The sequence below is a fragment of the Sciurus carolinensis genome, chromosome 13 (genome assembly GCF_902686445.1).
Source record: "Sciurus carolinensis chromosome 13, mSciCar1.2, whole genome shotgun sequence".
NCBI classification, from domain to species: domain Eukaryota; kingdom Metazoa; phylum Chordata; class Mammalia; order Rodentia; family Sciuridae; genus Sciurus; species Sciurus carolinensis.
In genome coordinates this window covers 37,538,121-37,682,299 of record NC_062225.1, presented here as the reverse complement: position 1 = coordinate 37,682,299, position 144,179 = coordinate 37,538,121, and the positions used below count along the sequence as shown (strand labels likewise).

At 43.7% G+C, this 144,179-nt stretch overlaps 1 pseudogene; it reads left to right on the top strand.

The window, feature by feature from the left end:
* The first annotated feature begins 69,515 nt into the window (after positions 1-69,515).
* On the top strand, positions 69,516-108,794 carry LOC124962863 (la-related protein 1B-like; annotated as a pseudogene).
* Positions 108,795-144,179: the final 35,385 nt, after the last annotated feature.

Genomic DNA, 144,179 nt, shown 5'->3' with positions numbered 1-144,179 from the left:
TGGGAAACTGAGGTTCTCTTACCCAGTCTTAACACCCACCGTTGATTCCTGGGACAGCACCAACAAGCCAGACATTCCTAAACTCAGGGACAACAGGGTCAGAAGCAGAACTGGAACCAGGCTCTTCTGTTTCTGACTGCAGCCAGTGGAGGCAGAGGTCCTTAGGTCCAAGGAAATGTTACACTGGGGAACACAGACAGTACTGAAGGGCCCACACCCTCTCCAAGGCCTTGGTAGCAAAACCAGCTGTGTTCGCCCCTCCCTGTAGGCAATTATGACATCATAAACTATATGGGAGTTAAGCAGAAGGCTGGCCAGGGCACCACAAAATGCTGAACAGTATTCCCAGACCACCATGGGGAGAGGACACTGGGGAGCAGAGGAGGCAGAGAAGATCCCATGAGGCCACAGATCAGCCCCAAGATCATATCAGAATAGGGGACAAAAGGAGAACAGTGAGTGCAATATTCACATGAGTGCTAAGGACATAAACTGTCCTGTGGATCGGGTACCCTGGCCAGCAATGCTCAGTCTCCTGTGTCTAATGGGTGAGCACACTTCATCTAGAAGTTCTCATTCTTCTCTGGGTTCTATCCTTAATGCCCCACCCCCAAACATTGCTCAGGGTCCTCTGAGTCCTGTGGGTGAGAGCCCTTGTCCCACCAGTGCTCAGTACCCTGTGAGTATTGTGGAAGGGCACACTTCTGCCACAGCTGGTCCATCTCCACTGAGCCCTTGGTAAATCGGTACTCTTAGTGTAATCTCTGTATGGGTCTCTTTCTGGTTAATGTCAGTGCACTATTTCAGGCCTTATCTGTGTGTCAAGGCCAACACTAGTGTGGAAACTTAGAGAGATATATGTACTTCCTCTTTTCAACAATTTCAGTAGGCATTTGGTGCTGCCATGCAGACAGTCTCCTCACCAATGCCTGAAAACCCAAGACAATTTAAAAAATGTCAGTGCCCACAACACTGAGGACCTTGTTCCACCACTCACTGTCCATTATTTTCACACAATTGCTCAAGTGGCTGATATCATATAGTTGATATAGCATGCCTGGGATTTTTTACATCTTTCTGAACAGTGAATGGGAAGCATATATTTAAGTATTTTCAGGATCTTTTCTGATATGTCACTGGCTACAATTTTTTGATAAGAGAGGAGAACTCCTAGACATTCTGAGTCAGGCACAATGTACTACTTCAAAAGACAGTGTGAAATGTGGTAAAGGACAATTTCCCATCATTATGAAGGACTTCTTCATACCTTTGAAATGGGATCATACCTGAGGTCACTAAACTTTTGGCCCAAATAATATACTAAAACTACTCCAAAACTCAGAGTTCTATAGGTGAGAACCCCTCTCTCTAAGACTTCTGTTTCTTCTGGATCCTGTAGTCAAGCACCCCTCAACTACCTTTGCTCTGTCTTCTCTGGGATTTGCCCTAAACCTCTTCTCAACCACCATTGCTCAGGATCTTCTGAGTCCTCTGGGTAAGTGCCCCTCTCTCACCAGTCCTCAGTCTTCTCTGGGTCCTGCCCTAAATTTCCCTTCATTCACCATTGCTCAGGGTACTGTGAGTCCTGTGGGTGACTGTCCCCCATGCACTAGTTCTCCTATTCCATTGAGTCCTCAAGATGATAGCCCCTCTCAAAATATGGCTCAACCTTCTTCATTTAATCTGCTAAGTTTGCCTACCTTGTCTTACTCAGTCTTGTTTGGGTCCTGTGGATGAGCGCCCCTTGCCTAATAGTGCTCATTCTTCTCTGTTACTTTTTTCTGAGTTTTCTAACCATTCCTTGTTCATTCTTCTCTTGGTCCTTTAGGTGAGCAACCCTCACCTTAGGGTGCTCAGTTTCTCTCTGTCCTGTTTCATGTTCCCCAAAGTTTTCCAGTTTCAGACTCCTCTGGGTCTTGGGGTGAGTGCTCCTCACCTGACAGTGCTCAGTTTTCTCCAAGGGTCCTGTCCTTAATCTTACTTCTTACACCATTTTTCAGGGTCATCCGAGTCCTGTGGTGAATGCCAGTCACACACAGGTGCTCAATTTTCCCTGAATATTGTTTTGGAGTGCTCTTTACCCTTCGGTACTCTGTATCCTCTCTGTTCTCTGGATGAGTGACACTCAACCAACAATGCTCACAATACTCTTGGACCTCTGGGTGAGCGCCTCTCACCCAGTAGTGCTCATTCTCCTCTCTGTCATGTGCTAAGTTCCTGTAACCAATCTTATCTCAGGTTCCTCTGGTGCCTGTGTGTGATCATGGTAGCTTAATATTGCTCAATCTTTTCTGGGTTCCGTCTTAACCTCAAGTACTCCAACATTGCTCAGGGTCTTCTGAGTCCTACATTGAGTGCACCTCTCCCTCCAGTGCTCAGTCTTTGCTGGGCCCTGTCCTTAATCTCTCTTCCCCCACCATTGTTCAGGGTCCTCTGAGTTCTCGTAGTAAGCATCCCTCTACCACCATTGCTCAGTCTCCTGTGTATATTGTTGGTGGGCACACTTCTGCCACCAGTTCACATCCTCCACTGAGCCCTAGTGAAATCTCAGGGTTAGTTTTGTTCTCTCAGTGAACTCTCAGGGTTAGTCTCATTCTCTCTAATATAAGTACACCATCTCAGCACTTATCTGTGTGGCCAGGTCAACACTATTGTGGAAACATGGAGAGTTGTGGATATTTCCTTTTTCCAACAAACTTAAAGGTTTTTGGTGATGACATGGAGACAGTCCCACCAGTGCCTGAAAACCCTGGACAACTTTAAAAGACGTCAATGCCCACAGCACTGAGGACCTCATTCCACCACTCATTATCCACCATTTCCACACATTTGCTCAAGTGCCTGAATAATTATGGGTGATATAGCATGCCCAGGATTTCTTACATCTTTCTGAACAGTGGATGGAAGACATATATTTAAGTAGTTTCAGGATCTTGTCTAATATATCACTGACTGCTCCCTTTTGACAAGAGAAGAACCTCCTAGAACCTCTGATTCAGGGACAATGCACACCTTTTAAGACAATGTAAAATGTGACCAAGGACAATTTTCCATCATCATGAAGGACATCTTCACACCTTTGAAATAGTACCATTCCAACCAATTCTGAGGTCAGTAAAACTTTGGCCCAAGGATACTCTCAAAAGGTTCCCAAAATTCTGAGCCCTATGGACTAAGAACCCCTCTTCCAAAAGACCTCTTTCTCTGGATCCTATAGTCAAGCACCCCTCATGAATCTTTGCTCTGTTTCTTTGAGTTCTGCCCTAAACCTCCTCTCAACCACCATTGCTCACAGTCTGCTGAGTCCTCTGGGTGAGTGCCTTTAACAGAGCAGTGCTCAGACTCTTCTGTGACATGTGCTAAGTTTCCATAGCCAATCTTAGTTGAACCTCCTCTGGCTCCTGTATGTGATCATAGGTAGCCTAACATTGCACAGGCTTTTATGGATTCTGTCTTAACCTCACCTACACCACCAATGTTCATGGTCTTCTGAGTCCTGTGGGTGAGCTCCCATCTCCCCCTGTGCTCAGTCTTCTCTGTATCCTGTCCTTAGTCTCTCACCCACAACATAGTTCATTGTCCTCTGAATCCTGTGGGTGAGTGCCCCTTTCCCACCAGTGCTCAGTCCCCTGTGGATATTTTGCCATTTCACACATCTGCCACCAGTGCTCACTCTATACTGAGTCATAGGCAACTTGGTTATTTTAGTGAAATCTCTGGGTTTGTCCCTTTCTGGCTAATGTCACTACAACATATCTGGTCTTACATGTGTGTCCAAAACAACACTACAGTGAAAACTTGGAGAGATTTGGATATTCTGCTTTTCAACAACCTCAATAGACCTTTGGTGCCACTACACAGAGAGGCTTCTCACCTATTCCTGAAAACCCAAGACAATTGTAAAGAATGTTAAAGCCCTCAGAACTGAAGACCTCATTCCACCACTCATTCACCATTTTAGCAACATTTCTCAAGTGTGTTCTTATGGGTGATGTAATATGCCCAGGATTTTTGACATCTTTTTGAACACTGGATGGAATGCATATATTTAAGTATTTTCAGAATCTTGTCTGACATGTCACTGGCTGCTCTCTTTTGACAAGATAGGAGACCTCCTAGGACTTCTGAGGCAGGCAAAATGCACACCTTGAAAACACAGTGTGAAAAGTGGCCAAGGACAATTTCCCATCATTATGAAGAACTCCTTCAGATCTTTGAAATGGGACCATTTTGACTATACCTGAAGTCACTAAAACTTTCCCCAAGGAATACTCTTCAAATGTATCAAAAACTCAGAGCACTATAGGTGAGAACCCCTCTACCGAAGACCTCTGTCTTCTCTGAATCCTGTAATTAACCATGTTAAATAAATAAATAAATAAATAAATCTTTACTATGTCTTCTCTGGGTTCGGCTCTAAACCTCTTCTCAACCACCATTGCTCAAGGTCTACTGAGTCCTCTGGGTGATTCCCCTCTGGGTCCTGCCATATATCTCCCCCATCCACCATTACTCAGGGAAATCTGATTCTTGTGGGTGAGCACCCCTCACCCACAAGTGCTGTGATTCCACTGTGTCCTCTTGGTAAAAGCCCCTCTCCTGATATGGCTCAGCCTTCTTTGTTTAAGCTGCTAAGTTCACTTAACCTGTCCTTATTCAGTCTACTTTTGGTTCTGTGTGTGAGCACCACTCACCAAACAGTGCTCAGTGTTTTCTGCTTCTTTTTTCGAGTTACCTAACCATTCCTTGCTCTTTCCTCTCTGGGTCCTTTTGGTGAGTGTCCCTCACCTTAGAGTGCTCAGTCTTCTCTCTGTCCTCTTCCAGGTTTTCCAAGGAGACTCTCGCTCTGACTCCCTTTGGTCCTGTGGGTGACTCTCACCTGATAATGCTCAGTCTTCTCTGAGTCCTGTCCTTAATCTCCCTTCACACACCAATGTTTAGTGTCATCTGAGTCCTCTTGTGAGCACTCTTCACATTCACATGCTCAATTTTTCCAGAATATTTACTTGGAGTGCCACTTATCCTCAAGTATTCTGTCTCCTCTGTGTCTTCTGGGTGAGTGCCACTTATCCAGCAGTGATAAGGATACTCTTAGACCTCAGGTTGAATGCCCCTCACCTAGCCATGCTCTGTGTTCTCTGGATATTGTGGATGGGCATGCTTCCACCATCAGTGGTCAGTCTCCACTGAACCCTAAGCAACCTGGTTCCCTGAATGAATATTCTGGGTGAGACTCATTCCTGCTAATGTCAGTACACTCTCTCTGGCCTCATCAGCATGTTCAGGCCAAAAATTAGTGAAGACACTTGGAGAGATGTGGATACATCCTCTCCAAAAACCTCAATCGGTCAATAGTGCTGCCATGCAGACAGGTTTCTCACCAATGCCTGAATACCCAAGACAATTTTAGTGGATGTCAATTTCCACAGCACTGAGAACCTGGTACCACTACTCATCATCCATCATTTCCACATGTTTTCTCAAGTGGATGAGTTCTTATGGGTAATGTAGCATGTCCAGGATTTCTGGGATCTTTTTGAACAGTGAATGGAAAGCACATATTTAAGTATTTTCAGGATCTTTACTGACATGTCAATGACTGTTCTCTTTTGAAAATAGAAGAAATGTCCTAGGAAATTTGAGCCAGGCACAATGCATACCTTCAAAGAACAGTGTGAAATATGGCCAAGGATAATCTCCCATCATTATGTAGGTCTTCTTTAGACCTTTGACATGTGAGCATTCCGACCATACCTGAGGTCTCTGAAACTTTGACCCGAGGCACACTCTTGAAAATGTATGAAAAACTCTGAGCACAATAGGTGAGAAATCCTCTCCCAAAAGACCTCTGTCTCTTCTGGATCCTGTAGACAAGAACACCACATATGTCTTTGTTCAGTCTTACCTAGATTCTGTCCTAAACCTCCTCTTAACCACCATTGCTCAGGGTCTTCTGAGCCTGCTGGGTGATTGCCTCTCTCCCACCAGTGCTCTGTATTCTCTGGGTCCTACCCTAAATCTCCTCTCATACACCATTGCTCAGGGTACTCTTAGTCCTGTGGGTAAGCACACCTTATCCACTAGTGCTCTGATTCCACAGTGTTCTCTTGGCAATAGTCCCTTTCCTATGGTTCAGCCTTCTTTGTTAAGGCTACTAAGCTCAAGTTACCTATCTTTACTCAGTCTCCTTTGGGTCCTGCCTGTGACAACTACTCACTTAATAGTGCTCAGTCTTCTCTGTTTCCTTTTTCTGAGTTCCCTAATCATTCCTTGCTCATTCTTCCCTGGGTCTTTTTCATGAGTTCCCCTCATTTTAGATGAGTCTTCTTTCTGTCCTGTTGCAGGTTCACAACAGTTATTCTTGTTCAGACTCCTTTGGGTGCTGTGGGTGAGTGCCCCTCATCTGAGAGTATTCCGTATTCTCTGGGTTCTGTTGTCCTAAATCTCCCTTCAAACACCATTGCTCAGGTACGTCTGAGTTCTATTATGAGTGGCACTCCACACAGTTTCCCAGTTTTCCCTGGATATTGTTTTGAATTGCCCCTTACCTTTTAATACTATTTCTGCTCTGTGTACTCTGTGCAAGAGCCCCTCATCTGACAGTGCTCAGAATATTCTGGGACTCTTTGTGGGTGCCCTTTACCCCAGAGTTCTCAGTCTTCTCCGTGCTAAGTACCCATAGTCAATCTTTTATCATCCCCTTCTGCCTCATGTGTGTGATCATAGGTAGCCTAACATTGCTTATCCTTCTCTGGGTTCTGTCTTAACCTCATCTACCCCACCATTGCCCATGGTCTTCTGAATCCTGTGGATGAGGGCCTCTCTCCCACCAAAGCTCACTCTTCTCTGTGTCCTCCTGCAACATTGTTCAGGGTTCTCTGAGTCCTATGGGTGTGTACCCCTCTCCTACCAGTGCTCAGTCCACTGTGGGCGTTCTTGATGGGTGCAATTCCACCACCAAGGCTCACTCTCCACTGAGTCCTAGGCAATTTGGTTCTTGTAGTGAAATTTCTAGGTGAGTCCCATTCTGGCTCTTTTCAGTACACTGTCTCTGGCCTTATCTGCATGTCCATACCAACACTGCTATGGAAACTTGGATTCTTCCTCTTTCCAAAAACCTCAATAGTTGTTTGGTGCTGCCATGCAGACTGGTTCCTCCCCAGTGCCTGAAAACCCAAGACAATTTGAATGGATGTAAATGCCCACATCACAGAGTACCTCATTCCTTCACTTACCTTTCCACACAAAAGGAAAGTTAAAAGCTCTCAGCCTTTCTGTGATTCATGTTTTAGATATAATATATCTTATTAACTAATGTTAATATAGACTCAGAAAACAATATATGTAATCTTTGTAAAATGACATTTAAGAGAGAGGCAAAGAAAAGTTTCAGAATTTGAACACTTTACCTAAGATTCGTGAATAGCCCTGCCTTTCCTGAGATAAGGCTCTGTCTCCCACCTCACTGCATGTTAGAATGACTACAAAGTAGGCCACACTCCAGTACATTTAAAGTTGTAATCAAAAGACTTATTTTTGTTGTAATCTCAAATAGGGGATATAATGTATAACTCAGTCAAAATTCAAGGTAGGTATTATTCAAGCTACATATATTTTTACTCTTGCTAATTTTATTTTGTAGAACTGTTACCTGTTAATGTTTTGCAGAGGTTCTGCTTCAAGAACACGCAACCCAGGTTAACTTGAGATAATAAGCCATTACCTACAAGAAAAATAATTTATAATGGTAACTTCCACTACTAAGACAGACCCCAATTAAATAAAAGGGCACATGATTGTAAAGTTATAGACATTAGAGTGAAAGCCAAATATTCTTACTCTACGACTGGTGAAACTGGCTTGTTGAATGTTTAAGAGCAAGTTTAAGATGAAGATTAACATAAAAAGGCCAAGAAAACCAGTGTTTGGCTCTTGCCCTCTGAGTCAACCTGAATCCAGGGAATATGAGAACTTCTCTAAAATGCTTTGCAACTCTGGGTCACTTGACTTCCTTATCAGGAAGATTAATGAGTCCACAGTAGAACTGAAAGCCCAGTGCACCTGCTACAAAGAAGAGGGTCATGGGTAAAGGGAGAATCACTGATCTTCCAAGGGAAGCCACCTCATCTTGGAGTACCTACCTAGTAGATGGCATTAAAAAAGTTGAGAAGCTGATCTTAAGTTCCCCAAAAATGACCCCATGTGGAAAATCAGATGGCTCATAACAGCAAACAGGAACAGGTAAATTTGACCAATTTGGTCTTGCTCATGTAGCAAAAACAGTTATAACTAAACTACAGGAATATCTAGGTTTAAAAAGAAAGACAATAGTTTCTTTATTGAAACATAAGACCTACACTTGTGTTAGCCCCACAGCCCTGATGCCCCAAAATTCCGAGACATTTTTCCTTTGGGAGATTCATATTTATTCTTGCCTACCAATATTTCTTCTCAAACTGACAATGTACCCCACAACCAAAGTCTACCAATTCCAATAACAGCACATGCCAGACGTAGGAGCACCCACCCCAAAATATTTCTTATCTCATAGGGCTAAAAACATCCACCAGAATTAACTCAGCAGCAGCAGGTTTAAGAACCTCTATTCACTATAAAAAATAGCACAGGTTATTGCAGATATCCAATGGGTCACTGATTTTGTTCTGACTTTACAAGCTCAATTGGAACCCCTGACATCTGTCATCCTACAACCAATCAGGGAAAAATGCTATTTCTATGTAAATCAATCAGAAGTAATGATAGACATGGTTAAACAACTCCAAGACCACCTGGAATATGAAAAACAGAACTGACTTAGACTTTTCAAATCTAGAACATTGATTTTCAATATAAGTTTCAAAATGTTACCCACCTTAATATTTCCTTTCATAAGAAATTTTATCTCACAGCATGTGTATTAAGTACCTGTGTTTTATTGTCTGGACAACAATGTGTAACGTGTTAAAATTACAATCTCAGGTTCTAGTCATGGCCCAAACAAAAGCCTAGTCTTAATTGGCTGAAGGAATTCTTTCCCTGACCCCTTTTATATCCTTCTCTACACATATAGCTGGGTTTCTAGTTAAAACTATGCTTTTAATATTATTTCTGTTCTTATTTTGCATAATTTTTCAAACAAGATAGAAATGATTAAACCACCAGGAAACCATAATTCCAAGGCTAATCATGCTTTCTCTGCTCTAAAGGACCCACATTCCTGAAATAATGGAGAGTACCCCCTAAATCTGAGTGAGGTTCATGACTCTGACTAAGGATGACAGGGTCCCAAATGCGTTACCTGCTGAAAATTATTTCTTTAGTATTAGCAAATCAATTAATCATCACCTTTCTTTTATTTGCCTGATTTTACTGTACTTATAATAACCTTTCCCCTGCCTATTCTTAATTCCTTATAGGAACAATTTCTAATAAGTTCAACTTCTTGGCCTCAGCTGCCTCCTGGAACATGTGGATGCCATTCTCCTGCTCACCTTCTGACCCACTGAGACCACAAAGGGGAACTCTGCCCAAGATGACCTCAAAGCTCCTCCCCACACACACCTCCCCACCATTATCTCTGTGTTGTATTTCAGAATATTTAAAAGGTGTTCCCCCCATTTAACCTCTCCTCAACTCAAAGCAGCCAGAACAGACTGGAGTCTGGAATGAAGGGTTATTGAAAATAATATTCCTAAAAGACAGTTCCCCCCAAAAATCAGAGGAACAATGCGGATCAGCCAGAGGGAGGGGAAATTGGTCAAACATTAAACTGCTCCCAGCACACCCTTGCCTAATAACAATGGGTCCTAAACTTAGACCTTCCCCCATCACTAATTGGCCCTAAATTGAGGCACAGCAAATTTGGAAACAAAGGAACCCAGTATAAGAACAATGAGTTTCAACCCTTTTACAACCACCCACCCAGGTTAAAATTTTAACCTGTACAACTGGCCCCTGATGGCCAAAACTGCACATAGCCTTCTTTGCCCCTGTGACATATTCCCTAGTATCTCTTCAAATTCAAGTCACCTCCTTAGACAATGTAGTTCTCCAACATAGGGGAACCATTGCTTACTAATAGCAGAAAAAGGAGGCACTTGTGTCTTTTTAGGAGAGGAATGCTATTACTTCACAAATCAGAAATAGTCCAAGGAAAAATAACTGAACTACAGGAGAACATCAAGAAATGCCACCAGGAACAACATTCACCTGCCTGAAACTTTTTGGGCCAGACTCTCCCATGGCTGCTCCCATTGATGGGCCCTCTCCATAATACTGTTAATAGGATGTTGTCTGGTAAATTGCCTGAAAAATTTTTTACAAGATCAAGTAAAGGCACACACTGAGAATTGTAAACCACCTCTTTATGAACCAATACAACCCTCTCCCCAAACTTCAGGCCTAAAACACTCTTCATGCCCATTCACTTTCAAGAAGGCAGAACAAAGGAAGTCCCTTATCTTTATCAGACAAAAGGCTGAAAATTTAGGTATTTAGGCTAAAATAACTTCATGGTGAAAAACAGCACTGCCGGGATCCAGCCCTAGCAGAAGTCCATGGATTCCACACAGGTAAACGGGGTGCAGGGAGACAGCGTAGGCGATGGATGGAGAATGAAAGACACAGACTCTAGTTCTGGTGCAATCAATCCCAGTTTATTCTGGGGAAGGCTGGGTTTATATAGAGCAACCTTACAGATTATCCTTACCTAATCACAATTGTTTTAAGAATATCTAACTATGTCAATGAGCTAATACAATATTTATTTCCTTAATATCTAAACTCTATGTGACCTAAGACTATTTTTATTATTCTCGCTGTTAAAGCGATAGACAAGTAATCTCATGTGACCATCTGTACTAGGTCCATCTGGTTAATATCTAAATTGCTGAGTTAAGGGCTACAGGAGGGCAGCAGTCCCAATGGTTATTGTGTACCAATGTTTATTATAGGGGTGACATATTCTTTGTAGGAAGGAGGAATGTTGTGAAACCTTATTTTTTTACCTTACTACCACACATAAACAAAACCATTGTTAGAATTTAACCAGCCTGTTGGAGACAAAGGCAGATCTATAACTATCTTCTCCAGAGGCTTTCAGGAACTCATTGCATGGTTGCAAAATTATTTTTGACTTTGTTAGTGGTAAAGACCCACTGTTTTTCAGATTGTAGGTAATATTTTCTGGAATTTTTGTTGTATTCCCCTCATCCCCTTAAGCAATCCGTTCAGACTGAAATGAGTAATATATTATCAGAAAAACACAGCAGAAAAACACCATGCTTCGGAGCAAAACATCTGGTAATTCCTTTTAGGTTGAGCCTTTGCAATCATCCTCCAGAGGATCTTTGTCAAGCACTGGATGGAATTCCAGATGCCCCCGCACAGCACCTGTCTACCCAGGCATAACCATCCTGGTAGGCCCACTCTGAAAGAGTCCCTAACTACCAAAACCACAGCAAAGACATCAAGTAAGAGTCACAGGGCCAGACTGGTTATTTTGTAACTACTCCACTGTACATGACTATATAGTTCAGAAGTTTTCTTCCTGCAGGCTTCTGCTCCTTGCAGAGGGGCAGCCTGCCAGACTCTCTCTGTTAAAAAAAAAATAAAAAACAGGATATCTCTTTAGCTTCAAACTACTATACCAATAAAACAGGAGGAAGTGTGAGATCACTCAGTAAGCAAATATAATTATTGACAATAATTCAATTTGCAAATACACAAATGCCCTTGAAAATTCTTAGATCTATCCTGTTGCTTGCAAAGGACAACTCTTTACTCATATGCTGATTTGTATTTTGTTGCACATAACCTCTGAGGATAGGCTTTCCTTTCTCTCCAGCACCTACACCCAAATACTTAAACAAGTAGAAATTTGGAAGTGCAGCACTGAATGATGGCTCTTGAAATAAAGAGTGCACCTCAACATCAGAGTTGTAAAGAAAAACATGTCTGCTAAACTACTAAAAGGAAAATCCAAAATGGTTGAATGCTGAATTTCCAAAGCAGACAATTTTAACAACAACTAATGATATGATTGGAGTTACCTGCCACGAAAATCAGAATTTAAATCTAAATACAAAATCCCTTTTTTTTTTTTCCGTACATCCTGTGGTTGTGTTTGCAGCAAATCCTCTCAAGAATCATTGCACTGAGCTTAGGCCTGCAAAGTAAATTCCCTTGAACAGTCCATCATTTGAAATTCAGCTACATTGGTTTTGATCCTATACAAAGAAATACCTAAGTTGGGTAACAGTAATACTGTGAAATAAAAGCAAAATTGGAGACAGCTAAGATATACAAAATCGAACGGGCTGGCATCCAGCAACTTGGGATTGAAGGATGAGGAGTTTTCAGGATCAAGTAGGAGAGTGCACTGTGTTTCTCTCCACAGGGGGTGATTCTGGACCTTGGGCAACATGGGTTCGAATGAGTGCCTGTTGTGACATCCTGGCTGCTCTGCAGATACTACCTGATGTCACAGAAATGTGAAATGAAACCACATTGATGTCATGGCTCCATGGCAACCAGATATGACTCTGCTCCAGGGCACTTTAGACAATGATTCAAGTCAAACACAGACTCAGCAATGATGGAAAGAGGGAAGAGGAAGTAGTCTATTCCCTGGAGCCTACCATTTTCAAGAAATGTGATTCTAATTTCTTCACCAAGGAGGAGAGTAGTCAGGGTGTGTGGGGGGAGCAGTCTTGCAGGTCTATGGGCCATCTAGCTCCTTCCATTGCAAGGGAAACCACTGAAGTCTAACAGCCTGAACTACCCTGCAGTCCCACTGGGTGGCACTGCCGAAGTTTGACCGCACCTGGCATCATGGCCACATGTCCACAGGTGCCCTGCTGCAGGCAATTGGCCCCCACCAGGACTACTGGACCTGGGAGGGACAGATGGGTTCAGGAGGGTGGTAGCATAAACCAGCATAGCAGAGGGTCCAGGGACATTGCACTCCAAATACACTCCACTCTGGACTCATTCAGGATTTTTACCAGTCAGGCAACCTGCCTTGGGCCTTACCAGTGAAAAAGAATGATTTTTATGATAGATGAGGGCAGGAGGCAGGGGAGAATCCAGTGCAGCTCCATAGATTATTTGATTACTGAATGGGGAAACATCCACAAAATCTGGTGTGTTTCCCTTCCTTTTCCTTAAATTTCCAAACATAACAGCAAGTTAACTTCTAAGTTGAGATAGGTGGCTGCAGTAATGTCTAGTAAAAAGAGGAGAGGAGCAAGTGGATCACTGAGCATGTGTGATGGAGGCCAGGAAAGAGCTAGCAAGTGAGGAGAGATGTTCTGTGCACAATGTTCTGCTAGGCCTCACTTGCTTTGCTCCTGACCCACAACTAGGCTGCACTCTGAAATTCTCTTGATAGGAGTTTCCAAGGGACCTCTGAGGTCACCTTTTAGAGGCAGAAATATCTGGCTAATCTGTCTTGGCAGAACAGTTTATCCTCTCACACTGACTACTGCCTATCTGACACAGGGCTCTCTGTGACAATGCCAAGGGTCATTTTAGCAGCCCCTGGATGATGCAGAGTACAGGCTATTGCCACAGACCCTGGCACAAAGATGCTCCAATAAAGTGAACACACAACCACTTAAAAAAGTAGATATTTGGAAGTGCAACACTGAATGATGGTTCTCGAAATAAAGTGAACCTCAATATCAGAGATGTAAAGAAAGTCATCTCTGCTACCCTGAAAAATGAACACCCAATATGGGTGAATCTTGAATTTCAAAAGCAGACAATTTTAAAAAATAACTAAAGATGTGACCATGAAAATCAGAATTTAAAGCAAAATACAAAAGCCTTTTTATTGTAATTTTCTTATATGCAACGAAAGCATTCTGCATATCCAATCGCTGATTTTATTTTTTAATATGTGAGATCTTTCAAAAAGTTATTCTTGTATCATTCCTTACCCTATCAGAATAAAATAAAATAAAGCGACACAGAATTTTCATACTTCCTGTGGTTGTGTTTGCAGCAAATCTTCTCAAGAATAATCACACTGAGATGAAGTCTAGAAACTTACTTCCATTGAATGGTCCATCGTTCAAAATCCTGCTACCCTGGTTTTGATCCTTCTCAAAGAAATGCCTAAGTTGTATTACAGTGATCTTGTGAAATGAGGACAAATTAGAAGACAGTAAGATATTCAAAGTTGAATGGCTGACTTCCAGCAACTTGGGATTGAAGGGCGAAGAGATTTTAGGTTCTGGTTAGAGAGTGCTCTTTTTTTCTCTCTGTAGGGGGTGTTTCCAGGCCTTGGCACATGGGTACAAATGAGTGAGTGCTGTGACATCTTGGCTGCTCTGTGGAATCCACCTGATATCACAGAAAGTGGAAAGACGGAAGGATGACATCATGGTTTCCATGGCAACCAGAGATGCTTTGGTTCTTGGATCTTCAGATAGTGATTCAAGTCAAGCATGAGCTCAGCTGTGATGCTAAGCAGGAAGAGAAAGGTGATGAGTCCCTGGGGTCTACTGTTTTCAAGACATGAGATTCTAATTCCTTTGCTCAGGAGCACAGGAGCCAGAGTTTGTTGGGGGCACAGGTCCATGAGCCTCTGGGTGAGCCAGCTCAATCAAGCCAAAGGGATACTATTGAAGCCTGACATCCTGCACTATCCGGCAGGACCACTAGGTTGCATTGTCCAGGTTTGACCACACCAGGTATCATGGTCACATGGCCACCTGTGTCCTGCTGCAGGAAATTGACACCCCTCAGGACTAATGGACCTGGGAGAAATGCATGGGTTCAGGAGGGCACAAGAATCACCCAGCCACAGCAGCATTTCCCTCTGCATCTGCTTCTCCTGGGTCTGGGACACTCAGGACTTTGGCCAGGCAGATAACTGGCCTAGGACCTTACCACCAAAATGGAATGATGTCTGTTGAGAGCTGAGGGCAGGGGGAGCATCCAGTGAAGCTGGTTGGATTCAACGATGAAGGAATTGGGAATCATCCTCAAACTCTGGGGGGGTTCTCCTCATTTTCAATGAATGTCCAAACACATGACAGCTGGAACCTGTGAAGTTTGACATCTAAGTGGAAGTGGGTGGCTGCTGTGATATCCAGTGAGGAGAGGAGGGAGTGAATCATTGATCACGTGTGTTGAAAGCCAGGAAAGTGCTAGCAAGCAAGGAGAGATATTCTGTGCACACTCCCCCTGCCAGGTCTCACTTGCTTTGTTGCTGGCCTACAATTAGGCTGTACTCTGAAATTATCATGGCAGGATTTTCCCAGGGACCCTTGAGCTCACCTTTTAGAGGGAGAAAGATCAGGTCATCTGTCTTGACAGAAGAGTTTATCCTCTTGCAATGACTACTGCCTGTCTGACACAGGGCCCTCTGTGACAATGCCAACAAAACTTTTAGCAGCCCCTGGAGGATGCAGGCTACAGGCTAGTGCCGCAGATCCTGGCACAAAGATGCTCCAACAAAGAGAATGTGATGGATAAAACAAGGACTTGATAGTGATATGATAAGCATATTTTCCCAGAGCACAATATCATCTTGTAACATGCATCATGATGAAAGAGCAAAATGTTACAAAGCTTCAATTTTCTAATCATTCCTTGTTCATTCTTCTCTGGGTCCTTTTGGTGACCACCCCTCACCTAAGTGTGCTCAGTCTTCTCTCTGTCCTCTTCCAGTTTCCCCAAGGAAATCCTTACCCAGATTTCTCTGAGTCTGGTGTGTGAGCACTCCTCATCTGACAGTGCTCAGTCTTCTCTGGGTCTTTTTCTTAATCTCTCTTCACACTCCATTTCTCAGTGTCATCCCTGTACTCTGGTTAGTGTCACTTGCACACTGGTGCTCAACTTTCCCAGAATATTGTTTTGGATTGCACCTTACCCTTCAGTAATCTGTCTCTTCTGTTTCCTCTTGGTGAATGCCCCTCCTCCTGCTGTGCTCAGTATACTCTGTGTCATGTTTTATGTTTCCATAGTCAATCTTATTTCATTCTCCTCTGGCTCCTGTGTGTGCTCATAGGTAGCCTACTATTGCTCAGTTTTTTGGGGGGTACTGTCTTAACCTCACATACTACACCATTGCTCATGGTCTTCTGAGTCCTGTGGATAAGTGCTTCTCTCCCACCAGTGCTCAGTCCTTTGTGGGTATTGTGGGTGGGCACACTTCTGCCAACAGTGGTCAATTTCCACTGTGTCCTAATCAACTTGGTTCTCTTAGTGAAATCTCTGGGTGAGTCCTTTTCTAGCTAACATGAGTACACAATCTCTTTCTTTATCTGCATGCCCATTCCAACACTACTGTGGAAACATGGAGAGATGTGGATACTTTCACTTTCTGAAATTCTCAATATCCTTTAACGGATATCACATCCCAAGAACTGAGGACTTTGTTCCATCACTTACCATCCACCGTTTCCACACCATTGCTCAGGTGACACCATTATGGGTGATGTAGCATGCCCAGGGTTTCTGATGTCTTTCTGAACAGTGAATGGAAAACTTATATTTAGGTAATTTCAGAATCTTCTCTGGTATGTCACTGGCTGCTCTCTTTTTACAAGAGAGGAAACTTCGTAGGACTTCTGAGTCAGGCACAATGCACATTTTCAAAAGACAGTGTGAAATGTGGCCAAGGACAATTTTCTATCATCATGGAGGACTTCTTTAGACCTTTGAAATAGGATCATATCCACCATACTTGAGGTCCCTGAAACTTTGGCCCAAGGAATACTGTCCAAAATGTTCCAAAAAGTCAGAGCAGTATAGGTGCAAAATCCTCTTCCAAAACAACTCTCTTTCCTCTGGATCCTGTAGTCAAGCATACCTCATCAATTTTTGCTCTGTCTTCTAGGTTCTGCCAAAAAATTATCAACCCACATTTCTCAGAATCTTCTGAGTCCTCTGGGTGAGCACCCCTCTCCCAGAAGTACTGATGCTTCTCTGGGTCCTGCCCTAAACTCCCCACATCCACCATTACTCAGGGTACTCTGAGTCCTGTGGATGAGCACCCCTCACTCCCTAATGCTTTTATTCCACTGCATTCCCTTGGTGATAGCCCCTCTCCTAACTTGCAGTCTTCTTTGTTTAAGCTGCTAAGTTCAACTTACCTGTTCTTATTCAGTCTCCTTTGGGTCCTGTGTGTGAGAACCCATCACGTAATAGTGCTCAGTGTTCTATGTTTCTTTTTGCTGAGATTCCTAACCATTCCTTGCTCATTCCTCTCTGGGTCCTGTGGGTGAGCACCCCTCTCTTTAGAGTCTTCTCTCTGTCCTGTTCCAGGATCCCTAAGGAAATCCTTGCTCAGAATCCTCTGGGTCCTGTGGGTGAGCACTCCTCACCTGACAGTGCTCAGTCTCTGAGTCCTGTCCTTAACTTCCCCTCCTGCACCATTGTTCACCATACCCTGAGTCCTGTATGTGAGTGCTTCTCTTGCACTTGTGCTAGGTCACCTCTGGGTATTGTGGGTGGGCACACTTCTGCCATTAGTGGTCACTCTCCACTGTGCCCTTTGCAACCTGGTAGTCTGAATGAATTCTCTGGGTAACTCCCATTCTGGCTAATGTCAGTACACCACCTCTTGCCTTAATGTGTGTGTCCAGAACAACACTACTATGGAAATTCAGAAAGATGTGGATACTTCCTCTTTACAACAACCTCAATAGGTCTTTGATACTGCCATGCAGACAGGCTCTGCACCAATGCCTAAAAACCAAAGACAATTTTAAAAGATGTCCATACCCACAGCACTGAACACCTCATTCCCCTGCTCATTGCCCACCATTTCCACATGATTGCTCAAGTGACTGAGATCTTATGGGTGATGTAGCATACCCAGGATTTCTGACATATTTCTATACAGTGGAAGAAAAGAACATATTTAAGCATTTTCAGGATGTTGTCTGATATGTCACTGGCTGCTTTTTTTTTGACAAGAGAGGAGACCTTCTAGGGTTTGTGAGTCTGACACAAATCATATTTTCATAAGACAGTGTGAAATGTGGCCAAGGACAATTTCCCATCATCACGGAGGAAGTCTTCAGACCTTTGAAATAGGACTATTTCGACCATACCTGACATCACTAAAACTTGGGCCAAAGGGATATTCTCAAAAGGTTTCAAAAATTCTTAACCCTAGAGATTTAAAACCCATCTTGAAAAAGATCTCTTTCTCTTCTGGATCCTGTAGTCAAGAACACCTCAGGTATGTTTGCTCTGTCTTCTCTGGATGCTGCCCTAACCTCTTTTCAATCACTGTTGTTCAACTTTATGATGAAGCTGGGGCACCAGAGAGATGGCCCTGGGCCTGCCTTGCAGATAGGACCCTGGTCAGACTGGACCTCAGGGAAATATAGAGACTGTCTCAGAATGGGTGTGTCTCATGCTACACCAGGAGTGAAGCCCAGTAGGACTGCCTGGAGGACAAAACAAACCACAGGCCAACAGGCCAGATCCTGATGGTGCTCCTAGGAACAGGAGTAACATAGGAGGTGGGGTCTTGTGGGGGTTCAAGGCCCATAGGTGTGTTCTTGAAGACGACTGTGGGACCCGGACTCATTCTGCTTCTTTCTTGCATCCCAGACATGAGGTGGGGTGTTTTCCTGCCACACACTCCTTCAAGATGCACTGCCTCACTCCAGACCGCAAGCAATCCTGGACTAAGGCCTTTAAAACACTGAACCAAAGCAAACCCTTCCTCCTACAGGTCTCTAGAATTTTGCTACAGCATGGGAAGCTGGCTCTCTCCCTCCAGTAGCCTCCTGTGCCCAGCACTTGCTGTGCTAGCCACACAGCAAGGAGCCAGGAAAGGACCTGGGGGTCCCTTGAAGGTAGGTCATGTCCAATCTGTTCATAAATAGGAGAGAGGAGGAGTCTCTCCAACACACTCACCAACATGAGTTTATTCAGCATCACAGAGCAGAATATGGACTGGCCCTTGATGAAGTTGCACAGCACAGAGGCCACTCAATTTCAGAGCATCAGCCCCTCCTGATTCTACTCATGTAAGTTTCCAGAATGGAAAAGATATGGGCTGATGCTAGATCCTGAGAGATGGTTACTGGGCAGGGGTGGCACAGGGACTTCAGGAGAGTGTTGCAGGTTGTATCCTGGTGAAGGTCCATGCTGACCTTAATGGGGGACTTTCCTGTTTTCACATTCCTGCTACTCTTTCTTCTCAGTGGTGAGAAGCAGAAACCATAGAACTACCAGAGCATTCAGAGGAATGTCCAGAGATGAGGTAAGTGGGGCAGGTGACCTTGGGTGAAGCTTAGTCACAGCACAGACAACAAGCAACATCTCATTCACTGTGATGATTCCCCTCTTATCCTTATCCTTTACAGGAGTGTGTTTCTCCTCCTGATTGACCCCCAGACAACAGGGTGACTGGAGTTTCCTGACTGGGAAGGCAGCGGAACCCTCTACATGGGATACTGGGTGACTCAGGGAGAGGGCTTGGACTGGTAGTAGGTCTGTCCCTCCCATCATCACTGTGCATGACCGCTGGCCAAGGTCAAGGCTCCATCACTTGGGGCACTCCCAGGCTTCTTCAGGAAGTCTTGACCAATACATCAGCACATGGCAGGCTGGGGTGGTATCTGAGATCACCATTGTTCCAATTGCAGTTGGTTCCCAGGAGGGTGGTGACTCTTCACACACAGAGAAGACATGAGCCCAACCATCTAGGAAGTCTGTCTTTTTGGAGCCTAGAGAATTCAGTATCCTGAGTGGAGGGCAGGACTCACCATGTGTAGGACCTGACTGACCATGTCCTCCCAGGTCCTTTGTTTACTATCACATGAAATGGAGCCATTACTCCCATAGGGAATTCTGGTAGTTGGGAAGAAAGACCAAATTCCCACACTCTGCACCTGGAATAAGTATTTGATTGACAGAACCAGAACTTGTTCAGGCCACACATGACTGGTGGAGAAACAATTCCAGGGTCCCTTGTCCCCAGCACCCCAGCTGAGGCTGACTCTCACCCCATTTTCCCTCTCGCTGTGAAGGTCATGTGTTCCTGGACTCATCTTTCATCCCTCAATGGCCAAGGGAAATAGCTCTACCAACCATGATGGGAGAACTGAAAACTTGGGTTCCACCAGCACACCCAGCTCTGTCAGCTGCATGGTCTAGGGCATAGTCTGGGTCCATTGGGTACTTGGTGAAGTGACAGCATCCAGGGTCAAGGACTCCTGGCTATGCATTGTGACATCAAGAGGAGACCCTGAAGACAAGAAGAAAAAGCCCTTTAGCAGTCCAGGTGGGCACTTCCTCCCAGCCCTCTGACACCAAACAGAATGGAGCTCAGGACCCAGTCAGCCTTGAGAGTCCAGGCAGGACCCAATAGTGTAGAGTTAACCAAGGACACAAGAGGAAGATCAGTACTATGCAACTCATTCCCAGAGCCTCCAACTGGGTTGAGGTCCCTGTAGAGGCTGGGTGGGCTGACTGACAGCCTCCATGCTCAGGAGCAGGCAAGTTGCCTCTGTCTTCTGGGCTCCTGAGGTGGACAAGTCCTGACAAGTAGGTGTCAGCAAAGGGTCAGCAGGGGGGCATCCCCCAAAGTCCTGGGTCCTTGGTCCTCAGTCATACTCAGGTCCCCTTTCAGCCTGTGTACTTCAGAAGTGTTCATAATCTGACCACTCTTCATGGCCATCAATGTGGTAGCCAGAAGTAAGCTGGAACCCTGGCCCCACCCCCTACAGGTGGGGGCCCTGTGAAAATCAGTTGGCCTCAGGCAGGCCAGACACCTGCCCTGCATACAAATCCACCTACCTCTCCAGACCAGGGTTGAGAAGCCTGCTCTCTTTGCTGCCTCTGTTCTACCTGGCCAAGTCAGTTGAGCCCATGGGTGCCCTGCCCTCTGTGCCCAGGACCTCTGGGGACCATAGCTACCATTCTGAGTGTCTGGCTTACCAAGGTGGACATGTCCCCAGAATGGCATTCATCTGCTGCCCAGAGAAGGAGCAGGGTGCAGGGTGGGCCTTGCTTAGAGCCTCAGTTTTCTGCCCTAGAGAGAGGGCAGGCTGCCATCATGGTGACTGGTGGACTCTCAGAACCATCAACCAGCTGTCTGCCCAGTGGGCAGGCAGGTGGTTGGCCAAGATCAGTTGGAGAGCTTGGTAGGTTGGTGCTTCCAAACACCATGGTGCATGCCTGTGGGTGGATGGCTGTGGAGTTGGAGACCTGGGATCCTGAACTGCGGTATGTCTTACCCAGTCCAAGGTCAACATATCAAGAGTGCTTGGCATCAGGTAATCAATTGCTTCTACTTCCTCTTGCCAGACTGGTGCATGATATTGCCCAAATACCTGAGAAAGTGAGTGACTGCCTTCCTGAATTGTGGGGGACATGTGGTGGGGCACTATGGCCTCCAACAGCAGGTTGGGTCCAGAAAGACCCCCATTTTTAATCTGGTCACGGAGATTGTCCATAACTGCTCAGTAAATGCTGTCACTGCTCTGGCCCTGTCCCCCCACCTGCAACATGGGAAAAGCAGGGCCGCCTTTTTCCAGAGAGCCTCAGATGGGCAGATGGATCTTCTGTCCACTTCACACACTGCATGGAAAATGCTAGACTCAGATTGTTCCCAAGGACACCAACTACTCAGAAAGGAAGGCTGGGAAATTAGGGTAGCAGTATAAGCCCTGGTGGTACTCAGAGGTGGGCCCTGTACTGGTCACTATTGGATCCTGACCTGATCAAGCACAAGGCCCTGACCTGGTAGCAACTGGGCCATGACTTAGTCACACACTGAACCCCGACACTGGTCATACTATGTATCCTGACCTTGGTCACAATTTAGGCCCTGATCTGGTCACATTCTCTATCCTGACCATGGTCACACTGGAGGCCCTGGTCTTTGCCATACTATGGGCCCTTACCCTGGTCATATATTGGACCTTGACTGTGGTCATACTCTTGGCCTTGAACCTGTTCACCTCTATACCCTGACCTGGTCACAATTGGGCCCTGACCTGTTCATACTATAGGCCCTGACTCTGTTACACTATGGGTCCTAACACTAGTCATACTCTGTGCCCTGAACTGGTCACATTGTGTACTGTGACCATGGTCTCACTTGGGGTCCTAGCTTTTGTCACTCTGTGGGCCCTTACCCTGGTCATATAGTGGGCTTTGACCCTGGTCACACATTGGGCCTTGAACCTGTTCACATTCTGCACCCTCACCTGGTCACGATTGAGTCCTGACCTGGTCAAAACTGGGTCCTGCACTTGTCACATTCTGTGCTCTTACCAGTTTAAGCACATTACCTGACCTGTTCAAAACAGGGCCCTGAACTATACACACATTGGGCTTTGACCTTGGTCACATGCTGGGCCTGACCCTGGTCACATTCTGGGTCCTGATCCTTCTCATATTCTGTGTTCTGACCCAGGGCCCTGACCTTAGTCACTCTCTGGGCCCTGACCCTATTCACCCTCTAGGCCATGATCTTAGTATTGACCCTGGTCATCCTCTGTACAAGGACCCTGTTCAATAAGCCCTGTTGGGCATTTTCTTCTTCAAAAACTTGCAGATTAAATAATTGCATTAGCAGATTCATGGGAATGATATAACCTATTAGTTCCTGAATGTTGTCTCTTCTATGTGAATCTCTAGTCTTAGGAAATCCAAATCACTGAGGAAGGTCCATGTTGAAAACTCTATTTGGAAGGAGTTTGAACTTAAAACTTGTACTTTTCCAAACATGTTCTATTAACTTGATTTAAGAGAGGAGAAAATATTGAGAAATTGAAGGTTTGGTGTTTTCTGCAAGGCTCTGTAATTTTGGTGCATGGATCCCCATCCAGTTTGACTCTGTGAAATGCTTTGCAACAAAACCATCCCAAGGCAAAGTCAAAAAACTTCTAACAAATTTTTAAATTGCACTTTTGAGAACAACTCTGCAAGAAACCTTGGTTGTATGTCAAGACCTACAGTCCTGTAGAGAATCATGAAAGAAAGATTTATCCTTATTTAATGAGGAAAATATTTGTAGCTGAACACTGAACAGACAAATATCCCAGTGATCCATGGGGTCCTGGGGCAGGAGGAGAGGCAGGTACATGTGGTGAACATTATATGTTCAGGTCCTTTTGATAAAAGGGATTTTTGGAATCATTCACAACTGAATTCCAAGCCATTACAATTGCTATCTTCTCATTTCTTTCTCACTCTTCCTGTTTTCCCTGGTATTTTCCTTTGAAACATTCTTATCAGCAGATATCTGGGAACAAGGCACAGACCAGTGGAGGTGCTGGATCTTACCTGTTATCTCCGTTATGGGGTAGGATAAGCAAGGTGTTTCTCAAAGTCAAAACCAGTTTTCCTAAATTAAGAAATGCCTAAGTAAATTATCCAGACCCTGTCTGTAACTATAAATAGGCAAAGGGAAGAAATGAGGGCTTACAGGACCTGTGATCCCAGGCACAATATGTGATGGAGAAAAAAAAAAAAACGGATCCAATTTTCAAACTTCTTATAGTTATGTTTGCAGCATTTCCTCCCAAGAATCATTACAGCTTGATTAGTTGCTGAAATTCAAATTCATTGTACTCTCACTCATTCACTAACATTAAAAATACCTCTACCCTGGATTTGACACTAATCAAAGAAATGCCTAACTTGGTTTTCTGTTACTTTTTGAGAGTAGAGCAAAAGATGCAAGAACTACAATATTCAAAGTGGAAGGGACTGGTATCCAGCATGTTGGATTTGAATGTCTTGAAGATTCCAAGTTCCAGAAAAAGAATGCACTTTGTTTCTCTGTGCAGGGGATGTTTCTGGGTCTTGGGTAACATGAGTTTCGATGAATGACTTCCCTGACATCCTGACAGGATTGCAGATACAGTCTGATGTCACAGAAAGGCAGAATAACAGCTGGATTACATCATGGTTCCCAAGGCAAGCAGAGAGGCTTCTAGTTCTGGAATCTTCACACCAAGTTTCAAGACAAAGGTCAGGTCAACTGTTACTCTAAGAGGGAAATGAAGAGAGCAAGTCCCAGGAGACTGCTGTTTAAAAAGAATGGAATTCTAACATCGTTGCCCAGGAGCAGAGGAGATAGGCACTGTTTGGGCCGCAGCCTCTTGGGTCTTTGATTAATCCAGCAACATGTAACACAGGGAATCCTACTTAAGATTAACAGCCTGCAGTATCCTGCAGTCCTGCTAGGTGATGCAGTCCCTGAGTGGCCACTCCAGGCATCATGGCCGCCTGACCACCCTGATCCAGCTCCAGGCAATTAGCCCCCACAATGTCTAATGGACCGGGATCAATGGAAGTGGCAGGAGTGCACATGGGTCACCCAGCTTATCATTGTTGGCAGCAGAATTACCCTCCTAACATGCTTTTCCAGGTCTGGGCTCTCCTGGGGTTTTGCTGAATCAGGAAAATGACTGAGGGCCCTACTAAGCACACAGAATGCTTGCTGTTGACATCTCAGTGCAGGGGAGCATGCAGTGCATCTTGGTGGGTTAGGTGATGATTGAATTGGAAAATATCCCGCCAACTCTGGTGGACACCCCACCTTTTTTGGAATTGCCAAAGAGGATTAAACTGGAACCTTGGAAGTTTGATTTTTCAGTGGATGTGGGTGGCTGCTCTGATCCCTAATGAGAAGAGAGAGTAAGTAAGTCAGCATTTGGGATGGAGACTACTTCTTTAAGTAGTATGCTAGGAGAGGTGGTCTGTGCTTACTCCACCAGCCTGGTCCCACATCCTTTGCTGCTGCCTTACAACTAGGTGGCACTCAGAAATTTTTTTTTTGTCTTTCCAAAGACCCTTCAACTCACCTTTAGATGCAGAAATATCTGACCAATCTGTCTTCACATAAGGGTTCATCTTCTTGACCTGACCCTTGCCTGTCTTGCACAAGATCCCCTGTTATAATGCCAAACTTCTTTATACCAGACCCTGGAGGATGCAGGCTATAGGCCAGTGACACAGACACTGATGCTCCAAAAAAGAGAAATTAATGGACGAAGCAAGTGCCTGATGATGGTGTGATGAGCACACATTCAGCATGCATTATGCTGAAGGAGTTGAGTGGTACACAGCTTCAAAGCTGAGTATTCAAATAGGGAATAATAAAGGTTATTTGGGGGATACTCTATGGAGAAGGGTGATAGAGATGTAAACCAACTTTAGTGAAGCGAGTGTAAAAGAAATTGGAATTATTAATGGTCTCCCCAAAATCTCAGGACATTCCTTCAGCTTCAAAATACTATACAAATACAGCAAGAAGTAATTGCAACATTATTCTGTAAGCAGTGATAATTACTGACAATAGTTCAACTGGCAAAGGAGATCATTGCCCTTACAAATTCCTAGCTCTTTCCTGTTGTTTGTAAGGGACAGCTGATTGCACATATGCTGATTTTACTTTTCTGGCACATGTCCTATGAGGAAAGGCTTTACTTATGCCAGAGCACCTACATCCAAGCACTTAAATTTAAACAAGTACGAATTTGGAAATACAGCACAAAACTATGGCTCTCAAAATGAAGAGTGCAAAACAACATCAGAAATTTAAACAAAAGCATGTCAGCTAAAATACAAAAATGAAGACCCAATATGGGTGAAACCTGAATATCCAAAAGAGAAGAGTTCAAAGAATAAATAAAGTTGTGATAGGAATTACTGACCAGGAGAAGCAGATAGTAAAGCATTTCCCAAATTCAAATTCCTTTTTATTCTTGTAATAGCTTATATCCACCACAAACATGCCACATACCTACTGTCACTGATTTCATTCTTTCAATATCAGTTCTTTCAAATAGAGATTCTTGTGTCATTGCTTACCCTACAAAGCACAATGAAATATTTCCCAGAACCATGGTAAAAGTGAGAACACACCTTTCAGTTAATTCTACACAGTGACACTTAATAGGATCAATCGAATTTAACAAAAGTCTATAAAAATGCTTCATTAGTAATGTCAGCATAGAGGGGAATAAACAGAAACAATATGAAAAAACAGGGGAATAAAGTGTCCCTAACAAACCAAGGTGCTATTGTGATAGACTCCAATGACAGCATGGCAGTAGAAATGACAGAAAAAGGTTTAAAATCTGCATGATTAAAATGATCCATGAAGCAAAAGACGAGATAAGAGAGCAAATGCAGGCAATGCATGACAATTCCAGTAGATAGTTAAAAGAGCAAATGCAAGAAGCAAAAGAACACTTCAATAATGAGATAGAGATTCTAAAAAAAAAAAAAAAAGAGATACTTGAAATGAAAGAAATGATAAACCAAATTAAAAACTCAATAGAAAGCATCACCAACAGAATAGACCTCATGGAAGACAGATTCTCAGACAATGAAGACAAAATATTCAATCTTGAAAATAAAGTTGAACAAACTGAGAAGTTGTTAAGAAGTTATGAACAGAATCTCCAAAAATTATGGGGTATCATGAAAAGACTGAATTTAAGAATTATTGGGATTGAGGAAGACACAGAGAAACAAACCAAAGGCATGAACAACCTGTTCAATGAAATAATATCAGAAAATTTTCCAAACCTGAAAAATGAAATGGAAAATCAAATACAAGAGGCTAACTGAACACCAGGTGTACAAAACTACAACAAATCCACACCAAGACACATTATAATGAAAATACCTCACATTCAAAATAAACATAGGATTTTAAAGGCTGCTAGAGAAAATCATCAGATTACATATAAGGGGAAACCAATATGGATATCAGCATATTTCTCAGCCCAGACTCTAAAAGCAAGAAGGGCCTGGAACAATATATTTCAAGTTCTGAAAGAACATGGGTGCCAATCAAGAATACTATACCCAGCAAAACTAACCTTCAGATTTGACAATGAAATAAAATTTTTTCATGATAAACAAAAGTTAAAAGAATTTACAAATAGAAAGCCTGCCCTACAGAACATTCTCAGCAAAATATTCATGAGAAGGAAGTGAAAAACAATAAAAGTCAGGAAAGGGAGGAGCTACCCTAAAGGAAAGCCAATCAAAAAACAAGTAATAAACCAAAAGTAAGCCAAAATGAGCAGAGATATAAATCATATCTCAATAATAACCTTGAATTTCAATGCCCTAAATTCAATAATCAAAAGACCTAGACTAGCAGATTGGATTAAAAAGAAAGACCCAAAAATATGCTGCATTCAAGAGACTCATCTCAAAATAAAAGACATCCACAGACTGAGGTGAAAGGATGGGGGAAAACATACCATGCACATAGACCCAGTAAAAAAGCAGGGGTCTCCATTCTCATATCAGATAAAGTGGACTTCAAACCTAAGTTAGTCAGAAGGAATAAAGAAGGACATTTCATACTGCTTAAGGGAAGCATAAAATAGCAAGATATAACAATTTTAAATATTTATGCCCCAAACAATAGAGCATCTACATATATAAAACAAACCCTTCTCAATTTTAAGAATCAAATAGACCAAAACACATTAATAGTGAGGGACTTTAACACCCCACTCTCACCACTGGATAGATCCTCTAAACAAACACTGAACAAAGAAAGTATAAAACTAAATAATACAATCAAAGATATAGACTTAATGGATATTTACAGAGTATTTCATCCATCATTGAGCGAATATACTTTCTTCTCAGCAACTCATGGATCCTTCTCCAAAATAGACCATATACTATGGCACAAAAAGCCATTAGTAAATACAATAAAATAGAGATCTTACCCTGTATCCTATCAGACCATAATGGAATGCAATTAGAAATGAATGATAAAATAACAAAAACTACTCATATAGCTGGAGACTAAATAATATGCTACTGAATGATGCAATGATAACAGAAGACATCAGGGAAGAAATAAAAAAAATTCTTGAAGTAAATGAGAACAATGACACAACATATCAAAATCTCTGGAACACCATGAAAGCATTAATAAGAGGAAAGTTCATTGCATTGAGCTCATACATTAAAAATATTAAAGGTCAACAACTAAATGACCTAATATTACACCTCAAAGCCCTAGAAAAAGAAGAAGAGATCAACACCAAAAATAGTAGAAGACAGGAAGTAATTAAAATCAGAGCTGAAATCAATTAAATTGAAACAAGAGAAACGATTCAAAAAATTGACAAAACAAGAAGTTGGTTATTTGAAAAAGTAAACAAAATTGATAAACCCCTAGCCACACTAATGAAGAGGAGAAAAAAAACCTCAAATTACTAGAATTCATGATGAAAATGGAAAGATCACGACAGACATCATTGAAATACATAACATAATTAGAAGCTACTTTGAAAATCTATACTCCAACAAAATAGAAAATATCAAAGACATCAACAAATTTTAAGACACATATGATCCTCCCTAACTGAATCAGGAAGATGTACACAATCTAAACAGATCAATTTCAAGCACTGAAATAGAAGAACCAATCAAAAGCCTACCAACAAAGAAAAGCCAGGACCAGATGGATTCTCAGCTGAATTCTGCAAGACCCTTAAAGAAGTACTGATACCAATATTCCTCAAAGTATTTCAGGAAATAGAAAAGGAGGGAACCCTTCCAAATTCATTCTATGAGGCTAGTATCACTTTGATACCAAAACCAGACAGAGACACATGGAGGAAAGAAAATTTCAGACCAATATCCTTAATGAACATCGATGCAAAAATTCTCAACAAAATTTTAGCAAATCGCGTACAAAAACATATTAAAAAGATAGTACACCATGATCAAGTGGGTTTTATCCCAGGGATGCAAGGTTGGTTTGACATCTGGAAATCAATAACTGTAATTCACCACATCGATAGACTTAAAGTTAAGAATCACAGGAATATTTTAATTGATGCTGAGGAAGCATTTGATAAAATACAGCACCTCTTCATGCTTAAAACACTATAAAAAATAGAAATAGTAGGAACATACCTCAACATTGTAAAGGCTATCTATGCTAAGCCCACAGATAACATCATTCTGAATGGAGAAAAACTGAAAGAATTTCCTCTAAAAATTGGAACAAGACAGGGATGCCCTCTTTCATCACTTCTGTTCAACATCGTCCTTGAAACACTTGCCAGAGCAATTAAACAGACCAAAGAAATTAAAGGGATACAAATAGGAAAAGAAGAACTAAGGCTGTCACTATTTGCTGATGACATGATACTATATTTAGAAGATCCAGAAAAATCCACTAGAAAACTTCTAAAACTAATAAATGAATTCAGCAAAGTAGCAGGATATAAAATCAATATGCATAAATCTAATGCATTTCTATTCATAAGTGATGAATCCTATGAAGGAGAAATTAGGAAAATTACTCCATTCACAGTAGCCTCAAAAAAATAAAATACTTGGAAATTAATCTAACAAAAGAGGTGAAAGACCTCTATGATGAAAACTACAGAAGAGTAAAGAAAGAAATTGAAGAAAACCTTCGAAGATGGAAAGATCTCCCATAATCTTGGATAGGCAAAATTAACATTGTCAAAATGGTCATTCTACCAAAGGCACAATACAGATTCAATGCAATTCCAATTAAAATCCCAATGACATTCCTCATAGAAATAGAGAAAGCAATCATTAACTTCATCTGAAAGAACAAGAGACCTCCAATAGCCTCAATCCTCAGTAGAAAAAGTGGAAAAGGAGGTATCACATTAGCAGACATTAAAATCTACTACACAGCAATAGTAACAAAAACGGCATGGTACTGACACCAAAATGGACAGGCAGACCAATGGTACAGAATAGAAGACACACAGACAAAACCACATAAATACAGTCACCTCATAGACAAAGGAGTCAAAAACATACAATGGAGAAAAGATAGCCAGTTCAACAAATGGTGCTGGCAAAACTGGAAATCCATATGCAGTAAAATGAATTAAACTTCTATCTCTCGCCCTGCACAAAACTCAACTCAAAATGGATCAAAAATATAGGAATTAGACAGAGACCCTGCACCTAGTAGAAGACAAAGTAGATCTGAATCTTCATCACATTGGCTTAGAACCAGACTTCCTCAACAAGATTTCCAAAGCCCAAGAAATCAAATCAAGAATCAATAAATGGGATGGACTCAAACTAAAAAAAAATTTTCTGAGCAAAGGATACAATTAAGAATGTGAAGAGAGAGCCTATAGAGTGGTAGAAAATCTTTTCCACACACACTTCAGATAGAGCATTTATCTCCAAAATTTATAAAGAACTCATCAAACTTTACAACAAAAATACAAAGAACCCAATCAATAAATGGGCCAATGAACTAGACAGACACTTTACAGAAGATGACACACAGGCAATTAATAAATACATGAAAAAGTGTGCAACATCTCTAGTAATTAGAGAAATGCAAATTAAAACAACTCTAAGATTTCATCTTACTCCAATTAGAATGACTTTTATCAAGAACACAAACAATAATAGAAGTTGGCATGGATGTGGGGAAGAAGGCACACTTTTACATTGCTGGTGGAGTTGCAAATTGGTGCAGCCACTCTGGAAAGCAGTGTGGAGAATCCTAAGAAAACTTGGAATGGACCCACCTTTTGACCCAGTTATCCCACTCCTCAGTTCATACCCAAAGGACCTAAAATCAGCAAACTACAGTAACACAGCCACGTCAATGTTTATAGAAGCTCAGTTCACAATAGCTAGATTGTGGAACCAACCCAGATGCCCTTCAATACATGAATGGATAAAGAAACTGTGATATATATACATCATGGAATATTATTCAGCCATAAAGAAGAATAATATTATGGCATTTGCAAATATATGGATGGAATTGGAGAATATCATGCTAAGTGAATAAGCCAAGCCCAAGAAACCAAAGGCCGAATGTTTTCCCTGATAAATGGAGAATGATATATAAGAGGGGTGGGGTGGGGAATGAGAGAATAATGGGGAAACCTTAGAATATGTAGAAGGAAATAAGGGGGAGGGAGGTATGAAAAATGGTGGAATGAGACAGACATCATTACCCTATGTACATGTATGATTACACGAACGGTATGAATCTACATTGTGTACAAACAAATGAAATTATGTAACCATTTGTGTACAATGAATCAAAATGCAGTCTGTAAAATATTGAAAGCTAAATAAAAATAATAATAATAATACTTTTATTTAAAAATACTTTTATTAATACTTTTATTTAAAAAAATTACTTTTTTTTAAAAAGTAATGACAGTGGAACTCCAATGTTACAAGGAAATCAGGTTTTAAATACCCCCTGTGCCTCCTGAATGATATCAGCAGAAACTAAGATATGTAATGAGCCCCAAATCATACAATTCTTTAACAAAATAATATTTATGCCAATGCAAAGCACAGCAGACTGAGAAAATGAAGGGCAAGGGCAACTCTTTTTGTCTTCACATCTCAGTTGTCCAATTGATATTGAGGTTGACTTGGAAAACATCCAGCTGTAGAGTCCACTTAATTTGCAGGAAGGCTGCATGTGTGTGCCAGAAGGATACTACCTCCCAAAGAGTACTTCAGTTGACATTTTGAATTTTGTAGCAATAAACTCTGGTGAGCATTTTTTTTCTTCAAGAACTTACAGATTATATACTGGCATTAGTAGGTTCATGGGAATGATAAAAACCTATCAGTTCCTGAATGTTGTCTCATCTACATGAATCTCTATTTTTAGGAAATTCAGGTCACTGGGGAAGCACTGCTGACTGCCACCAAATTCCATGTTGAAAACCCTCTTTGAAATGAGCTTCCACTTAAAACTGGTACTTTCCCAACTGTGTTCTATTCACTTTATTTAAAGAAACAGAAAAAGTTGAGAAACTGAAGACTTGGCATTATCTACAGAAGATCTGTAAAGCAGGAGATAGGATCCACTTCCAGTCTTACTCTGTGAAATACCTTACAGAAAAACCATCCCAAGGTAAAGCAAAACAATTTTTAACTAATTTTCAATTTCACTTTTGAAAAAAATCTTGCAAGAAACCTTGGTTGCCTATCAGGAACCACAGTCTTGTGGGATATCATGAAAGAAAGATTTATCCTCACTTAAGGAGGAAAAGGTTGTAATGGAGCAGTGAGCAGACAATTATTCCAGTGTTCCATTGTGGCCTGGGGCAGGAAGAGAGGCTGTCACATGTGGAACACATGATGTGCTCAGGTCATTATTATAAAAGGGATTATGGGATCATTCACACCTGAACCCCAAGCTATTACTTTCACTATCTACTCATTACTTTCTCAATCTTTCTATTCCCCCAGGAATTTTAGATGAAATATTCTAACCAGCAAATATCTGGGCAAAATGAACAGCTCAGTGGAGGTGCTGGATCTTGCCTATTATCTCAGATGTGTGGGAGGCTGAGGAAGGTGGTTCTCAAGGGCAAAGACATTTTACCTAATTTAGGGAATGCCTAAGCAACTTAGCCAGACCCTGTCCAAAAATATAAATGGGCAAAGGGAAGAAGTGATGGTTAATGGGTCTGTGATTCCAGGCACAGAATTTGATGGAGAAAAAAAAGACCCTATCCAATTCTCAAACTTCTTGTACTTACATTTGCAGCAATTCCTCTCAAGAATCATTACAGTGAAATAAGTTGCAGAAAGTCAAATTCATTGTACTCTCATTCATTCACTTCCATTCAAAAGTATAAAAGGGATTTTACTTTTGTGGCACATGTCCTATGAGGAAAGGCTTTATTTATACCAGAGTACCTACATCCAAGCACTTAAATTTAAACAAGTACAAATCTGAAAATGCAGCACAGAACAATGACTGAATATAAAGAGTGCAACACTTCAGAAATTTAAACAAAAGCATGTGTGCTAGAATACAAAAATGAAGACCCAATATTGGTGCAAACTGAATATCCAAAACAGAAAATTTTAAAGAATAGCTAAATGTGTGATAGGAATTACTTACCAGTAGAATCAGATACTAAAGCATTTCTAAAATTCAAATTCCTTTTAATTCTTGTAATTGCTTATATCCATCACAAACATACCACATACCTACAGTCTCTGATTATATTTTTTCATATAATTTCTTTCAAATAGCGGTGCTTGTGTCATTGCTTACCCTACAAACACAATAAAATAATTCCCAAATCATGGTAAAAGTGAGAACACCACACCTTTCATCCAATTCTACACAGCATCTCTTATGAACATTCATCAAATTTAACAAATTCTATAAACATGCTTCATTAGTGATGAGACTGGAACTCAAATGGTACAGGGAAACCAGGTTTAAAATATCCCCTGTGCCTTCTGAATCATATCAGCAGAAGCAAAGATATGTAATGAGCTCCAAAATATACAGTTCTTTAATAAAATACTATTTATGCCAATGCAAAGCATAATAGACTGAGAAAATGCAGGCAAGGGCAACTCTTTTTGCCTTTATCTCTTAAGCAAGAGGTAAATGTCCAGTTGACATTGAGGTTGACTTAGAAATTCCCAGCTGTATTGTCTACTTCATTTGGAGGAAGGCTGCATGTGTGTCCCTGCATGTGTGCCCCAGAAGGGTACTACCTTGAAAAGACTACTGCAGTTGATATTTCAAATTTCATGCCATTAAACCCTGGTGAATATTTTCTTCTTCAATAACTTTCTGATTAAACACTGCATCAGCATGTTCATGAGAATGATATAACCTATCAGTTCCTGAGAGTGGTCTCATTTACTCTTTGGAAATTCAGGACATTGGGAAAGCACTGCTGACTCCAACTGTAGCTCCGTGCTGAAAACCCTTTTTGGAATGAGCTTACACTTAAAATTTGCATTTTTCCAACTGTGTTCTATTCACTTGATTTAACAGAAGAGAAAAAGTTGAGAAACTGGAGACTTGGCGTTATCTGCAAAGGATCTGTAAGGTAGGAGACTGGATCCACTTCCAATCTGACTCTGAAATGCCTTGCAGGAAAACCATCCCAAGGCAAAGCAAAACAATTTTTAACTAATTTTTAATTTTGCTTTTGAAAAAAATCTTGAAAGAAACCTTGGTTACCTGTCAGAAACCCCAGTCTTGGGGACTATCATAATAGAAATATTTATTCCTATTAAGGAAGAAAAGGTTGCAGCTGAAAAATGAGCAGTGATCCATGGTGGCCTGGAGCAGGAGGAGGGACAGGCACATGTGGGGAACATTATATGCCCATGTCATTATTATAAAAGGAATTTTTGGGATCATTCACACCTGAACCCCAAGCCATTAAAATCACAATCTACTCATTCCTTTCTCAATCTTCCTATTCCCCCACGAATTTCAGATAAAACATTCTAACCAGCAGATATCTGGACAAAATGCACAGCTCAGTGGAGGTGCTGGATCTTGCCAATTATCTCAGGTATGGGGGAGGCTGAGGAAGGTGGTTCTCAAAGGCAAAGACAGTTTCCCTAATTTAGGGAATGACTAAGAAACCTTGCCAGACCCTGTTCAAAAATTTAAATGGCCAAAAGGAAGAGGTGATGACTCATGGGGTCTGTGATTTCAGGAACAAATATGCTAGAGAAAAAAATATCTATCCAATTCTCAAACTTCTGATAGTTATGTTTGCAGCAATTCCTCTCAAGAATCATTACAGTGTGATGAATTGCAGAAAGTCAAATCCATTGTACTCTCGTTCATTCGCTTCCATTCAAAATCCTTCTGTCATGTATTTGATCCTTCTCAAAGAAATGATTAACTTGGTTACCAGTCCTCCTGTGACAACAGAGCTAAAGAGGCAAAATGGAAGGAGCTGGTATGAGAGGTTCCAGGCTATGGTAGTAGAAGAAACTTTGTTTCTCTCCCCAGGTGGTGGTTCTGGGCTTTAGGTAACATGAGTGGCTTCTATGAGTGGCTTCCCTGACATCCTGGCTGGGCTGCAGATACCACCTAATGTCACAGAAAGGCAAAATAACAGTCCAATGACATCACGGTTCCCAAGGCAACCGAGACACTTCCAGTCCTGGTCACTCCAGACCTAGTTTCAAGACAAGTTCCAATTCAGCTGTGATTGTAAGAGGGAACCAAGGGATTGAGTTCCAGGGACCTGCTATTTTCAAGAAATGTGATCCTAACATCATCACCCAGGAGCAGAGGAGCCAGGGTGTGTTTGGGGTGCAGCCCCTTGGGCCTTTGATCCATTCAGCTCTGTCCTGGACAAAGGACCTAGCTGAAGGCTGAGAGCCTGCAGTATCCTCCAGGCCCACTAGGTGTCGCTGTCCTCATTTGTCTGCACCAGGTATCAAGGCTGCCAGACCACAGATCCTGCTGCAAGCAATTAGCCCCCATGATGTCTAGTGGACTGGGAGCAACGGAAGTGTACAGGAGTGCGTGTAGTTTACTCACCTTATCACTGCCTGAAGTGGCATTGCCCTCCTAACACGTTTCTCCAGGTCTGGTCTCTTCCAGGATTTTTCCGAGTCAGGAAACTGATCTATGGTCCTACCAGTCACACTGAATGATTGGTGTTGACGTCTCAGGGCAGGAAGGCATATAGTGCGTCTTGGTGGGTTAGGTGATGTTTGAATTGGAAAATATCTCACCAAATCTGGTGGGACGTCCCTCCTTTCCAGGAATTACTAAACAGGACACAGCTGGAACCTGGGAAGTTTGACTTTTCAGAGGAGGTGGGTGACTGCTCTGATCCCTGAGTACAAGAGGGATTCAGTAATCAGCATGTGTGATGGAGACCAGGAAAGGAGAAGCAAGCTAGGAGAGATGTTCTGTGCTCACTCCAACTGCCAGGCAATCTACTCATTCCTTTCTTACTCTTCCTATTTCCCCTGGCCTTTTCCAATAAAACACTAACCAGCAGATATCTGGACAAACTGGGCAACTCAGTGGAGGTGATGAATCTTGCCTGTTATCTCGGGTATGAGGGAGTCTGAGAAAGGTGGTTCTCAAGGTCAAAGCCAGTTTCCCCAAATAGGGAATACCTAAGTAATTTATTGAGACACTGTCTGTAAATATAAATAGGCCAAGGGAAGAAGTCATGGCTCATGGGTCAGTGATCCTAGGCACAATATTTTCTGGCAAAAAAAAGCCAAACAAACAAACAAACAAAAAAAAAAAAACAAAGAAAAACCTCATCCATTATTTAACCTTCCTGTAGTTTTGTTCTCAGCAATTCCTCTCAAGAATCATTACAGTGTGATTAGTTGCAGAACATCATATCAATTGAACTCTCATTCATTTATTTCCATTTAAATTCCTTCTAGCCTGGTTTGATCTTTCTGAAAGAATGCCTAACTTAGTTTCCAGTGCTCCAATGAGGGTAGAGCAAAAGACACAAGAGCTAAAATATTCAAGTGGAAGCAGTGGGCATCCTGCATGTTTGGTTTGAAGGGCACAGAGGTTCCAGACTCCAGTAGGGGAATGCACTTTTTTCCTCTCCACGGGGATTGTGTCAGAGCCTTGGGCAACATGGGTTTCCAGAACTGACTTTCTGAAAACCTGGCTGCAGTGCATATACTTTCTGATATCACAGAAGTGTAGAATGAGGACATGATGAGGTCACAGTTGCCATGGCAACCAGAGAGGCTTCTGGTCCTGTCCACTTCAGATCAAGATTCTAAACAAGACCAGTTTCAGCTGTGATTGTTAGAGGGCAGTGAACCCTAGATTCCTGCTCTTTTCAAGAAATGCAATCCTAATATCATTGCCCAGGAGAAGAGAAGCCAGGGTGTGTTGGGGGCGTGGCCTCTCAGGCATTTGATCTACAAGCTCCATCCAAGAAAAGGGACTCTGCTGAAGACTGTCAGCCAGCAGTATTCTCCAGGCCCGCTAGGTAGCGCTGTCCTCGTTTGGTCACACCAGGCATCATGACCTCCTGGCCACCCTAATCCTGCTGCGCGCAATTATCCCCCTTTAGGCCCAGTGAACTGCAGAGAGATGGAGAGGTGCAGGAGGGCATGTGGGTCATCCAGGTTATCACATTTCTCCATGGCATTTCCCTCTGAACACACTCATCCAGGTCAGGGCTCATCCAGCATTTTGTCGAATAAGGAATGTGACCTATGGCACTACACGCCACACAGAATGTTGGTTGTGGACAGCTCAGGGCAGGATACTATGCAGTGCAGCTTGGTGAATTAGGTAATGATTGAATTGAGAAACATTACACCAACTTTGGTGGGACACCTCTGCTTTGCTGGAATACCCAAACAGGAGACAGCAGCAGCCTGGGAAGTTTGATTTCTAAGTGGAGGTGGGTGGATGCTGTTATTTCTAATGAGGAGAAGAGGGAGTTAAGCACTCAGCATTTGATGTGGCAGCCAAGAAATAGGTAGCAAACTAGGAGAGATGTTCTGTGCTCACTCCATCTGCCAGGACCCACCTCCTTTGCTGTCACCTTACAACTAGGTTGCATTCAGAAATTCTCTTGGTATGAGTTTCCCAGGGTACTTTCAACTCACTTGTAGATGAAGAAATATCTGGCCAATCTGTCTTCACGTAAGGGTACATCCTCTTGACTTGACTAATGCATGTCTGGCAAAAGGCCCTCTGTGGCAATGCCAAGGTTTCTTTAACCAGGCCCTGTAGGATACAGACTACAGTTCAGTTTCACAGACACTGGCACAAAGATGCTCCAAATAAGTCAAATTGATGGATGAAAAAAGTGCCTGACAATGGCAGGAAGTGCACACTTTACAATGGCAAAATACCGTTTTTGAACATGTATCATGCTGGAGGAGAGGAATGGTACTCAGGTTCAAAAAGAAAAAAGGGCTTTTTTCAGGCACTCAGTGCAGAAGGGTGTTGAAGATGAAAACCCTCATCAGTGAAGAGACACTGAAAGAAATTGGCATTGTTAATGGTCTCCCAAAAAATTCCAGAACATTTCTTCAGCTTCATAATACTTTCAAATTTGCTAAGAAGTAATTGTGAGATCATGTGTAAGCAATGATAATTGCTGACAATATTTCAACTGGCAAAGAACATCAATGCCCTTGCAGATTTCTGCCTTTTTCTTGTTACTTGCAAGGGATGACTGATATGCAGATTTGCTTTCTGATACTTTATCTATGAGGAAAGGTTTCCTTACACCAGAGCATCTACATCCCAAGCATATAAATTTAAATAAGTACAAATTTTGACATGTAGCATAGAACTATGACTCTCAAAGAGTGCATCACATCATTAGAAATTTAAGCAAAGCATCTCTGCTAAAACACAAGAATGAAGAGATGATATAGGTGAAACGTGAATTTTATATGTAGAAAATTTTAAAGAATACCAAAAGTTGTGATAGAATGTCCTGAGCAGGAAAAGCAGAAAATAGACATTTGCAAAATTCCAAAACCTTTTCTTTTTCTTGTAATTGCTTCTCTCCACCACAAACATGTCACATACCTAATGTCTCTGATTTCATTCTTTCAATGTCAGTTTTTTTTTCAAATAAGAGTTCTTCTGTCATTCATTACCCTACAAAGCACAATCAAATATTCCCACAACAATGGTAAAGGTGAGAACACCACATCTTACACCCAGTACTACACAGCGTATTTTTTTATTATTGTAAACAAATGGGATACATGTTGTTTCTCAATTTGTACATGGAGTCAAGGCATACCATTTGTGTAATCATAAATTTACATAGGGCAATGTTGTATGATTCATTCTGTTATTTTTTCCCTTCTCCCACACCCCTCCCACCCCTCTTTTCCCTCTATACAGTCATTCCTTCCTCCCTTCTTACCACCCTCCTTATCCCTAACCATAAACCTAAACCCTAACACTAATGCTAACACCTCCCACCCCCCATTATATGTCCTCATCCCTTATCAGCAATATCATTTGTTCTTTAGTTTTTTGAGATTGGCTTATCTCACTTAGCATGATATTCTCCAATTTCACCCATTTGCCTGCAAATGCCATAATTTTATCATTCTTCATGGTGGAGTAATATTCCATTGTATATATATGCCAAAGATTCTTTATCCATTCATCAACTGAAGGGCATCTAGGTTGGTTCCACAATCTGGCTATGGTGAATTGAGCAGCAATGAACATTGATGTGACTGTATCTCTGCAGTATGCTGATTTTAAGTCCTTTGGATATAGGCCAAGGAGTGAGATAGCTGGGTCAAATGGTGGTTCCATTCCAAGCTTTCTGAGGAATCTCCATAATGCTTTCCAGAGGGGCTGCACTAATTTGCAACCCCACCAGCAATGTATGAGTGTACCTTTTTCCCCACATCCTCGCCAACACATACTGTTGCTTCTGTTCTTGATAATCGCCATTCTAATTGGGGTGAGATGAAATCTTAGGGTACTTTTGAATTTCCATTTCCTTTATTACTAGAGATATTGAACATTTTTTCATATATCTGTTGATTGCTTGTACACGTTCTTCTGTGAAGTGTCTGTTCATTTCCTTAGTCCATTCATTGATTGGATTATTTATATTCTTGATGTAGAGTTTTTTGAGTTCTTTATAGATTCTGGAAATTAGCACTCTATCTGAAGTATGAGTGGCAAAGATATTCTCCCACTCTGTAGGCTCTCTCTTCACATTACTAAGAGTTTCCTTTGCTGAGAGAAAGCTTTTTAGTTTGAATTGATCCCAGTTGTTGATTCTTGCTTTTATTTCTTGTGCTATGGGAGTTCTGTTAAGGAAGTCTGATCCTAAGCCAACAAGTTGAAGGTTTGGACCTACTTTTTCTTCTATAATCTGCAGGGTCTTTGGTCTGATTCCAAGGTCCTTGATCCATTTTGAGTTGAGTTTTGTATAGGGTGAGAGATAGGGGTTTAATTTCATTCTGTTGCACATGGCTTTCCAGTTTTCCAGCACCATTTGTTGAAGAGGCTATCTTTCTCCATTGCATATTTTTGGCCCCTTTGTCTAGTATGAGAAAATTGTAGTTATTTGGGTTTGTGTCCATGTCCTCTATTCTGTACCATTGATCTACCAGTCTATTTTGGTACCAATACCATGCCTTTTTTGTTACTATTGCTTTGTAATAGAGTTGAAGATCTGGTATTGCGATACCCCCTGCTTCACTTTTTCTACTGAGGATTGCTTTAGATATTCTGGGTTTTTTATTCTTCCAGATGAATTTCATAATTGCTTGCTCTATTTCTGTAAGGTACATTGTTGGGATTTTAATTGGAATTGCATTGAATCTAATTCTTCCTATCCAAGAACACGGGAGATCGTTCCATCTTCTAAGGTTTTCTTTAATTTCTTTCTTTAGTGTTCTGTAGTTCTCATTGTAGAGATCTTTCACCTCTTTTGTGAGATTGATTCCCAAGTATTTTTTTTTCGATGCTATTGTGAATGGGGTAGTTTTCCTAATTTCTCTTTCTGAAGATTCATCACTTATGTATAAAAATGCATTGGATTTATGAGCATTGATCTTGTAACCTGCTACTTTACTGAATTCACTTATGAGTTCTAAAAGTTTTCTGGTGGAATTTCCAGGTTCCTCTAAATACATAATCATATCATCAGCAAACAGAGATATTTTGTGTTCTTCTTTTCCAATCCGTATCCCTTTAATTTCTTTGTTTTGTCTAATTGCTGTAGCTAGAGTCTCAAGGACGATATTGAATAGAAGTGGTGAAAGAGGGCATCCCTGCTTTGTTCCAGTTTTTAGGGGGAATGCTTTCAGTTTTTCACCATTTAGAATGATATTGGCCATGGGCTTAGCGTAGATGGCCTTTACAATGTTAAGCAATGTTCCCACTACCCCAATTTTTTTTAGTGTTTTGAGCATGAAGGGATGCTGTATTTTATCGAATGCTTTTTCTGCATCTATTGAAATAATCATGTGATTCTTAACTTAAATCTGTTGATATGGTGAATGACATTTATTGATTTCTGGATGTTGAACCAACCTTGCATCCCTGGGATAAAACCCACTTGATCGTGGTGCACTATCTTTTTAATGTATTTTTGTATGCAATTTGCTAAAATTTTGTTGAGAATTTTTGCGTCAATGTTCATTAAGGATATTGGTCTGAAATTTTCTTTCCTTGATGTGTCTCTGTCTGGTTTAGGTATCAGGGTGATATTGGCTTCATAGAATGAGTTTGGGAGGGTTCCCTCCTCTTCTATTTCATGGAATACTTTGAGGAGTATTGGAATGAGCTCTTCTTTAAAGGTTTTGTACAACTAGGCTGAGAACACATCTGGGCCCAGACTTTTCTTTGTTGGTAGGCTTTCGATGACCTCTTCTATTTCATTGCTTGAAATTGATTTATTTAAGTTGTGTATGTCCTCCTCGTTCAGTTTAGGTAATTCATATGTCTCTAGAAACTTGTTGATGTCTTCGAGGTTTTCTGCTTTGTTGGAGTATAGATTTTCAAAATAGCTTCTAATTATGTTTTGTATTTCAGTCGTGTCTGTTGTGATATTTCCTTGTTCATTCCGAATTTTAGTAATTTGAGTTTTCTCCCTCTTTCTCTTTGTTAGTGTGGCTAAGGGTTTATCAGTTTTGTTTATTTTTTCAAAGAACCAACTCTTTATTTTGTTAATTTTTTTGATTGTTTCTTTTGTTTCAATTTCGTTGATTTCGGCTCTGATTTTAACTATTTCCTGTCTTCTACTACTTTTGGTGTTCGTCTGCTCCTCTTTTTCTAGGGCTTTGAGTTGTAGTGTTAAGTCATTTATTTGTTGATTTCTACTTCTTTTGTTGAATGCACCCCATGAAATAAATCTTCCTCTAAGTACTACTTTCATAGTGTCCCAGAGATTTTGATACTACTAAGAATTTTTTTATTTTCCTACTAAGAATGTCTTCTGTTACCCATTCATCATATAATAGTGTATTATTTAATCTCCAGGTATTGGAGAAGTTTCTGTTTTTTATTCTGTCATTTATTTCTAATTTCAATCCATTATGATCTGATAGAATCCAAGGTAGTATCTCTATCTTCTTGTATTTGCTAACAGTAGCTTTGTGGCATAAAATATGGTCTATTTTAGAGAAGGATCCATGTGCTGCTGAGAAGAAAGTGTATTCGTTCTTTGTTGGATGGTATATTCTATAAATGTCTGTTAAGTCTAAATTGTTGATTGTGTTATTGATATCTATGGTTTCTTTATTCAATTTTTGTTTGGAAGATCTGTCCAGTGGTGGGAGAGGTTGTTAAAATCGCCTAGTATTATTGTGTTGTGGTCTATTTGATTTCTGGAATTGAGAAGGATTTGTTTGATGTATGTGGATGAGCCAATGTTCGGGGCATAGATATTTATGATTGTTATGTCTTGCTGATTTATGCTTCCCTTAAGCAGTATGTAATGTCCTTCTTTATCCCTTCTGACTAGTTTTGGCTTGAAGTCCACATTATCTGAAATGAGGATGGATACTCCAGCTTTTTTGCTGAGTCCGTGTGCATGGTATGTTTTTTCCCATCCTTTCACCTTTAGTCTATGGGTATCTCTTTCTATGAGATGAGTCTCTTGCAGGCAGCATATTGTTGGATTTTTCTTTTTAATCCAATCTGCTAGTCTATGTCTTTTGATTGATGAGTTCAGACCATTAACATTCAGGGTTATTATTGTGATATGATTTGTATTTCCAGTCATTTGATTCATTTTTATTTTTTGACATGATTTGGTTTCTCCTTTATTGAATGGCTATTCCTTTAGGCTAGTTCCTCCCATTGCTGATTTGCATCGTTGTTTTTCATCTCTTCCTCATGGAATATTTTGCTGAGAATGTTCTGTAATGCCAGCTTTCGTTTTTTTAATTCCTTTAGCTTTTGTTTATCATGGAAAAATCTTATTTCGTCGTCAAATCTGAAAGTAAGTTTTGCTGGGTATAAGATTCTAGGTTGGCATCCGTTTTCTTTCAGGGCTTGAAAAATGTTGTTCCAGGCCCTTCTAGCTTTTAGGGTCTGGATTGAAAAATCTGCTGATATTCTTATTGGTTTCCCCCTGAATGTAATTTGATTCTTTTCTCTCGCGGCCTTTAAAATTCTGTCTTTATTTTGTATGTTAGGTATTTTCATTATAATGTGACTTGGTGTGGGTCTGCTGTAATTTTGTATGTTTGGAGTCCTATAAGCCTCTTGTACTTGGTTTTCCATTTCATTCTTCAGATTTGGGAAATTTTCTGTTATTATTTCATTGAATAGATTGTTCATTCCTTTGGTTTGTTTCTCTAAGCCTTCCTCAATCCCAATAATTCTTAAATTTGGCCTTTTCACGATATCCCATAATTCTTGTAGATTCTGTTCTTGATTTCTTACCATTTTCTCTGTTTGGTCAACTTTGTTTTCAAGATTAAATATTTTTTCTTCAATGTCTGAGGTTCTGTCTTCCAGGTGTTCTATCCTATTGGTTATGCTTTCTATGGAGTTTTTAACTTGGTTTATTGTTTCCTTCATTTCAAGGATTTCTGTTTGTTTGTTTTTTTTTCAGTATCTCTAACTCTTTATTGAAATGATCTCTTGCTTCCCGTATTTGCTCTTTTAACTGTTGATTGGTGCGATCATTTAATGCCTGCATTTGCTCTTTCATCTCCTCATTTGCTTCCCTGATTGTTTTAAATATGTACATTTTGAACTCCCTTTCTGACATCTCTTTTGCTGTGCTGTCACTGGGTTTTATTGATATAGTATCTAGGTTTGTTTTCTTATATTGGTCAGATGTCAGTGGAACTCTGAGATATTGCAGATATTGGCAGATATTGGCTTATAGTGTCCCTGTAGATTTCCAGTGTATCACCTCTCAGCCTTCAGTAGCCTGAAGCCTTGGAGGAATTTGATAATGCAGTGCTTCTTAAGAAAGCTGCCCCTTGCCCCCTACTGGTTCCAGGGCTTGGAACTGGCTCTGTGCCAAAAGGCTCTCACTGGGAGGCCTGCTCCAAGAAACTGGCCGTGTGGGAGAAGCCCACTGCTGGAGTGTGCAGGGCTACCTGGGGAAGACTCTAGGTGCCCTGCCCTGTTCTGATAAGCCACCCCTATCTGTGCCTGCCTCCCAGGCTGAGCTTCACCTGGTGGGGAGACTCACCCCGTGGCTCTATTTTAGTCCAAGTCTCTCAATGTCTCCCCTTCTTAACTCCTGGGTTCTGGAGCGACTGGAGATACAGTCACCCTCTAGTCCGCCATCTTGGATCACCCCGTGGAAAGAGCCTGTGGCCGGAGCGGGCAGGGCCGCCTGGAGAAGTCTCTGGCTGCCCTGCCCTGATCCCAGAGGCTGCCTGCAGGTCAGAGCTCTCTGTTGGCTAGGGGACTTGTGACTGGCTCTGTGTAGAAAGGCTCTCACTGGGCGGTCTGCTCTGAGAAGCTAGCCTTGAAAGGTGCCTCCCGCTGGAGGGGGCCGGGCTGCTTGGGGAAGTCCCTGGCTGCCCTGTCCTGGTTTCTGAAGCTGCTTGTGGGCCAGAGCTCGCTGCGCTGGCTCCAGGACTTGGAGCTGGTTCTGTTCAGAAAGGCTCTCACTGGGGAACCTGCTCTAAGAAGCTGGGGAAGCTGGCCTTGTGGGAGGACCCCACCGCCAGAGTGTGCAGGGCTGCCTGGGGAAGACTCTAGCTGCCCTGCCCTACTCTGATAAGCCGCCTCTATCTGGACCTGCCGCCCTGGCCGAGTTTCACCCGGTGGTGGAGACTCACCCCGTGGCTCTATTTTAGTCCGAGTCTCGCAATGCCTCCCCTTCTTGAATCCTGGGTTCTGCAGCAACTGGAGATGCAGTCACCCTCTAGTCCACCATCTTGGATCACTACACAGCGTATTTTAAGGACAACAATCAAAATTAACAATCTCTATAAAGATGCTACATTAGTATTGAGACTGTACCTCAATTTATACAGGGAAACATGTTTTGCATATACACTGTTTCTCCTGAATAATATCAGCAGAAACTAAAATATATATTCAGACCCAAATCATACAATTCTTTAATAATATAATAATTATTCCAATGCAAAACACAACAAACTGAGAACATGGAGGACCAAGAGCAGTTCTATATTGTCTTCATCTCTTGGTTTTCTAGTTGGCATTGAGGTTGACTTGCAAAATGCCAGCTGTATTAGTATCCCTCATTTGCATGGAGGATGCATGTGCCAATGTAGGCTATCTCAAAAAGACTACCACGGTTCACATTTTGAATTTCATGTCATTAAAATGTGGTGAGCCTCAACCCTAGTGTTTGGGTCTGCAGGGTGGGCTCTTCCATGTACCTGGCTTCCTCCAGTACTGACCTTTGGAAAGCCAGTTCATCTCCTAGCAACAGAAGGCTAAACCTTATGGGGCGCTGTACAGACCAAATTGTTCAGGCACTAAATAGAACCCTTGGCACTAGCCCAAACCATAGTAGAAACCCAGAGCTTGGAAGAACAATCAGGAAATGGCAGAGGAGACATTTTTTTTTTCCTTCTTCATAACTAGATGGTTTCAAGAGTGTACACATGGGTGAAGCAGGGCAAGGTGATGAGTGCTGCTAGAAGCCCTTGAGGTCCTTTGCAGTGACACTTCTTGTTTCCCCTCACTGCTTTCCTTTAACCACTGTCCATCACCAGACAATGCCTCCTGAGGTGTAGAAAAAACTTGTCCCCACTTCCACGTGTCTTAAACCCTAGAAACCATAGACTGTCTCCTTTGGTACTTGATTTTTTTCTCCCTTTTCCTTTTGTATCTTCTGTAGGTTTTTTGTACCTCCATAAATATATATATGTATATACAGGGGGGCCACAGATTTTCTTTCAGTGTTGTTCCTATTAGCATTTACAGTAGGATAACCACAGAGTTGATTTTGGCATCCTGCTTAACTTTGCTGGTGTTTCTGACACTTAACAAGCAATCTACCAAACAGCCCAGTCCCCAGGTGGAGAATACTCTACCTCTTTCCCCATCGGTAATCTTCAGTACTACTCTATGCACCTTGAGGACAGGCGGCTAATAAGGTTTGAAATCAAAGCAAAATTTGCAGATGTGAACAATAATTAGGAAACCATTTAAATAAATTCAAAAATAATTATTTTGTCCCCATTATTTTGGAGTGGATTTTAGGGCCTGGAGATATATTCACTATTATGTGAATGAAATAATGCGCCCATCCTTGTGGAGGTTACTTCTAATATGTGGGAGTTCTCATTCTCTCATTGACAATTTCAGAAAACATTTAGTGTCTGGCTTTGTGGGCCAGACACTAGTAGATAAATAAGATAGAAACCTATGGCTCACAGCCCTTGAGGAATAGGGACTTAAATATACAATTAATTAAGCATTGGATAATAATTAGGTGTAGAATCTAAGTTTTAACGAATTTTAGAAATGAGATATTCCAAAGTCATGTTCGAGTTGGTAGTCCCTCCTTTCTTCTCTCTCTCTCTCTTTCTTTTTTGATGCTGAGGCTGGAAACCCAGGGCCTCATCCATGGTAGAGAAGTGCTGTACCACTGAGCTACACCCCTAGCACAGGAACACTTTGTTTAATGCTTTTGATAATGGAGTGAAGTAGGAAAAGCATTCTAGGCATGGCTAGACTGAATGGGTGGCAAGTGAGAGGAGAACTTAAGTTAGAGTCTTGTGTGATTTAAGAATTTTGATCTCACTGGAGGATTTTTTAATAGGGAATGATACTGTTCATTTACATTTTAGGAAGATAATCTGGTGTTTGGGCCAGAGAAGGAAAATCTTTGTAGTGAGAAAACATATGATTGCAGGAGATTAAGATCTGAATTAAGACAAGAATGGGAGAGAAGAGGTTTGCAAAACAGAAGGTAGAGTCTGTAGGCCCTGGTTATGCATGGCTATGAAAATTTTAAATTATTCCTTGGTTTTTAGCCTGAGAAGCTGGATAGTTATGCTGTTAACCAGGAAAGGAAATAAAGGAGAAGAGATAAGCAGGTGAAAATAATAAATTATACTCCTTCCCCCATGATACCGGCGATTGATCCCAGAATTTTATATATGCTGGGAAAGCTGCTTTTCTGCTGAGCAACTTTTTAAATTTTGAGACAGTGTCTAGTTGCCCAGGCTGGCCTGGAATTTGAAATCCTTGAAGGCTTCCAAGTTGCTGGAATTACAGATGTGCCACAACATCATTGGACTAGGTTTAATTTTTGAGGTACTTGTAGAACTTCTTAAAAAATTTGCTGCCAGTTTGTAAACTACAAGAATGGGCAAGATAGATTTAAAAAAAAACAACATTAGGAAGACATATTAAGAAAGAATATTGAAAATGAAGCAAATTCTATTCTTATTCAGACTGTTTAACATTTTTCCAAGTTACAGATTTTTCTCTTGATCATCAATGCATCAATGTTTGCTGTTTTTATAGAGCTGGCCTTAATCTTTTACCCTTTCCCTCAAGGAACAAATAGAAATGCACTTTTTTCTCTCTCTCCTTTTTTTTTTTTTTTTTTTTTTGGTACCGGGGATTGAACTGAGGGGCACTCAACCACTAAGCCACATTCCCACCCCTATTTTCTATTTTATTTAGAGACAGGGTCTCAATGAGTTGTTTAGTGCCTCACATTTACTGAGGCTGGCTTTGAACTCACTATCCTCCTGCCTCAGTCTCTGGAGTCACTGGGATTGTAGGCATGTGCCACCATGCCTCACAACTCCTTTTCTTTTATCATAAAAATACACCCCCCCTTTTTCTTCTCCTTTCCATAACTTTCTTCTTCCATGTCTGGCCCAACAAAATCTTTTTTAGTTCTCTTTTTTCTATTCAATTAAACTAAAATAAAGTGAACAATGGTGTTCTGTTCCAAAGTGATCATTGTAAGAGATATGCTTATAGGAATGGGATATAGCTGAGTGGTAGAGTGTCTGCCCAGTATGCATGAGGCCCTTGGTTCAATCCCCAGTACTGCAAAAACAACTAAACAAAAACAACAACAACAACAAATGGTATGTTTATCTTTAAAGAGAAAGGGATTCGATAAGTTTTGAATCATTAAAAAATATTTTTTCTTTTTCTATTGTAATATGTTTATGGTAGGGGAACATGAATGAACAAAGAGCAAAAAATGATTTATGAACATGTGTATGGGGGCTACTTGGGGCTGGGGCTCAGTGGCAGAGCGCTTGCCTAGTATGTGTGAGGCACTGTGTTCCATACTTAGCATAGCATACAAATATTAACAAATAAAACAAAGGCATGCTTTCCATTTACAACTACAAAAAAATTTTTAAAAAAACAGGCATATGACCATCTTGATAATTAGATTCCATATTGAAATCTGGGTATATGAATGTTCATTTTATTAATGTCTCTCCTCTTGAGTATGCTGAACAGTTTGTGTTAAAAACAATGTAAAAATAAAAGGTATCTGGAAATTTTTTTATACTTTTTTAGAATAAAACCATTTCTGAATAACGGAATTCTGTTTTTTCTATTTTTTATTATAAAATAATTTAAGTGACATAAAGTTTCATAATCTTTAAGGAAAGTGAAGTAAACTTTCATTAAGTTCAGAACCAGTGTTCTTACTCTCCAAATCATGATTTTTAAACAATGTTTAATGAGGAATTAAATCTCTAAAAGTTGAACAATTGGTTATGTTCAAATTTATGGAGAATGGATTAAAAGGTTAATAAATAATCTGAGGTTTAATTTTTCTTAAAAATTGGGTGACTACTGGTGAAACTTCTTGGGGCTGTATTGTAGCAGAAGGGGATAAGGTGACATGGGCAGTGGAGGCTAGCCTCAGCAACTCAGCAAGGCACTGTCTCAAAATTAAAAAGAACTGGAAATGTAACTCAGTGGTAAACTGTCCCTGGTATCAATCCCCAGCACTTAAAATTGAAACAAATTATGTTAAATGATGAAAGAAATTCTATGGAGACAAATTAAGCACTTAGTTTAATTTCTTCTTTATAGGTGCTGTCACTGAGCTATATCTTCCCAGTTGCTGAGTACATGAGACCCTGAGATCAATCCTAGTGCCACAAAGCAACCCAAAACAAAACCACACATTATTGTCTGCACAGCAGAGTTTCCATTGAGGGTGTGACTAATGAATTCACATTTTAAGTTCCTATATGCTAATGATGATGTTGTTTAGGGAACACATTGAAAATCACTGATGGAAAGATGCTGAAAAGGGATGATGTTTAATTTTAAAGAAGATATTAAAATAGGCCATGTTGATAGAGCAAAAACCTGTAAGAAGTGAGGGAGCTGCTCATGTGGTACTTGGAGGAAGAGCCGCCCATGCAAAAGCCCCAGCACTGAGACCAATGTAACTAGACTGAGTTATTTGAAGAAGAATAGTTAAAATCAAAGAAGTAGATAGCATCTGCTTTGCATAAGACTTTGTGGGTCTCTGAAAATGTTCAGAATAGAGGTGGTATTTAAAACCTAAAATTTGGATAACATTGTGAAAGGAAAAAACAAAGGGCAATTTCATGTTTCAAGTCACAGAATGGTTATCCACTGAAATACACGGAGATCTAGGAAGACTGGAAAACTGTAGGAAACATTTTGAAGCAAGGAACAATACATAGCACAAAGGGAATGACTGTTGGGAAAAAAGTCAAAGATGATACCAGGTTTTATAATGTAGAAAAGAAGAAAAACAGAAAAACTTGGAGGAAGAGATTTTGGCATGTATGAAAAGTAATAATCAATAGTTTCCTGTTTATATTATTGCCTATTAAAAATGGTTAGTGCTACAAAAATTTAAGGTTTTTAACCTGGGTATGGTGGTGAACCACTAAAATCTGAGTGATTTGTGAGACTGAGAGGAGGATAGAAAGTATGAGGTCAGAGTCAGCAACTTAGTTCTTAAAAAAATAAAAAGTGGGACTGGAGTTGTAGCTCAGTTGAAGAGCACTAGAATCAATCCATTGTACCAAAAAAAGAAAAAAAACATAAAGTATAAATATTAACATTAACATTTTGGCCAATATTTTATTTTTTTACTTGAAAGGGGTTTTTCTTTTTCTTATCCTTTCCTTTTTTTTTGAGATGGGATCTTACATTTTTGCCCAGATTGCCTCCCACCTTTTGGGCTAAAGTATTTCTCCTACTCAGCCTTCTGAGGAGTAACCGGAATTACAGGCACACACTACCATGCCCTGTGTGAAAGTACAATCTAATAGATCTTGGCAATAAGCAAAAAAGACAATAAAATTTGATAGTATATAAACTGTTTGAAACCATAATATGTTTGCTAGAAATATATTGACATTTTGTTTCTGAAAAATGCATATTGCTTTTAATCACATAATCAAACATACTGAAAATAAAACAATAGGATAACATTTAGCTATAGTAGGAAACACTGCAAATCTTCCTGATATGAGAAAGTTGCCTGATTTGAAAGGACTGGGTAAGAGCAGTCACTGAAAAATGTAGTAGAGGAACAAGTTATTTTGTAGTTTATTGCTTTATTGTAGCTGTCATGCTGAGTCTGGAGCATAGTCACTACCAGTATGAACAAAAATGCTTACTATACAAGTGAGATCTTATAAGAATATGTTCTAGAATAGAAGGCAGTCAGAGTATCAGCTAATATTTCCAACCAAAACAATCAGAACTAGTTCTTTATTAGGCATTGCAAGAAGATACAAACTGGTATTTCACTCTTAGAAGGGTGCAATAGATAAAACCAGTAAATGATAACTGGTGCCTGCTGTGTAAGGCCAGTAGGAAAGTTACAACAAATACCAAAGACCCCTTACACAATTACAAAGCTATAAGAAAATAAAACTCCCTCACCTACTGAGAAAACAAAAAATGTGGTGAGGAATTTCTTCTTCAAGGACTTGCTGATTAAATACCACATCTGCATGTTCATGAGAATGGTATAATGTATCAGATCCTTAGAGTTGTCTCATCTACTTGAATACCTACTCATAGGAAATCTAGGTCACTGGAAAACACTGCTCACTGTCACCGCAGTTCTAAACTGAAATATCTCTTAGGAATGAGCTTACACTTCAAACTGATACATTTCCAATTGTGTTGTATACACGTGATTTAACAGAGGAGGAAATGCTGAGAAAGTGGAGTCTTGGTGTAATCTGCAGAGGCACTGTATACTTTGTAACTGCATCCTCTTCTGATCTGACTCCATGAAATGATTTGCAGAAAAACCATCCCAAGGCAAAATCAAACAATTTCAAAAAAATTTTAATTGCACTTTTGAGAACGATTGTGAAAGAATCCTTGGTTGTATATCAGGAACCACAGTCTGGGAGTATGATGAGAAAAAGATTTAGTCCTATATAAGGAGGACAATGGTTGTATTGAACACTGAGCAGCCAATTATCCCATGGTGGTCTGGAGCATGAGGAAAGGCCAACACATGTGAAAACTTTATGTGTTCATGCCATTATTATAAAGGAATTTTTTAGGTCATTTACACCTGAACCCCAAGACTTTACAATCACAGTATTTTTATTCCTTTCTTACTTTTTCTATTTCCCCTTACCTTTTTCTTTTGAACATTCTAACCAACAGATATCTGGGCAAAATGCACCGGCCAGTGGAGGTGCTGCATCTTTCAGGTATTCTCAGATATGGGGGAGGCTGAGGAATGTGGATCTCAAGGGCAAAGCCAGTTTCCCCGAATGAGGAAATGGCAAAGGTTCTTAGCCAGATACTGTCTAAATATAAGTAGGCAATGGGAAGTCATGATGGCTCATGGGTCAGTGATCCCAGGCAGAAAAAAAAGAAAAACTAAGAAAAACCTCATACAGTTTGGACCTTCTGGTAGTTATGTTTGCAGCAATTCCTCTCAAGAATCATTACAGTATGATTGGTTGCAGAACATCATATCCACTGAACTCTCATTCATTTATTTCCATTCAAATTTCTTCTAGCCTGGTGTGATTTTTCTCAAAGAAATGCCTAACTTGTGCCTGTGGGAAGGAAGAGCAGAAAACACAAGAGTTACAATATTCAAGGTGGAAGGGGTCGGTATCCTGTATGTTGGGTTTGAAGGGTGCAGAAGTTCCAGGTTCCGGTATGGGAATGCACTTTGTTTCTCTCTCCAGTGGTTGTGTCTGGGTCTTGGGCAACATGGGTTTCCAGAAGTGTCTTCCTGAGATCCTGGCTACTGTGCAAATACCTCCTGATATCTTAGAAATGTAGAATGAAAGTGCAATGATGTCATGGTTGCCATGGCAAGCAAAGATTCTAAACAAGCACCAACTCAACTGTGATTGTAAGAGGGAAGACTAAGATAGCAAGACCCAAATCCTGCTCTTTTCAAGAAATGTGATGCCAACATCATGGCCCAAGAGCAGATGAGCCAGGGTGTGTTGGGCTTGGCCCTGTGGGCCTTTGATCTAAAACAGCTGCATGCAGAGAACTTTCCCAGCTGAAGACCCATAGACCGGTCTATCTTCCAGGCATACTAGGTGGTGCTGCCTTTGTTTGGCCACACCAGGCATCATGGCCACCTGACCACCGTGATCCTGCTGCAAGCAATTATTCACCAACAGGTCTAGTGGTCTGGGGAGGTCCAGAGGGTTGTGGGAGGGCACAGTCATCCAGCTATCACATTTCTCTGTTGCACTGCCCTCTGAAACCACTCCTCAAGGTCTGGAGTCATCTGGGATTTTCCAGAGTCAGGAACCTGACCTACAGTACTGCCAGTCTCCCAGGATATTGGCTGTGGACAGCTCAGGGAAGTAGAGAATGAAGTTCAGCTCATCCAGGAATGACTGAGGTTTGGTTTTAAATGCTTTCGCTAAGTGTTTAAGATCAAGCTGATCAAATTGACCTCATTTCTATCTGTTGTTAAGAGTCAACTGAGTTCCAATAGGGGCCACTCATGGGGATCTTGAGAGTAGCTTCTCAGATCCTTTAGTGTCATTTGCTAGGTAGGGTCTCTTTTATAAGTCGGCTTCCTTTAGAAGTATTAGCTATGTCTCCCTTTTTGAAAGACCCTCCTCTGCAGCAGGTGTGCTGATTGACTTCTCATCCTCTATTGGTCTCACCAATCTCTGTTATTGGGAGATTGTGTGGCCCAGAGTTGCAAAACTCCTTAGAGAAGTTCTTTTGTTCCCTGGATTCAGGCTGACTCTGAAGGCAAGAGCCAAATATCAGTTTTCTTGGCCCCTTTATTTTAATCTCAGTCTTTAAGTGTTGATCTTAAACATTCAGCAAGTCAGTGTCACCAGTCATACAGTAAGGGTACTGGACTTTACATGTAATGTTTATGACTTTACAGTCATTTACCCAATTTTATTTAACTGGTGTCTATATTTTCTGTCCTGGAGGTGATGGCTTATTATATCAAATTAATTCAGATGGTTTGTTCTTTAAGCATTAGCTCTGCAAAACATTAATTAGAGAACAGTAACAGAGTTAACAAGGAAAACACAGAATGGAATTAAAAAAGTAAACAGATATTTAATTGTGTAAGAGCTATCTTAAATTTTGGTTGAGCTATATATTATATTCCCTGTTTGAGATCACAGTAATTTTACAACAAAAAAAATCTTTTGAATATAACTTTAAATAAGCTGAAGTCTGGCTTATTTTGGAGCCACTGTTACTTTTAGTAAGATTGGAGGCAAAGTCGTATCTCAAGTAAGGCAGGGCTCTTCATAAATCCTAGGTAAAGTGGTCTAGTTCTGAAGCTGAGTTTTGTCTTCTTAAGTATCATTTTATAAAGTTTACATATATTGCTTCCTAAGTTTATAAGAATGTTAACACAGTAAGATATTACATCTCAAACATGAATCAAAGAAGGGTGAGAGAGCTTTTAACTTTGCTTTTGTGTAATAAAGTAACAAAATGTTTTCCTGTTTCATGATGTTAACCTTTAAACTTATCAGGCTCTTATTATCTTTTAGAAATCCATTTACATTTTCATCCCAGTTTAGAAGGTAACATAAGGTTCTGGTCCAGTTACAGAACTTTAAATGATAAAAATAAATCCCCAATAAAATTTGTTATATTGTTAAGCTTAAAATTACCATTACAACTTTAGGTTGGAGAACCCCAGCTTCATAAAATGTTCTTTTAAACCCTTTGTTCTAAAGACTTGTTTACCTGGAAGATATAAACACAGTTAATGTATAAAGAAGAGTAATAGAGAAAAAATGGCGGATTGAAGTTTCCAGGACCGCGGGCAGATGCTCTAACCTAAGGAGACTTGTCTGCGAAGGGTGAGGCTCCCAAGCCCAGGAGGGAGGTCCGGGCCCCTGGGAACGTTGCCTGCGAAGGCTGCCCTGCCCAGGCGGCAAGACACACCTCCCCCGCTGGAGCAGTGAACTCAGAAAGCGGGGAAGTTTGCAAAGGAGGTTGTGCAACACACCGCTTGGTTTTGAAGCGATCTGCCAGGGCTCCAGCGGCTGCCAGAGAAAGAGTGGCTGCCAGAGAAAGAGAACGTTGCCTGTGAAGGCTGCCCTGCCCAGGCGGCGAGTTGTTTGGATCCAGCAACCGCCTGAGCAACGGGGAGGGGACTGCCCAGAGGAGGTGGAGGTACGCAGTGAGTGGCTTGGTCTCCAAGCGCCCACACAGAGCACCGGGTGGCTGTCTGGAGGAAGAGACAAGCGACGGGTCACTGGGGCTTGGAACATATGTACGAGGCTCCAAGTGACTGGTCAGAGGGCGGGTCGCATAGCCAGGCGATTAGGTGCATAGCAAGGTCTGGTCCAGGGACCTAGGCACCTTTTCTTGAATGAACTACACAGAGACAAGCTGAGGGGCGAAGTGAAGTTTCCAGGACTTCGGGCAGCTTCTCTAAGAAGGGACAACCTAAGGAGACTCGTCTATGAAGGGTGAGGCTCCCAGGCCCAGGAGAGCTACACAGAGACCAGCTGAGGGGTGGAGCGAAGGTTCCAGGACTTCGGGCAGCTTCTCTGAGGAGGGGCCACCTAAGGAGACTCATCTGCAAAGGGCAGGGCTCCCAAGCCCAGGAGGTAGGTCCAGGCCCCTGGAAACGTTGCTTGGGAAGGCTGCCCTGCCCAGGCGGTAGTTGTGGACTGAGGGAAACCTCTAGGAGGGGAACTGACTAGCGAGACCTCCCCACCGGGTGGGTCTTCCCCACCGAGTGAGGTTTTCCCACAAAGACGGTAAAACCAGAGACACAGGCCCAAACAGGCATTGCCTCAGCCCGCAGTCTAGTTCCCCTTTGGATGACCATTGGTCAACAAGTAGAGGCACCTCTGCCCTCTAGCAGAGAATATACTCCACCTGAAGACCACCACCCCTAGAGAGGCAGCTACCTAGGGGAACTCCGAAGTATCAATTTCCTCTAAGACTTCAGGCTACTGAAGGATAAGAGGGAATACACTAGCAATCATCAGGGGCATTATAAGTCAATAGAGGAAATCTGCAACATCTCTGCAGTCCACTGATACCTGAACAATATGAGAAAACAAGGGAAGAAAATGCCTCAAACAAATCTGGATGTTATATCAATAAAATCCAATGACAGCATGGCAGAAGAAATGTCAGAAAGGGAGTTCAGAATGTACATAATCAACATGATAAGGGAAGCAAACGATGAAATGAAAGAGCAAATGCAGGCATTGAATGAACGCACCAATAGACAGTTAAAAGAGCAAATACAGGAAGCAAAAGACCATTTCAATAAAGAGTTAGAGATATTGAAAAAAAACTGAACAGAAATCCTTGAAATGAAGGAAACAATAAACCAAATTAAGAACTCCATAGAAAGCACAACCAATAGGATAGAACACCTGGAAGACAGAACCTCAGATATTGAAGACAAAATATTTAACCTCGAAAACAAAGTCGAACAAACAGAGAAGATGGTAAGAAATCATGAACAGAATCTCCAAGAACTATGGGATATCATGAAAAGGCCAAATTTGAGAATTATTGGGATTGAGGAAGGCTTAGAGAAACAAACCAAAGGAATGAACAACCTATTCAATGAGATAATTTCAGAAAATTTCCCAAATCTGAAGAACAAAATGGAAAATCAAGTTCAAGAGGCTTACAGGACTCCAAATAAACAAAATTACAACAGACCCACACCAAGGCACATTATAATGAAAATACCTAACATACAAAATAAAGACAGAATCTTAAAGGCTGTGAGAGAAAAGAACCAAATTCAGGGGGAAGCCAATACGGATATCAGCAGATTTTTCAATCCAGACCCTAAAAGCTAGAAGGGCCTGGAATAACATTTTTCAAGCCCTAAAAGAAAATGGATGCCAACCAAGAATCTTATACCCAGCAAAACTTACCTTCAGATTTGACGACGAAATAAAATCCTTCCATGATAAACAAAAGCTAAAAGAATATACAAAAAGAAAGCCAGCATTACAGAATATTCTCAGCAAAATATTCCATGAAGAAGATATGAAAAACAAAGAAGCAAATCAGCAAAGGGAGGAGATATCCTAAAGGAACTCTCAAATAAAGAGGAAACAAGTTGTGTCAAAAATAAGCAAATAAATGAATAAAATGAGTCAAATGACCGGGAATACAAATCATATCTCAATAATAACCCTGAATATTAACAGCCTGAATTCATCAATCAAAAGACATAGACTGGCAGATTGGATAAAAAAGAAAGATCCAACAATATGTTGCCTGCAAGAGACTCATCTCTTAGAAAGAGATACCCATAGACTAAAGGTGAAAGGATGGGAAAAAACTTACCATGCACATGGACCCAGCAAAAAAGCTGGGGTATCCATCCTCATTTCAGATAAAGTGGACTTCAAGCCAAAGTTAATCAGAAGGGATAAAGAAGGACATTTCATAATGCTTAAGGGAACCATAAATCAGCAAGACATAACAATCATAAATGTCTATGCCCCAAACAGTGGCTCACCCATGTATGTCAAACAAATCCTTCTCAATCTCAGAAACCAAATAGACCACAATACAACAATACTAGGTGATTTTAACACGCCTCTCTCACCACTGGACAGATCTTCCAAACAAAAATTGAACAAAGAAACCATAGATCTCAATAACACAATCAATAATTTAGACTTAACAGACATTTATAGAATATACCATCCAACGAAGAGTGAATACACTTTCTTCTCAGCAGCACATGGATCCTTCTCTAAAATAGACCATATATTATGCCACAAAGCTAATGTCAGCAAATACAAGAAGATAGAGACACTTCCTTGTATTTTATCAGACCATAATGGATTGATACTAGAAATAAATGAAAGAGCAAAAAACAGAAATTACTCCAACACCTGGAGATTAAACAATATGCTATTATATGAGGAATGGATAACAGAACATATTAGGAAGGAAATTAAAAAATTCTTAGAGGTAAACGAGAACAAAGAAACATTGTATCAAAATCTCTGGGACACTATGAAAGCGGTACTTAGAGGAAGATTTATTTCATGGAGTGCATTCAATAAAAGAAGTAAAACTCAAAAAATAAATGACCTAACACTACAGCTCAAAGCCCTAGAAAAAGAAGAACAGACCAACACCAAAAGTAGTAGAAGACAGGAAATAGTTAAACTCAGAGCTGAAATCAACGAAATTGAAATGAAAGAAACAATACAAAAAATTGACAAAATAAATAGTTGGTTCTTCGAAAAAATAAACAAAATTGATAAACCTTTAGCCACACTAACAAAGAGAATATGAGAGAAAACCCAAATCACCAAAATTAGGAATGAACAAGGAAATATCACAACAGACACGACTGAAATACAAAACATAATTAGAAGCTATTTTGAAAATCTATATTCCAACAAAATAGAAAATTTCGAAGATATCAACAAGTTTCTAGAGACCTATGAATTGCCTAAACTAAACGAGGAGGACATACACAATTTAAATAGACCAATTTCAAGTAATGAAATAGAAGAAGTCATCAAAAGCCTACCAACAAAGAAAAGTCCAGGACCTGATGGTTTCTCAGCCGAGTTCTACAAAACCTTGAAAGAAGAGCTCATTCCAATACTTTTCAAAGTATTCCATGAAATAGAAGAGGAGGGAACCCTCCCAAACTCATTCTACGAAGCCAATATTACCCTGATACCTAAACCAGAGAGAGACACATCGAGGAAAGAAAATTTCAGACCAATATCCTTAATGAACATCAACGCAAAAATTCTCAACAAAATTTTAGCAAATCGCATACAAAAATGTATTAAAAAGATAGTGCACCATGATCAAGTGGGTTTCATCCCAGGGATGCAAGGTTGGTTCAACATCAGGAAATCAATAAATGTAATTCACCATATCAACAGACTTAAAGTCAAGAATCACATGATTATTTCAATAGATGCAGAAAAAGCATTTGATAAAATACAGCACCCCTTCATGCTCAAAACACTAGAAAAAATAGGGATAGTGGGAACATTCCTTAACATTGTAAAGGCCATCTATGCTAAGCCCATGGCTAATATTATTCTTAATGGTGAAAAACTGAAAGCATTCCCCCTAAAATCTGGAACAAGGCAGGGACACCCTCTTTAATCACTTCTGTTCGACATTGTCCTTGAAACTCTAGCCAGAGCAATTAGACAGACCAAAGAAATTAAAGGGATACGAATTGGAAAAGAAGAACTCAAACTATCCCTATTTGCTGATGATATGATTATATACTTAGAGGAACCAGGAAATTCCACCAGAAAACTCTTAGAACTCATAAGTGAATTCAGTAAAGTAGCAGGATACAAGATCAATGCTCATAAATCCAATGCATTTTTATACATAAGTGATGAATCTTCAGAAAGAGAAGTTAGGAAAACTACTCCATTCACAATAGCCTCGAAAAAAATAAAATACTTGGGAATCAATCTCACAAAAGAGGTGAAAGACCTCTACAATGAGAACTACAGAACACTAAAGAAAGAAATTAAGGAACACCTCAGAAGATGGAAAGATCTCCCATGTTCCTGGATAGGCAGAATTAATATTGTCAAAATGGCCATACTACCAAAAGTGCTATACAGATTCAATGCAATTCCAATTAAAATCCCAACGATGTACCTTACAGAAGTAGAACAAGCAATCATGAAATTCATCTGGAAGAATAAGAAACCCAGAATTGATAAAGCAATCCTTCGCAGGAAAAATGAAGCAGGGGGTATTGCAATACCTGAACTTCAACTGTACTACAAAGCAATAGTAACAAAAACGGCATGGTATTGGTACCAAAATAGACAGGTAGATCAATGGTACAGAATAGAGGACACGGACACAAACCCAAACAAATATAATTTCCTCATACTAGACAAAGGGGCCAAAAATATGCAATGGAGAAAAGATAGCCTCTTCAATAAATGGTGCTGGGAAAATTGGAAATCCATATGCAACAAAATGAAAATAAACCCATATCTCTCACCGTGCACAAAACTAAACTCAAAATGGATTAAGGACCTCGGAATCAGACCAGAGACCCTGCATCTTATAGAAGAAAAAGTAGGTCCAGATCTTCAACATGTCGGCTTAGGACCAGACTTTCTCAACAGGACTCCCATAGCACAAGAAATAAAAGCAGGAATCAACAACTGGGATAGATTCAAACTAAAAAGCTTTCTCTCAGCAAAGGAAACTATCAGCAATGTGAAGAAAGAGCCTACAGAGTGGGAGAAAATCTTTGCCAATCATACTTCAGATAGAGCACTAATCTCCAGAATCTATAAAGAACTCAAAAAACTCAACACCAAGACTACAAATAATCCAATCGACAAATGGTCTAAGGAAATGAACAGACACTTCACAGAAGAAGACCTACAAACAATCAACAAACATATGGAAAAATGTTCAACATCTCTAGTAATAAAAGAAATGCAAATTAAAACCACCCTAAGATTCCATCTCACCCCAATTAGAATGGCGATTATCAAGAACACAAGCAACAACAGGTGTTGGCGAGGATGTGGGGAAAAAGGTACACTCATACATTGCTGGTGGGGTTGCAAATTAGTGCAACCACTCTGGAAGGCAGTATGGAGATTCCTTAAAAAACTTGGAATGGAAACACCATTTGACCCAGCTATCCCACTCCTTGGCCTATACCCAAAGGACTTAAAATCAGCATACTACAGAGATACAGCCACATCAATGTTCATTGCTGCTCAATTCACCATAGCCAGATTGTGGAACCAACCTAGATGCCCTTCAGTTGATGAATGGATAAAGAAACTGTGGCATATATATACATTGGAATATTACTCAGCCATAAAGAATGATAAAATTATGGCATTTGCAAGCAAATGGACGAAATTGGAGAATATCATGCTAAGTGAGATAAGCCAATCTGAAAAAACCAAAGGAAGAATGATCTCGCTGATAAGTGGATGATGATACATAATGGGGCGTGGGAGGGGTTAGTTTTAGGGTTAGAGTGAGGGTTAGGGAGGGGGGAAAAAATGAACACAACATGGAACATGTTTCATTCTAACAATCTGATTTCCCATTTTACTAAGCACATATATATATATATAAATATATATATATATCCATGTCCAAAAAAGTACTAGAAACAAGCCTTATAATTCCCAATGATTAAAACTAAGCTTTGCCATTTTATATCTGTTCTACAATGAAATAAATGTCAAGTCACTCTCCTTGGAAGCTTCTAGTCAGATGTGACTTTATGACCAACATTAACTTTAAATGAGAAGAAATCAGAATGGGAACTTAACCTCTTCCCTTAAACAACCAGCCTCACAAGGCTCTTCTTGACCATGCTGCCACATGTGGTAGACAAGGACAAGATAAAAGTGTTCCTTTCATGATCTCCTAGCAGAGAGTCAAGTTGACACATATTTGAGATGGTGAAACAGGAATTCATAGGAAAACAGTGAGGTATTTTTTTTTCTTTAAAATTTCTGATTACAGACACCAACATTTCAATTTATACATAAAAGAAGAAAACTGCCTTTCCTAGAGAACTAAGTCTATAAACCACTGTTTAAAGCAGCTCATGTGGAGAACCTACAATTTAATACAACTGAAGAAAGGTTAGCCTAGCATCTACTCTATTCTTCATCTCTGTTTACTCAATTATACAAGTACTTCCACAGCAAGCAGACCTCTAATTGTGTATACTTCAGTGAATGAGAAATGGGACTTGCTGCAGAATAAATTCTTGGGTGTAACAAAATTATATACCACTTCCCATACATTTTTTTTTCAGATTTCCCATTACTTTAAATGAAAACATGCTCTGAAAAGAACTATAACAACACTCAAAACATTCTTCAAGAGCCAGTCTCCTCCCTTCTGATAAAATGGAGTTATGTTTTTATTTTCCAATATTCTCCTGCTAAAGACCCAAGAGACTTCAAAAACCTCATTCACAGCTGACCAGTAAAACTTGAAAATTTCATTCTCAAATCATATGATAAGCATGACTTGGCTTTGGTTCCTCTTCCTCTATTAGCAAATGAATCACCCTTCATTTCTATGAAATGACACTATGATTGTTTATGGTCCTTCCCCATGGGAGCTTCACACACCTCTCTGTCATCTCAGTCCACTGGGGAGCTGCAGTAGGAAGGCAGAAGGCAGGCCTGCCACTCAGGGAAACTAACCAACCTGCTGGCCTCCTGTGTAAGCCCGTATCAGCCTTCTGAAACCCACAGCTTCCTTGTCTGAAACATGGAGAATATCAAACCTGCCTATCTTCTAGTGTTTCCTGAGATCAGACTCATGTTCAAATCACTCTCAATACCACCTAAGTAACAGTTCCAGTCATCATTCATAAAACTGTTTATGTGTGAGGTGTTTCAGTGTTTTTTTTTTAAACAGGCATAATGGAAAGAATCAAAAAAATTCAATTTCTGTTTGCAAAATAGAAATAAAGCATGGTCTCCTTTTGTTAAAAAAAAAAAAGAAGAGTAATAGAATCATAATTACATTGATATTTTTATATTAACCAAGTTTATCATTTAAAGAAAATTTAGACATTGTAATGTAGTACAATATTCTAAAATATCATTGCTGTTTAACCAGGGTTGTACAAACCCCCAATTTTTAAGATTAGTTGCTCTAGAGAATAAAACATAACAGATACAATGTTAAGAGTAAATTAATATTTTAAGAATTATTGGTCATTTTACCATATGGACTGAACTTTGTTTTATTTCAGTACATTAGTATTTAACTTTAGGAAAAAACCTTGATTAGCTTTAACTGTTGTGTTACTTATAATACACATAAACCTTTTAAAATTTACCCTTAATTTATACATTTTTATCTCTTAGTTAGACCCTTTTGTTGTTTACTTAGAAGTATTTCAGTTTTATTTTATCACATAAAGATGTTTTTATCTAGAAACATTTTTTCCTAAATATATTTTTATTTAGAACCTTTCATTTTTAAATCTGTGATTCCCTTTTTTAAAATTTGTATTCTGAAACAACCCTTGAAAATTTCTGAATTTAGATTAATTACTCCATTTTAAAAAGATATAGTAATTTGTTATTTAAAGAACTCTATTTGAAATGTAGTTGAAACTTTTGAATGCTTTATATAGAATTACACCTGTTGAGACCTTTAGTAACCTTGTTTTTAGTGATGACAGAATAATTTTGAAACCTCTTTTTTACTTACCAACTTATAAAAACACCAATAAATGTTTTAGGTATGTTACAATATGGAATTTAAGGAGTTAAGAGTACTTGATGTTATATTTAGCAGTTAGCATTTTAACTCTTTAATCAGATATTTCTAACAAACACATCCATGATCAATTCCACCAATCTCAAATATAAATTACTTCTTTTTAAAAAACCAAGATATCACACAAGTGTATTGGACAGTATCAATCATTTCTTCCCTCTTGAAGAAACACTTATAAACAATGGATATTAGACATTTTATAGACAATAATATTTTATCAGTTGTGTGACCACCTAAAGAAAATCATGAGTTAGTTACTTTTAGAAACATCTTTACTTTCATTTGTTTACCCAATTTAAACTTTTTAAATCATGTGAATTTAAGGATCCGATTTTAAAAATGAAACTTATGAATTCCTATGTCAGTTTTGGTACCAACATGTAGAAATGACAACAAACCAGTGTATATACACATAAAATAAACAGATGGACAAAGGTCTTATAGCTTACATTTTAAAATTCATTATACTGAGAGATAACTTTTGCAAATTGTCCTCTAAATGGAACACATCATTAAGAAAAATTTATAGTTGTATATAATTGGTCTGATCAAAAATTAACCTAAGCAAACCTGATCAAAATTATAAACTCAACAAAATAAAACTTTAAAAGTCTTACTAGACTACATCCTGATGTGTTCTCACTCATCAGAGGTGAAAATAGGTAAGAGAACATAGAAAAAGAGTTATGCCCTATCCCTCCATGAAGGAGTTTTCTGAAGAAACAACAAGGGAGTGTGCTTTCATTGGCCTCCTTGGGAGACGCCCCTCAAGTTGGGGTCTTTATGTAAACCAGTTTTTCTGGTCTCTTGGATAGCAGCCATCAAAATTTTAGCCTGATATTTTGGTGGACCAACTCTAATAGTTGGGAGTTCCTGTTGGCAGTAGTTTACATTTTAATGTAAGCTTTAGTGGACATGGTCAAAAACCTTTTTAACCATGTTTTTCTAAATTTGAATATGCCATTTGATAAGGGTGTTCAGGTTTCCCAAAGACAATTTGGTGGTCCCCTGAGGAGGTCATCTGACCTCAAAAGTTGGTTATTCTCTTTTGCAGAATTTAGAGAGAGAAAAGATGTCACAGCAGGTCCAGTAGACAGTGGCCCTTTTCTGGAATACCCAGAAATTGGTCAATATGAATTGAAGGGAGTACATGACAAACATGAGGGAGATTTATACTTGTCCACACTTAAGGGAAAGTGAAACAGAAAAAGATGAACAAACACAGTACAGGTAAGATGTCAAAGTCAATGATAAGTGGCCACTCCTGATTCCTGATCTGAATACCTGGGCAACATCTTGCCACAGTCCTGGACTCGGGATGTAATGCTGCATCCAGCCTTCCTCTTAGTCCCCAGATACAGATTTGCCAAAGACAGACTTACAGGTCCCCTGGGAGCACAGAAACAGGTGACTCTTAGAGATGATTTTTTCTGTGTGAGGGCTCCACACATCATACAGCCTGGGGTTGAGGAACGTCCTTCAGAGGCTTTCTTCTAGGAATAACTGTGCAGCCTCTTCCCTCCTTAGCAGTTTCCAGGTCAGTGGTGAGCTGTGGTTATTCACTGGGCTGCAAGGATATCACTGGGGGCTCCAAATGTAATGGGGTGAAGCCTAAGAACAGAACAGTCACCACTGAGAAGTCCAAATTTGAGAGTTTTTATTAAGCCAGCCGGCTGACTGTCTCAAACAATACCCCAGAAATGACTATTGGGAGAACATCCCCGACCATAGAGCTGCACGAGTTTTTATACCATAAAACAGTACATCAATCATAAATGTTTTATGCTATGATTCAAAATTACAAACTAACATCATGGGATCTGAAATCATTAGCAGAGGGAGAAGTGAGTCAAAATGACCTTACTTAGGTACAAACTAAAGAATGGTTACTAACATCTAAACACTCACTGTTGACATCACCATTAACATGGTACATTGTTTAGGAAACAAGGAATCAAAAAGAAAATTTTTCATATACAAGAATTACCATTTCATCATTTTGTATTGCCAAACATGTCATGCAAAGCAACTGCTGATGGGTACAGAGGTGGGAAACCCCCGTGGGAGAAGCATTTCCTGCATAACATAGAGTGTCAAGGTATAATGGAGTCTGTTTAGTCATTGCCCATATAGCCTGGCCTGTACCATTTCCATGGAGTCAAATATGCCAACCTGTCAAACAGCCCATGATGCAACCCCCAAGCATGCATAAAAATTCCTATTTCAGACTATAAAACTGCTCTGTGAGAACCGACACACTGCTACTCTGTCTGGGGGGACAATCTTGTCCATTGGCCTGTGTGCTGCTGATAATAAATCTCTGTGTGAGATTCCTGTGTGTGGTGTGTTGCTTGGACTCTGTTCCGACTTCATGCATGCACTTTCTATGATGCCATTATTTGGATAGGCTCTCCCATCAATCTTGCTCTCCCTTTGGGGATCTGAGCTGCTTTGGGATCCTATATTCTATCCTCAGTCCACCCCCACAGGGGACTGCACCAAGCGCTCTATTTCTCATCCACCATTAGCTGATTCAGGTAAGTTCTCCTGCCTTCAGTCGACACAAACAGCCTTTGGATCTGGGAAAGTGACCGTTGAATATCTGGCACCCCCAAGGTTCCTCATTTGGCTGAAGGCATCCACAACCATGACTTCCGCAGTCATGGCTGATTCCCACTGTCAACAGAGTCTGTGGGTCGAGAGGGCCTCACCCTGGTAAAAGATGCTTTTCTGTGAGTCTCGGTAACTACTCTGGCTCAAAGCCCTGGTGCCAGGCACCAAAAAATCCTAAGCTTTAGCCCCACATACTGCTATCCTGAGGTAGTTAAAACTCCCAGAATGGTTAGCTCCTTTTTATTTGGTACAAGAGAACACAGAGGATATCCTGATGCTGCCTATCAACCGTCTCTTTTGCCATGGTGTAGCCACCTCTGCCATTCCCTCAGACACCCCTTAAGATTGCCTTTTGGCAAATTTGGACTCACTCTCCCTTACCACTGATTTGAAAGCACAAAATTAGTTTTTCTTTCCAACAAAATTTGACCCCTCTATACCTTAGGCAATGACTCCAAATGACCACTTTAAGGCAAACTAGATCCAAATATTTTGAGGGACATTATCAATTTTTGTGAGTGCTTTGGGAAATGGAAAGAGAGACCTATATCCAGGCCTTCTCCTTTCTCTGTTCCAAGCTGTCCCTCTTCTCCTCTTGTTCTCCAGCACAGGTTCTATTAGCCCAAGACTCCTTGACACAAGAACCCTCCTGAAAACCCAGATATAAATCCTTATGAAAAGCCCCCTCAATACTGATCTTAACCTTCTGCTAAAAAGACCTGGTTTGATTAGTAAGAATATCCCCAGGTTCCATTTGTTCACATAGTTAGCCTTCACTAGTCTCTCTGGAATCTCCCCATTACTGTTCCTGTGCTTAATTGTGTTCACTGTGTTCTCTTAAGCTGCAAGAGGGAAGCATTTAAAATAAACCCCTCCAGGGAGATGTTCCAAGAAAGGGCATTATACACCTAAAAACCAATAACTATCTCCTCACCCTCCAGATATTCCTTTAGTCTAAAGAGCAAAAAATAGGCAAAAGTGCACACTTTTTACTTTTGTCATTTTTTTTTCATAATTAGGAGTTTATACTAGGAAAGCAGTAACGCCCTTACATCTGAATCCTCCAAGGGTCTCTGGCATAGGACAAACTGGGAACCTAGCACATTGACAAAGACCAGAAATAACTTTTACAAAGCTAGGTGGTGAGAGATGGAATTTTCTGGACTGCATGAAAGCTCAAACTTTGGGAGATGTTCCTAATACTACGTCTCACTCAAATGGGAGCTTCTCTCTCAATACTATTGCCGGGTTCACCACAAGCCTGCATACTGCAAAATTACAAATGATCAAGAAAAGTGTCTTTCATATGTTACCAGGCTTGGTCCCAATAATTTCTGCCATGAGAGTAGAAAGTCTTAAGGAATCACATACTAAGGAAAAAATGAAGGAACCCCCCAACATAAGACAGATAAAAATAAATTTAGGGAGGTTTTTGTAGAATTCAAATAAATATAGTGTAGTGTTTCAGAAATCATGCCAGGTAGTTAAATTCACCTGGAAAAAGTGTGCTATAACTTCACCATCTAGAGCACAGGTAGTTCCCAGAAACTATCCTAACTGGGATCCAAATGGTAAGCAGAATTCCTGGAAAACTTTTATATAAGACTTTCAGGAAAGTCCTGCTATTTTCATGGAGAGACTCAGGAAGGAAATAAGAAAAAACTCCAACATAGATCCTGAATCCATAGAGGGCCACTTACTTAAAAAGAATGAATTTATCATTTAGTTGGGTCCAAATATTTAAAATAAATTAAAAAATTGACATATGAACAATCTTTGAATGATCTCATCCAGGCTGCATCTTCCATATGTTATAATAGAAACCAAGAGGAAAAGAAAGAAAGGGAGCATAAAGACAAGAAAAGGGCTTATTAAAGATTGTTCAATAACTCAAATTGAAGAAACTTTTAATGCTCTACAACAGCCCATGCAATACACCCAGTTTAAAAGTTCAAAAGCCAAATGGGAATGGTACCTAGTCCAAAATCTTAGAATAATTAATGAAGCAGTCATTTCCCTCCCCCTGTAGGTCCTAATCCACATACTCACTTATCTTAGATTCTAGTTACTGCTTGATTTACTGTGTTAGATTTTTTAAAAATATCTTTTTCTGTATATCCTAGACTCTTAATTGAAATTTCTGTTTACTTTTAAGTGACCAGATAGTGGATCTCAATTAACTTATACAGTGTTGCCTCAAAGATTTAGCAATAGCCCACACCTGTTTGGGCAAACCTTAGCTAAGAACTTAGCAAAATTCATAGATAAAACATCTTTAATTGTTCTACAATATGTAGATGGCATCTTTTTATGTGCCTTCACCCAGGCTGAATGTCAAAAGGTCATTATAGAGCACCCAAGCTTCTTAGCTGACAGGGGTTATAAGATCTCAAAGAAGAAAGCTTAATTATACCATCAGTAGGTTTAATTTTTAGGATGGTTTAAGATTTAACATTTTTGTCACTGAGAAGAAAAATAAACCTAAAAATATTCACCCAAAATCCTGGATGGGTGATCATGCACAAACCAGCTCAATAGCCAATGGCATATCTCAATAAGGAACTTAGTACAGTAGTTTCATTCTCAAAAGCAAACCTGTCTGATTAACGTCTAAAAAAGAAATGTTTCAAATACCCCAGGTATCAAATTTCTGCTTGAACCAGTAACTTCTCTCAGCTCCTTCCAGATCTCAGTCAAGGCTTACATTGAAATAAAAATGAAAGAAGCCTGCAGACTCAGTAGGAGACCCATATCAAACCCAAGAAAAAAAGGGAAAAATTGTCTTTACTTGAACTCCCACAAATTTAAACCAAAAATACATTGTATAATGTTTTATTAAAATAATTAAGGGTTCTGTTATTTTACCAGGACTCTTGTTTTTGCCTTAAATTCTACATTTTTGAGCTCATAACATTAATTTTTTTTTGATCAGTACTAATTCTATTCCACTAGAGTGTTTGAACATCTGTTACATTGCAATGGAAATTTACTTAAAAATCTACAAGGTCGTTGCTTTTGTGTTATGTGTATATCTTTTTGTCTGTCTATGTATGTGCATATGTTCACATACCATGTACATGATATAAAAATTGATATATAATGAGCACTCATGAATTAAAATTCAAAATATGAATCCAGATACCTTTAATTCACATGACTTTGAGGTTCATTTAAACTGAGTAAACAAATAAAGGTAAAATATTTTTTAAAATTTTTAACTCACAAATCTCTCTAGGTGATCAAACTAATAAAATGTCAAAGTCTGTAAAATGTCTAATCCATTCTTTCCAGGACTTTTCTTCAACAGGAAAGAGATGGAAGACACTCTTCAACATGCTATCTGATACCTTGGTTTTTATAGTAAAATAAGTCAAGTAGATTTGACATGTATGGGATTACTCAAATGTGTTAGACATCTGTTAATATAAAAAGTTAAAATGCTCACTGTTAAATATAACACCAAATACACTTAACTCCTTAAATGCCTTGAGGAGATATACTTGAACATTGTGTTTCCATAAATTGGTAAAAAATAAGAGATGTGATTCTATATATAAGAGGTCCAAAAGTTTCAACTGTGCTTCAATTAGAGTTCTATAAATAACATAATGTATTTCATCTTATTAAAATTGAGTAATTAAACTAATTTCAGAAAACTTATAAGAGTTGTTTCAGAATGTGAACCAAAATGGGGTCTAAAGATAGGAAAGAAAATAGAGGTTCCAGGTATGGATATAGATTTAGTAGATGGGAAAAGAAAATATTTTTGGGAGAACCAAGAGCCAGATGGTTGGCTCTGCATTGGATGTGGGCAGGTTGGCACACCTGTCACTGCATGGCCTTATGGCAGCCATGGCCAGGCTCTTAATGGTGAGGTCCCAGACAAGAGTCAGTTGATGCCCTGGGACAAGGATATGCAGTTGACCCCTCAGCCTTGGGTGCCCCCTGGCTGGGGAGACCAGAATGGTGGATGATATCTGCTCTTGCCCCAGTGTCCACCACTCACACTTGGGAGGACCTACCCACAGTGGTGGCAGCATTGGAGCAGGAGTTGCTGACCACCTTGGTGAAGCTGCTGTAGACCACCAGTCCTTGCTGAAGTATGAGGGCAAGGAGGCAGGGAGGGCTGCCCCCAGAATGGGTGGGCAGGGAGAGCCACTGTTGGTGTTGGTGCTGGGCAACAGCAAAACCCAGTCTGCTATGCCCATGTGGCAATTGGTGTTGAATCTGGCACACAAAGAGCACAGGCCTGTGGTCGGCTTCAGTGGGTAGCCACCAGCTGAGGACACCTGGGAGCCTCTGACCATAGCTGTGGGGGGAGAAGCTGCCACTGCCCATGGAGAAATCCTGGACCAAGAAGCCTCCCCAGCATATATCCCCTGCCACTACTGGACCACTACCGTGAATAACACAGATTCTGCAGGGAGAACTCAGGTCCCCCAAAATTATAAAAGCAGGAAAACTCAAAGAAAGGAAACCCAATAAGGTCAGTGATATCAGAGATATGATGAACTGGCCAACAACAGGAGAGTTAGTGAGCACTGGAAAAAAAATGTTTGCAGTCTCAGAGTATCATCTGCCAAGGAAATGAAAGCCACAAATTAGAAAAGAAAAAGAAGAGAAGGTTGAAAAGAGGTGTAACAGTGAGAGCAAAGAAGACCAGGACACACATTTAGATGGTCCTAATGAAAATGTATGTGAGGATGAGGCCCAGTCCAGCAGCAATGAAAGAGAGCTAATAAATACAAGTTAGTACTACTGCATTTAGGTGATGTAAAACCACAGAATCAGGAGAGACCTGGATCCTGGAACAATTCTTGGTGTCAACCTGAAGCAAATAAGTCATTCCATAATAACAGGAGAAATGACACATGAAGTTGAAGGTGAGACAGAGAAAAAAGAGATGATCAGAAGAAGTATCCAATGTGAGGAGTAAGGGGGGTAAAATCTGAGGTCCTTCAGAGGCCAAGGAAGAAGACAAGACTGGGGAAGAGGATGAGGCAAAGGAAACCCTCAAGTGAATTTTGATCATTTGTATGACTACCAAGAACATTGTGAAAGAATGGGTCCACCATTTCAAACAGAAATTAACACCAGTATGATGTCTTACTATGATGGTGGTACTAGTGCGCAGGTGTATCCTGTGGAAGAAGTATTGCTTAAAGAGTATATTAAGTGTCAAATTGAATATTACTTCAGTATAGAAAACTTGGAACATGACTTCTTTCTGCAGAGAAAGATGAGTGAGTGAAATTTCTTGCCTATTTCCCTGATTGCTGATTTTCACCACGTTCAGGCTCTCACTGCAAACCTTAATCTCATTTTAGAGGCCCTGAAGGACAACACAGAAAGAAGTTTTGGATGACAAAATGAAGAAAAAGATAGAACCAGAAAAATGACCAATCCTGGGTCCTCCTTTCAGCAGTGTTCCACAGACAGACTTCTCCCAGCTGATTGATTGTCCAGAGTTCGTTCCAGGCCAAAACTTTTGCTCACATACAGGTAACAGTTTGTCTTCCAGAAGCAACTGCATGAGAGGGGGCTCTTTAATCCATTTTACCTGTCTCTTCTTTGTTGATTTAGCCTTGGTAGGAAAATTAATACATAACTTTTAATCCTCCAAATTCTACTTACATTGTCTCCCACAAGATTATTTAAATAGGGATCTAAGATTATGGGTGAGGTTCCGTCATGTTCTTGTTTTTAATTTATGTGTACTTTGTCATGTGTGGAATTTTTATCATTTTTTGCTGAGTGACTGTGGATACATCATGCCAGTTTTCCCTTTTAGGGTTGAGATAGTCTTAAGTGTAATACATAAGGAGGGGGTAGACTTCCTTTAATTGTTAAACGTGTGCTTTATCCTTGTCTTGCAAAGACAGGTGACCCACATTCAAAAGCAGAATTGAGGTTCTTTTTAATCTGGTGGTGTTTAGAATTTCCAAACCCCACTTCAGTGTTAAGGACGTTTTCTGAGTCATTTTTAAGACATTTCTTCTGGGGTGAAAAATGTGCTTAAACTTTCCAGCCAGGGTGATGATCTACTGATCTCTGGAAGTCATCTGATGTGAATGTGCAGTGCAACAGGTGACTCACTGAGTTGCACTGTGCACACTGGAAAAAACCATGCTGCAGACAGGGAAGCCACCACACTGCATCTGTGTGACAGTGTCCACTACCAAACCCTGGGCAGGACGACAGTGGAAACGACCACTTCTACCTTGATGGGTGACAGAGCCAGGGACTGCTGCTGGCCTTGAAGGAGCTGCCCAATTCTTTCTGTGTGACTGAACTTAGGCTGCCTGACTACATTTATTTGCAGGGGAAGCTAATACTATCATTGTGGATACACTGTAGGTTCTGTCTATTGTTTCCAGGCATACGTACTTGTGTCCAGGTCAATAAAGCAGAGAATGAGAGCACTGTGTGGCATTTCTCAGATCTTCATCTGTCCTTTGCCATGGTGAACATTGCATAACTCACATGTTAACGGTGTTTCACATGGACTGTAAAATTTACTAATGTGGACATTTAAGGGGTAAGAAATTGAAGAAATAAACAAGGTTATTTTCCCATTATTCTTCAAAATGTATTTTTGATATATCAGTATAAGTCCTGCCCATCAGAAAAGCATTAATGATGGACAGTTTCACAGAAATTTTTATCTCATTTCTACGTCAGCCCTATGCTTCTACTCCCATCAAGCAAATTGCAAATTGGGCAACTGCTTTAAAAGCTGAAGAAAGATGACAATGTGTTTTTGCTTGTTTTTTATTTAAGATAAAATGGCTGATTGTAATAGTTAGATTTATTTATTGTGTAAACTTGGGTTCAAGATAACACTTTTAACTAGCTTATGAACAATCATTGATAAGTTGGATAATGTAGAAAATACTTTTTCCTCAGGATAGTTAATTTAGGTCAGTCAAGTTGATGATGCCTGTCCATTAACCATTTATTAATTATTAATAAAATTATAAGAATAAAACTTTAAAAAGAAAAGAAAATGTTCATGGTAAGAAATACATGAGGGTCTAAGTAAGTGTTAAGAAAGTCTGTGTGTAAGTAAAGTGCACATTTCAACAAGCTTGTATATAACTAAGTTGGTTATATGTTTGTGAGACAATCAGTTAAAGCTATTTGTTTTGTCCCTAATCTCAAATACTAATGTACTGATATAAACCAAAGTTTAATCTATTTGTTAAATTGACAAACATTTCTTAAAAATATCAGTTTACTCATAACACTGTTTCTACACAGATTTATTTTAAAAATTAGGGCTTGTACAATTATGGTTAAATAAGAACTGTTAAAGTATTGTACTATACTACAGATTCTAAATTTTTCTTTAAAACTAAATTGGTTAATAGAAATCCATCAAGATTATTGTGCTATTACTCTCCTTTATATATTAAATGTGTTTATATCTTTCAGATATACTAGTCTTAAAAGTAGAAAATATATCAAGCTGGTATTCTCCAAACTAAACTTCTCTGTAATGGTAATTATAAACTTATAAGAAGTGAGTTTTATTGGGGATTTATTTATATCATTTAATGTTCTGAAACTGGATCCAAACCTTATGTTTCCTTCTACACTGGAATAAAAATGTAAATGTATTTCCAAAAGATAGTAAGAGCCTGATCTATTTAAAGGTTAATATTGTGAAACATGAAAGCATTTTGCACTTTGCTACACGAAAGAAAAGTTTAAAATCCTCCGAGTCTTTCCTTGATTTATGTTTTAAACATAATCTTATATTATATGAACTAGCATTTGTATAGACTAAGAAAACAATATATGTGAACTTTGTAAAATGATATTTTAAAAAGAGGAACACATTAACTTCAAAACTAGAACACTTTGCCTAAAATTTCTGAAGACTCACTGATAAGCAGATGATGACACATAATGGGGGGGTGGGAGGGGAACAAGAATTGAGGAAGGAAGGACTGTATAGAGGAAAAAGAGGGGAAGGAGGGTGGGGGGAAGGGAAAAAATAACAGAATGAATCAAACAACATTACCCTATGTAAATTTATGATTACACAAATGGTATGCCTTTACTCCATGTACAAACAGAGAAACAACATGTATCCCATTTGTTTACAATAAAAAAAGACTTGTGAAGAGCCCCACCTCACCTGAGATAAGTCTCTTCCTCCCACCTTACTACATGTTAGAGTAAGACTCCAAAATAAGCTAGACTTTAGCTCATTCAAAGTTTTATTCAAAGGATTGGTTTTTATTGTAAAGTTACTCTGATCTCAAACAGGGGATATAATGTGGTATAATGTATAGCTCAGCCAAAATTCAAGATAGTTTTTACAGAAACTAAATATGATTTTACTTTTGTTAATTCATTTTTTAATTTTTCTTGTAAACTCTATAACTGTTGCCTGTTAATGTTTTGCACAGCTGCTGCTTCAAGAACAAACAACCTGAGGTACTTTGACATAATAAGTCATCACCTACAGGACAGATAGGATAATAAAGACCCCAATTAAATAAAAGCAGAACATGACTCTAAAGTCATAGACATTGAAGATAAAGCCCAGTACTCTTACTTTATGACTGGTGAGACTGGCTTGCTGGATGTTTAAGATCAAGGCTTATGATTGAGATTAAAATAAATGGACCAAGAAAACCAATATTTTACTCTTGCCCAGGGCATCAGCCTGAACCCAGAGAACAAGAGAATTACTCAAGGAAGCTTTGCAACACTGGGCTACATTATCTCCTGATCAGGGTGATTGAAGAGGCCACTAGAGAATGAAAAGTCAATCAGTGCACCTGCTACAAAGAGGAGGGTCATTGAAAAAGGGAGAAATCCCTGAGGCTTCCAAAGAAGCCACCTGACCAAGGATACCCTACCTAGCAAATGGCAACAAAGGAGCTAACGAGCTGCTCTCAAGTTCCCCATGAGTGACACTCGTGGGAACTCAGCTGACTCTAGTAACAGGCAGGAAGAGGCAAATCTGACCAGCTTCATCTTGAAAACCTAGCAAAACAGTTAAAACCAAAACATAGCCATACCTGGGCTTTTAAAGGTAGAAATAATAGTCAAATGTAACTTAAGATGTACACTTCCGTTAGCCCCCTAGAATAAGTAAAAACTAGAGTAAAAACTAGATTTTTAAGCAGGGAGGAGTGCCTTACAACTATCAAGACAATCTGCCAGAGTCCAAAATTCTTGGATGGTTTAAAGCCTACAGATATTCCTAAATAGGACAATGACTGCTAAATTGCCTACAGAAGTTCCTGCAAGATCAGATACACAAGTTCACCAACCAATCATACAAACAATTGCTTCTTCTTCAAGATTACCAGTGCCTGACACCAAAGCTGAGATTGACACCTCTGACTCCAAAAACTCTGCTCCCATCTAAAGCCCTTTCTGATCCCCTTTGTAGAGGAATGTGACTCTTCACCCTAACAGGAAGAAGCTACAGAAGAAAGTCCATCATCCCAACCCCAGCATCATAAAATCAAAAAGGTAAGAATATTGACATCAGATCCACCATCGTAGGTGAGAATCCCTTTTACCTATCGGGATCCCAAGTTTTGATCCTGAGGCAGTGCCCTTTAGCTTCCCTTAAAATGTAGAAGTCAACCCCAGTCCAGCCCATGATGCAATGACTAAGCATGCATAAAAATTTCTATTGCACACTATAAAACTGCTCTGTGAGACATGCTGATGCTCTCTCTGGAAGGACGGTCTTGTCAGTTCACAAGTGTTTTACTGACAATAATCTTTTGTGTGAAATTCCAGTGTGTAGCATGGTGCTTGCATTCTGTTCAGACCTTGTGCATGTCCTTTCAACAACAAAACAACAAAATAAAAGCAATCTTTTAAAATTGTGGGTCATTTTGCTTAAATTACATATTGCCATTTGAGCATTATTTTTTTTTGTTGCAGAGGAAGAGAAAAGTAAGTTCCTCACACCTTCCAACCCATACCCAACATTTAGCAATCAAGCTATTTTTTTATGCCAAGGTTGGTAATCTACCTGAACCTCCCTTCCCTTGGATATTTCCCAAAATGCTTATTGGATATAAGATCACCCTAATATTATGATTAAAATTTGTCCCAAAATAAACTTTTAAAAAATTTTTAAAAAGAGTTTGGAAGGTGGCTCAGTGGTTAAACATCCTTGGGTTCAATCCCTGTACCAAAACACTAAACAAAACAAAAGAATAATTGTGGGACTTTTTCTTAATTTACATATTTTAATTGTAGCACTTATTTTTCTCTATTGGGACAGAAGAAAACAGTATGTCCTTCACACATTCTTCATGATCACACCTAACATTTTGGGGTCAAGCTACTGTTTTATGCCATGGTCTCTAATTTATCCACTGTCTCCCTTCCTTTGGAAAATTTACCCAAATCCTATGTTTACTGGAGGAATCTCTTACCTCCAATCCTGTTACCCTGGCTTCTTCCTTCCTATGTTTGTTTATATTCAAGTCTTATGTTGGCACAACACCACTTCATACATAAAAACATCAAGGTTTGCTCAAAGTCCCTTTTTCCGTGGCTTGTCAGTGCAGAAATTGAGGTTCAGACCATTGTTTGCCTATTGTACAGACACTCCTCAAGAGAGTCATGTTCCTGAGATTTTTGGACCTGAGTGTTCACATCCAGAATACTGAAATATTCATGATTGTGGGAGACCATTTAAAAATATGATGTGATGTAGATAATTGGTTAAAATATCGAAGTGCTGATTTCTTTTTATTTCACTGTTAATTGGAATCTACTCTTTGTACTTGGATATGGGACACAGTATTAAAGTGCCATGGGCTTATACAGGGTGTAATAATAAAATCAGGGTAATTCCCATTTATTCAAATTGTCATTTTTATGTTTGAACCTTTGACATACTTCTCTGGGTTTTTGATTTGTATAAGTTGCTATTATAAAGTGTAATCACCCTATTGTGCTATAAAACCTGAGCTACTTTCCCCTCTTAACTGTTTTTGACACTCCTTACCTACCATCAGTCCCATTAACCTTCTTATCATAGGTATAGGAAGCTATTCTGTTCTCAACTTTTGTGTGATCAACTTTTTAAGTTTCAATACATGAGTTTCAACATGCAGTATTTGTGAAAAATGAAAACTTGCTACCACTACTAGAAAAGACAAACTTTTCCCCAAATAATGATCAGGTAATGTAACACAATTTTCTCTATTAACTCATTCAGTGTTTTTGGGTTGTCTCACAAGATAAATACAGAAAAAAGAATAGAAAAATATAAATCAAATGTCCATATGTGTCCCAGATTTTATGTGTCACACTTGATTACTAGGACACTGTTGTACTTTGTGACATATATGTCCATATAAATGGTATGTGCCTATACATATAAGATTATTTCATGTAAGTTTTAAGTATATTTTATAGTATAAGTTAAAATAGATTCATATTAGTATGGGATAAAAAACTTTAAAAAAATTTTAGGCTAGACACAGTGGTGGATGCCTATAATCCCAGGTGTTTGGGAAGCTGAGACCAGAGGATTGCAAGTTTAAAGCCAGCCTCAGCAATTTAGCAAGACTCTGAGAAATTAAGTTAAACCCTTTCTCAAAATGAAAAGTGCTGGGGTTAAGCTTCCAAATGCACTTACTGCCTGCTTCTCTTTCACCTGGGATGCCCTTCCGCAACAACATGAAAGAACAATGTCTGAGCATGGACACTACCACCTATCCTCCATCAACAGTCATTAGGTCTCATTCAGACTAACAACCTGGGGTTGTCTTTATGGGGTGTCCACCCTGCCATGGCCCTGAAACCCTGCACTGGCTCTGCTGCACAGCCATTCCACCACAGCTGGTGGCTCTGGCCCAGTTCCAGAAAACCCTCATTTGTTCCATGGGGCCCTTACCTTTAAAAAATACGTTGCTAACAGGTCAAAGTGACAGGTGTCAGGCTGCAGGTGCATGCCAGTGGTAGAATAGTTGTTGACATGTACCTGGCTCCAGATTTTATCCCCAGCACCTAAATAAATAATAAACAAAATAGCCGGGTGTGGTGGCACATTCCTAAAATCCCTGACGATGGGGAGATTCATGCTCGAGGATCCCAAGTTTGAGGCCATCCTCAGCAACTATCAAGGTGGTAAGCAACTTAGCAAGACCCTGTCTCTCAAAATTAAAAAGGGCTGGGAATGTTGCTCAGTGGTTATGCACCCCTGAATTCAGTCCCTGCAACTAAAAAGAAAACACAGTCAACATACCAAAAACTAAAAGTAAACTACACTTCCCAGTATCCTTTGCAGGCAGGAGTGGCATTGATTTTGTGCTGGTCAATGAGATGCCAATGGAAACCACTGGACCACTAGCTCTTTTTTCTTCATTTCTTCTCCATTCCCTTATAGCTGTATTGAAAAGGATTTCAGAATGGAAAATAGGAAAGGTCATGGGGCCTGATAGCATGATTAGCTAGCTAGTCATGAAGCCTTACTACTCACCTCTGGGATTATTTTTTTTTTTCAAGTAAAAATATTTTTTCAGTATTTTGTTTCACATACTAGGTTTCTGTCTTTCACTGTTTCTTCATAGTCCTCTGGTTCAGGAAAAATCTAGTTCAAGAGTAGCACCAACTTTTGTCGCCAACTCCTTTTTCAGGTCTCTTGTGATGGAATGAAGCCACCACAGGAAACCTGTCCTGTTCCCAATGTGAGTCTTGGGGCAGAGTTAACCCTGACACCTGTCCAGGATCCCTCACAATCCCCAGAAAGTTCACAGAGAGTGAGTGTCTTTATTCTTGATGCCAGCACTCAAATCCAAAATCTCAGGGCCCAATGACTTTCCTGAACCCTGTCTGTACAACAGGTAAATACTGTTCTGAATCTCAATTCCTGCAGTGTTTGGCCATGGGAAGTTGACTTTGAGCAATCCTTCTTGTTTCCATCTATAAAGTGGGGCTGTGCCAACTAAAGACTTGAGTCTAAATAAATGCAGAAAGGAACAAGCCAGGGTTCCAGGACTGGAGATGAGTGATGCCTTCCAATAAACCTAGGATTTGACAAAATATCCAAGGGAAGGGAGATGGCAGATAAATTATAGTCCTTGGCATAAAACAATAACCTGATAGCAAAATGTTGGGTGTAGGCATGAAAGAATGTGTGAGGAACTTACTTTCTCATCCTCCACAAGAGGAAAATGAACCCATGGGAGCTTAACCACTGACCTACATCCCAAGCTTTATTTTTAAAAAAATGTTTCTTTTTACTTTTAAGATTTTAATCATAATATCATGGTGATCTTATATCAAATATGCATTTTTGTCCAAAATACATATGTAAATTTTGTAACTGATTCTCTATAACCTGAATTTTTTTCTTAAATTCAACTGAAAATGGTATACTTAAAAAATTACTGGACACATTTGATCTCATTTTAATAAAATTGTTTTTCTTTCTATACATCCATTTTCTCCAATGCTCTCTCTCTTCCCTCTCATCTATGTGACTAGAGATGAATTTGGGATATATAACCTAATGCTAATTGTGGTGTTTGGGACTATAGGTTTTCTCATGATTCTGGTCCCCTGCTTGGTTTTGCAGTATTCTTCCATATATGTTGAATTCTTTATAAGAGCCATTAGCATAGTTATAAAGCATTGCACTCAGTTTTCCAAAAACTTTGCACTCTTTTGAAGGGTTTGGGGGCATTGAATGACATGATGAGGAAAGCACCTGGCAGAGTGTGGCTGTGTGATTCTGAGAGGTCCCCATGTAAGAACATGCTGTTCTTACCTGGAATGTCCTTCCTTTTGCTATTTAGAAATTTTCTATTTATCCTTCATTACCTAGCTGAATGTGAAGAATTCCCAGATACTTGTACCCAGTTAATCAGACCCTTTATCTAAAGACATAGAATCTGAGCAGGGATAAAGAGACAGCAGAGAGGCTTACAGTGTGCTCATGTAGTAGCAGCATAGAGGTAGGACTGTGAGGGGTTGGAGCCCTGAGATGATCAAGCGCAGCCCTGCTTTATTTATCTTTGACATCAGATTCCCTTGACCTCTTCTGTGTCCTATGATATATTATTTTTATTTAATGAAGCCAGTTCAGTTTCTGCAGCTTGCAGTCCAAGTACCCAACTGCTGACCTGAATCCCTAGCATTGTCAGGCTGTCAGAATGATGGTTACACAGTGGTTGTTATAAAGAGGCTGTCCCCCAGAGACCCAATTTGGAGAAAAATTGGGCATGGTCAGACACATGTGCTCCCACATTCTCTGGCTGAGAGAGCACAAATGGTTCTTGTTTCCCAAGTGTGACAGTTTGACATATTTGAATCTATGTAAATGTTATAGACCAGGCTATATGGGCAATGAGTAAACAGACTCCATTTTACATTTCAACTCCATGTATGTAGGAAATGCTTCTCCCATGGAAATGCCCCGCCTCTGTACCCATCAGTAGTTGCTTAGCATGATATGTTTGTCACTGTCTTGAGTAGGTCTTGGAAAGAGGGTAGCTACCTCCCCACCTCCCAGACTCCTTCAGACCCCTCCTCCTGCCTGGACCCTGTGCCACAGGTCCTCACCTCCCAGACTCCTTCAGACCCCACCACTACTGCCTTGACCCCATACCCCAAGTTCCCACCTCTCAGACTCTTTCAGAGACTTCCACACCTGCCTGGATGCTGTGCACCCTCTCTCCACAGGCCAGATCTGCTTTCTCTGTCCCTGTTACCTCTTAAACTGATCCTGAAACCCTGCCATAAGAACTCTCCCATGTCTGGGGACTCCTCCCCAGGATCCACCTGCATCCTCCTGGAGACCCTGAGGGCCTGGGGCATGGAAGAAAAGGAAGAAAAAGGTAGTCTAGAGGGTCTGGGGAATGCCCAGGTTTCCCATCGACCTGGACTGAGCTAGATAATGGTTTCAAAAACCTCTTTCCCCTTCCCACAAAGACTGACTCTCCTTTTCCAAGAAAGCCATTGCCTGAAGCCTGGACCAGGGGCTCCCACAGAAAGGGAGGGAGGGAGGTGCCAGGGCCTCTGATCTTTTGGGACTGGGGGCAGTGCTACCCACACACCCTGCCTGGCTTGGCGTATCAGAAAAGTTCCATAAGCTGCCACCCTCAACTCCTTGCCCCACCTACCCTGGGCCTTTGGTCAGACATTGACTGAACCACTGCCTTTCCTTTCCCTGCCAGGCCTGGCTTCCAGGCCCAGTGTGAAAGAGGAGGCAGTAAGGGACTGGGAGTGGGCAAGACTCAGAGACATCAAAGCCCAAAAGAGCAGTTCTGGGACAAACCAAAGTGGAGGGTGGCCAGGGATGCACACTGTACCACCAGGCTGCAGGCATCCAGGTCCCTTCCTCCCATCATGGACACACATATGCTCACTCACTGCTCATGCACACTGTACATGTACACTCCTAATACACTCCCCCCACACAAACTCATTATTCTTTCACACTCCACATAAACACATACCCCTCACACACACACTATATGGACACTCACTCCTCATGCACTGTCCACATGGACTCTCAATCCTCATGCACACTCACCATTCAAACCCCACATACATGCACTCATCACACTACACATGTGCACTAACTCCTCATGTACACCCCACATGCACACTTACTTCTCATACACATACCACATGCATGCTCACTCCTCATGCACACACCATATGGACACTCATTTCTCAGGCACACTCCAGATGCACTCACTCCTCATGTACATCCCACATGAACACATACTCCTTATACACATTCTACATGCTGCACACTCAATCCTCATGCACACCCCACAAGCACACTCACTCGTCATGAAAATTCTACATGTACAATCACTCCTTATGCAAACTTCACATACACAGTCACTCCTAATGTATGATTCGTGTGCACACTCCTCATAAAAATCCCACCTACACATTCATGCCTGATGAACACTACACATGCACACTCAGTTCACATGCACACTCCACAAAGACACTCAACACGTAACACTCTCTGCATACACACGCACTCCCTACTCACTCTCTACATGCACATACATCCCACATGCCTCCAACACACACATACCCACTCCACATATGCACACACCATCTGCACAGTCACCATAACAGTTATGCACACAGTATAGCCATGCTGCCCCAACATCAATGTGCTGGGAGGCTTCCAAGCAAAGTGTGACCCACGGATAGTCCCAGAAGCAAGCCAGGCCACCTCCTGCCCTAAAGAATGGAACTGGGTGTGGACTCAGCAGCACTAGTACCTGGTTGTACACAGGTCCAGGTGTGATAGACACCGGAATCCAAGGAGAATGGAGTTCATTTCAATTCAAGTCTACCCACATTCCTGATGAGGTGGATGAATGGCAGGTGGTCTGAGACACTTCAGATGAGTGTGCCAGAGCACACCATGTGTCCCTTGGTTAGGGGGATCCAAGACTGTGGGAGAAATTGGGAAGAATTTTTGATTTCTGGATGCCAGAGCAGGAGTAGCAGTGCAGGCCCAGTACTGCCAGACACAGAACCAGGCAGACAGTTAGGCCCCTCATTCACACACACACCACAGGCAGTGTGGGTCCTGTTTCCACCCTTGGGGGTCCTGGAGGAGTGACCCAGTTGAAGTGCAGACACAGTCCCATGATGGAGCCCCATGCCCCTGGCAGGCCCATTGGACACCTATCTTACTCACCTAGCCTGGAGCACAGCAGGGACACCAGCAGGAGAGCCAGACCTCCCTCATGGCTGCAGGAACTATACACAGTGGTGACACCTGCAGGCTCCTGGCAGGCAGCCAGCCCCAAGTCAACAGAAACAACAAAATGAATACGTGTTACCCTTTTGAGAACACCCTCATTTTCTCTAACAATTCTAAATTAATCCATTTGTCAGAGATCCTCCTGTGTTAGAATCTGAGCCATGAGACAGAGCAACATTATAACATATGTGCCAATTCTGTGAAGAGAAGGTCATATCCCAGTCATGCTGTGACCAGCTGAAACAAGCTGAGGTCACTTGGTCACAAGTCTAACTTTAGGATCCTGTGTGCATGCCTTCACAGGTTTCAGTGCTCAGTCTGAGAGTAAATTTTCTGTCTTTCTTTTTCCATTTTTAGAAAGGTGACTGATTTAGGAAAGCAGATTCCCATTCAAGGGTGCAGGTGAGTTAACTTGCTGACTAGGGATTAGTCCCCCAAGTAACTGGAATAACCAGAGCTTACCCTGAGGGAGCATAGGACATTAGAGGCAAAAGCCTCCCTTCAGACAAAACAAATGTATGATTTAAGTGTGCAAAACCAAAATTAAATACACAAGTCAAACCCCCAAACCCATAAGCACAAAATTACAAATAGAGGTAGCCATGAACATCCTGGCTGAAGTTACTCTAAAGTTCTGGGCAATCAACTCAGGTGGTTTCTGGACAGTTGTGGTTCCCAGCAGAAGCTGGTCTGTTCAGGGAGTCAAGGTTCCAGCTCTAGGAGAGATTGGGGCAGTGAGTGTGCTGCTGAGTTGTTTCTTCCACCCTGGCACAGGTCTCAGGAAGAACAGCAAGAGTGAAGGTGGCTCCATGATCAAGGCCACCACACTGTAGGCATCCCAATGATCAGGCTATGTGCTTCTGAAATTGAATACTGTCATCACCAGATGGTGTCCCAGGATGTCGCCAGGAGGGAGAACGGTCTTCAGCCTGCCCCTTAGGTTTTTAACATGCTGCAGAGAGGGATTTTTAAGTCCTGTCAGTGGAGACACAGGTAGAGGTTTACACAGAAAGTCAAGGCACAGAGCGGGGTTCATGCCTGGTGTACAGTGCCCTTTTGGTCTGTGAACTCTTCATGAAAGAAAACCTGGAGATGGTAAAGATGAGGAGCAGGCATGGTGGGTCAGCCTGGTGGCTCCATTCCACATGTTGTTGGGTGCAGGCTGGGGTGGCATCTGGTTTCCCCCCTGGACCTGGAGTTCATGTTCTCTGGTGGATTGGCAGCTCTTGCACTGTGCTCCAATCCAGGGTCTAGGACAGTTTTACTCCAGGCTTCTTGTACTCAGTTTGCAAACACTTTCTGTAAACTAAACTGGTTGCTCTGCCTCTCCTCTCTTCCTGTAGATAGTACCACAGTCACAAGCAAACACCAAAATGGCCCTTTCAAAATAACAGTTCAAAATGATCCCCACTGGACTGGAAAGACAGGCCCCAAATTGGTTCAAGGAGAGACCCAAGGGCAACTAACAGGAAGAAAGGGAACCCATGTGCCTGCTGGGAAGAATTTATTAGGGTCAGACTTCATGACCAAAGTCATAAAAATTATCTTTCCATCTTATCAGAATTGGTGATGGAATCAACACTGCCTCTGATGGTTAGAAAGTCAGAACCCAAGACTGAACTTTGTAGCTGGTCTCATCCTGGGCCAGCAGCCCTGAGCTAGTCCCTGGGAGCTGTATCCAGTGACTCCAGCAGAGGGCTGTAGTCCCACCAGCCTACCCAAATTCTGTCCTGGGCCCAGGCCAGAGATCTGAACCAGGGTTCCCCACTGACTAAACTCTGTGTCCAGTCTGCATCCAGAATGAGAGGAAGACAACATTAAATGGGAAACGAAATTGACGTGCAGCATGGTCTTCTTAGGAAGACAGTGGATCTTCCCCCAAACTCATAAAAGGGGCATTTAAGTTGGAGGCTGCAAACTTCTGGAGCAGAACATAGCTCTGTATTCATTCCCTTGAGTTCTGTGTCACCCTCCAGGCCTCAGGGTCAGGGTTCCCATCCTCAGCATGTGGGCATTGCCTGTGGTAAGCCCTGGCAGAATAAAGAAGGAGCAGGTCAGTGGGACAATGGGTAGGGATGTGGAAAGATATTTGAAGCTTCTTGAAACTTCCCAGTTTTAAAGGAGCCTGAACAAAATGTGGTCAATGACAGACTACTTGTCAGATGTGACTTGAAAAACCAACAGTCTATGGCAAGTTCTCCAGGAGCACAGACCTCCCTTTGACCTGTTAGGGTCAGAAGCAGGAGAACTCTCAGCAGAGCAGGCAACTGGCAACCAAGTCCTGCTAGCAGAAACCTGGGCTCTGCCCTGCAGAGCCATGGTGGGAGAGTTCTTTAGAACAATAAGGCACTAAGCCCCCTGTCTTTCTTAGGAGATGTTGCAATGGTCCTGTGGACCAGCAGGGCCTGTGAATTTAATTGCCAGACCATAGAAGGTAAGCCACTCTAGGGGCTGGCTCTGGGAGGGAAGAAACCAGGCCACAGATGTGACTCCTACCTACCAGCACCTGCCTGTGCTGGGGCACCTCCCCACAACTGTCCCTTCTGGGAGTCCTAAAATAAAGAGTCCCATGGGGGACCTGGGGTGGGCTCCTGGTGGAGGCCATGGGAGAAAACAGCCATGTCAGTGTTCCCAAGGACTACAGGAAATCCCTCAAGCTGGCAGAACTGAGCAGAGCCCTGGGGAGTAGGACTGCCAGCTCTGCTGGGAGCCTCCTGTGGGGGCACCTGTTGCCTGGTCCTAGTTGGTGGTGCATGTTAGGATAAAGAGACACATCATGGTGCAGAACACAGACAGGAAAGTTTTTTGATTTACCAACATTGTTCCCAGCTGCAAAGGGGCCCGCCACTGGGAGACACTGAGAGAGCCCATATCAGGGCAGGGGAACTTCATTGCACATGCTGGTTCTTCCTCCTTTCTGGGGCCCAAGACCACTGTGGGCAGTTTTGTGTGACCAGGCTGATAAGGTCGCCCCAGCCTGGAGCTCACTCTGCTTGGGGGCTGGAAAGTGGGGTGGCAACCATATGAGCCCCAGGTTCCCAGCTGCCAGATGGGCATCTCTTCGGGGCTCTGGGCTCAGTCCTTCTCAAATTGGGCTCAACCAGGCTTCAGTCCCTGCACACAAGTAAACTTGAGTGTGTGTTACCTTAAACCCACTGTGCTTCCTTGCTGACTTCAGCGTGGGTCTGACTCTTATGGCTTCCCTGACATGACCCTAGTGAATGAAGTTCTCCTGTTTAACAAGAAGGGGGCTGAGTCTGGAGGGTGCCCCATTGATGATACCAGCCACTCAGGAGGCTGAGGCAGGATCAATTTAAAACCACCATGATCATCTTAGAGAGATCCTGTCTCAATATAAAACACAAAGAGTGCTGGAGAGTAACTCAGGAGAAGAGTACCCTGGGTGCCAGCCTCAGGGCCCTCCTCACTCTAACAAGGGGGAGGAGCAGAAGAGGAGAGGAACTTAGGGCAAGGTCCAGGCAGAGAATGTTTCTGGGACCTGAGCACACCATGAGCTTGGTGCTTGAGAACTTGGGATTTGGGAACACTGCCTCCCTAATCATCACCAGGCTCCCTGCAGTTCTTGGTAAATCCCAGAAACTCTGAAGGAGGAGGAACAGGGAGTGAGGAAGAGAAAGTGCCTGAGCCCTTCTTCACCAGGCACCCCCAGGTGTGCTCTTTTTCTGCAGCCACATAGGGTCCCTTTTGTTACCCAGTGGCCCAGGCAATTCAGCCTCCTCTAAAACCACAAACCCTTGGGAAGTCTGTGGTAGAGCAGGGAGATAATAATGACATGCCCTGCTCTGTCCCACTGGGGACCCTGGGCTGATCTGTCATGGAAGGGCAAACTCTGCCTTGTCAGAGATGATCCCTGCCTGAGAATCCCTAGGGACAAGGGCAGATTCAGGTCCTGTGGTATGCTTTATTTCCATCTGTCAATCAGGACCTCACAGGAGCCTGTGTGACTCCTGATGTCAGGGTCAAAAGACCTGGTACAGCATGTCTAGGTGGGGTTCCAGCAAGGCCAGGCACCATGTGGTGTACACCTGCCAGGTAAGGGCTGGAGAAGGTAAGGGGAGAAGGAAAGACCCATGGTTCCCAGGACTGAGCATGAAGAAACAAGGGTGACAGACCAGGCCTGGTGTTTCTATGGAAAAGGTGGGTCAAAGAGGTTCCTGGCTCGAGTAGTGACTGGATGGAAAACTGATTCTCTGTTACCCAGTCTCCATAGTCACATTGTGACTCCAACCCTGATGCATGGACAGAACCCCCAAACCAGTCATTCCTAGAACTCAGGGACAACAAGATCAGAAACAGAACTGGAGCCAGGCTCCTCAGACCTCTGACTGCAGCCAGTTGATGCAGAGGTCAGTAGGTCCAAGGAAAGGTTACAGTGGGTTACACAGTGAGTGCTGAGGGCCCCACACACTATCTAAGGCCTTGGAAGAAAGAATAGCTGTGTCTGCCCCTCCCTTTAGGTCATTATGACATCACAAACTGTATGGGCGTTAAGGAGAGAAGCTGGGCAGGGCACCACACACTACTGGACACTGTTCCCAGACCACCATGGGGAGAGGACACTGGAGAGAAGAGGAGGCAGGGAAGATCCCATTAGGCCACAGATCCACACCAATGTCACATCAGAAAAGGGAACATAAACTGTCCTGTGAGCCAGGACTCCAAGCCAGCAGAACTCAGATTACTGTGCCTTGTGGTTGAGCACTCCTCACCTAGGAGTTCTCAGTCTTATCTGGGTCCTGTCCTTAAGTTCCTCTCCCATACCATTGCTCAGGGTCTTCTGTGTCCCTTAGGTGAACGCTTCTCTTCCACCGGTGCTCAGTCCCCTCTCAGTATTTTAGGTGGGCAAACATCACCCCACCACGGCTCACTCTCCACTGAACCCAAGGCAACCTGGTTCTCTCAGAGAACTCTCAGTGTTAGTCCCATTCTGGCTAATGTCAGTAAAACAACTCTGGTCTTATATGCATATCCAGGACAACACTACTGAGGAAACTTGGAGAATGTGGATATTTCCTCTTTTCAACAACCTCAGTAGACCTTTGGTGCTTCTATGTAGACAGCCTCCTCACCAATGCCTGAAAACACAAGCCAGTTTTAATGGTTGTCAATTCCAAGATCACTGAGGACCTCATTCCATCAGACATATTCCACCATTTACAAACCTTTGCTCAAGTGGCTCAGCTCTTATGAGTGATGTAGCATGCCCAGGATTTCTGCTTTCCCTCTGACCATTGAATGAAAAGCATATGTTTAAGAATTTTCAAAATCTTCTCTGACATGTTACTGGCTGCTCTCTTTTCACCATCCTAGTGCATCTGGATGAGGCCTAATTCACACCTTGAAGTGAGTACATGAAATGTGGCCAAGGGCAATTTCCCATTATCATGAAGGACTTCTTTGCACCTTTTATGTAGCACCATTCCCACCATCCCTGATGTCACTGAGACATTGGTCTGAAGGTCACTCTCAAAAACTTTCCAGAACCTCTGAGGCCTATAGGTGAGAAACACTCTTCCAAAAGAGCTCCATTTCTCTGGATTCTGTGGTCAAACACCCTTCATCTAACTTTGCTTATTATTCTCTGTGTTCTGCCTGAAATCTCCTCTCAATCACCATTGCTCAGGATCTTCTGGGTCCTCTGGGAGAGTACACATCTCCCAACAGTGCACAGTCTTCTCTGGGTCTTAATATCACTTTCAAACAATTGCTCAGGGTCTTGAGTCTTGTGGGTGAGTGACCTTCTCCCACCAGTGCTCAGTCCCCTCTTGGTATTTTGGGTGTTCACACTTCACCTACCAGTGCTCAATCTCTATTGAGCCCTAGGCAACCTGGTTTCCTTAGTGAACTCTCTGGGTAAGCCCTTTTCCTGCTAAAGTCAGTGAAACATCTCTGGCCTTATCTGTGTGTCTAGGTCAACACAGCTGTGGAAACTTGGAAAGATGTGGATCTTTTCCCTTTCCAGGGACCTCAATAGACCTTTGGTGCTGCCATGCAGACAGATTCCTCACCAATGCCTGAAAACACAATAAAATTTAATGGATGTCAATTCCCACAGCACTGACGACCTCATTCTACCACACATAGTCTACCATTTCCACACTGTTGTTTATGTGGAAGAGCTCTTAAGAGTTATTTATCATGCCCAGGATTCCTGTCATCCATTCGACCGGTGAGTTTTTTGCATGTATTTAAGAATATTCAGGATCTTCTCTGATATGTCACTTCTGCTCTCTTTTGACAAGAGAAATACATTCCTAGGATCTCTGGGTCAGGCACAATGTAGATTTTCAAAGGACAGTGTAAAATGTGGGAATGATAATTTCTTATCATGAAGGACTTCTTTAGACCATTTAAATAGCACCATCCCCACCATCCCTTCAGTCACTGAGACACTGGCCCAAGGAACACTCTTGAAAAGGATCCAAAAACTCTGACAGCTGTAGGTGAGAAACCCTGTCCCAATAGAGCTCTGTCTTCTCTAGATTTTGTGGTCAAGGAACCCTCATCTAAATTGCCCAGTCTTTTCTGGGTTCTGCCCTAAAACTCTTCTCAGCCACGATTGTTCAGGGTATTCTTTGTCCTCTGGGAGAGCCCCCTCTTCCACCACTGCTCAGTCATCTAAGGATCATGGCCTTAATCTCCCCAGCCCCACCATTGCTCAGGGGTCTGTGGGTGAGAGCCCCTCTCTGGCCAGTGTTCAGTACCCTCTGGGTTTGTGGGTTGACAAACTTCAAATAACAGTGCTCACTCTCCATTGAGCCCAAGGTAACCTGTTTTCAATAGTGAAATCTCTGGTTGAGCCAGTTTTCTGCTCATTTTAATATACCATTTCTAGCCTAATCTGCATGTCCAGGCCAACACAGCTCTGGAAACTGGAGAGATGTGGATACTTCATCTTTCTAACAACCTCAATAGACATTTGGAGCTGGCATGCAGAAAGACTCCTCACAAATGCCTGAAAATTCATGACAATTTTAATGGATATCAGTTCCCACACCAATCATAGTCCACCATTTCCACACCTTTGCTGAAGTGATTGAGTTTTTATGGGTGAGGTAGCATTCTCAGCATTTCTAACACATCTTTGTGCAGAAGATGGAAAGCATTTATTGAAGTATTGTCAGGATCTTCTCTGATATGTCACTGGCTGCTCCATTTTGACAAGAGAGGAAAACTCCTAAGACCTCTGGATAAGACATAATGCACCACTTCAAGGGACATTTAGAAATGTGGCCATGGACAATTTCCCATCATCATGGAGGAGTTCTTCAGACATTTGATAAAACAACACTGTCTCACCACCCCTGAAGACACAGAACTTTTCTCTTGGAAAGTAATAAAGGGACGTGAGTCATCTGAAGAGCACTCCTCTTCCAACAGATGTCAGTCTCCTCTGACTCCTGTGGTCAAGAACACCTTGTCTAGTTTTTCTCAGATTTCTCTGGGTCCTTCCCTAAATCACCCCTCACCCATCATTGCTCACGGTAGTCTGAGTACTGGGGTTCAGCGCCCTTCACACACTAGTGTTCAGACTCACTGGATTCTCTTTGTGATAGCTCCTCTACTAACATTGCTCAGTCTTCTTTGTTTTAGCCATTAAGTTCATCTAACCTGACCTTACTTAGTCTCCTCAAGGTCCTGTGGGTGAGTTCCCCTTCACCTAAGAGTGCTCAGTATTTTCTCTGTCCTGTTCCAGGTTCCCCAAGGCAATTTTTGCTCAGACTTCACTGGGTCTTGTGGGTGAGCACCCCTCTTCTGACTGCTCAGTCTTGTCCTTAATTTCCCTTTACACACCATTGCTCAGTGTCAACTGGGTCTTGTGGTGAGTGCCCATCACACACAGGTGCTCAGTTGTTTCTGAATATTATTTTGAATTGCCCCTTACCCTTCAATACTCTGAGTATTCTGGGACCTCTGTGTGAGTGCCCCTCAATCAGCAGTGCTTAGTCTCCTCTGTGCCATGTGCTAGGTTCCTGTAGCCAATATTATCTCACCATCTTCTGGCTTGTGGGTGTGATCATGGCTGGCCTAACATTGCCCAACCTTTTCTGGGTTCTGTCTTAACCTCATGTACCCCACCATTGCTCAGGATCTTCTGAGTTCTGTGGGTGAGTACTCCTCTTCCACCAGTGCTAAGTCTTCTTTGGTTTCTTAATTAATCTACCCTCCCACACCATTGTTCAGGGTCCTCTGAGTCATGTGGGATAGCTCCACTTTCCCACCAGTGCTCAGTCCCCTGTGGCAATTTTGCATGGGCACACTTGAGCCACCAGTTCTCCCTTTCCACTTAGCCCTAAGTAACGAGGTTCTATTAATAAATTATGTGGGTGAGTCCTATTTTGTCTAATGTCAGTACATCATCTCTGGTCTTATCTAAATTTCAAATTCAAAGTTACAGTGAAATGTGTGAATACATCCTCTTTCTAACAACCTCAGTAGGTCATTGTTGCTGCCATGCAGACAGGCTCTTCACCAAAGTCTGAAAATCCAGGACAATTTTAATGTATATCACCCAGCATTGAGAACACTGTTCCACCACTCATTGTTCAACATATACACATCATTCCATAAATGGCTGAGGTCTTATGGATGATGTAGCATGCCCAGGATTTCTGAGATCTTTCTGAACATTGAATGGGAACATATACTTAAACATTTTCAGAGTCTTCTCACATATGTCACTGGCTGCTATGTTTTGACCTACTAGAACCTCTGAGTCAGGCACAGTGCACACCTTCAAGGGACGGTGTGAAATGTGGCCAAGGACAATTTCCCATCATTATGGAGGACTTCTTCAGACCTTTGAATTTGGACTATTCCTACCATATCTGAAGTCATGATACTTTGTCCCAAGGGACACCTAAATCCTGTAGGTGAGAACCCCTTTCCCAGGAGACCTCAGTATCTTCTAGATTCTGTAGTCAAGCATTCCTCATCAATCTTTGCTCTGTCTTCTGTGGATTTTGCCCTAAACCACCTCTCAAGGACCATTGATCTGGGTCTTCTGAGTCCTCTTGGTGAATGCTCCTCTCTCCGCAGTGTTAAGTCTTCTCTGGGTCCTTCCCTAAATGTTCCCTCATCCACCATTGATCAGGGTACTCTGAACCCTGTGGGTGAGTGCATCCCACCCACTAGTGCTCTGATTCTGCTGGGTGATAGCCTATCTCCTAACATGGTTCAGTCTTCTTTGTTTAAGTTGCCCTTGCCAATCTTATTTCACCATTATTTGGCTCATGTGTGTGATAATAGGTAGCCTAATATTGCTCAACCTTTTCTGGGTTTTGTCTTAACTTCACATACCCAGCATTACTCAGGGTCCTCTGAATCCTGTGGGTGAGTGCCCAACTCCTATCTGTGCTATGTCCCCTGTGTGTATTGTACATATTCACACTGATGCCACCATTTCTCCCTTTCCAATGAACCCTAGGCAACCTGGTCCTAGTAGTTAATTCTGTGGGTAAATTCCATTCCGGCTAAAGTCAGTACACCCTGTCTGACCTTAACTGAATATCTAGGCCAACATTACTGTGAAAACTTGGAGAGATGTGGATACTTCCTCTCTCCAACAACCTCAACAGGACTTTGGTGCTATCAAGCAGACAGGCTCATCACCAATGCCTGAGACCCCAAAACAGTTTTAATGGATGTCAATTCCCACAATACTGTGGACCTCATTCCACCACACATTGTACACCATTTCCACATCATTGCTCAAGGGGCTGAGGTCTTATGGGTATTGTAGCATGCCCAGGATTTCTGACACCTTTCTGAACGGTGGATGAAAAGCATATATTTAAATATTTTCTGGATATTCTTTAATATGTCACTGGCTCTTATCTTTGGACAAGAGAGGAAACCTCATAGAACCTTTCAGTCAGGCACAATGCACACCTTCAAGGGCCAGTGTAAAGTGTGGTCTGTCAGGGGCGGGCTCTGAGGGCCCCAGAGCTGCACCCTGGCCTGATCTCTAAGATGATGCCTGGCAGCTTGCCAGAATAAGCCATACTCATAAACAAGTTTCAGGAAGTAACTCTGATTGGCTGCTGTATATGAGGCAATTCTTGTAACTGCCCGGAGACTGTTCTTGGTAGGCTGACGTTTCTGGTAGACTGCTCTCTGATAGGCTTATGTTCTCTATATAATCTAGACACTTCCTCAATAAAGGGTCTTTTGTTCCTGTGACCAAGAACGGTGTACGTGTGATCATTGCCTCCGCGGGCGGTGGGCGATGATAAGTGGTGCCGAAACCCGGGAAACGAGTACACCAAGAAGAAACTAATCAGGTAAAATCAAGGTAAATTCTGGCCAGGTTAAGGTTCATGGAATAAGTGACAAATTTAAAGTTCGCAGATAGTGATGGAGAGTAAATGTTTGTGCTTTCGCTTTTGCATTAATAGATACAGTAATTTACTTTCTAGATAGTTTGGTGGTAAAAGATGGGTATGGAAATGTCACGAGTGCATATGGAAGCTCCCTTAAAAGATTTGCTCCGAGCAAATGGAACTCCTCTTGAAACTAAAACAGCTCGGAACTTTTTGTGCACAGTGGAAGATATTGCACCATAGCTTTTAGACGAGGGATTACTGAATATCCCTCAATGGGAGCATCTAGGGGAGGATTTGAGAGTGACAGAGAGAGTACAACCATTACCTCTGGGAACCATGGCCATATGGATGTTAGTTAGAGGGTGTTTAGATACTCCTAAGCCCAAATGCAGAGAGGTCATAAAACAAGGGGAAGAGGTTTTGGAGGAAATAAAAGAGGAAAGGTCTAAAGCATCAGAAAGGGTGTCAATAAGATCAGAGGCAGACAGGGAAAATGAAACCAGTTGTGAGGATAGCTCTGAAGAGGAAATGAAATTAGTGTGTAGGGATAAAAATCTTGCTATTAAAGGCTCACCCAGATCACAGGTGGCAGTCAAAAATAAAGCTCAAGGACTTACACCGTCCGCTCCCCCACCATATAATGGTGACTACGTGGGGAAACAAAAATGTTGTTGTAGCCATTCTGAATCATTAGGATGGGACTTCCTACAACAAGGCACAATAGCCTTTCCAGTGTTTGAAGATCAAAATAATCAGAGATTCCATCAATCCTTAGATTTTAAATTGGTAAACCAATTAAAAGAGGCTGTCATGACCTATGGCCCCCAAGCAGCCTTTACTTTATCACTTGTAGAATCCATAGGGGGAATGAATCTTACTCCTGATGGTTTGGGTAACGTGGCATGAGCCACGTTGTCAGGTGGGCAATATCTGGTCTGGAAAATGGCATGGCAGGAGCATTCCAACGATAACTGCATGCCGCAATGCTGCAGCAGGAAATCCTCAGTGGAATTTAGAGATGCTTATGGGAATGGGAGTATTCACAGGACAACAGGCTCAAATTGGCTATAATCCTGCAATGTACATGCAGGTTTCTGCAGTTGCTTTAAAAGCATGGAAAAGTATACAAGGGAGTGGGGACTTGCAAGGTCAACTGTCAAAAGTTATTCAGGGATTGAACAAGCCATACGCTGATTTTGTAGCAAGGCTGATGCAAACAGCAGGCTGCATCTTTGGGGATGTGGATCAAGCTATGCCCTTGGTAAAACAGTTAGCTTATGAACAGGCTAATAAATGGTGTAAGGACACCATTCATCCCTGGAAAAATAAGGACCTAAGTACATATATCAAAGTGTGTAGAGATATCAATGAGACTGTGATTCAAGGAGAAGTTATGGCAGTAGCCATTGCACAAGGATTACAAGGTCCTATAAAAAGAGGAGGGCCTCCAGGAACTTGTTTTTATTGTAAACAACCTGGACATTTCAAAAAGGACTGTCCACAATTAAGGGACCCTAATCGACCCCCTAGAAGACCTAAGCCTCAACTTTGTCCTAGATGTAGAAAAGGTAATCATTGGGCATCTGAATGTAAATCTATGATAGATATAGATGGAGCTCCTCTGCCCCCTCATGGACAGACAAAAAATGGGGCCATCTCCCCGTGGCCCTTCAAAAGTGTATGGGGTGGTTCAACAAGTACACAGGACTCACCAACCATTAACAAGCCAAGGAGAGTCACAACAGGGAGCGCAGGATTGGATCTCTGTGCCACCACCAGAGCAATACTAACTCCAGAAATGGGAGTCCAACCTATCCCTACAAACCTAAAAGATCCTTTACCTCCTGATACTGTTGGAATTTTATTAAGTAGGAGCTCTAGTGCACTCAGGGGACTCATAGTTATCCCTGGAGTTATTGATTCTGATTTTACAGGAGAAATTAAAGTTCTTGCTCATTCTCCTCAAGGAGTTATGTCCATAGCACCTGGGGACCGTATAGCTCAACTTCTGGTTGTTCCCAGCCTTCATAAGAATTATCCATCAATTACAGCAACTAGGGGGACTGCAGGTTTGGGATCTTCCAGGGTTGATCTTGCTTGTCTTACCATGGATTTAAAAAATAGACCAATGCTTAAAATATTGATTAAAAATAGAGAATTTTCTGGACTCCTAGATACGGGAGCTGATACTAGCATTATTACTTTGAGAGACTGGCCAAAAGACTGGCCTCTAGATGTGGCCGATCAAACTTTAAGGGGATTGGGTGTAACTACTAGCCCAAAAAGGAGTAGTGCTTTGTTGCCTTGGAAGAATGATGAGGGCCAACAAGGAATATTTCAACCTTATGTCTTAGAATATTTCCCTGTTATTTGTGGGGCAGAGATATCCTTACACAAATGGATTTAGTACTCACAACAGAAAGCCATTATAGCCATGAGGCTCAAGACCTAATGTTAAAACAAGGTCATAAATGGGACAGAGGTCTTGGCCGCCACGGCCAAGGAATTACCCAGCCTATTGATGTTAAGGGCAATCAAGGCCGCCAAGGCCTGGGTTTTCCTTAGGGGCCACTGAACAAAAGTATATAAAAATAAATTGGAAATCCAATACGCCAGTGTGGGTCTCTCAGTGGCCCCTGACATTAGAGAAACTTAAGGCGGCCCAAGAACTGGTACAACAACAGTTAGCTGCAAAACATATTAGGCCTTCTACTTCTCCTTGGAATACCCCTATCTTTGTCATAAAAAAGAAATCAGGAAAATGGCGGTTCCTTCATGACTTAAGAGCTATTAATGATACTATGCACCCTATGGGGCCGACTCATTTAGGTCTTCCAGTCCTTACCGCTTTGCCAAAATATTGGGCTACAATAATTATAGACATAAAAGACTATTTTTTCTCTATTCCATTACATCCTTGCGATTGTGAGAGGTTCGCTTTCACCCTCCCATCTCTAAATCATCAACAACCTGATCAACAATATGAATGGGTTGTTTTGCCACAAGGTATGGCCAATAGCCCCACTATGTGTCAAATTTATGTTGATCAGGCATTAAAGCCAATTCGACAAAAATACTCCAAGCTTATTATCTATCATTATATGGATGATATATTATTGTGCCATCCTAAAGAAGATATTTTAAAGAGCATTTACACTAATTTGACAGAGCAACTCAAGTTATGGGAACTTATTATAGCCCCCGAAAAGGTGCAATGGGGTACAACACAAGAATTTTTGGGAGCCCAACTAAACAAATCAGTGAGACCACTAAAGACTGTAATCAGGGTAGACCATCTAAAAACATTAAATGATTTTCAGAAGCTACTAGGGGATATAAATTGGATTCGTCCCTATCTCAGGCTCTCCACAGGAGAACTACTTCCTCTTTTTAGTATCCTACAAGGGAACCCCCATCCTATGTCTCCCAGAGTGCTAATGCCTGAAGCATGTCAAGTATTAAATTTAATACAAAAAAGATTAGATGAGGCCCAAGTAGATCGAATTGATCTCTCTAAGTCATTACAATTCATTGTTATTCCTAACAAAAAATTACCTACTGGAGTCTTTTGGCAGGATGGGCCATTGTTTTGGGTCCATCTGGCTTGTTCACCAAATACCATGATGCTCATAGCCTTCCCCCGCTTGAACTAACTTACAACCTCTTTTTAGTCTCTTAGGAGGAACAGTTCAACTATGTACCTTTCCACCTACCCCAGTTTGTGTGTTCCCTCCTTTTAGGTTTTTGTTAACCAATTCTTCAAATTCTTCTTCTTCTGTTCTCAATTGCACCACAGACCTATGTTATCTATCTCAATGCTGGAATGCTTCAATGTTTTCACGGGCGGTCATAATGCGTGTTCCTACTTTCCTACCTGTTCCAGTCTCTGTTACAGATGCAGAGTTGCCAGTATTACCATCGAGAAACAGGAGAGATTTTGGCATCACAGCGGCCGTGGTCGCCATGGTAGCAGTCTCTGCAGCGGCAGCCGCGACCGCAGCAGCAGCATTGACGACGACCATACAGACAGCAACAACAGTCAATCACTTGGCCAAAAAATACAGCTGCAGCCTTACAGACTCAAGAGACCCTAAACCAACATCTAAGAGCAGGCATACTCCTTGTAAATCAAAGAGTGGACTTACTACAAGAACAAGTGGACGTCTTACAAGAACTTTTGGGACTGGGATGTGTTTATCCTTTAAGAGCAGTGTGTTTGACCCCTATTGCTTATAATAACCTTAGCTCTGTGGCTGTTATCTAAAAATCTCTCTGTCTACCTTACTGGCAATTAGTCATCTACGTTTGATAATTTAACCAGTCAGCTACGAGCTGAAATACTCAGAGTCAATGCCACCAGGTTTCAAGTTGCATCGGTATCCGAGATGTTCTCTTTGTTATCTAAAGTCCTGGGATTGACAAAACAGTGGACTGGAACAGTAGCTGTTCTGATTATTATCTGCTTAGGGATAGCCTATGTTATACGCAGCCAAATCAGAGCTCGCCAAGATGACGAGCTATAGTATATTGACGGGCTATAGTACAGGCTTTGACAGCCATTGAGACAGGCACATCCCCCCAAGTATGGCTAAGCATGCTGGACCAGTAATCAAAGATGGGTAAGATCTGTGGAAATGCATACCAACCTAGGACAGGGTTCCGATGCCTGGAGGTCAGAATTCCAATGACGGGTAAGGATGTAATTTGCCATGGACAACCTAAGACAGGCATGGTCCCAAGTCATCTTTTCTTTATTTAAAGAATAAGGGGGAGATGTTAGGGGCGGGCTCTGAGGGCCCCAGAGCCACACCCTGGCCTGATCTCTAAGATGGCACCTGGCAACTTGCCAGAATAAGCCATACTCATAAACAAGTTTCAGGAAGTAACTCTGATTGGCTGCTGTATATGAGGCGATTCTTGTAACTGCCCGGAGACTGCTCCTTGGTAGGCTGACGTTTCTGGTAGACTGCTCTCTGGTAGTCTTATGTTCTCTATATAATCTAGAAACTTCCTCAATAAAGGGTCTTTTGTTCCTGTGACCAAGAACGGTGTATGTGTGATCATTGCCTCCACGGGCAGTGGACAATGATAGTGGTCAATGAAAATTTCCCACCATTATGGGGGACTTCTTCAGACACTTGAAAATGGACCATTCCTACCATACCTCAGGTAACTGAAATTTGGCCTGAGGAATACTCCTGAATAGGTGCAAAAATCTCAGAGCCCTATAGGTGAGAACCCCTCTCACAGAAGACCTCGGTCTCCTCTGGATGCTATAGTCAATAACACCACATCAATCTTTGCTCTGTATTCTCTGGGTTCAACCATAACTCTCCTTTCTACCATGATTTCTTATGGTCTTCTGAATCCTTTGTGTGAGCGCCCCTCATTCAGCAGTTTTCAGTATACTCTGGGACTTCTGGTTGAGTGCCACTCACATAGCAGTTCTCATTCTCCTCTGTGCCATGTGCTACATTCCCATATACAATCTTATCTCTGGCTCATGGGTGTGATCACACATAGCCTAATATTACTCAGCCTTTTCTGGGTTCTGTCTTAACCTCACATATCCCACCATTGCTTAACATCTTCTGAGTCCTGTTGGTGAGCATCCCACCACAATCAGTGCTCAGTCTTCTCTGGGTACTGCACTTAATCTCCCTTCCCACACCATTTTTAAGGGTTCAATGAGAACTGTGGGTGAGTGCCCCTCTCCCACCAGTTCTCAATCCCCTATGGGAATTGTAGAAGGGCAACACCAGTGCTCCATGTCCACTGAGCCCTAGTCAACTTGATTCTCTTAGTGAAATCTCTGGGTAAGTCCCATTCCAATTAATGTCAGTGCTCCATCTCAGGCCTTATATTCCTGTCAAGGCCAACACTACTGTGGAAACTCAGAGAGGTATGAATACTTCCTCTTATCAATAAACTCAGTAGGCCTGTTTCTGTCTTGCAGACAGGATTTTCACCAGTGCCTGAAAACCCTAGCCTACTTTAATGAATGTCAATTTCCACAGCACCCAGGACCTTGTTCCATCACTCATTGACCACAATTGCCACACCAATGCTCAAGGGGCAGAGTTCTTATTGGTGATGTAGCACACCCAGGACTTCTGACATCTTTCTGAACAATGGATGGAAAGCATATATTTCAGTATTTTCAGGATCTTCTCTGATAAGTAACTGGCTGCTCTCTTTTGACAAGAGAGGAAACCTCCTAGGACTTATGAGTCAGGCATAATGCACAACTTCATGCTACAGTGTGAAATGTGGCCAAGGACAATTCCCATAATTGTGGAGGACTTCCCCAGACCTACAAAAAAGTACCATTATTACACCACCCCTGATGGAACTGATACCCTGACTCTCTTGATAAGGGTACAATGGCTGTGAGTCATCTTGATGAGCACCTCTTTTCTAACAGAAGCTGTCTCCTCTGGTTCCTGTGGTCAAGCACACCTCAGGTAACTTTTCTCAGGCTTCTCTGGATCCTGCCCTATATTTCTCTTTTCCCACCATTTCTCAGGGTCTTCTGTGTCCTACGAGTGAATATCACTCACCCACCAGTGCTCAGTTTTCTTTGGGTTCTGCCCTAAATCTCCCCTCACCCATCATTGCTGAGGGTGCTCTGAGTTCTGTGGGTGAGCACCCCTCATCCACAGTTCTTTGATTCCCCTGGGTCCTCCAGTTGATTTCCCCTCTGCTAACATGGAACAGCCTCTTTTGTTTAAGCTGCTAAGTTCACCTAACCTGTCCTTACTCCGTCTCATTTGAGTCTGTGGGAGAGCATTCCTCTCCTTACAGTGCTCAGTCTTCTCTGTTTCTAGTTTCTTAGTTCCCTCAACATTCCTTGCTCATTCCTCTCTGGGTCCTTTGGGTGAGCACCCCTCACTTAAGAATGCTCAGTCTTCTCTCTGTCTTGTTCTGTCTTCCCCAAGGTGATCCTTGCTCAGACTTTTCTGGGTCCCACGGGTGAGCGCCTTTCACCTGACAGTGCTCAATCTTTTCTGTGTCCTGTCCTTAAGCTCCCTTCACAGACCATTGCTCAGTGTCATCTGATTCCTTTGGTTAATGCTCCTTACACACAGGAGCTCAGTTTTCCATTAATATTGTTATGGAGTAACCCTTACCTTCCAGTACCCTGCCCTCTCTGTGTTCTTTTTGTGACTGCACCTCATCCAGCAGTGCTCAGTATTCTTGTGAGCCTCTGGGTTAGTGTCCTCACCCCAGAGTGCTCAGTCTCCTCTGAGCCATGTCCTAAGTTCCCCTAGCCAAACTTTTCTCAGCCTCATGTTTCTTCTGTGTGTGAGCATATATAGCCAACAGAGCTCAGCCTTCTCTGTGTTCTGTCTTAACCTCACCTTCCCCACCATTGCTCAGGGTCTTCTCTGCCCTGTGGTGAGGGTCACTTGTGCACAGTTGCTCATTTTCCCTGAATACTTTTACAAAGTACCCCTTACCTTTCTGTTCTCAATCTGATCTCCAACCTCTAGTGGCCCTTGCTCACCATTACTCAGACTCTTCTGAGTCTTCTGGTTTGTGCCCCTCACCCACCAGTGCTCAGTCTCCTCTGGGTCTGTGGGTGAGTGCCCTTGCCCAGTGGAGCCCAGGCTCCTCCCTGTCCTGTGCAAAGAAAATCAGATAAAATGGAACATTTGTAGCTCTTGACTCCTTTGTGCAAGAAAAGTGGGTGTTCCTGGTGGAAAGGATGATAGTTTTGTGTGAAGGAAGTGAATTCCACACATTTCTGTAGCTCTTCACCATGGAATGGCTACATAGATACACATTCCTGATTTATTAACTTTTGCATGATCACTGCATTTAATGGAGTCAATGCACCAAACAACACACGATTCCACAGCAGGTAGTGGCTCCCCATTTCCCTGTTGTAGATGCCTCATATGATCTGGGCTGGGTATGGACAGGAATGGACCTGGAGTAGAGCAGTGCCATGTATGTGACTCAGGTGAGTCCTTAGTAGGGGTGATAGCAAGACTGGGTTCCTGTGAACATGATTCTGGTGATTCTCAGCAGGACTAAAATCAAGACTGGGTGCCTATGAACATGACTCAGGTGACTCCTGAGCAGGAATGATAGCAAGACAGGATGCATGTGATTGTGACTCAGGTGTGTCATGAGCAGGGGTGTTAGTCAGACTGGGTGCATGTGAACCTGACTCAGGTAATTCCTGTGCAGGGATGATAGCAAGATTAGGTATATGTGAATGTGACTCAGGTGAGTCCACAGCAGGTTTGATAGCATGTGAATGTGACTCTCATGAGTTCTGAGCGGGGTAGCAGCAAGACTTGGTGCAGCAATCCTGATGACACAGGTGGGAGAATAGCACAGGGTCACTTCACTCAGTTCCTGGTTCTGGAGTTCAGGGTGGGCTTACAGTTCCAAGAGCCCAGCCCTTTTAGTAAAAGTTCTGGCTTCTGCACACAGGTTCTCAGACACATATGGGGCCTAGGGAGGTTCAGCAGAGTTGGCAGGGTTTGGGGCAGGGCCAGTTCTGTCCACAGCTCAGCTGTGGATGCTCCTCTAGTGACTACCTTTCTTGTTCCTCTCCATGGTCCAGGGGTACTGCCTTCTCCAGGATCCTACTGCCTCTGTCCCCTCCCATCACTCTTCTCCTTTGGCCTCCCTGCTGCATTCCTCTTGAGAAAGCCAAGTCCCTGGGTAGAACTGGGCTTGAATTCTGCTTGCCTCCTCTGGACCTGAAGTCAGAGTTTTATGATGTCACACTTGCCTCCATGCATAGCAATCCACAGGGACATTTATGAGAAATAGAATCCACTGGATGCTGAGTGAGAGGAAACAGGCATCCATACTTGTGAGGCCTGAGAACCTGGCCCTTGGGAACATAAATAAAAGCAGGGAAGGGATGTCAGATGGAATCCTCCTAGTGGGCAAAGACCTTTCTTAAAACGAAAATACCAAGTGCCAGTGAGGAGGAGTTTAAATGTATGTTTGCAAACATACAGGTCCAAAGAGCCAGTTGGAAGAAGTTGGAAAGCTCATTGGATATGGGACAAGCACATGCCCCAGGCCTAAGCTTACCTTCCTGGGGCTATGATGCAGACAGAGTAATCAGAGGAAACTCTGCAGCTGAACCATGTCTAGAAATACTGAAGGCCTTGAAAGGGGAGGAGGAGGTGTTCATGCAGGAAGGCAGAAGGGGTCCATGAAACCTGCAGGGCAAAATGATGTGAAAATTGTTTACAGACTAGTGAGGAAGTACTCCAGTGGGGAAGAGTGAAGGTGAAGCAGCCAAGGAGTTGGACACAACGAACACAATGCACAGGGCCACAGTTCAGCTACCGAGAACACTTAGGGAGTGGGAGCAGGAACTATGGAATGAAATCAGCCAAGGCACCCTGGCTCTGCAAATGTGTAGTTCTGCAGTTTGACCATGGGAGATGGTCATGGAAGTATGTGGTGTTCCTCGACTGAATATCTGGGGAAATTCTCTTTGTGTGCTCTATGCTAGATAGTGTTGCTCCCACATGGGGCTCTGCTCTGGCTGCTTGCCTCTTCCTGGAAAGCCCTGCACTGCTGCCTTCCATTCCCTGTGGCCCTCTTCCAGCAGCTCTGTAGCTTCCTCTGCAAGGTCCCATCCCAGGCCGGGCCTGCATGCCAGTCCCAAGAGGTCAAGGCCACAGAGCTGGCTCCAACACCCTCAATGCCAGACTTGACCCTCTGTGAGTTCTGTACTGCCATCCTCCCCAGAACCAGCCAAAGCAGTGGGACTGAACATCCTTTGGGGTGTTCTGGAGGCTCCAGGGGGAGCCAGGCTGTGGAGGTTTGGTGGAGAGACAGAGAAGGTGAGTAAAGAGCATGTGGGGGTTGTGGGACAGGATGGGCAGGGTGATGGAAGTGAGGCACAACTGTGGGCTCTGACCTGAGGGCATGAGGGCAGGAGGGGAGCCTGGCTTCATCTTGCTGGAGAGCTGTGTGGGCAGAGCTTCCATTGCTGAGAGCACCTGTTCTGCCCTAAGTCCTGCAGGGTGCTCCACACACCTGTGGTTGTGGGCAATCTGCCTCAAGTCTGTAATGGAGCAGTGATTGCCTCAGCCTTCAAATGGCAGAGAAGGCTCAGGTGGTAGATGGTCCTTGCCCAGTTTTTGGGACCCAAGCAATTAAGGACACAACAGGTACCAGAACCTAGGCCTGTCTGCCCAGGGGTCATGCCTTGCCTGGTAAAGTCAACACCCTCCAGGGGAAGATGCAGACATGAGTCAATCAATGAGAGGCCAGATCCTGTTCTGCCTAGGTGTTCCAGTAAATTGACAGGTACAGTTGCCAAGGAGTTGTCCCCAAGGAAGACCCATGGTTGATGGGCTCATTCAGAGACTTGAACATTCCTAGTTTTAACTCCAGGAGCACAGATCAACCTGGGTGTATAGAGGACAAGAGGCACAAGGCCAGGAGTCAGTTCCAGACCTCGTCCAGCACTATGCCCAGTCAGGTCAAGATGAGGTGAAGGCCAAGATGAGATGAGGCCAACCCCATCTATACACACCTAGCTGAGCCCAGCATATGGCTGAGTAAGGCACAAGGCCAGGTATGTGAGGCACAACAAGGCTGGTTCTGCTGGGGACTTGCCTTCTCCACAGGAGGTCTGGGATCATCCTGGGTACTGATGCTGGCCCTTGGCACATCTATCTATGAATGTTTGAAAACCTACAAGCATTTGTTGATTTGAGGTTCTGCGTTTGGAACCCAGGGGCTCTCTGCCAGATATTTTTTTAAATTTAAAAACACAGAGACTCACTAAGTGACCCAGGTGGGCCTCAAATGTGTAATCCTAGATCCTCAGTCTCCCAGTAGCTGGCATTCCAGGTGTAGCCACTGCACCAGGCTCTGTGGAAATTGTAACCCTGTCACCATACTCAGTGGAACACTTGTGCAACCATGGGGTAGATCTGAGGTGTCTTCTGCAGTGACCTTGTGGCAGGTTCTAGATCTGAGTTTTTGGAGGACAGTGGGGTCCTGAGGCAATTTTTGTCATGACTGGGAATGTGGCTGCAGATTTTGCTGCTGACCAGGACTGAGAAGATGTGTCCAGTCAATAAGTGAAAGGGACAGGACAGTATGATGGGGACCATAACTGAAGAAAAAGATCTGACCCTGGTGGATTGAGGAATGATCCTGGCCTAAGGCACTCCTGCCCACGCAAGAGGGAAAGAGTTGTAGTGAAAGGTCAATAGAAACATATGCCTCCTTCCAGGTGAAAGGCAGTGTGGGCTCTTTTGGAAAACCCAGAGAGCAGGTGTCCCTGGCCCTCTGTTGATGGCCTGGCTCAGTGCTCCTGAGTGGAGAGGAAAAGTTCTTGTCCAGCCTGTTCAGAGAGGGAGTGGAGGAGTCTATCATGTGCCTTTCTGCTCAGCATTGACAGTGGAAGTGTGAGGTTTGCTGCTTCCTCTGGCCTTTGTCTCCCTGCTCAAAGACCACAGAGATGCCCTTGTGGCTCTGGGCAAAGTTTTTAGGTAGTCTCCATGCAAGCCATTGGTTTCTCCCGACCTCATCTTCTCCACCTACCCAGAGGATTTCAAGGCAATGGGTGCAGTTTTGTAACAAAATAAATAATGAATTTAATTGCAAGTAGAATACTTTCCCACAGCCCTGGGTGTGAGGTAATAGCCAGGGTAACCTGGTCACAGTGCTGATGCCTCATTGACCTCCCCAGCTGGGCACCTGGGAACCTGCCCAACTCACAGAGGACTCCCAGGTAGAACTGCAGAAGTCACATCATTGAAGTTGTAGATGAGTAAGAGGAGATGCAGGAGCTCTTATTTTCACCTTCAGAGAAAGGATCTGGGTTTTGGGACCACAATCAGGGGTGGAAGAGGAGATGATGGGGATCAGATAGCAAAGTTCTAGATGCACATGGAGTCGGGAGGATGGGAAGTGAGAAAGGAGTTAAGTCTGAGCAGCTGCTTTTAACTGGACACCCACAGAACCCTGGGAGAAAGGCAGTCCCATGAGGTAAAAGCGGGTTCTGGGCACTTGGACAGGAGAGAGACTACAGGCCAGGGAACCTTGAATCTGGATGGGCAGGAAGCAGATGCTGACAAGAGCAGCTCTCCACTGCAAGCCCACCTGCTGCTGCACCTAGCCCCCCGCCCCCAGGCACATGCTTCAGGACTGCAGGTAAAGCTCAGCTGAGGAACCACTCTCTCTGAGTCTGTTTTGGTGCTCACTTTGGCTAAAAGGGTCTTTTCCACTGACTCCTACAGTCTGTCAATTCCCCTATGAGCAGTGACCTGATCAGACCAAAGGATGGATCGTGTCCATCCTGGCAACACGGCCCAGAATACTTTGTGGACAATCAGCAATGTCTTCTGAAATAATTGCTTGAGAGGAAAGAATTGTCAGATTGAAGCTGGCCATGTGCCAACTCTACCAAAGCAGGCATTGGCCAGGTTTCCCAGCAGGTCCCCCTGTCGACCACTAGGGGAGCCATTGGGCAGCTCTGCATGCTGGCTCTTCTCACAACCAACCCTACACCCCTCAAGACTATGGAATGCACTAGACAAGGGATGATGACAAGGCCTGATTAAAATGAGGGAATTTCAAAGCAACTTCAAATTGCTTTTTCCTCAGTGCTTGCCATTTGCTGCCAGGGTTCAGCGCTCTGACAGCAGCCATCCCACACCTGGGAGGGGAGCATGGCCAGGCCACAGTCTGGCCCAGGAAGGAAGGCAGGGCTGGGAACACTGACCACACTCTCTCCAGGGTCCTGGCTCTCCACCTGCCTGTCTCCTGGCTCAGTGCCTCTGGATGGGAGTGCCTCTGTGGATGGCGTTGTCAGATCATCTTTTTCTCTTTGGCCAAATTGCAATTGAATTCATTTTTCTCTTATTTCTGATGCTGACAAAGGCCCCAGTCCTGTCAGTAGGGACTCCAGGAAGACAAAAGATTCTCCCCAGTGCTTGTTCTCCCACAGGGGACTCTCAAGGGTTCCCAGGCTGATGACCCTGGGCCCCACACTGAATTGCTGTTCATGTCCCCTGCACAGCAATGGTTATGTGCTGGGGTGTCACATCTACCAGGGTCTCCTCAGTTCCCTCCTGGACTCCCCAACCTCCTTCTCTTTTCCCATGTGCCAGGCCCCACAGCAAAGGACATGGAAACTACAGCTGCCCAGCCCACCCAAAGATAATCCTGGGATTCAGGGCAGGTCACTGGGCACAGTCACGGCTGGAGAGAGAGTCCAGAGGGGAGGACCTGTGAGCCTGGAAGCCCACCCCATTCTTATTCTCCCTTCCCCAGCTATGCATCATAGGAGGCAGCAGTTGGAGCCCAGTCCAGGGGAGAAATGGAAGAACCTGGGTTAGAGTCCTTGGGCAGGAATTCTGGGACCTGGCTAGCAGATTGACAGGCTGCATGGATGAGGGCTGCATGGATCCCACAGCTCTAGGGCTTGGGGATGCTGAATCATGGGGCATGGCTGCTGTCTTGTGGGTGCCCAGGTGTGGCATCACCTGGGCTGGGCCCTGGGCCCTCATTGTATCATTGCAGGCCACTATTGGGAAGCGGCTTAGTAGGGCAGAAGGGGAACCTATGGGAGCTGAGCCCCTCCTCCAGAACCAGAGGTCCCCCGGGGTCTCCCCACATCATAGGAACCTGGTCTGCAGCCGAGGACACAGGATACAGCACACAGCTTTCCCAACACTGACCATGTAATAAGCCATGGCAATCTCCAGGAAAATTAAAGAATATTGTGGATGTGTAGTGAAGTGTGTGTATGTGATATGGGTAAAGTGTGTGTGTAGTTGGGCATGTTGAGTATGTGCTGTGTGTGTTGACATGTGGGTGCTGTTCATGTGGTGTGAGCTGTGTGTTTTGATGTGTATTGTGTCATGTGTAAGTTGGTGTGTATGCCCCTGAACTGTGCTGTGTGTTGTGTGTTGTATGTGGTGTGTACTGTGTGTTCCATTGTGTGTTGTGTGATGTGTAGAGATGTTTGTACACTTGTGGGTGTAGTGTTGCATTATGTGTAGAGATGTTTGTACACTGGTGGGTGTAGCATTGTGTTGTGTGTGTTGTGTGATGTGTAAGGTGATGTGTGCATGTAGTGTGTGCTGCATTGCGTTTTGTGCATTGTGTGATGTTTAAGAGGGTGTTTGTGCACATGGTGTGTGCTGTGCTGTGTTGTATGTTGCTTGTCATGCAAGGAGGTGTCCTTGCCCGTGGACTGTGCTGTGTGTTGTGTGGTTTGTGTGGTGTGATGTGTAAGGAGATGTGTGCACATGGTATGTGCTGTGTGTTGCACCGTGTGTGTTTTGTGATATGTAAGGAGGTGTGTGTGCCTGTGAACTATGCTGTGTATTGCATGGTGTGTGTTTTGTGATGTGTAAGGATGTGCGTGCACATGGTATATGTTGTGTGTTGTATTGTATGTGTCGTGTGAGTTGTAAGAAGGTGTGTGTGTGTGTGCACATGGTGTGTGCTATAAGTTTTGTCCCTCAATTCCATGTGACTGAGCCTTGAAAAGCAAGTCCCTCAGGATCAACCAGTGCTGGTGCCACCCTGCCCTCTGGTGACCAAGGACAGTTACTGTGACTACATGTTCCCTATGTGCACAGAACAGAGTGGGGCAGACAATGAGCCTGAGCCTGACATAAGCCAAGACCTGAGCCTTCTCCACAGAATTTCAGTGTCCAGATGGCAGTGGGCTGGTGGGACTGGTGCCCCAGTGGAGGATAGGTTGGAAGCACCATGCCTTCCCTGTAGCAACCCTGGAAATCCACCAATGGCTGTGCTCATGCCACATGTAGGAACCCCAGGAGCTAGGTCATGTGGCACATGGAAGGCCACAGGTGTAAGGATCACATTGTGTTCTCAGTGGCCATAATTGTATTGTGTGAATTCTGAGGCTGCAGCCTCCATTGACCACGCCCAGGAGAGAATGCTGTGTTACAAAGTCAGGGCACTTGCTGCTGGCCAGTGGCTCTGATAGGCCCTGCACAGACCACCCTCTCTCTCTTGTTCCACCACTAAAGCTTCCTGTCTAAGACAGAGGGTGGCTCTGGTCCGGATCCCAGAAGAGCATCCCCAGGACATGTGCATTATTGGATACACCTCCTCAGCATCCAAGGTGACACCTCCTCAAGGGAAGGGTCTTGACCAGGAAAGGGCTGCAGAATCCCTTCTCTGGGCTGCTGGGTCAGGGTGCTCTCTAATAAAAGGAATGCCTTCATTCTTGATATTTATTATTGGTTTCCCAAGGGCAGCCCCAGAACACCTACATACTAGGATTGCCATGGGGTTTGAAGTAGAGATGGGGTCATGACTCCCACACTGACACCCCCAACAGCTGCCCACCTGCTCTGCATCCTTCCCTGTGCCCTTTCCTACTGCCTCTAAGGCCTGCAGTCTTCCTGTGGGTGAGAGGGTGCCCTGGCTGAAGGTGGGAGTCCTGGCACTGCCCAGAAGAGAGGCTGAGCCCCTATCCAGGTGGCAGCAAGGGTTCTTGCCCAGACAACAGGGCATCCACCCATGGGCAGCTGGCAGCATGACAAGGACAGCAGGGTTGTCAGAGACCTGACACCCCAGAGGCCTCTGTCACACACATTAGATCCACTCTCCTCTGAAGAGGTGGCCTTATGCTTTGCTGTAGGTTGAATCCCAAGCTCCAGACAGATGGCCCTGGTCTTTCTTACAGACAGGGTCAGACTGGGCCTCAGGGAAACCTAGCGATTGTCTCTTCATGGATGTGTCTCATGCAGCACCAGAAGTAAAGTCCAGCAAGACTGCCTGGAGGAGAGAGCAACTAGAGGTCACCTATTGTAGTCTAGTCTCCCGATGGTACACCTGGGAGGAGGAGCAACTTTGAAGGAAGGGTCTGATGGAGATCCAGGGCCCTGAGGTATGCCCTTGAATAGGACTGTGTGACCCAGGCTCATCCTACTTCTCTCTTGCATCCCAGATATGAGATGGGAGTTTGCCCTGCCAAGTACTCCTCCATGATGCATTGAAACACCCCAGGCAGTAAGCAGCCCTAGACTGAGGTCTTTAATATTCAGAACCAAAGCAAACCCTTCCTTCTGCAGGTCTCTGGCATTTTGTTATGACCTGGGAAGTTGACTCTCACACTCCACAGCAGCATCATGTGCCCAGCGCTTGCTGTCTCAAAACACAGCCAAGAGGCAGGAAAAAACCTGAGGGACCATTGAAGGTGGGTTATGCCCAATCTGTCCATCAACAGGAGAGGGAAGGGACCTCTGTGACATGCTAATTATGATCCGGTCACTCAGTAGCACAGAGAAAAATCTGGACAGGCCCATGATGCAGATTCACAGCACCAAGCCCACTCAAGTTTAGAGCAGTGCCTCCTCCTGATTCTACTCATGGAAGTTTCCAGAATGGAGAAAATGTGGGTTGGTGCTAGATCCTGAGAATTTTTTACTGGTCAGGGGCAGCATGGGGACATCAGAAGAGTGTTGCAGGGTGTATCCTGGTGAAATTCCAGGGGTGCCCTTACTGAGGGTTCCCAGTGTTTCCCTTTCCTATTGCTCTTTGTTTTCAGTGGCGAGAAGCAAGAACCATGGCAGTGGCAGAGCATTCAGAGAAACGTTCAGAGATGACAGAAGGGAGCTCAGATCTCAGAGGGGCTGGGAACATGGATGGAAACCCGGGATTTGAGACTCATTCTGGTGGGAAGAAGGAGCCCCCTGGGGAGGAGCCCCTGTAGAAGAGAAGGGCTGTGACCTGGTCAGAAGAACCCTGCAGCAGAGCCAGGAGGGTGGAGGCAGGACAGAGAGCAAGGGGCTGGAGTCTTGGGCAGGGCAACTGGATGGAGTGCTAGACAGGAGGGAGACTGGGTGTTAGGACTAGTCCACCAATGGCAGGTCATGGGACTGGGGCACCAGACGGCTGCTTTTGAGGCCAGGTCTATGGGTAAGTGAGGGGGCTCAGGGAGTGGCAGGCTTGCAATAAGAGAAAGCACCATTTTATAGAGGTAATGGGGCCAATTCCAGGAGGGGAGGATCCGGGACACAGTTTGGGAGGATCAGGAGGTCAAGAGGTCAATGAAAGGGGACAGATGGGGGAGAGAGCAGGGGCTCTGAGGGCAGTAGGGCCTGCCCAAGGGAGACTGGAAAGAGAGAGGGAGTGAAAGGTGGTGAGGAGGGAAGAGCTGTGGCAGGGGTGGGAGGAGAGGGTGAGACTCCATGGGCAGTCCTCTGCATCCTGGAACAGCAACCATGTCCAGGGATAGAACCAGCCACATTCCCTACAAGATGCCTGCTTCTTCAGTCCCCTTGGACTTCTAGATGCTGTGTCACCTCCAGTTCCCAGGTGAGATAGCCTAGGTTTCAACCACAGGAGAGCAACTGACTGTCCAGAAAGGGACCCTGGGTGACCCACAGTCTGTTATCCTGGTCTCTGTGTTGCCCTTGTTCTCCAGTAGGTGGGGCTGGGCTGTGGAGGGTGGGCAGAGGGCCTGGGTGGGGCCTGAGGGCTCTGCTGTTCAGACAGGGTCTGTGCTATAGGTGTGCATTGGGAGCTTCAAGGCCTGTGGTATCTGAGCTGGTTCTCAAGACTCATGCCTCCTCCATGGGGAGAGGGGCACATTCCAGTCATGTGGACAGCCCCATTGCAATATGTCCCCTGGGCAGACTCAGGTGTGCTGAGTCTCCTATGGCACTGCCAGAGTACAGAGTCCTCTGGGCCTGTGATGAGCAGTGGGGTGGGAGGAATGGCCAGAGGCCAGAGGAAAATGGAGGGCACCTCAGGCTGCTGACCTCAAATCCTGCCCTGGAACAGTGGAGAGACTGTGCCTTCCTCCACATGAAGTGACTCAGGGGCCAAGGCAGCATGTGAAGACGCTGCATGGACCATTGAATGTTGCTGAGCATGCAGAGTGGCAGGCTGTGGTGTGGCATACTGAAGGCACCCTTCCCAGGAGAGGGTTCTGCTGGGCCTGGAGCATCAAGTGTTCTGTCCAGAGCCTGTGCTCATCACAGTGCTGACAACCAGTGTGCCAGGGCCAAAGCACAGCAACTGGTCTGCACATCCTGGGCAGCAGGGCCTCCAGGAATACCCTTTCACCCCTACCCAGATGGTCAGTCTGGAGTAGATAGTCAGAAATTGAGAGATGGGCATGATGTGGTGCTGGAACTGCATACTTGTCTATGTAGTTCCGGAGAATAGTTACACCCTACGATGATTTGTGTGCATCATACTTATTCCCCAAGCTCTATGAAGTAGATTTTGTCATGAGAACCCATCTACATATAAGGTCATTGAGGCCAAAGAAGTTCAATAACTAACATGAGGTCACCCAGTGAGTAAGTGACAGAGTGGAGTAGAACCAGGCAAAATGGATCTGGGTTTCCATCTCTTAATTATGACCAAGCAATGAGGACCTCAAACACACAGAACAAGGGGTGGATCCTGTAACCTGAGTGGGGCACCAGGAGTTTCTGCACCAGCATGGCTGAGGGCAAAGATCTGCAATGCAGAATGGGTTGGGGACACAGACACAAAAGCATGAGGGGCTCCTGACACACCAGAGCTGCTCAGAGAAGACCCAGTAGCAGAGTGTGGAGGTTGATTCTGGGTGGGAGGAATTTGGGGACCAAATTGATGTAAGGAAAGGGAGGCTCAAGCAAATCTGGCTGGTGTGGGCTTCCTGTCCTCAGGAGCCTGAGGACACAGGTGTGGGAAGAACCATCTTGGGCCGAGGACAGCAGATGACTGGTCTGTCTTTTACCTCTGGTCTCTTTCTTCCAACTGCTAAGAACCTGGGATTGACATCAGGGCCCCTGGGCCTCCTGGCTCCCCTCCCCACATCCAGAGCCTCACTTTCCTTTCCCATGAAATGGTGTCATTACTTGCATGGGGAATCCTAGTAGTTGGAAAGAAAGACCAAATTTTCACACTCTGCACCTGAAATATTTATTTGATGGACAGAACCACATATCAGCCAGGCCCCATAGGATTGGTAGAAACTGAAATACTTCCAGAGACCCTTGTCCCAGCACCCCATTGAGGCTGCCCCTCACCCCTGTTTTCCCTCTGGTTGTGGAGACCATGTGTTTTGGGGCTCATCTTCAGCCCCTCACTGGCCAGGGGAAATAACCCTGCTGGCTGTGTTGGGGAGCTGAGGACCTGGGTTTCACCAGCCCACCCACCTCTGACTTCTGTGTGGCCTCGGGCAGGGTCTGGATCCATGGGGTACCTGGCACCAAGGACCAAGGACTCCTGACTAGGTATTGTGACATTGAAAGGGGACCCTGGAAGCAGGGAGGAAAGACCCTCAGCAGTCAAGATGCGCTCTTCCTCCCAGCCCTCTAGGATCAAGTAGAATGCAGCTCAGGCACCAACCGACCTTGAGAGTTTGGGCAGTACCCAGGAGTGTAGAGCCACCCAAATTCACACAGAGAAACAGCCTTGCTGTGCAATTCATTCACAGAGCCCCCAACTGGTGTGGGGATTCCTAGAGAGCCTTCATGGGCTCACTGACAGTCCTCCAAGCTCAGCAGCAGGCAACGTGCCTCTGTCCTCTGGATTCCTGAGGTGGACTGGATCTGGCCTGTAGTGGTTAGCAGGGGGCATTCCCCATGGTCCTGAGCCGTTGGTCCTGAATCCATGGCTCAGGTCCCTTTGCATACTGTGAACTCCAGAAGTTCATCATCTATCCATACCTCTTGGCCACAAATGTGGTAGCCAGGAGTGAGCTGGGGCCCTGACCAAACCTACCACAGCAGGGGGCCCTGTGAAAATCAGCTGGCCTCAGGCAGTCCAGACACATGTTCTGCATACCCACCCACCTGCCTGTCTGGACCAGTGTTCAGAAGTCTGCTCCTGTTGTTGCCTCTGTTCCAGCTGGCAGGACCAGGTGAGCCTTGAGTGCCCTGCTGGGTGCCCAGTGCCTCTGAGGACCCTGAATGCCACCCTGAGTGTCTGGCTGACCTAGGTGGACATATCCCCAGTATGACATGCATCTGCTGCCCAGGGGAGGAACAGGGCACATGGTGGACCTTGCTCAGGGCCTCAGTTTCCTGTCTTGAAGAGAGAAAAGGCTGCTGAGATGGTGACTCATGGGCTCCCAGACTCATCAGCAGGATATCTGCCAGGTGGGCAGGCAGATGGGTGGTTAGGGTCAGTTGGAGGGCTTGGTAAGTTGGTGCTTCCAAACATCATGGTGTATGACTGTGGGTGGACGACTGTTGAGTGGGAGGCCGGAGTCCCTAAACCAAGGCATGTCTCACCCAACCCAGGGCTGAGGTGTCAAGAGTGCTTGGCATCAGATAATCAATGGCTTCCTGCTTCTGCTTGCCAGCCTGATGTGTAATATTGCCCAAATACCTGAGAAAGTTAGTTCCTGACTTCCTGAAGGGGTGGACATGTGATGGGGGGGCGGGGGAATGTGCATCTGGCACCACGGCCTCCCACAGAAGGTCAGGCCAGGAAGATCCTGGTTTCTAATCTGTGCACTGAGATTGGCCATAGATTTTCAGCAAATGCTGTGACTGCTCTGGTTCTGTCCCCATCCTGTAACATGGGAACAGTAGGGTTACCTACTTCCAGAGGGTCTCAGAGGGGCAGATGGGTCTTCTGTCCACTCCACACACTGCATGGGACACTCTGAACTCAGATAATTACCAAGGGCACTAGCTACTCAGAAAGATAGGCAGGAAAATGAGGGTAGCAGGTAGAAGCCCTGGTAGTACTCACAGGTGGAACTTGGACCAGTCATTACTGGGCCCAGCCTAGCCACATCAGTTCCTTGACCTGGTCACAACTGGGTCCTGACCTGCTCAAGCATACGGCCCTGACCTGGTCACACACGGGGTCCTGACCTAGTCACTTCTGTTCCTAACTCTGGTCACACACTTGGCCCTGATCTGGTCAGAGTCTGTGGTGGGGAAGACCCGGGGCCCAGGGTTACGCCATATGCATCTAAGATGGCAACTGGCAGAGAGCCAAAGGGCGTGCTGAATGCGCCTTGAGAAAAACAGGAAGTGTTTACCATTGGCTGTATGATAATTAGTTCAGCCGCTTAGTGCGTGGACAGATATATCTTACATGTATGCTTGAGCTCATAATCGCTTGACCTTTAATAGGATTGGCTGGACATATCTGATTACAATTGCTTATGCATGAGACTGCATATATATTGAGGGTGTTATCCAAATAAAGCGGAAGCTGCTTCATGAACTTCTGAAGAGTATGTGTCGCTTGTCCCACTGGTAGGCAGCAAGCAGCAAGTGGTGGCCCGTACGGGGAATGGGTGAGCGCTCAGGTAAGTAATAAAGAAGAAAATTTTTCACTAGCACAGTCAACTAGCAGGTTTCCCTATTTGAGGAAATGGTTGCCTTAAGGTTTTAACGGAAGGTTCCCATAGAAAGGGAACGTAACGGAAGATTCCCCTAGTGAGGGAATGTAATGAAAGGCTGTCCCAAGAGACAGCAAAGGACGTCCTGTAGTAAATGAATATGTGTAAGGTGTTATTTGTGTTACCTTTTCTTGTTTCGTTTCTGTTTGTTGTTGTTGTGGCGATATGGACATTAGTTCCTTTCTGTCTGACTTCCAAAAAACCAATATTTCAAGAACAGTTAAGAGAAGGGGAAAAGATATTAGAAACTATAAAAGAAGAACAATCAAGTCGAGCTTCTAAAAGAGAAAGTAGATGTTCAGACTCAGAACAGGGATGTGACTCTGAAGAACAGGAGCTATCTGAGACAGAGCTAGAAAAGAAGTTCCCTCATTTAACCCCTACCACACCACACCCTCTGGTGTATAATCCAGATCACCACTCTTTTCCAAGTTGTAGGGGCACAAGTACCTGCTACACAGGGGCGGCCCCCAGACAGTGGGCTGATGTAGAATCTTGATCAGTGTTCCCAATATTCCCAGTATTTGAAGATCAAACCAATCAGAGATATCATCAAATATTAGATATAAAATTAGTAAAACAGTTAAAAGAGGCAGTTATGTCCTATGGAGTACAAGCTGCATTTACCATTTCTTTATTAGAGAATGTTGCAAGTCAAAATCTTACTCCAACTGATTGGGATAATTTAGCAAAAGCATGTTTATCTGGGGGACAATATCTCATGTGGAAGGTGGCTAACCAGGAGTTATGGTCTGATACTGCCCGATGTAATGCAGTTGCTGGCAATCCTCAATGGAATCTAAACATGCTGACAGGTCAAGGATCATATGAAGGGCAAGGTAATCAGATTAATTTCCACCCCGGTGTGTATCAACAAATTAACCCTCAACTTTTATTCTATCATTATATGGATGATATTTTGCTAGCTCCTAAGGAAAAACCTGTCTTAGAGCAATGTTATAATTCCTTACTAAAGTCACTGGAAAGATGGGGCTTACATGTTGCCATTGATAAAGTACAAATGACAGACACCAAAAACTTCCTGGGATCTATCATAAATGCAACTATGGTTAAACCCATAAAAATTACCGTTCAGGTGGACAAACTTAGAACTTTAAATGATTTACAAAAACTTTTGGGTGATATTAATTGGATTAGACCTTACCTTCATTTACCCACCTCAAGTTTGGGCACCCTGTTTGATATTCTTAAAGGTGATTCTGACCCCCTTTCTAAGCAGGTGCTTACCCTTAAGGCTCAAACAGCTCTCAAGCTTGTTGAAACAGCTATGGAAAAGGTTCATCTTGATCGTAGTGACCTAGCTAAGCCTTTATCATTCATTGTCTTGGCCACAAATAAGTTACCCACAGGAGTGTTTTGGCAAAAGGGTCCTATTCTATGGGTTCACATGAATTATGCCCCTAACAAGGTCTTACCCTTGTTTACTGAATCTGTGGCAGAATTAATCCTTAGGGCGTTAAAAGTATCCCTTTCCACCTTTGGATCACATCCCTCGACAATACTGGACAAAGCATTGTTGAGCGTGCCCATTTAATGCTTAAAAACATGCTTTTTAAACAAAAAGGGGGAATAGGGGCATCATACAGATTCCCAAAACACAAATTATCTGTTGTCTTGTTCATCTTAAATTTTTTAATATCTCGATTCTGAGGGCCGATCGACTGCTGACCATCATTCAGAGCCTAATAAAAATCATCTACCTCAAGTGCTCTGGAAGGACATTCTATCAGGACAATGGACAGGCCCGGATCCGGTATTAATCTGGACCCGAGGGTCTGTTTGTGTTTTCCCACATCGGACGCACAATCACCAATTTGGGTGCTGGAGAGATTGGTCAAGGCCTCAACAGAGACCCAAAAACAGGAAGATGAGGAGGCTTTTCCCACTGATGGTGTTGGCGATATCTCACCAAGTTAATGGAGGAGACTCGCGTGAACTATGGGGGATAGTAAAGACGTGGCCCTATCCTGTACCCCTTACCAACTCTTCTATTCTATATACTCCTATTTTTACAACAATTGGCCACATTTCTTCAGTCCGCTGTTCAATGGGGAAAAGAATGGTTTGGGTTTTTGTCCGTGGGAGGTTTATTGTGCGTTGTATCTATTCTGTGCATATAGTGTTTATACAAAATGCATATACATCGGCGCAGAGAAACAGCCATTATTCGCCAAGCTCTCGTTGAAATTGATGCTGGCTCATCCCCCCAAGTCTGGTTAAATATGCAGGACCGGTAGTCAAAGACGGGTAAGATTCATGGGGAGCTCATACCGACCTAAGACAGGAAATGAGGGCTAGAGTCTCATTGTCCAATGACGGGTAAGGATGTTGTTCTGCCGTGGACAACCTAAGACAGGCACGGTCTCTTTTATAAAGAGAAAGGGGGAAATGTGGTGGGCGAGACCCGGGACCCAGGGTTACGCCACATGCATCTAAGGTGGCGACTGGCAGAGAGCCAAAGGGCGTGCTGAATGCGCCTTGAGAAAAACAGGAAGTGTTTACCATTGGCTGTATGATAATTAGTTCAGCCGCTTAGTGCGTGGACAGATATATCTTACATGTATGCTTGAGCTCGTGATCGCTTGACCTTTAATAGGATTGGCTGGACATATCTGATTACAATTGCTTATGCATGAGACTGCTTATATATTGAGGTGTTATCCAAATAAAGCAGAAGCTGCTTCATGAACTTCTGAAGAGTATGTGTTGTTTGTCCCGCTGGTCGGCGGCAAGCGGCAGAGTCTGTATCCTGACCATGGTCACACTCAAGTTCCTGGCCTTTGTCACACTCTGGGCCTTGACCCTGGTCACACTCTGCAACTTGAACCTGTTCACACTCTGTAACCTGACCTGATTCAATTGACTCTGACTTGGTCCCACACTGGACCCTGACCCTGGTCAACACTGGGCCCTGTCCTGGTCACAACTAAGCTGTGACTTTGTCACACACTGAACCCTTTTCTGGTCCCACTATGGTCCCTGACTCTGGTCACACTCTGAGCCCTGATCTGCTCAAACTCTGTACCCTGACCATGGTCACACTTGCAGCCCTGGCACTTGTCACACTCTGGGCTCTTACCCTGGTCACATACTGGTCCTTGACCCTGGTCACACTCAGGGCCTTGAACCTTTTCACATTCTGTACCCTCACCTGGTCACAACCAAGTCCTGTCCTGGTCACAACTGGGCCTCGAAGTAGTTATACACTGGGCATTGACCCTTGTCACACTCTGTGCCCTTACCTTGGTCACATGCTGGGTTCTCACCCTGGTCACACTCTGTACCCTGACCATAGCCACACTCTGGGTCCTAGCCCTGATCACACTATGGACCCTGTTCCATGTCACACTCTGTATCCTGGACCTGGTCACACTCTGGGATCTGACCCTGGTCACACTTTGTACCCTGACCCTGGTCATACTCTGTACCCTGTCATTGGTAATATTCTGGGCATTGACAATGGTCACAGCATGTGCCCTGGCTCTGCTCACACTCTGGATCCTGGCCTTGGTTAAACTATGGGCCCTATCCATGTTCACCATTGTGACACTTCCCTGGGGAGTGGGAAAGTGAGGAGGAAGCATCAGGCAGGCTGTCAGGAGGCCTGAGTGTGCTGAGAGGGTGGGACTACATACTACAGTCCTCAATGAACAGCTGTCTGTCTTGCCTTCTCCAGGTTCCCCAGGAAGGACAGCAAGTGCTTCTCATGAAGTCCTTGCTTACACTTGCCCTGGCATTCACAGGAGCCTGGCTTACTCCAGAGCCTCCTGCTGCAACATAGGTCTCTACAAAAACACCATGAGCCTCGGTGCTAGATGGGATGCTGACACTCAGCATCTGGGAGCCTACCTCGGTAGACAGGGGTGGGGCTCAGACCAGGGCATGCTCCAGAGTACAGGGATAGGAGCCTGAAACCAGGTCCTCCCGGTGACCCACATGATTTGTGGCCTTGGTGTGGCATTCCCACACTTCCAACCACAAGGGTTCCAGGAGAGACACCCAGGTGAGACTTTCATGACACTAGATAGAGTGAGCAAGGTCATGACCACCATCTAGAGTGCAGCCACCACTCACCAGATGAGAGCTGACACCCTCAGCCTCCAGGGGCCATGTAGTTAGATGGCCTTGGTTGTAGATATGTTGCCAAGGAGGCTGAGACAGGAACCTCTGGGAGTCCCAGCCACTGCTCCTCTCAACTGGCATTCCAGGCCTCAAGCCCAGAGCAGCCTCAGAGAAGCTGGGTCCTGTGGCACCACCTCAGGTGAGCAGGATCATGGGTGGACACCAGTGCTGTGGGGCCAGCACTCGAGTGAACTGGGGTGAGGTAGGCCAGATACCATCAGGCATCACCAAGCCTTCCAGTGACTGGGGCAGGGGAGTTGCCCATATGGGGAGAGACACACCCGGAGCATCATGGGAGGTTTTGCTGGTGACTGCAGAGGCAGCACAGGTGACACATGCAGCCCCAGCATCCTCTGCACTCCTGCCTGGGCCTGCCCAACTCCACCAGAATCTCATCTGCCAGGACTCCAGTCCACACTGGATCCACTCAGGGATAAGAAGGGCAAGGGCCAGGCCTTATTGAGCTGAGAGGCCCCTTCAGTGCAAGCCTGAGACCTCCCTCCCTCACCTCCTGCAGCTGCAGTAATACCTGGGTCAGCTTGTCAACCCTCAGGAAACATCCAATTTTTATTCTAGAGTGGCTGCCTCCCAGCAGAACATGTAGCCAGCTCTGTCCTCAGAGAACTGAAAGCACAGACATCACCTGCCATGAACCCCCCAGTGGGGCCTCCAGAGGCATTGCCCAGGACAGCAGTCCACAGAGTTGTGGATGCCTCCCAGCCTGACCAGTGATCCCTGGATTCTCACTAACATACCAACCTCCCCTCTTCCTCCTCTCAGGGAAGGGTGCACAGCCTCCTCACTTGCTGCTACCCTGGGGCTAGGCTGGGGTCCTTCTAACCCTAAGCACTTACCATAACATCCTTCCCAGAAAAGTTGAACTCTTCAACAACCAGACCACTCACTCTACCCATCCAGGGGACATAGCCTGGCTAGACTGGAATCTCCAGTCATCTCTCAACCCTGGTTGACCCTCACCCAAGGACAGACTTCAAGATCCCCTTTGTCCCATCATCCCAGATGTGGGACATCTATAAAAAGTTAAATTGAGCAAGAAATATAACCCTTGTGATAATTCAAAATGTCACTTGGTTTTTATTATTTTCACAGAATTGGAAACTTCTTGGGTTAAAGGGACTTTCTAATATTCACTGCTCAGGGGGAAATCAGTGCCCTGCTCAGTCTTCTGCCAATATGCACTCCAATTCTCCCCAAGAAATGGGGAATTCTCTGGTCATGAGGTGACCCAATGGGGCACATCACATGTGAGCCATGACTGTCATGTGAGTCCAGTGTGCCCATGGGTTGTGGGAGCAGAAAGCTTCCCCTAGCAAAATTCACAATAGCCACATCTCAGAAGCAGCCTTGGTGTCTGTCCAATGATGGATGAAGACAGAATAAATGTCCTGTATAGACACAATGCAGATTTATTCAGCCTTGAAGAAAATGAAGTCACGTCATTTGCAGGAAAATGACTGAAACATGAGATTATGTTAAGTGAAATAAGCCAAACTCAGAAGGTTAAGGTCCATGTTCTTTTCCACTTGTCAACACTGGAGGGGAAACAGGAGAAGAAAGGCAGGGGATGTCATGAAACCCAAGGGATATCAGTAGAGAGGGGAACCAATGAGTTTGGGAGTTGCTGGTGAGTGATGCTGGCCACAGGATATGACTGGACTGTGTGTACATGCAAGTGTGTAATAACAACTCCATCTTTATGCACTACTGTGACCACAAACTGAAGGAGGAAAGAACAAGAATGCCCAAGGGGAGGCTGGAGTGCTACCTTTCTCCTTGCTGCACCTAGACTCTGAGTTCCAGGCCAGAGTTCATGGGTACCAGGTCATGGGCACTTATAGGAGGAGTCTGGCCACAGCCTTGACCCTGACCAGGACAGTCAGGTAAAGGGCCAGGATGGGTGAAGGCAGCAGCCCTCAGGCACAATCTTGGCCACACCCTGCACAGGCCTTGGGAGTTGACCTTGGTGGGGCACATCCTTTCTTCCCTCCCCTGGTACTGGTCACAAGACATCCTCTTCTGACCTGGAGAGAAGCCAGCACCTAGACTGGACCATTTGTGCTCCCGCCTGGTGCTGATGGCTTCCTGTAACTGGGTTTACTGCTCTCCATGCCAGGAGCCAACTACACATGCCTTTCCCCCTCTGCCTTGATATCAGCCTTGCCCCTTCTGGAATCTTCCAGGATGACTCACTGAGCTCTAGTCACATCGTTGTGGCAAGGTCAAGGACATGGCCTCCGACTTTTCAGCTGGTACTTCCTGCATCATCTTCTCAAGGATATCTGGTTTTATACTTATGGATGAGTTTTACTAGAAGAGAAGGATACAGACCAAGAGTATAAAGAAAAGATATGTCTCAGGAGGAATCCACAGAAGCTGGGCACAGGCTGACCATTTCCCCATCTGGGGACACCCAGGACAAGCTTCTCTTTAGCAGGAAACTCTGGACATGTGCAGAATGTCTGTGCCCAGAGAAAACGAGCCAAGTGTCTTGGTCTGAGGCTTTTACTGCAAGGCAGTCATATAGAGGTATCATGCTACATGACACTCAGGGTTACTAAAACTTAGGTTCCCAATGATAAAGTCAGACAAGCATCAAGCATTCTCATGTACATGCATAGCAGTCCTTACAGTCTGCAATGACCCAGTCCATTGGCCAGGTTACAAGACATGACCATCAACCATGATCACTCTGAGGGCACATTTCCAGGGGTGGGTCAAAGGCCAGTCCTGGTTCCAGGTTCCCTTAAGACATGCAAGGACCAAACAGCAAGACTTAGTCAGTGATCACTTTCCTCACACTCAACATGAGCTACTTAAAATTCAACAGTGCCCATTAGATGGGGCATGGAGTGTGTAAACTCTGACACAGATCAAGACCACATCCAGCCATGACTGATCTGAAATTTGATCTATGGTGAGTTTATGCTCGCCTGTGCTGTGCTGCTTTCTCACTACCAGTTACTGGGGTGCTGAGTATTTACAGACCACCCACCCACTGGTGTGAGCAAACCCCTACTTGACTGAAAATTAGTCTGAGCCTCCTGAAACTCTGCTGGGGGCATATGAAGATGACTTTTGCTCATTCATATCCCATCTCTGTCTTTGCCAAGGAAGTTTCCCCAGGTGTGTGTCTATAAAATCATCATAACATTTATGGGTGGGTATAATGTTCCTGCTTATGCAAAAAAGAATTGAGACAGTACATGCATGGGAGTGGGGAGCATCATGGGCCAGACATGGTACACACACCTGTGATTCTAGCCACTCACAAGGTGGAGGCAGGAGCATCACAAATTTGAGACCAGTCTAGGCAACATAGTGACTTCATGTCTCAGAATGGAACATATTTTCAGGAGCAGCTCAGTAGCATAGCACTTGCCTAGCATGTGTGAACCCTGGATTCAATTCCCCCAGCTTAAGAAAAAATTGTGGAAGCTCTAGATTTGAATTCCCTGCTGTTATTACCAATTTTAAAAGAAAAACTGAAAAGGAATCTGTTGCAAATTATCAGGATTAGAAAAGTCTGAAGTTTTAAAAAATCCTCAAAAAAGAGCAAAAGTTGTGATCAAATTTTAAATTATCAAAAGAAAACTTTAAATATACAGAAAAGTCTGGCAAGTAATTAACTGAACTCTCATATATTCATTATTCAGATTAAACAGGTACACTCCATGAACAATCTTGGTTCAATTAGAATTTTATCCATTATTCATTTGTATCCTAAAAGATAAGCACTGTTTGAAATGCACAAACCATATCAGTATTTTGTCTAGAATGTAAGGCTGGCCTGAACTTGGGATCCTCTTGTCTCAACCTTCCTGGGACTGGGATGAGAGGCATCGCCAGAAAGAGGAGCCTCAGTAGCAGGTTGGCAAAAGTTCATGCCCTGCTGGATTGGGCACTCAGGGAGGGGCCACAGGCAACCCTGTCTGCATCCCTTGCTGCCCATGCCTAGTCCTCTTGACCCAGCCTAGTGGTGAAGCTTGGCAGGCACAGAGACATCCTCCACAGTCTCTCAAGGGGAGCATTTCGCCTGTGAAGCCTGGTGCTTGGGCACACACCCAAAGGTTCAGGAAGGAAACTTCAAGGGCTAGGGCAGTGTCACCAAGGCAAGTAGTGGCTTTACCTCAACTAAAATTTATTTAATATAATTTGAAAAGGTAAATAAGAGGATTTGAAGAAACCTTCATGTTTGCCCAAACTTTGACCTCTAGCCAGGACAATAGGCAGGGAATTCTTTAAAAAGCCATCACTTGGCAGGTGGCACAGTCCTGTAATCCCTGAGCCCGGGGAGGCTGAGGCAGGAGGATGAAAGTTTGAGGGTAGCCTCTGCAACTTTCAGAACTTGTCTCAAAATAAAATAAAAATAGGACTGTCATTCAGTGGTAAATATCTCTGTGTTCAATTTTCAGAATAAGTCAATCAATAAAATAACTTAAATAAAAATAAATCCAGGCAGGAGCCTTCTGGAGCTTAATTGAAGGCAACGCTGCCTAATAAAGAGGATGCTGAACCCACAGGTTGGGACAGGTCACAGGTGGGCCCAGAAGGGCCTCAGGGAAATGTGAGAAAAGAGGCAGGGAACCCAGGTCTTGGGCAGGCCTGGTGGTTGCAGGTCCGCTTGAGAAGCCTCACCAGAACCTGACAATGCAAAGGGATTCTCAGGCTGGAGGACAGAGGCTGCCGGGAGCACTGGCAACTGCAGAAGAGCCAGACACCCAACTGATTCCAGAGTGTGGTCTCCTGGTAGGGATGCCACTGGGTACCAGAGGGTCAGGAGAGAATGGTATTGGGACAGGAGGAATCCTCAGATGACCAAGGAGTCTTTCATGGCTCAAGACCTGGATACTGCTCAGGAAGTAATCCATGGTAGTCAGATGGACAGGCACAGAAGAGCAGAGTTGTCCATCAGGCCAAGAGGGAGGGTGCTGGAGAGTTATGAGGTGTGGGTAGCCTCTCAATCCTGGAGACATAGAAGGATAGGCTGAGAGCATGATGCTCTAAACCCATCTCCAGGTGAAACCACAGGAAGATTGGTAAGAAGCAAAGAGAACTGTGAGCTCTTCTATTCTCTGTAGCTAGCAGAGAGCAGGAGGTGTGCATTCAGGACTGACCATTCTGCATATTTCTGTCCATGAGAAAGGCAACCCCACCACTGCTGCTGGTGCTGGGCCCCAGAAGGAAAGGATGAGAAGGAGAACATGTGGTCCTTGGTGACTGCTGGGACTCACAGGCAGTGTGCTGTGGTTTGGGTGTGGTTGGTGTGCCCAGCAGGGTCCACTGTGAGTGAAGGCTTGCTCTGCAGGGTGACACCATGTGGAGGTGGGGCATCTTTGGAGCTTGGCCTAGTGGCAGTCCTGCAGTCAGTGTAGTGAACCCAGGAAGGGGGTGCTCTGGAACTCTGGGTAGTGCTCAGGGAGGGTTGTTACAGAGGTCAGAGCTTGCCTGCCCTGCCTGGAGATGGGATGCTTGCTCCACACACCCTACTGTTGTCTTGCCCTTGGGCAGATCAAGAGGCCCTCACTAAAACTGGCATGAGGTAGGTTCCATGACTTAGAAACACCAAAACTGAGGGAAATCTGCTCTTCTCCAGAGGATCAACTGCCTCAGGTGTTTTCTTGCAGAGAAAGAAGACTAACCAACAGGCATAGACATTCATGCTCAGTTCCACAGGTTTATTGTACAAGATCAGGGCACTGGCCACCTTGGTGTCTGGACAGGGGCCATTTCTGGGTTCTGGTGATTCCTTCTGACTGTGTTTCACTTTTCAGAGACTGTACTCCATGTACCTGTCTCATGAGAGCACCAAAGCCACCCAGAGGGGCTCTGCCCCATGAACTAATCCCCCTCAATGCTCCTCGAAGTTTGACATTAAACATGTATGAGGTGATCACCAAGTATTAAGACCATACATTTCCTCCTAAAATACACATCCTTCTCGGATATGTTGCATACATTCATTCCCTTCCATGAGGCTCCAAAGTTCACCTTGGCAATTAAGTCCAGAGTCTCAGGTGGACATGTCCATCACATCAGACTGAGGTCGATCACCATTCATGCTGAGTCAGCCAGCCTGGTCTCTGTGTGGGTGGAAGGTCCCACCAGGTCTGTGTTTCCAAAGCCATTGTGAAAAGCCCATGGAACCATTCCTATTCAGAGGGAGAAGCAGAGAATCAATGAAGGTGTTTTGTGCAAGTTCACAACCCACCAGGGCATGGAGCTGAAGGTCAGGAATAATCCTTTCTGTTGGGCAGGGTAGTGAACATCTGCAATTTCAGTGAGTTGGCAGATTGAGGTAAAATGCAGGAGGATTGCAAGTTTGAGTTCAGCCCTGGCAAGTTGCTGAGACCCTGTGTCAAAATAAAACCATACAAAGGGCTGAGGATGCAGCTTGGTGACAAAGTGCCTTTGTGTATAATCCCCAGTAACAACAACTACGAAGACCAACAAAACTGCCTGAAGTTTTGGCTTGATTCTCCACTCAAAAGCCTTTAGGGCTGGCCCCCTTTCAGCCTGAGTGGGTGTCAGTGTCCTGTTCAGGTCTGGCAGAGGCAACAGACCTGGCCCTCTTGCTGTGTCCCTGGGCTGTGCCCTGTAGGTGTTCTGCAGTGCCTCTGTGCCTAAGTCATAAGCAGTCCCACCCCAGGCTGGAATTGGACAATGATGTCAGCAATGGTTTTGGGAATCAGGGCAGCTCTGTCCCCAAGGCTGAACTCATGGGGCTCTGTAGTGAATTTTCCCATGGTGGTTCTCTGCCTGGGCCTCACAGCTGGCAGTCCAGGTAGGTTGACCTGGTGTGCACAAAGATAAGAAAGGAGAGTGGGTGGAGCTACCTGGAGAGGAGACCTGGCAGCAGCCCTTACCTGTGCTCACCATCCTCCAGGTCTGTGGTGGGAGGGGCAGTCCACATCTCCAGGATCTTAGGGCTATTTGTCTGTCATCCCAGGATGCAATGTAGAGGACAGGTTTATTTGTCCTTAAGGCTCAGTTGGCCACACTTTCCTTCTCTCCTGAGCTCACTTTCACCATTTGGATGGGTAGACAAGGAACTTTCCAAATTTTTCATGTATGCTTGCTTTTTGTTAAAATTATATCTGTAAGGGATCCCACAGAAACCACACCGGACATGGGAAATCACATAAGGGAGTTTATTAAGCAGTGTCTACCTGCAGGTTAAGAGAGAAAATGAGAGGAAAAGAGAAAGGAAAGAGAAAAGGCACATGCTAAAAAGAGTGGAAAGTGAGGAGGAGAAAGAAAGTGAGTCAGGGGGAGAGAAAAGCAAGAGAAAAAAGATGGCAGTTGAATTCAGCCAGGCTAACAGGGGACCAATAACAGAGGATACTTGCAAGCTGACTGATGGAACCAATAGCTAGCTAGGATGCTCACAGATTGACAAGTGGTTGGGAGGTGGGGAAAATGACTGCAACAGAAAGGGCAGAGGGCAGGAGAGCAGCTTTATATTACAATATCCCCTTAACTCTCTTCTCCTGGTTTTTGAGAAGCACTCAGCATCACCAAGCCCACCCTCAGCACTCTGTTTAGACATGTCTTCAACCAACAAGGCTCTCTTTGCTCCAAGGTCCTGCCTGCTATGAAGCCCTGGGGCAGAGCAGTTGGTTCGGTTTCTGGCTGTCTTGTATCAAGGCTGGCCTGTCCTCCTGTGTCCAGTTCCATTCCTCGCTCCAGTCTCAGGCCTACCAGACTGGCCCCTGCCAACATATCCTGACTTCAGAGGTGACCTGCAGCAGGCGGAGGCTTTCTACAAGTCTCTCATTTTGGGGCATGTACGGAGTCACCATGAGAGTGAAGAGTGTGCTCTGATGGACCCACTGTGGCCAGGCTGCAGAACCTCCTTCTGTCCCTAGCTGTGGGTCTCCTGTGCAGTCTGCTTTCAGCATGGGCTCTACTAAGTCTCTTTGGAAGAAGCCCACCCTCAATGGCTAATGATTCTGGTGATTTGACAGAGTACCTTCTCCCCTAGGAGCTCCAGGTGACATGTGGTCACCCTGACTTGCCTACGGTAAGACTCTTGTTGGGTCATGTAGCCAGAGTTCATCTCATTCCTAGGGTTTCCTTGTCATTGTGCTAGTGGGATTTTGACTGTTTGGAACAAAACGCCTAAAAACAATGTAGAGGAAGACAGGTTTATTTGTTTCAGGGTTTCAGAGGTTCAATTCATAGTTGGTCAATGCCATTGCTGTGTGTCAAAGGTGAGAACATGGTAGCTGAGGCATATGCCCCAGGAAAGCTCCTCAGCTCAGGGCATACAGGAGGTCAGCAGTGGGAGAGGGGCAGGCCAAAGGGAGGAGCTGTAGTCCCCAAGTTCTTGGTTCCTGTGACCTACTCCCTCTGGTCACACCTTTGTTTACAGTGACTGCCTCGCAGTCCATTCACTTATTAAACCATCAAATGGGTTGGTGCCCTAATTTAGGTCTGAAATTTCATGATCTCCTCACTTCACCTCTGCAGGTCCTGCACTGTCCCACAGATTAGCTTGGTGGATAACTCATGTCCACACCATGCCTGTCACTTTCCACCCATAGACTCCACCTATCCCTGGGTTAGATATTTCCTCAACCAGGCAGAATTGTGGGATGCAGGCAATCTCTCTTCTCCTCTGTGCACCTGACTCTTGTCCCAGTACCTGCCATTCCCTGAGTTGTCCACCTTGATATATTTTAATAAGTACGATTGACTTTCTTCTTTTCCCACCCTGGTCCCATTTCTCTTGGTACTGGAACCTGAATCCAGGGAGCTCCATCACTTAGCCCTCTTTATTTTTAATTCTGAGACAGGGGCTTACTAAGTTGCTGAGTGAGGCTCACCTTTAACTGCGATCCTCTGGCCTCAGCCTACAGAGTACCTGCACAATTAAACCCAGATTTTCTTAGCAAAGGTCTGTGTGTGGCAACATGGACTTTCTCCAACATGCACTTCAGACCTCCTTGGGTCCCATCCCTCAACTCGGCTCCAAATCCACCTCCACATTTTATGTGTTTTTATAGCCAGTCCACACCAAGTGTCACATGTCTTAGTTCATTCAGGCTTCCACAACAAAACCCAAAACAGGCAGCTCATATACAACAGAAAGTCATGCTTAGAGTTCTGGAGGCTGGAGCCTAAGACCAAGGCACAGCAGATTGGGAGTCTGGTCTCCCCACTGAGCCTCACCTGTGGTCAGGGCAGGGACCTCACTGGACCTGAGTATGAGGCACTCAGGAAAGGTCAATGCTCCTGATCTAGGATCTCCCAAAGACCCTCCTGGTAATAAAGCATTGGGGTTGAGGTGTCCATATGAATTTGGGGTATGGTTCATTCAGAATATAGGAGGGCAGGGGAGGGATTCACCTAGGGTGACCCCAGCCCAGACCTGTGCCACATGGATTATGCTGCAAAGTTTCTCAGGCCTAGGGGTATCCTGTGATCCAGTCAGAGATCAATGCCTGCCAGCACACCCATAGATTGAATGTGCCCAGGAAACCACTCCAGATGTGGGAACTCACACAAGATGTTTTATTAAACAGACAAGCAAGGTGTCTGCCCTTGAAGGGTGAGAAATAGAGAGCGAGAGAGAGAGAGAGAGAGAGAGAGAGAGCGAGAAAGAGAGAGAGAGAGCCAGCTGAGGAGGTATTCTCAGGTAGTATAATTTCATGGGCTAATAGCAATATGACAAATGATTGGTGAGAAAGTTCATGGGCTAACAATCTAGGTTGTAAAATGGTGTGTGTGGGAGGGCTAATAGTGGCAGCAGAAAAATTAAATGGAGAGATAGATGCAGCTTTGTTAACCCATTGTCCCTTCATTGACCACACCTAAGTCTCTGCAGTTACACACCCTCCCTCAGGAGGCCACCTGTGCCCTGCTGAGGTCCAGAGGAGTGTCCACCCAGAAGCCCAAGTGTTGAAGTTGGTCCACAGTTGGTGGCGTTGTTGGGAGAGGTGAAACCCTTAGGAGGCAGGGCCTGCTAGGAGAAGGCCAGGGCTTGGGGACCTGGCCCCGCCTGTCTCTTTGCATCTCAGTCGCCATAAGGGCTCAAGCCTCCTCTGTCACACACTCCCACCATGATGTGCTTTGCTGCCACAGGCCACAGCAGCAGAGTCAGATAACCATGGAGTGAAACCTCTGAAACCTTTCCTCCTAGTGAGATGTTCAACTCAGGTACTTTATCACAGCAACAGAAAACTGACTTATGCCTTTAACCTGCAATAGGCTGAGTCCTAGCTTGTCCATTAATGATCTTAATCCCCAGGAGAATCCAGGAACAATACAGAGAGTGTTTGAAGGTCTCTTGCTGCATGTCTTCATGAGGGAACTTCAACAGAGTGTGTGCACTATGTGAGGTGCTGGGCACAGGACAGGGAACCCGACTCCCAGGCAGTCTCCTAGCAGATGACTGTGAGGACATCTTGTCCTAGTTTAATGCTTATCCAAGGCTAAAACTCTCTTCATTCCCTTATTTTGTGGAACATGTTTCTGGGCTTGCAGGAGATTTTGTTTTAACTCTATTTCCCAGCAGAATTGTTTGCTCCCAGATTTGAGTAGGGATTGAAAGGGAGCTGGCTGCCTCCTTTCCACACTGACTCCTTCTGACTGCTCCTCCTGCCTGCACCCTGTGTCTCAGGTCCCCACCTCCCAGTCCTTCAGAGCCCTCCACACATTTCTGGACTTCTTGCACCCAGTCCCACAGCTCAGACCTGCTTTCTCTTTCCCTGTGCCCCGCTTCAGCTGAGCCTGGATCCCTGCCCTGGGAACTCTCCCCTGTCTGGAGGCTCCTCCCCAGGCCCCACCTGCCTCCTCCTGGAGACCTTGAGGTCCTGGGGCTGTGACTCACTGTGCAAGGGAAGGAAAGGAAGGAAGGGGCAGTCTAGAGGGTCTGAGGAATGCCCAGGTTCTCCACTGACCTGGACTGAGCTAGATATTATTTCCAGAAACCACTTTCCCCTTTCCACAGAGATTGCCTTGCCTTTTTCTAGAAAGCCACTCCCTGCAGCCTGGCTCAGGGGATCTCATGGAAAGGGAGGGAGGGTGGTAACAGGGCCTCTGATCTGGTGGGGCTGGAGGCAGTGCTTCCTACCCACCTTGCCTGGTCTGTCACCTCAGAAAAGGTTCACATGCTGCCAAACTCCCCTCCCTGTCCCCACCCACTCTGGGCCTTTATTCAGACACTTGCTGGAACCCTGCCTTTCCTTCCCCTGCCATGTCCTGTCCCCCTGCCAGGCCCAGTGTGGGAGGAGAGGCAGTAAGGAACCTGGGGGTGGGCAAGGCTCAGAGGCCCAAAAGCCCAAAAAAACATTTCTGGGTTAAACCAGAGTGGAGGGTGGCTAGGGATGCATGCTGTACCACCAGGTTGCAGGTTCCCAGGCCCCTTCATGCCAACATGGACACCGACATGCTTGCTCACTGCTCATGGACACCCACACTCACTTCTCATGTACACTGTACATACACACTCCTAATTCACTCCCCCCCACATTATCCTCTTGCACACTCCACATACACACTCGCCTCTCATGCACACTCCACATGATCACTCACTGTACATGCACTGTCCACATGGACACTCAATCCTCATGCACACTCACTCATGCACACTCCACATGAACACTCACTCATCTACACTGCACATGCACACTCACTCATCATATAAACCTCAAATGCACACTTACTTCTCATACACATTCCACATGCACACTCACTCCTCATGCACACTCCACATGGACACTCAATCCTCATACACTCCACATGGATACTCACTCCACACACACTCTCCATGTGCAAACTCACTCATTATGCATCCCCACACACATACCCATTCAACATGGCACACACCATCTGCACAGAGTCACCACAATAGTCATACCCACAGCATACCCATGCCATCCCAATATTTATGTGCTTGGAGGCCTTCCATCCAAGTGTGACAAAATGCCCAACACAGAAGCAAGCCAGGCCACATCTTGCCCTAAAAAATTGGACTGGGTGTGTGCTAGGCAGCACTGGTATCTGGTTGTGCACAGGTCCAGATGTGACAGATACAGGGAGAATGCAGTTCACTTCAACTCAAGTCTACCCACATACCTGATTAAGTGACTGAATGGCAGGTGACCTGAAACACTTCAGGTGAGTGTGCCAGAGCACACCATGTGTCCCTTGGTTAGGGGGATCCAAGACTGTGGGAGAAATTGGGACTGGAGAAGGAGGGGAGACCAGGAATACCAGGGCTGAGAATAAGGAAACAAGGGTTAGAGACCAGGCCTGGGTCTCTGGCAAAGGTGGGGCAAAGAGGCCACTGGCTTCAGCAGGGACTGAATGGGAAACTGAAGCTCCATTATCCAGTCTCCACAGTCACATTGTGACCCCAACTCTGATGCCTGGAAGAGCAGCCCCAAACCAGACATTTCTAAACTCCAGGATAACAGGGTCAGAACTGGAACCAGGCCCTTCAAATCTCTGACTTCAGTCAGTGGAGACAGAGGTCATTAGGCACAAAGAAAGGTTACACTGAGGGACACAATCAGTCCTGACATTCTCCACACCCTCTCTAAGGCCTTGTAGCAAAATCAGCTGTGCTTGCCCCTCCCCCTAGGCCATTATGACATCACAAACTGTATGGTAGTTAAGGAGACAGGTTGGGCGGGGCACCACACACTGCTCCACCTTGTTCCTATACCACCATAGGGAGAGGACACTGGGGAGCACAGGGGGCAGGGAAGACCTCCATTAGGTCACAGCTCAGCACCAAGGTCACATAAGAAGAGGGGTTAACTGCAGAAGAGTGAGGGCTGCATTCACGAGGTACTAAGGACATAAAATGTCCTGTGAGCCAGGTCCTCAGGCCAGCAGTACTCAGTCTCCAGTGTTCTGTGGTTGATTACTCCTCACCTAGGCATTCTTAGTCTTCTCTGGGTCCTGTGTTTAAGCTCCTCTCACACACCATTGCTCAGGGTCCCCTGTGTCCTCTGGGAGAGCTCCCCTCTCTTACCAGTGCTCAGTTTTTTCTAGTTCCTGTCCTTAATCTCCCTTCTCCACCATTGTTCAGTGTCTTCAGTGTGGGTGAGTGCACCTCTCCTGCCAGTGCTAAGTCCCCTCTGGGTATGGTGGGTGGTCACCTTTTACCCACCAGTGTTCATTGTCCAATGAGTCCTAGGCAAACTCGTTCCCTTAGTACATTCTCTGTGTGAGCCCCTTTCCTGGTAATGTTAGTACACCATCTCTGCCTGGCATATCCAGGCAAACATGACTGTGGAAACTTGGAGAGATGTGAATACTTCCTTTTTCCAACAACCTCAATAGGCCATTGCTGCCTCCATGCAGACAGGATTATTACCAAATCTTGAAAACAGGAAAATGTTTATGGATGTTAATTCCAACAGCACTGAGGACCTTGTTCCACAATTCATAGTCTAACTCCACAACTTTGCTCAAGGGGCTGAGATCTTATGAGTGATGTAACATGTCCAGGATTTCTAACATCCCTCTGAGCAGTGAATGGAAAGCATATATTTCAGTATTTTCTGGGTCTTCTGTGAAATGCCACTGGCTGCTATCTTTTGACAAGACAGGAAACCTCCTAGGAATGCTGACTCAAGCACAAGGGACACTTTAAGGGACAGTGTAATATATGGAGAAGGAAAGCTTCCCATCATAATGGGGGACTTCTTCTGACTTTTCAAATAGGACCATTCCCACCATATCTGAGATCACTGATATGATGGTCTGAGGGATACTTTTGAAAATTTCCAAAAACTCAGATCTGTAGGTGAGAACTCCTCTCCCAAAAGAACCCCATCTCCTCTGGATTCTGTAGTCAAGCACCCCTCATCTATCTTTTCTCTGTGTTCTCTGGGTTGTACCCTAAACCTCCTCCTCTCAATCATCTTTGCTCAGGGTCTTCTGAGTCCTCTGGCTAAGGGCCCCTCTCCCACCAGTACTCAGTCTTCTCCAGGTCCTGCCCTTAATCTCCCCTCATCCACATTTTCTCAGGGTACCCTGAGTCCTATGGGTGAGTGTCCCTCATTTATTAGTACTCTGATTCCCCTGATACTCTTGGTGATAGGCCCTCTTATAACATGGCTCAGCCTTCTTTTTTAAGCTATTATTTTCACCTAACCGGTCCTTACTCGGTCTCCTTTGGGTCCTGTGGGTGAGTGCCCCTCATCTAACAGTGCTAAATCTCCTCTGATTCTTTTTTCTGCTTTAACTAACAATTTCTTGCTCATTCCCTCCTGGGTCCTTTTTGTGAGCCCCCCCTCATCTTAGAGTGCTCACTCTTCTCTCAGTTCTGTTCCAAGGTTCTTCAAGGCAAATCTTGCTCAGATGCCTCTAGGTCCTATGTGTGAGCACACCTCTCCTGACAGTGCTCAGTCTTCTTTGAATCCTGTACTTAATATCACTTCACACACCAATGCTCAGTGTCATCTGAGTCCTTTGGTGAGTTCCACTCACACACTGGTGCTCAGTTTTTTATGAATATTATTTTGGAGTTCCCCTTATCCTCCAGTACTCTGTCTCCTGTTTCCTCTGGGTGAACTCCCCTCATCCATCAGTGCTCATCATATTCTAGGACCTCTGGGTGAGTGCCCCTCACTCAGCATACTTATTCTCCTCTGTGCCATGTTCTAAATTCCCCTAACCAATCATATCTCAGCCTTCTTTGACTCCACAGTATGATCATAGGTAGTCTAACATTGCTCAGTCTTTTCTGGTTTTTCTCTTAACCGCACCTATCCCACCATTGCTCAGGGTCTTCAGAGTCCTCTGGGTAAGCACTCCTCTCCCATCAGTGCTCAGTCTTTTCTGGGGACTTTCCTAAGTCTCCTCTCATCCAATGTTTCTCAGTGTACTCTGAGTATTTGTGTGAGTGCCCCTTTCCCACTAGTGCTCTGATTCCAATGGGTCCTCTTGGTGATAGTCTCTCTCCTAACATTGCTCAGTTTTTTCTGTTTAAGCTGTTATTTTCACCTCACCTGTCATTACCCAGTCTCCTTTGGGACATGTGGGTGGTGCCCCTCACCTAACACTGTTCAGTGTTCTGTTTCTTTCTTCTCAGTTCACTAACTTTTCCTTGTTCATTCTTCTCTGGTTCCTTTGAGTGAGTGCCACTCACCTGAGATTGCTCTGTCCTATTTCATGTTCTGAAGGTAATCTTTGCTCAGATTCTTCTGGGTTCTGTGGGTGAGTGCCCCCCACCTGATAGTGCTCAGTCTTCTCTGTATCTTGTCCTTAATCTCCCATCACACACCATTGCTCAGTGTCATCTGAGTTCCATGGTGAGAACTACTAACACACAGGTGCTTACTTTACCCAGAATGTTATTTTGGAGTGCTCCTAACCCTTCAGTATACTGTCTCTTCTGTGTCTTCTGGGTAAGTCCCCTCATCTAGCAGTGCCCAGTATATTCTGGGACTTCTTGGTGAGCACATCCCTCCCAGCAGTGGTTAGTCTCCTCTGTGCCATGTGCTAAGTTCCCATAGCCAATCTTATCTCAGCCTCCTCTGATTCCTGTGTGTGATCACAGATAGCCTAACATTGTTCAGCCTTTTCTGGTTTCCGTTGTAACCTCACCTGCACCACCATTACTCATGGTCTTTTGAGTTCTGTCAGTGAGCACCCCACTTCCAACAGTGTCCAGTCTTTTCTTGTTCCTGTACTTAATCTCCCCTACCACATCTTTGTTCAGTGTCCTCTGAGTCCTGTGGGTAAGTTCCCCTCTTCCACCAGTGATCAGTCCCCTGCGAGTATTGTGGGAGGGCACACTTGCACCACCAGTGCTCACTCTCTACTGAGCCCTCAGCAACTTGATTGTGTTAGTGAAATATCTTGGGGAGTCCCATTCTGGCTAATATAAGTGCACCATGTGGGTCTTTATCTGCATGTCAAGGTGAACACTACTGTGGAAACTAGAAGAGATGTGGATACTTTCTCTTTCCAACAAATTCAATATGTCTTTGGTGCAACCATGCAGACAGACTCCTCTCCAATGCCTGAAAACCCAAGACAATTTAAAAAAAGTTGTCAATGCCCACACACTGGGGACCTCGTTCCACCACTCATCTTTCACCATTTCCACACCATTCCTCAAGTGGCTGAGGTCTTATGGGTGATGTAGCTGGTTCAGGATTTCTGACATCTTTCTGAAGAGTGGTCAGAAAGCATATATTTAAGTAGTTTCAAAATCTCTGATATGTCACTAGTTGCTCCCTTTTGACAAGAGAGTAAACTTCCTAGAAACTTTGAGTCAGGCACAATGCTCCCCTTCAAGGGACAGAGTGAAATGTGGCCAAGGACAATTTCCCATCATCATGGAGGACCTCCCCAGACCTCTGAAAATGTACTACTGTCACACCACCCCTGAATTAATTGATAATATGGCCTGAGGAATTATCTTGATAAGTATCCAAAGGCTGTGAGTCATCTTGATGAGCTCTTCTTTTCCAACAGATGTCTGTTTCTTCTGGTTCCTGTGGTAAAGCACACCTCACCTAACTTTGCTCCAGCTTTTCTGGGTCCTGCCTTAAGTCTCCCCTCCCACACCATTGCTCAGGATTTTCTGGGTCCTGTGGGTGAATGCTCCTCTATCACCAGTGATCAGTCTTCTCTGGGTCCTGCCCTAAATCACCCCTCACCCATCATTACTGAGGGTGCTCTGAGTTCTGTGGGTAGCATACCTCATGCACAGTTCTTTGATTCCACTGGGTTCTCCAATTAACTGCCCCTCTCCTAACATGGCACAGCCTTCTTTGTTTAAGCTGATAAATTCGCCTAACCTGTCCTTACTCAGTCTCATTTGGGTCCTGTGGGTGAGCACCCCTCACCTAACAGTGCTCAGTCTTCTCTGTTTCAATTTTTAGTTCCCTAAACATTGCTTGATCATTCTTGTCTGGGTCCTTTGGGTGAGTACCCTACATTAACATTTCTCATTCTTCTTTCTGTCTTATTCTGTCTTCCCCAAGGAAATTCTTGCTCAGACTCCTCTGGGTCCTGTGGGTGAGTGCCTCTCACCTGACAAAGCTTAGTCTTCTCTGTGTCCTGTCTTAATCTCCCTGCACACACCATTGCTGAGGATCATCTGAGTCCTGTGGTGAGTGCCCTTTGCACACAGTTGCTCATTTCCCTGAATACTATTACCAAGCACCTCTTACATTCTGTTCTCAGTCTTCTCTTCTTCATCTGGTGAGCGCACCTCATCCAACATTACTCAGACTCCCCTGGGTACTCTGGGTTTGTGCCCCTCACCCACCAGAGCTCAGTCTCCTCTGGGTCTCTGGATGAGTGTCCCCGTCCAGAAGAGGCCAGACTTCTCCCTGTCCTGTGCACATCCCCAGTTCTTCTTCATTACAGTTTGTGCTTCATCAACTTCTAGGGAGTACTACTCTCTCTAGAGTTACATTTTTATGAAAATATGGTTGGTTAGGGTCCTCCTCCAGTTCCCTGGGAACCCTTGGTCTTTGTGGTTTAGTGAGTCTTTCCTGTCTTGCCTGTCCCTGATGGATCTGGTTGGGGATATTGGTTCTGGGCTCCCATCTCAATTTCTGTGCTGCCTTCTTCACGTGTGGTGCAGGAGTGCTTCTGAAACTGTGGTGCTCTTCATGGCCCAGCTTGTGGTGGTTCATGAAGACATTGGCCACCCAGGCTGTCCTCTCACTTAGTGGATAGATCTGAAGCCAAGTAATTGTCCCCAAGGGTGGTGAACTCATTCAGAGACTTGGAATTTCCTAGCTTTAACTCCAGAAGCACAGGTAAGAAGGAGATGAGGCACAAGTCCTGGGGTGAGTTCCAGACCTCAACCAGGGCTGAGCCCAGCCATGACAAGATGAGGCAAGGGCCAAGATAAAGACCAGTTCAACCCCATCTAGACACACCCAGTCAAGCTCAGGTGACAACTCTGTCAGGATTAGGCATAAGAGTCAGGGCAACGTGGGTGCTGCTTGGGACTGACCTCCTCCACAGGAGGTCTGGGATCTTCCTGGGCCTTGATGCTGACATTTGGCACATCCATCTATGACTATGAATGTTTAAAAACATACATGCATTTGTTGACTTGAGGTACTGCATGTGGAACCCAGGGGCTCTCTGTCAGGCTTTTTTTTTTTTTTTTTTTTTTTTTAATTTAAACACAGGGTCTCACTAAGTGGCACAGGCTGGCCTCAAATTTGGGATACTAGAGCCTCAGTCTCCAGGTAGCTGGTATTTCAGATGTGGCCACTGCATCAGGCTTTATGGATGTTATAACCCAGTGACCATTCTCAAGGAAAGACTTGTGCACACTGTGGGGTGATATCTAAGGTTTCTTCTGTAGTGACCTTCTGGCAGGTTCTGGATCTCCTGAGTCTTTGAAGGACAGTGGGATCCTGGGGGACAGTTTTTGTCTTTGGCTGGGAATGTGGCTGCAGATTTTGATGCTGCCCAGGTCTGAGACAGTGTCCAGTTAATAGGTGAGATGTACAGAATTATGGGGACCATAACTGGGGAGAAAGATCAAACCCTGGCATTTTGAGGAATGACCCTGACCTGAGGCACTTCTGTCCCAGCAGGGAGGAAACAGTTATAGTGAAAAGTTAATAGAAATATATGCCTCCCTCCAGGTGAAAAGTGGTGTGGGCTCCTTTGGAAAACCCAGATGACAGGTATATTTGGCCCTCCCTGACAATGGCCTGACTCAGCACTCCTGAGTGGAGAGGTCTAGTCCTCATCTAGCCTGGTCAGAATTGGAGTGGGGGTCTGCCATGTGCCTTTCTGATCAGCATTGGCAATGGAATGTGTGAGGCTTTGCTGCTTCCTCTGGCCTCTCTCTCCCTGCTTGCAGAACATAGAGATGTTGTGTGGCTCAGGCTGAAGACCTTGGGTGGGCTCCATGCAGGCAGATTCCTCCTGCCCTCATCTTCTTCACCTTCCCCAAGGCTTTCACGGCAACTGGTGTTGTTTTGTAACCCAATAAAGAAAGAATTTGATTGTAGGTAGAATGCTTTCCAATGGCCTGGGTGTGAGGTAGCAGCCAGAGACACCATGTTACTGTGCCGATGCCTCTGACCCCACATATTGGGAGCCTTCCCCCATCACAGTAGAAATGCAACTAAAACTGCAGGAGTCATATGCTTGAAGGGGTAGATGAGGAAGAGGAGATGTGGGAGCTCTCAGCTCCACTGTTAGAGACAGGATCTGGGTTTTGCGACCACAGCCAGATGCATGTACCCCAGGGATAAATGAGGATATGGTGGGTCTCAAATAGCAAAGGTCTGGATGCACACAGGGTTGGGATATGGGGAGTAAGACAGGAGGTATATCTGAGCACTTGCTGTGAGCTGCACATCCTCACAGACATCCCAGGGACCTTCATGCAGGACACTCACAGAGCTCTGGGAGAATGGCATCCCCATGAGGTGAAAGGGGGTTTGGGAATTTGGACAGGACAGACTGTAGCCAGGGAACCTGGAGTCTGGGATGGACAAAAGGGAAGGTGCAGACCAGGGCCACTCTCCACTGAAAGCTGACATGCTGCTGCACCTGTTGCTCAGGAGAAAGGAATTATTAGAGCCATCCTGGACAGGTGCCAACCCTACCAAACCAGGCACTACCCAGGCTTCAGAGCAGGTTCCCCCTTTGTCCACTAGGGGAGCTGGTGGGCAGCTCTGTCTGCTGTCTCCTCACAAGCTCTGGGTGCCCTTGAGGGAATCTCCACACCAACCCCAATTAAAGGAGCAGATGGCAGGGAGCCCCAAACCTCTCAAGACTGCTTGATGAACTAGACAGGGGACTGTGACAGGGTCCGATTAAAATGAAAGAATTTCAAAGAAGCTCCAAATTACTTTTTCCTCAGTGTCTGCCACTTGCTGCCAACATTCCAGCTCCCTGCAGGCAGCCATCCCATGCCCAGGATCACCCAGGGCTGGTGTCACCCGCCCTCTGTTGGCCAGGGGCAGTTATGGCAATGACATAACCCCTGAATGCACAGGAAAGCTTGGGGCAGACAAGGAAGCCCTGAGCCTGAAAAATAAGCCAAGGCCTGGGCCTCCTCTACAAATTTCCAGTGTCCAGATGGCAGTGGGCTGGTGGGGCCAGTGCCCAGCAGGAACCTGCCTACCTGTTCCCAGTGGAGAACAGGCTGGAAGCACACTACCCTCCCGGTGCCAGCCACAGGAAACCCATCCATGGCTGTGCTCACTCCATGCTCAGGGACTCCAGCAGTCATCTCAAGTGGTACTGTGAAGGCCACAGGGGAGAACATGCTGTGTATTCAGTGGCCAGGCTTGTAATTGTAGATTCTGAGGTTGCCCACCCACAGGAGAGAAGGTTGGGGTTGGAAGCCAGGGTGCTCACCACTGGCCAGTGGCTCTGACAGAGGCCCTGCACAGACCAGGTGCCCCTCTCCATGCCCTCCCTCTCTTGTTCCACCACTAAAGTCTCTCAGTTGAGGTGGAGGGTGGCCCTTGTGCAGGTCCTAGGAGGGCATCCCAAGGCCTGTCCAGTCTGGGAGCCTCCTCCTCAGTGTCTGGGGTGACACTTGCTCAAGGAAAGGTGCCTGACCAGGATGGGGATGGAGGGAACTTGCTCTGGGCTGCTGGGTCAGGGTGCTCTCTAATTAAAGAAATGCCTTTCTTCTGGATGTTTATTCTTGGTGTTCCCTGGGCAACCCCAGAATACCTACATACTAGGATTGCCATGAGGTTTGAAGAAGAGAGGTCATGACTCCACACTGACATCCCAACAGCCACCCACCTGCTCTGCATTCTCCTCTGCGCCCTTTCCTGCTGTCTCCAAGGCCTGCTGTCTTCCTGTGGCCTTGGTAGGGAGGGTGCCATTGCTAAGGGCAGGGGCTCTGCCACTGCCCAGAGGAGAGGCTCAGCCCACATCCAGATGGCAGGATGGGCTCTGGCCCAGACAGCAGGGTGTCCACCCAGAGGCAGTTAGGGTATGGTAAGGACAGCAGGGGACTCAGAGATCTGGCCACACCCCAGAGGTCTTGTTCTGCCCTTTAGATCAACTCCCCATGAAGTGATGGTCTCAGGCTTTGCCCCAGGATGAAGCCTGAGTACCAGACAGATGGCCCTGGGCCAATCTTGCAAATAGAGCCATGGTCAGACTGGGCCTAAGGGAAATGTAGAGATTGTCTCAGCATGAGTGTGTTTCATGCAGCACCAGGAGTGAATGAAGCCCAGCAGGACTGCCTGAAGGACACAGTGCCCAAAGCCCACCTGTTCAAGGCCAGTTTCCAATGGTGCTTCTGCAAAGAGGAGCAACATAGGAGGTGGGACCTTGTGGGGTTTAGGGCCCTGTGGTGTGTCCTTGAAGAGAACTGTGTGATCTGGGCTCATCCTGCTTCTCTCTTGCATCCCAGAGATGAAATGGGGAGTTTGCCCTGCCATGCACTCCCCCATGATGCACTGCCTCACCCCAGACCATAGCAGCCCTGGACTGAGGCCTTTAAACTCATAGCCAAAGAAAACCCTTCCTCCTGCAGGCCTCTGGCATTTTGTTGCAGCCTGGGAATTTGGCTCTCTCCTTCCATAGCAGCCTCCCTGTGCCTAGCACTTGCTATCCCAGTCACACAGCCAGGGGTCAGTAAAGGACCAGGGAGATCCTTGAAGGGGGTCATGCCAAATCTGTCCATCAACAGGAGAGAGGATGAATCTCTCCAATATATTCACCAATAGAAGGTCACTCAGCATCAAAGAGCAGAGTGTGGACAGGCCATCCACATAGTTGAACAGAACTGAGCCCATTCAAGTTTAGAGCAGCACCCCTCCTTATTCTGCTCATGAAAGTTTTCAGAATGGAGAAGAGGTGGGTTGGTGCTAGATCTTGAGAAGTAATTACAGGGAAGGAGTGGCATGGGGACTTCAGGAGAGTGTTGCAGGGTGTATCCTGGCAAACGTCCAGGGTGCCCTTAATGGAGGGCTTTTCTGTGTTTCCCATTCCTGTTACTCTGTTCTCAGTGGTGAGATGCAGGAACCATGGTAGAAGGAGAATATTCAGAGAAATGTCCAGAGATGAGGGAAGTGGGACTCAGGACTCAGAGAGGCTGGGAGCTTGGACAGAGTCTGGGAGTTGGGGCTTATTCTGGTGGAAAGCAGGAGCCCCCTGGGGAGAAATCCTGGTAGTAGAACAGAGCACTAGTAGAGCAGTGACCTGGTCAAGAGATGCCCTGCAGTGGAGCCAGGAGGGTGGAGGCAGGACAGAGGGCAAGTGGCTGGAGCCTTGGACAGGACAGCAGGATGGAGTGTTGGACATGAGGGATGCTGGGTGTGTTAGGACGACCCCACCAATGGCAACTTGTGGAGCTGGGGCACCATAGGCTGTTGCTGAGGCCAGGTCCATGGGTAAGTGAGAGAGCTTGGGGAGCAGCAGGTTTGCAACAGGAGAAAGTCTGTAGAGAAAAATGGAGTCTTGTTTAAGAGTACTTTCAAAAAGTGAAATCAGGGCAAGGAATAAACAATTTGCATGAGAAACTTAATGGTCTGGCAATGCCCCCATTCAAGGACAGATAAGCTCTCTGCCCAAGAACAAAACAAAACAAAACAAAAATCTTAAAGACATCTGGTTTCTGCTCTCAAGGCCTGGCTCCTGGCCACATCCAGGTCTGGAAACCAAACGTACTGATGGCACTGAACCCAGTGGCTCCTGACAATAACTTTATATGTTTACTCCAGTGTATTTAAGAGAGATGAGAAGAACTCAAAGGTGACAAGACTGCTTTCTTTGGTTTTGTATGCTGCAAATTGCCTGTGATGTCTCTCCAGTGCTGAGTTGGTATGCTACCTGGGATGGTTTTCCTTTTGTATATACTTTATATGTCTTAATAAATACTATCTTTTCCTATATGACTTGTGGTGGTACATTCAGCAGATTGGCCCATATAAATTATAAGTCTGTGCACAGCAACGGGAAATACGTCCCAAGACAAATTGGCATAGTCAGCAGGATTCACTGGGGAGGCCAAAGCAATGCCGTTGTTTAAGAAAAAGGACAGGGTTAGAAGATGTGTCATATGCGATATTCTTGGATGGGAAGATGCTCAGTTTAGCTCCTTGGCTCGCAAATTGGTCATAGGGACTGGTTTGGGGGAACATTGGGATGTTAAATTATGAACAGCTGATCCCCCTCAAGTGATTTAGGTCTTGCAGACTGTGCTGGTAGATAAAGGCAAAGAATTCACTGCTATTGCTCATCGAGGATGGGTTTTGTTGTCTGCCTATTGGAAAAAGTGCTTGCAGACACAAGATTCATTGGGGGAAAAACTAGCTATGGAAAAGGAGCTTACTGAAATACAAAGTAAATTGGCTATGCTGCAATGTCAGAATTTCATTTTGGGAGATCAGACTCGAAATTATCAGAATGTATCTGAGAAGGCTGCAGTGTGGTGTGCTAAATATAAATATAAAAAATGGAAGGGTAAGGTAAATGTGAAGAAAGTACATGCCGTAATTGCTACTGCAAAGTCTGATTGGGATCCTGATACATGGGATGGGGACATCTGGGATGATACTGAGGATGATGATGATGTAAAGCTGGAATACAATATAGTCCTTTTGAACAACAATTATTTGCTGTTTTTTGGGCATTGGTGGATACTGAGCATTTAACAATAAATCGTGATGTGGTTATATGACCTCGTATTCCTATCATGACTTGGATAATGAGTAACCCTATATCTCATAAAATTGGACATAATCAGGAGTTGAGCATTATAAAATGGAAATGGTACATACAAAATAGAGCCAAAGCAGGACCTGCAGGTATTTTACAATTGCATGAACCTATAGCAAATTTGCCTGATGCACAATTACCTGAAGTATCTAGTAGAACTTGTAGAACAATCTCCTGTTAAATATAATGAAGGATATGATAAATTAACTCCTACACAACAAGAACATGCATGGTTTACAGATGGATCAGCCAAGTATATAGGAAATGAACGTTATTGGGGGGCCATAGCTTTTAACCCATCTAATAAAAAGATATTAGAAAAACAGGGTAAGGGACAAAGTAGTCAATATGCTGAATTATATGCAGTATTCCTGGCTTTACAATATGAAGAGGGAAAGGAGTGTCCTTTGTTTACAGATTCCTGGGCTATAGCAAATGGATTAACTACTTGGTTACCTAAATGGTATAAAAATGATTGGAAAATAAGGGATAAACAATTATGGAAACAGAAATATGGAAAAGTATTTGGGAAATGCTTAAATGTACTAACATGTCTGTGTTTCATGTAGAAGCTCATTCTCGGAGAGACACCCCAGAACGTGAGTATAATACAATGGTGGGCAATCTGGCTAAAATAGCTGTTTTAGAAGAAAACACCTCCCAATCTGAAGAAGATAGAATTACCCAGTTGGCTAAATGGGTTCATCAAAAGACAGAACATGCCGGACCTGCTGCTATGTACAGATTATGAGCTGGATCTTCATGACAAGTCCTTTAATATGGGCCTGGACTCCCAGAATAGAACTTCATGCACCATCAAACAGCTTCTTAATTAGATGGTATTGGAGGAATGACATAGGCAATAGTACACAAGATAATTTTACCTGCTCAGCTAATAAAAAATGTGACTGTAAGTGGACAAAACATAACTGGATGGAAGGGAAAATCATCTGTATATTGGTTAATATTCTCCAGTAGTAATGAACTACAAGTAAATATTACCTCTAAAGTATTAATAAGATGATGTGAATTTTCCACATTGAAATTGCAATTCAAATAGATATCATTTGACACAAGCCATAAATAATTGCAGTATCAATGGTACTAAGAATTTCACTTTTAATGTTAATACTTCTGCCTTTATTGTATGCAGAAATGGAACAAATATTAAGGGATGAGGTGCATGGGTTGATTATATATGGTATTCTATTAATAACAAGCCTGAGATTAATGCTCCACAACTAATTCGAGTGTCCCATACTTGTAGTAATGTAAGTTTCTTAGCTAATAAGTTATTTATACATTTTAAGGTTTCTTTTCCCCTGACTCCCTTGTGTACCCAAAGAAGAAGAGGCCTGGTATGATCCTTTATTATGAGGATTAGGGTCTGGGATAGGAATTGCAAATTCTGTAGACTTAGAAGTATTATATTCTCGTCTATGAAATGCTGGAAAAGATATAGCTCAAAGTGTAAATTTATTTATTTTTTTTATTATAATAAGCTATGCTATGCTAATTTCATTTCTTTTTTTTATTTAATTGTATACAAGTGGGATACATGTTGTTTCTCAATTTGTACATAGAGTCAAGGCATACCATTTGTGTAATCATACGTTTACATAGGGCAATGATGCTTATTTTTTTCCCTTCCCCCCACCCCTCCCACCGCTCTTTTCCCTCTATACAGTCCTTCTTTCCTTCATTCTTACCGCTCTCCTTATCCCTAACCCTAAACCTAACCCTAAACCTAATGCTAACCCCTCCCACCCCCCATTATATGTCCTCATCCGCTTATCAGCGAGATCATTCGTCCTTTAGTTTTTTGAGATTGGCTTATCTCACTTAGCATGATATTCTCCAATTTCGTCCATTTGCCTACAAATGCCATAATTTTATCATTCTTCATTGTGGAGTAATATTCCATTGTATAAATATGCCACAGTTTCTTTATCCATTCATCAACTGAAGGGCATCTAGGTTGGTTCCACAATCTGGCTATGGTGAATTGAGCAGCAATGAACATTGATGTGGCTGTATCTCTGTAGTATGCTGATTTTAAGTCCTTTGGGTATAGGCCAAGGAGTGGGATAGCTGGGTCAAATGGTGTTTCCATTCCAAGCTTTCTGAGGAATCTCCATACTGCTTTCCACAGTGGCTGCACTGATTTGCAACCGCACCAGCAATGTATGAGTGTACCTTTTTCACCACATCCTCGCCAACACATGTTGTTGCTTGTATTCTTGATAATTGCCATTCTAATTGGGGTGAGATGAAATCTTAGGGTAGTTTTGATTTGCATTTCCCTTATTACTAGGGATGTTGAACATTTTTTCATATATCTGTTGATTACTTGTACATCTTCTGTGAAGTGTCTGTTCATTTCCTTAGCCCACTTGTTGATTGGATTATTTGTATTCTTCGTGTAGAGTTTTTTGAGTTCTTTATAGATTCTGGAAATTAGCGCTCTATCTGAGGTATGGTTGGCAAAGATATTCTCCCACTCTGTAGGCTCTCTCTTCACATTTCTGATAGTTTCCTTTGCTGAGAGAAAGCTTTTTAGTTTGAATCGATCCCAGTTGTTGATTCTTGCTTTTATTTCTTGTGCTATGGGAGTCCTGTTAAGGAAGTCTGATCCTAAGCCAACAAGTTGAAGATTTGGACCTACTTTTTCTTCTATAAGATGCAGGGTCTCTGGTCTGATTCCGAGGTCCTTGATCCATTTTGAGTTGAGTTTTGTGTAGGGTGAGAGATAGGGGTTTAATTTCATTCTATTGCATATGGTTTTCCAGTTTTCCCAGCACCATTTGTTGAAGAGGCTATCTTTTCTCCATTGCATATTGTTGGAACCTTTGTCTAGTATGAGGAAATTGTATTTATTTGGGTTTGTGTCCATGTCCTCTATTCTGTACCATTGATCTACCTGTCTAT